The 122943-nt window shown below is 39.8% G+C and overlaps 4 protein-coding genes across 4 annotated transcripts; 2 read left to right on the top strand and 2 right to left on the bottom strand.

Moving 5' to 3' along the window:
* The first annotated feature begins 6119 nt into the window (after window positions 1-6119).
* slc18a2 (solute carrier family 18 member 2) lies at window positions 6120-31071 on the top strand. The gene is made up of 16 exons (XM_086180307.1): window positions 6120-6234; window positions 6347-6533; window positions 10413-10746; window positions 14752-14810; window positions 14902-14985; window positions 15910-16002; window positions 16441-16530; window positions 16641-16684; window positions 18371-18431; window positions 19107-19202; window positions 21432-21510; window positions 22583-22634; window positions 24093-24156; window positions 24238-24357; window positions 26541-26674; window positions 29429-31071. The coding sequence occupies exons 2-16, from the start codon at window positions 6401-6403 to the stop codon at window positions 29534-29536; spliced, it is 1551 nt and encodes a 516-aa protein (XP_086036433.1). The 5' UTR covers window positions 6120-6234; window positions 6347-6400; the 3' UTR covers window positions 29537-31071.
* A 9788-nt stretch (window positions 31072-40859) lies between these two features.
* pdzd8 (PDZ domain containing 8) lies at window positions 40860-87972 on the bottom strand. The gene is made up of 5 exons (XM_086180873.1): window positions 86810-87972; window positions 74689-74814; window positions 69929-70031; window positions 46471-46633; window positions 40860-46312 (listed from the first exon to the last, which is right to left on the bottom strand). Exons 1-5 carry the CDS (start codon window positions 87688-87690, stop codon window positions 43953-43955), a joined length of 3633 nt encoding a protein of 1210 aa, XP_086036999.1. The 5' UTR covers window positions 87691-87972; the 3' UTR covers window positions 40860-43952.
* Window positions 87973-91136: 3164 nt separating this feature from the next.
* On the top strand, window positions 91137-105521 carry edaradd (EDAR-associated death domain). Its single transcript, XM_086180395.1, has 6 exons — window positions 91137-91413; window positions 96867-96928; window positions 97951-97993; window positions 99076-99146; window positions 101590-101638; window positions 102043-105521. Exons 1-6 carry the CDS (start codon window positions 91380-91382, stop codon window positions 102429-102431), a joined length of 648 nt encoding a protein of 215 aa, XP_086036521.1. The 5' UTR covers window positions 91137-91379; the 3' UTR covers window positions 102432-105521.
* Window positions 105522-105644: 123 nt separating this feature from the next.
* Window positions 105645-113472, bottom strand: LOC147247629 (uncharacterized). The gene is made up of 5 exons (XM_086180394.1): window positions 113317-113472; window positions 111448-111541; window positions 111234-111351; window positions 110974-111149; window positions 105645-110468 (listed from the first exon to the last, which is right to left on the bottom strand). The coding sequence occupies exons 2-5, from the start codon at window positions 111448-111450 to the stop codon at window positions 106464-106466; spliced, it is 4302 nt and encodes a 1433-aa protein (XP_086036520.1). The 5' UTR covers window positions 111451-111541; window positions 113317-113472; the 3' UTR covers window positions 105645-106463.
* Between the last annotated feature and the right edge of the window lie 9471 nt (window positions 113473-122943).

A 122943-nucleotide genomic window follows, 5' to 3' on the forward strand; every position in this document is an offset into this window, starting at 1 on the left:
TTATAAACTGGATATTTTTCTGTGCATGGTATTGAATAACTATTAAGATTTACTATTTATAGCGGCCATGATGACATATCATGTAAATAAACAATCATATTTGGCTTATTGTTGATACTAAACAGATATGGGTTGCCTTAGAACGTGATGCTTTTCCTATACTAGTGATTATATCCCATGTATGTCATAAATATATTTCTACAGACCACAAGAAGCTTATGTTAGTCATTTGGTATTTTTACTAATATGCCATAGCAATTCAATGAATATACATCCTCCAAAACTACCTTAAATGGAAAGCCCGGTTTTTATTTAATTTCCTACACTGTACTTTTAAGCGGACACAACATGCATTGAGTATTGCTTCCAGATTGTGATCAGGAATGTTTTTATGAAAGTCCATATAGAGAATTCTTAAGATTAAAGTTGTCTTTGTACCGTGATCTTCAAGCATCCAGAGGTAAGACTGGAGCAGAACTGCCTTGGATCTGATTTAAATGAGGATTTAAATTGAGTTCTTTTAAATATGCAGTTTTTCATCAAGACGCTCAAAAGTAGGTATACAGTTCATTTGTTTGTACTATCGTGTTTTTAATGGTCTGATGCTTTTTTGACTGTTTATGCAGTTTCACAAAACGGCATCAAAAAAGTTACAAGAGTGACAAAAAAAATTGGATTTAAAAAAAGTAAAATCAAGAGCAAAATATTCCCTGCTGCATGAGTGTTAATAGACCACTAAATGGTGCTGTTGTAGAATCATGGGTGAAGACTCAGCAGTGACAAGAGCTGATTGTCCTGTAGAAGGACTCTTCTGGGATAAACACTAACTTTATCAGGGCCCCCAGTTCTCATGATGCCAAGGACTGGTCTTAATATGTTAAAACGTAATTTCTGAGGTCCTGGTTAAGATGATGGTTAAGGTGTGAACTGTGGTTAGGTTAAGGTAAAACTTTAGGGGATTAGTATTTCAGTTCATGCTTCTTTACTTCAAATAAATATTATACTAACTACATTCATTTGCCATGTGTTAAGTGTAAATGTAAAAGTGTGCCTCATTCCTCAATTAATGGAAAAGGAAGTTTGCTTGAGCTGCACTCTATCCACAGTTACTGGAGGACTGCCTCTGAGTGGTTTTTGTTTCCTTTTCTAGTATGAACGCTAGGCTTTGCAGGAACTTTAGTCATTAAGGGGACCAAAGACAGTCCCAGTGCAGCTAAATGTGAATTCTGAGGTTTTGGTTTAGGCTTTGATTAATGTTACAATTAATGAACAATTAGTTTACCTTTTGGCCTTTGCCAAAGGTGTCAAAATAACATTGTAGCGCTACAGAAACATCCTGGCCTACAAATCTTACTCTACATTAAGATTTTGTTTGGTTCAAATCCCTGAAAAAAATCATGTCATCATCATTTCAATATGCTTTTCTTTAACATTATGAATCAAAAATGATGATTCGATCTAATATTGCAATTCCATCCATCCATTTTCTTCCACTTATACTGTTTAGTGTCGTTGGGGGGCTGGAGCCTATCCCAGCGGCTTTCGGGCGAGAGGCGGGGTTCACCCTGGATGGGTCGCCAGTCCATCACAGGGCCAACACATAGAGACAAACAACCATTCACACTCACAGTCACACCTACGGTCAATTTAGAGTATCAATCAGCCTCGTCCCCACTTGCATGTCTTTGGACGGTGGGAGGAAGCTGGAGTACCAGAGAGAACCCACACAGGAACAGGGAGAACATGGAGACTCCACACAGAAAGATCCCGTGCCTGCAGGGACTCAAACCCGGAACCTTCTTGCTGTGAGGCGACAGTGCTAACCACTGCACCACCAAGCTTATACGTAGTAATTGTGATAGTGAATTGGAGTCCTATTGTCATGCTCTTATATGCCAATATGTACATTTAACATGAAAAATATTTCAACAAAGTTTTTAGCTACAATTGGACGTGTCCCAATTGAATGTTTTTGTGTGCTTTCTACTTGGCTTGTTAACTTTGTACCTACGCAAGCACTCTCGCTCGGGACAGAGCCAATGTGTTCTGGTAGTTTTTAACCTTGAAAACACTTTGAAGACATCCTTAAGTCTTTGTGGGAAATATGGAGCTATCCCCTCAAGGCGTTCCAGAGATACATGTGAGAATGGTATGGACACATAGACAGATGGATGCACAGACAGATCAAAAACATAATGCTTCCATTCCATGGCTGTCATTGGTGCAGAGGCTTGAAAATACAACAGTTTAGTGGCTTATATATATTTGGGGCATCTGGAAATCTTATAAATAGCATGTATGTAGATGGTCACTTTTTAGGTATCACAAGAATTTCCCCTCAAAACTTCTCACATGGTTTAATATCAGTAAATTTCCAAATAATGCAGTATCTCACCAAAAAATTAAAGATTAGATTGCATGCCTCACGCATGTCTAAGAAGAGCTGAATCTAGGGCGATTAATCTGGTGTGACTGGGTGAAGTCTTTGTAAGTTTCTCACAGTTGGTACAGTGTTATGATGCTCTTTGTTATAGAACAACCACAACCAGAACTCTGGAAGGGTGGGGTGACCTTGTCAGCATTCTGAAGATGCTGAGCACCTTCTCTAACCGAATGATGGAAGATGCTGAGCACCTTCTCTAACTGAATGATGAAAGATGCTGAGCACCTTCTCTAACCGAATGATGAAAGATGCTGAGCACCTTCTCTAACCGAATGGTGGAAGATGCTGAGCACCTTCTCTAACTGAATGATGGAAGATGCTGAGCACCTTCTATAACCAAATGGTGGTGTCAAAGGACCAGGTGGATTTTTCCAAGATGTCTACAAACAAGATTTTATAGTTGGTGATCTACCACAGTGCAAATAGAGGTTTGTTTTCGGCTTTAGACTGTTAATATTAAGTATAAGTTAGAGTTAGAACTAGAGCTTTACTCTGAAAGTAAGTCAAGCTCATCATTAATTTACTGAAATATGAAGAATAATCTAATAACAATTTGGCTTATTCACAATGTTTTCAATTCATTTAGAGGAAGAAACTTTACAGCATTATTGTAAGTTTTTTGTTGTTGTTTATATTTGCTGAACTTGTTGTAAATAAGAATTGTCAAGGTAGCTGTAAACCATGTTACAGTAGCATTACAAGATCACAAGATGGTGCTACAGTCAAAGCAGGATGAAGGGAGAGACCAAGAACTCCCAGTCCCATCAGAGTGTGCCACGACATGTAGCTTTTCAGTGTTTTATTTACTAATGAAAATATGTTCATCAATACCTCTTAAACCTTCATTTACATCTGCTGTACAGGACAAAGACAGATTTATTGTTTATCACCAAAATAATCGAATTACATGAAGATTAATTCAAATAATTTGAAACTGCAGATGGGTGACAACTTAGAGGAAAAACTTGAATAAATGAATGTTGATTCTTCCATTCTGAACAGAGGGATGACTGAATGTTGAAGTAGGTTTGAAAGGTCGACATGATTTTTTTAATACTATGTCCTCATTTTCTCTTAGTTGTCATTATTTAATAAAGATATTTCTTCATGGCACATCCCTGCTGGCACTGTATTCAGTGATGATTAGCCTAGCAAGCTAAGCCTCTACTAGGAACTTTCTAAAAATCAGATAATTAGAATGAGGTTTTTATGTCGTACAAAAAGGTCATTGGTGGTCTATATGATACTTTCCAGGTTGTCAAAGGGTATGGTCAGTTTATGATCAGTTTAGCAGAGCTTATGTCATCGTCTTGTAACATGATCATGAATAGAAATGCTTATTCTCGAGAGAGTACGTACAATTTTGAATAAATTACCACAGTATTTTCAATCCTTATAAACAAAATTCGGATAAATGAAATATTATCCTCCCAAATCATTCTTTGTTACTGATGAATAGCTCTTTTGACAAAGTCTCCCATTAACGATGATTCCTTTCGCATACCTTGAGCTTCAAGCACATTCTGCCAGCAAGAGTATTCAGGAGTGAGGGTTGGTCATCTGCAATGATGTCTTTTTTAGTAATCATGCTTGCTGCTTTGCTGAAAATCCCCCCCCCCCCCACAAGCTCATTTGATTTATTTAAAAACATTGAAAACAGTCACAAGGCAGTTAAAAAAGAAACTATACAAAACATTAGAAATAATTGTATTTAAAAAAGTTAGAAGAACATAAAAGTGGATCAGGAAATAAGTATAGTTTTCAGAATGACAATAAAAGCAAAAAAAGACTGTTTCTTTAAATTAAAATCATGTGTATTTTTAAGGTCAGCTCAATGATGCTGTGTCTGATTCAGGATTCTGCCCATCACAAGCATTTGTGGACCCTACAAGACCCTGAAGGACCTGTGTGTGTCCCTGGACCTCACTTTGAAGGAATTATCTTAAATATTTGCAAAAAGCTTCTATGTTATGATGAAATGTCAGAGAATAATCATTCATCTCTCTCTGCATTGCAGCTGAAAAAAGTATTTTCATGTTCCAGTGTGAAACTTTTTCGGTTTTGGTTCCCTCTAATTAAGCTGTTTTTGGTGGAAGAACCTTAAGAATAACTCAGATTCACAAGCATAGTAAGCATGTTACCCTTGCACACGGTTGAAACACCATAGATCTTTGAAATGTAGTTCACTTGTTAACTTTGGTTTAAAAGCAGAGCTACACTTCCGATGACCTGTCAGCCATTTTTATACCCGGTCAATCTAATCTGCTCTCTTTGACTCAGATTTCTCAATCCATCCTCCCACCTTCCTCCTTTCTTCCCACTTCACCCTGATCCTCACCTCCTTCTCCCCTTCCTTTCCCATTCAAACCTCACACATCTCATTGTCTGGGGGTCATAAGCCTGGTGGACATGAACCTGAAACAGAACTCCCCTCTCACTCCGACTATCCCTGACCAGCTGAGTAACAACATCTTACTCCCCCTCCCACCTTTCCCACATCCATCAATCAATGTTCAATAACTACCAATTCCATTAAGTCCCGTTGTGACAATTATTTTAAGAAGTCGACGATATCGAAGTCGGGCACGCAAAGGTCTTTCGTGAATGGAACAAGTAAAAGATTTTCACTGACATATCCCTTTTTTGTACTAACTTCTTTTGGTTTGTTCAATATGTCTACTGAACTTTTTTTTTTTTTTTGGGTGATATTCAAACTGCACACTCAGTTTAACCAAACAGACATTTGAATCATATCTATTCTGAAATGCATGGTGTGCCCCTGTTATCAGAAATACATCTTCTACTTCACTTGCCCCTCATACATTTTACAGTCAAGTCACAGTTAACTTTTTTATAAAGCTTATTTGTGCTTACAATTGAGTTGACTAACTTCTGAACACCACCTTAACAACACATCTGACCAGTCCACATATAGGTTACCAAGACAACATGACATCCCAACAAGTCTCTCTCTCTGATTGGCTATTCTTTAATGTCCGCAAACTATCAAATACTTTAGTATTAATATACATAAAAATGAAACATATGTAAATGTAAAAAAGCGAAGGAGAGAAACAGAATGATGATTTCCCATTGACAACAGTCAATCGACTTTTCAGGGGGAATTTCGTGTTTCCCTTTCACCCTTCATAGCCAAAATCTGATCATAATTTAAAATTGAGCAGTAATTAAAAAAAAAAATCACAAACAAAAGAGCAAAAAACTCTCTTCAACCTTCTTGGGAATAACTGAAGCTGTGAGTTACGCTTCCATTATTTCATACCAAGTCACTTCTCACTTCTGCAGTTACGATGGTAAAAGTAATGCAAAAATTGTACAATCACTAACTTTTCACTCAACACAGACTGTGATGTTGTAAAGTAACATGACTTTCAAATAAAAAGTAACTAGTTATTACTTATTATTTGGTAATGACTTGGCCAACTCATATCTCCACCCAGGTTGTGGCCGAGATCATGAGCCAGTACACGGATGGTTTGCGCTATCATCTCCGGTGAGTGATGACCACTGTGATTACATCCACCGCCAGATTTAGGTTGCGTACTTGCTGTCTGTCTCTATTGTTCATCGAGCAGTTTTGAGTCTGTGTGCGAAGGCAGGTTTGACAGGAACCTTCACGTAAAGGTTGAATGACGTCAGCGGGGGGGGGGGGGGTCCAGTCAGTAACAAGACAGACAACATCTTCTCCTCCTCCTCCTCCTCCTCCTCCCGGCTCTGCCGCCACTGCCGCTGCTCGCTGCTGCTGCTGTTGGCCCCTGTGCGCATCTCAGGTAAGACTTCTGCTCGCTTCCTCGTCATTTCTGCTGTTATTTGTAGCTGATCAGTGAGGTGTGATATTTATTAAGTTACTGACCCATCACTGGTACTTCTGTCTCCCTATAGGAGGACTCGTCCTGGATTTTCTTCTTCTCTTACTCTTGTAAGGACTAAACTAACATGGGGAGATTAGACGCGCTCCGGCAGTTTCATTTGATCAAATGGCTCAGAGAGGAGAGACAGTCGAGGAAACTGATTCTCTTCATTGTTTTCGTCGCACTGCTGTTGGATAACATGCTACTGACTGTGGTCGGTAGGTGCAATCATCCTTTTATCACCTGTTACATTTATATTTGTGATTAGCGTAACAGTGCCCAAATAAAGCCAGAAATGTCTGTCAAAGCCATCTTCCCACGGTGCTGTCACACTAACAAAGTCCTAAATCCAACGGCCCTTTTATTTTAAAATAAAGTGGACATTTCTTTGCGTGCAAATACTTTTCGCTTTTGCTGTCACTGTAATAACTGAACACAGAATAATCAGATTTCAGATCAATACCTGCCTCAATCGGATAATTCTATGAATGTCATATTCTAAATCTCTAGTTGGTTTCAGGAGTGTGTCACGAAACCATTTATTTATTTGTTTGTTGTGTTTTTGTTTTCAGTACATGCACAAAAACGGATCTTGTTTTACATGTTACACCCAAAGGAAAATATCTACCAAGTAAATTTGAGTTTTCTCCAAATAGGGTGTATATAAGATATATATTTGAAAATGTTAGCAAAATGATCTGACTCTGTTATTTAAGAATGAACAAAAACAGATAAATACATTCCCTTTTATTGTTCTACATAAAATCTGAATTTTTTTTGGGCAGAGCCATTGATTGCAAATATTAATTTCACTTTGGTGTCTGATTTATTTTCATTATCATGGATTATTTTCATATGCAAAGGATCTTAAGAACATCACTAACATGGTGTTTTGTCAATTCAAGGGGACTTTATTAAAAAGTTATTATATATTTAAAAATGGACATTTACTGAATACAAAAAAATAGATTGGGTTATTGATGTCAATGGACAGCATTTTTGTGCTTCCTCAAGTAGGTGTGCACACACACGCACACACACACACGCACGCACACACACATGCAATTTAGGGATTCTGTGTTTTCGCTGAATAGTTTAACTCTATCTTTGTAAGTATAGATAAAGTGTTGGAAGGCTGAAACCAGCGTAAATACTTGGAGGTTACATGGCTCAAGTGGTTTAATGAAGTGTGTATGTGTGTGTGTGTGTGTGTGTGTGTGTGTCTGCGCGCGTGTTTGTGTGTGTCTGTGTTTGAGAGAGAGAGAGAGAGAGAGAGAGAGAGAGAGAGAGAGAGAGAGAGAGAGAGAGAGAGAGGCAACATTTGAGTGGCAGGTGTCATTAGGGAAAGGCTCTTTCTACATTTATTCCGGACATTTTGCACCTGCTCTTCTATCGGCATTAGCTGCCTCTGCTTAACTGTTAGGAAACCACATACCTCCATTAGAGCTCCAGCTTATTGCTTTTTGCCAGGGTCTAGCTGTCAGAACAAATGTTTTTGAGATAAAACCATTTTTCTCTGTCAAGAATTTTGGTGAGATATGATCTTTTATAAAGGCTGAATAAGAGTGCTCATGTCACTAATATGAAGCAGACCCTTTCCTCAATTTGATTCAGAAAGATTTAAAATCACTTAGGTGATTTATTGGAAATGTTCTTTAGTTAGAATTTCAGACGAGTTCATTACACACCACCTTTAACATCTAATCACAATATCCGGAATTGTATAACTTGTCCTTTATGACATAACGATTATTTGGCCATTGATTTTTGATGGCCATGTTTCATATTCTATACATTATTGATTTGGCATCATCTCTGTTTACTAGGTTTATAAATACCCTATGTGTAATAACCACTAATTGTAAATGAAACAGATCAAAACTGGATTTTGAGGGCTAATCATATATATATATATATATATATATATATATATATATATATATATATATATATATATATATAACTTTACATTATATGTATGCAGTTTTTATACAGATATTTGTCATTTTTTAAGTAAATCCACACTAATAATGTCAACAATATACAGCATACTTAATACCAACAGATACTTAGGAACCAAAAGTAAAAAAAAACAACATTAATTTTGAAGTGTAATATTAGTTAACATGAACACAGGTGAGGAGCATTTTTATATGATCATAGTAGAGCTAATTTCAAAATGTTACTGTTGAATACTCTCATTGCCCTACAACAATATATCGATTACTAATGGATCATGCTTTCTACATAGAAAATATTGATCTAAAATGTTTTCATATCAGTGTACGTTCATATCTGAAAAGTTGTGCGTCAGGTAGGTTCTTTTGTAAATGTGATATCAAGGCTGGATCAACTCATTTAGCAGTAAGTTTCTCAGAGTAGAATAAACATACTGTGTTCTTAAACATCCGGCATTTGTGTTGATGTTCTCTACACACTCTTTGACATTTGCCCATGTTTGTTTTACTGCTTTAAGCTGCTCATACGCACTAATCACTTTACCACTCAAGTTCCACTCTGTAATATCAGAATACCTGCTTTCAATTTGGCTGTGGCCTGTAGGGGTTTGAGGTGCAGGCCATGAACTGAAATTGGGATCTTTAATCATCAAACCTCATCATTCGGATGTCAGAGATGGTTGTAGTATCTTTTGAGGCTGATAAAAAAAAAAACCCAAAACAAATATTTATCTCTGAAATGAGTCAGCCAATTGTTGTTGATCATCCATCCAGTGACTATGTTTTCATTCACACTAATATTTTACCATGGTTCTGAAAATGAATTATATAAGGGTCATATAAACTGCATATCCCAATTGGATTCTCCAAATTTGGCCTTTTTTTTGGAGATTTTAGCATTTTTCTAGCGACTTGAAGAACAGATGCATAAATACCCGAGGTTAACATCATACCGAGGTAAGCAAACAGCAGAAAAATAATTACTGGCCCTTTCTTTTCATCTAAGAATGCACTTTGGGAGAAACTTTACTAGTTACTTTTCATGGTGTGTAATACATTAACTTCATAGGAAAGAAACAACTGAGGCAAACATTATTTACACCATTAATTTGAATTTAAGTTTAACATTCAGTTTCCTTCACCATGTACACTGCTTAATCAAAATATTATTTTTGGGATAAGGTCAAAAACTGGGGTTATAGTGGAATACTGAGTACATTTCAGTATAGTCACTATGAACAGCTGCTGTTCTCTTCTACTATCGACTGATACTGGCACCAAGCATGATTGTCTCGGTTGTTTATGAAAATACACATTTCTTTTGTTCATTCAGATATATATTTTCAGTTAAGCAAAGCAAATATTCATATCAATTCAAATCAGATGGGCCAGATATCTGAAGCTGTATTTGTGCTACTGGAACAAAATCATGAATTCTGAATGTCAGTTCATTGCCACAGTTAGTGAGTACATGCGTTCAATGTATGTGTTCACCTTTTCAACATGTATCATCAGAGAATAAAATGATTTCACCCTAATCTGCCTCCCATATTCACAACTTTAACTCGAGCCAAGATATTTTTCTAACCACAACCTGTTTTGTATTGTTTTTTTTAGCATGGGTGTTCCTGTTTTTTTTGTCTATTGGAGACCTTTTAAATAAATATTCACCTTACTAGGACCCCTAGCCCTCATGGGGACCAAAGACCGGTCCTAATGCAGCAAAACATAATTTCTGATTTCCTGATTAAAGTGAGAATTATGGTCTGAATTGAGGTTAGGTTAAATCTAGCATTAGACCTCAATTGGATAATGTTAGGATTAGGATTAGGGTTTTGGTTAGGCTGTCCACTATGAGTGGAAATCAATAGAATGCCCTAATAAGGATAACTGCGCAAATGTGTGTGTGTGTGTGTGTGTGTGTCTGTGTGTGTGTATGTCTCTGTGTGTGTATTTGAGTATAATAATGGTTAAACAAACCTTAGATTTCACATGGGGTTCACCCTTGGAGAATCCTTCTTGTTCGTTGTGTGCTGGCATATGTTGCTGTGTCATCTAGATTATCATGAAGTGAGCATAAGTCAGTGGTCATGTCATATTTCATTGCATCAATCTACTCATGCCTTTTATGCCCGCCAGTGCCCATCATCCCCAGCTACCTGTACAACCTGGATGAGTCAACAGATGTGGCGTTGAACAACTCTCTATCACAGCAGGGCCCTCCAGGAGAATTCAACAGTATTGTGTCCTTATACGACAACACAGTGAGGTTGTCGGGTTCCAACATCACAGTGAGGTCTACTGATGTGGCCACTCCAACCCCCACTGCTGCAGAGCTGCCACAGAACTCCTCTGACTGCCCCCAATCCTCCAGCAAGCTGCTCAGTGAGAATGTCAAAGTGGGAATGCTGTTTGCCTCCAAGGCAACTGTACAGCTGATCACCAACCCCTTCATTGGGCCGCTCACCAACAGGTTGGCTTTTTTCTTCTTTCTATTTTTGTGGATTCTTGGTTATGTAGATACACAGCTGGAAGGTTTCACAGGCTGAGGGTCTTTGAAGGATTTGTGTGACTTGTCAGTTGTGATAGTGACTGCTGCTTTTGAAATAGCAACATGGAGGATTTTTTCCCGTCATGTCTGCTCTGTGTGACTTTGATTGAACTGAAGAGAATCCATGAAATCTAAGTTCCTCCCACTATACACAGAAACCATACATCAAACAAGCAATGGCTATTTATCATATTATTTTACATATTCTGTTATCATATAATTTTGGATAATAGCATTGCGGCACGGTGGTGCAGTGGTTAGCACTGTCGCCTCACAGCAAGAAGGTTCCGGGTTCAGGTCCCGGCTTGGGCGCGGGATCTTTCTGTGTGCAGTCTGCATGTTCTCCCTGTTCCTGTGTGGGTTCTCTCTGGGCGCTCCGGCTTCCTCCCACAGTCCAAAGACATCAAGAGTGGACGAGGCTGATTGATACTCTAAATTGACTGTAGGTGTGGCTGTGAGTGTGAATGGTTGTCTGTCTCTATGTGTTGGCCCTGCGATGGACTGGTGACCTGTCCAGGGTGAACCCTGACTCTCGCCCGAACCCTGTTGGGATAGGCTCCAGCCCCCCCGTAAATTAGTTTTGAAATGTTTCCTTTTAATTTTAAGTATGAGCAGAAGGCTCAATAACAGCAAGCAGAACCTGTCATCGTGGTCGTATTGTTCACCACAACATTTTTTTCAAGATAGCAAGTTTGAAATAGTTAATCTCTGCTCACCACTGTAAAGAATGTTGTCTGGTCACCAAGCATCTTATCTGGCATTTGATACAACTCCATTTTATATCGCTTGGTCCAAAAAATGAGAAACATTCAAACAAAATATTAGTAGTAGGATGAATGCATTTAAATCAGAATGACATAGGACAGCATGACAGAGGTCCCCTCAGGCTACATAGGCTTCCTGCTAGCCCAGGGCAAAAAGTGTGATTACGAAATCTGTGTTGTTGTTTTTTTTTAAAGGCAGAGGTCAACACGATAACATTTGGTCCTATCTGAAGCCACATCTAACACAAATTGAAGAGAAAGTGCAGCAGCAGACTCCTTTCTTAAGATATAGGATGTAAATTCAGCTGCTGGGTGTGGTAAACATGTCGTTTTAATCCTGGTTCATGTCATGTCATGTCAGCTACAGTAGATCTAATCCAATTGACTCAAACAGAGCAGAATTCCTTATTATCCATGCTTGTGCATTTGCTTCCATGCATGGATAGCTGCAGAATGGATGAGGGACATCAAATGTCAAATGGGACAGGAGCATCTTAGCGCTGGAAGAGAAAGGTTTATGGATACAAGCAAGAAATCTCCCTTTCTTCTCTATATTTATGTTTCATCAACAAGTGTCAATGAAACATAAATATAGCTTAAACTCCTTCAAAGGGATGATAATTTTCATGAACCTCACTTAGAAATAAACAATATTGATGAACCCACAGTGACTTGTTAGCGTCCCCTTTGCTTTATGGAGCTTTATAGCAACTTCATTTGTAGTCTGGATCCTGTGGAAAAAATCTTGAAAAGCCACTATACACTATTGGGGAAGGCACTTTCAATTTGGGAAAATAAGGCACTTTTCCAGCATAGGGGAAGAAAGAGTCTAAAAGTCTACAATTATATTAAGTATTAAAATATCCGATCATAGACATGAGTGAAGAGTGCGGTTGATCATACACACACACACACGCATGCACACACACACACACACACACACACACACACACACACACACACACACACACACACACAAGCTGATATACCTGTTTCACTTTTTATTCAAAGTACCATCAAAGTCCTTGAGCCTGACACTAAACCCCTAACTGCTGCTTATGCCTTTATAGTATTAGTGTATGAATGTGTGTTTAAACAGGTTAGAGTGTTGTAAAGCACTTTGAATGGTCTCTACACTCGAAGTCCATTTACAGTTGTATTTCTGCTAAATTATTGTCTGCATGCGAACCGCACCTCGTGCTCTTCTGAAGTGTGTACTACCAATATTAAGAATAATTATAACAATAATAATATCATATTCACAGAAAAAAAGACATCACAAATGTATTGCGGTACTTCCTATGCTTTTTTGTATTCCTGCTGATTCGCTCTGTGGAACTACGCTATAATAATAAAATCTCAATCCTATCGGCAAAAGTGTTTTTCTAAAGTTTGTTGCTGTAGTTTGATTTTCCATTTGTTTTGTCATACTGGATTGTTTGGCTCTCAGTATAGCCTTTTTTAAAAAAAAACAAAAAACCTTTTTTGTACTTGTTTTGTTTTGTTTTGATTTTTGGCTTTATTTCTCTTATACTTGCCTTATACCAGGTATCCAATCAGGCCATATTTTATCAGCAGGCATGTTTTTTTGTTTTGTTTATTTGCTTGAAGAGTGGCATTATCTGGGTGATATTCAACCCAGAGGAGGTCAGAAAAGGTGGAGCTGAGGTCATTGGGCTGGGGCCAACCACAATCTAAATGGATGAAGTTAACAGATATAAACATATTTAGACGTGGAGCATTCAGTGGTTGGAGCCCAGGTGTTAAAGCTTTTGCTTTTACAATGCAAGTCATTGAATTTGGAGCCTGGAAATCCTGCAGGAGCCCTGAAGAGAGGGGCGTTTATTTGCCTGTCCATTGTTCAGGTGAGACAAAGCGGTTGAACCGTGAAAAGTGATGTCAACATGACAGTGCCCGCTTTCGCACCATACATGATCATGCTTTACAGCCTGGTATACAAAATATGGTATGAGCCTCTGTTTCCCTTTTCATGAAATTGAAAGCACGATATTTAATTGAAGTCACATTTTAAGTGACATTCAGGCTTAAATTTAAAGTGTTAACATTATGAAGGGTGTGGCCTCTTTGAGTGGCAGGTGGGAATTCTATCATAGCTTACATTAATTGCTGAACATGAAGTGGACATAATAACTGAGCTCTGCCATCAGAGGAGACTAAATTGATTATTGCACTGTAAAAATATTTGCTGATTTATTTTCTGTTGCTCAACTAACAGAATAATTGACTAATCTTCCCAGTTGTAATGATGGGCTTGAAAATGAAGATTTAAACAAACAGAACTGCGTGTGATATTAATGTGTGAACATTATTGGTACATACCTTGAAGGCAGTATTTAGTGTCTAAGCCGGGCGCTCAGATATGGTGTAATTGAGGCAGAGAGGAGTCCCATTACTGATCCTTACTCACCTTCCCTCCTGACAGAGGACAATACAAGACAAGCCAAGCATGTCAGGTATCTATGAGGAATACAAAACCTCTGATGTGCATAGCAGCTTTTAACTTCTTAATAAGGAAAAAAAATGTTGTCCCTTTACACCTGAGTTGCACTTATGAACATCACACTAACAACTGTAAGCAGCGAGAATTTGTCCTATAAATGCTTTGTGGTACCTCATTGTGTCACAATATGCTTTCTGTACACTTTCACTGTTGGTTTTCACATGTTGTTTTCATGCTGCTAGTTGTGCCACTGAATAGAAAAGAATTCTTTTTTAAATGTCCCTCAAAGTTGAAATTTGTCTTCAGTTCAGAAAAGTTATAAAACAATATGAAAGCAGACAGTTATATGAAAAAATGAAGGACCGTAGGGTTAGTGTCTTTTCAAATCAAGGGCTTACACATATTATTCTAATATTATATTATGGTTTATTTGATAGGGGGAGATACAGTGTACATAGACATGCCGAGAACAGCCATCTGAAGAAAGAGTTGAAGAGTTTGTAGCAAATAATCGTTTGCAACACTGGTCCCTCAGAGAAAAAGACAGTGAATTATTATATCTTCTCACGTGCACTATTAGTAAGATTTCTGTTGTTAAAGCCTGAAGCAATTGATGTGCACAAGTAAAAATAATATTGTTAATATCAGCTTTAAAATAATACATTTTACACTGGTTTCCTTTCTGTCTCCTTGTCCCTCTAGAATAGGTTATCAGCTTCCCATATTCATTGGCTTTTGTATCATGTTCAGCTCTACAATCAGTAAGTTCAAGCACACAACTTCATTATCCAAAGATGAGAATACTTGCCTCATACCTGATGTTCTTTCTTCCTTTGTCTCACTGTTGTAAAGTGTTTGCCTTTTCATCGAGCTATGCTCTGCTGTTTGTGGCCAGATCACTTCAAGGTGTGGGCTCCTCTTGTTCATCTGTGGCTGGTAAGACCTCATTTTCTGCCTGTGATCCTCATTTCCAGTCTGATGTGCAGTTTTACTCAGCGAGTACCCTGAACACTATCTTCAGTGTACTGTATTACCTGAGTGGGGCCATCATATTTATTGACTGATTCACACCATACTTTCACAAATAATTTGAAAGATCAATTTTTAGTAGGGGCGGCACGGTGGTGCAGTGGTCAGCACTGTCGCCTCACAGCAAGAAGATATCGGGTTCGAATCCCAGCTCGGGCACAGGATCTTTCTGTGTGCAGTCTGCATGTTCTCCCTGTTCCTGTGTGGGTTATAGGTGTGCCTATAAGTCCATAAATAAAAACACCCAAAGTCCAGACATGACTAATTAGAAAAACATTACTTTTTGTTAATAACATTTTTTTTTTCTAGCTGTTGCTGGAGTTTCTATGACAACATATTACCTTCAAATTGCAAGGCTTGTTAAAAGGGGTTTATAATCTAGGTTGTGTACTATTCAGGCATGTACCATATGTGTTTAGTGTTTCCATAGTAACCCCACCCTCAAGCACACCCAGTATTGAAGAGTGGAAGAAATATACACGGATAACAATGGCTAATTCATTAACTGGGCCTGTTATCTACTCACTGACCACCTGCTTCATCCTAGCTTTGAATAGCCGGAGACAGATAAGGCCACATGTATGTGCTCCTCTATGAATCCTCCACAATCCTACTGGCAAAAGCTGGATCTTTGGATCAAGTGAATCCTTCTCTCTACGTTGCCTGGCCACTTATGTCCATGTTGCTATTAATCCAGGTTTTTCCCACACTACAAGGCCTTTAACACTACTTAGGAAATGTGTTACCTCATCTGGCAGTTAATCTCCAAAAATGTTGTCACAGTTCCTGTATCATTTGCTGCTCCATCTCAGTACATTCTTTGTGTTATAGGGATGGGAATGCTTGCTAGTGTGTACACAGATGACGAGGAGAGAGGCCATGCCATAGGAATTGCCCTAGGAGGTCTGGCAATGGGGGTGCTAGGTAGGTATACATACTGTACAAAGAACTTATGCCTGTGTAAAAGTGGTTGACCAGATATCAAATATATTGCGAAACAATTGTTTGAGCTTTGACAAATATATACAATTCACAAATCACGGGTAAATATTCAGTCCAATCATCCTGTATTAAAACAAGATTCTTGGTCAGATAGACACATATTAGTTCATGTACAGAACAGGAAAACCGTGACGAAAAGAACAAGTGTTTCAAGAACAGAATAGTTAAAACCGTCAGCTAAAATCTCTCCATTCTACATCTTAAAATTCTCAACTAGTCGTATTGGTTTACACTTTTTGAAACCTTGGAAGTGGAAGATGAATAGATTACCAGATAGACCTATTGAAATATTAACTGTCTGGAAAAAAGGACTAATATCTTAAGTAATGTAAAGGTGACGGTCATGTGTGTCTTCCACAGTTGGACCTCCGTTTGGAAGTGTAATGTATGAGTTTGTGGGGAAGACTGCTCCTTTCCTTATTCTGGCTTTTCTGGCTGTGTTTGATGGAGGTACAGTTTTATTTTATCATTAAAAAAAAATTCTAAATAATGTGTAAGCTTTACACTGCATTTGACACATCACTTTAGCAAAGGCTTATTGGTTTGGTGTTCCTGAACAGCCCTGCAGCTCTTTATTCTTCAGCCTACCAAAGTGGAACCAGAGGTGAGTGCGTTTACCTTGATGATTCTCTTCCTGACATTTATAAACACACAAAATCTGAATTACAGCATACAATGTAATGATCTAAATGCAGTATCTCTTTATTTTTAGCATTTATTTTTGGCATGCAAGTATGCCAGAGAAAACAGTTCATTCACAAACACTGATGAAGTCGATAAACCAACACCGAATTGATTGATATTCCCTGAACATACACAGTGATTTAAACACCTTTACCTTTACATATTTGTCATGTATTTCATTTTTCCTGATTTCAGTATTACTATTTTGTTGCCTTAGACTCATTGCAATGCACGACATCACACAGTTATAATAAACAGATAAACCTTAGTCTTAAAAAGAGAGGAAATTTAAATTGACTGATACTAAAATGAACTCATTACACACAACATTAATGATTCCTCTGGCAATAAAACAGAAAGAATGCTACTTTTTTGGATGAAATGATCTTTTGTATCACTGAGGGTAGCCAACAAACGCAAGTGTTAATAGAAGTAAAGACTTCAAGGACAATTGCGAGTCTGGTCATTAGAAGATTCTTTCATCTCCGGATCCTTCTTCATCTCCAGTATTGGGATTTACAGCAAGACAAGAGTCCCCCTCAGTTCATAACAAACACATACACGTTTACTGCTTTTATATAACTGGAAATGTATTCTTCTGGTTCATGTTATAATACGTTGGGGCTTCAGGAATGCGGCTGCAATAAAAATTGCTTACAATTTATGAGCATCAATGAACCCCACTGCCAGTGGAATCACAGCAACTCTGTGTTCATGAAGAAGAATTTATTTCCTGTGTGTAACATTAGCCATGGATAAGTGAGCCAAGTGAGATGGAGAGAGGTTATAGAAATATTGGGCTCTACATTCTCATGGTATTGATTCAATGCCTATAGGCATCAGTGCTAAGGCTGGTAATAGACATAAATATCACAATATCATATTTGTAACATTATGATTTTATCACAATCTATTACAATATGTGACAGTATCATATGATTCATCTTATGATACTTAATTTACTGAAAATTTCAAAATGCAGCTCAAAGTACAAATTCCTTTGGACCATCTGGGTTGTATCACATTAAATTGATAAATCTGTGAACACACTGAGGCAAAACTATAATGTTCCAAATTTCAATTGGAATTTATTACAGTGATATTTCAACAATAACACACTGAAATGTACTTTATATGACATAACATAGATGGGCCACAGTATGATTGAATCCCAATGTAACGTGATACAATACTGAAGAATTTTGGGAAAATTGCTCTTTGTTGCTATATTGATTTTATAGTAGTTCCCTAATCAATACCAATGCAGCATTATAACCTAGAATCAGTTGTAATTGCTGCAACATGAGTGTTAAAGACACTGAAAGAGCTCACATTTCTGTGGTGGAAAGGGTCCTTATTACCTCATCTGCTGACTCCATCACTTGACATTTTTCCCTCCTTGCATAAGAAGATTAGAAGAAAGCCCTCCTGGCTTCATGGAGGTGGAATGGGAGGGGCACATGGCTATATTTTTGAAAAGAGGTGTGTGAAAACATATAAACCTGCTTCTTCAAAGGCAGATGTCATTGATAACTGTCACGTTTGTCTTCTCCAAATTGGTGCTTTAACATTTGTACGGATGTTGTTTTGTTAATATCGTGCACAGAGCCAGAAGGGGACACCACTGTTGACACTCATGAAGGATCCATACATTCTAATTGCAGCCGGTAAGAAAATAAATGCTGGACAGTAGATGAGAGAAAACCTCATGTCCCCGCAGTCTGGAGGAACATCTTGGTTAGTCAATGGTTTGGGCAAGAAAAATAGACTTGGATCTTATCAGAAAAACACAAAGACAGCAACTGATTTGCTTGTGTGGGTTTGTGTGTGTGTGTGTGTGTGTGTGTGTGGTGTGTGTGTGTGCGCGCGTGCGTGCTACCTGTGTGTGTACGTATGCGTGTGTCTGTGCTTGTGTGCGTGGGTGTGTGTGTGTATGCATGTGTGTGGGTTTGCACGCGCATGTATGCTTGTGTCCACAACATCTGTGTGAGGAACATCTGTTATGAAACTTGAATGTGTCTTTGCCACGTATTCAGTATATTTATTTCAGAGTAAATGTTGTTATATAATGGTCCTTCCATGTTTCTTGGTACAAATGTGACAGGGAAAGTGTGTGTGTGTGTGTGTGTGTGTGTGTGTGTGTGTGCGTGCACGCGCGCGCGCGTGTGTGTTTGTGTGAGTTCTTTTCCACCACGTCAATGACTGTAACAACAGCCTAACAAAGAGAGCAGGGTGTGTTTGTACATGCAGGTGTTTGACAGGATGAAGAGTCACACAAAAAAGGACCCAAGTACAAAACCAGAATATAATTGAGCCTGTTTATCCTCAATCTTTCCTCCCAGGTGCCATTTGTTTTGGAAATATGGCCATTGCTATGATGGAGCCGACGCTGCCAATCTGGATGATGGAGACCATGTGTGCCAGGAAATGGCAGCTAGGTTTGAATCCCTGTTATACTCACATTTACTGGGGTCAGCTTGATATTCCTTGCAACAGTCTGGTACACTGCCCACATCACTAGAAATGCAACACTTTACACACGTCGATCATCAGTTACAAGGACCAATTCTGAAGTAATAAGTAAGTAATAAGTAATAACAAGTAATAATGAATAATTCAGTTTTTATCAGATCATCCATCCATCCATTCATTTTATATCGCTTATCGCTCATGTCTTTGGACTGTGAGAGGAAGCCGGAGTACCAGGAGAGAACCCACACAGGCACAGGGAGAACATGGAGACTCCACACAGAAAGACCCCATTTTTAAGGCAGGGCTTGAACCCGGTACTTTCTTGTTGTGAGGCGACAGTTCTGACCACTGCACCACCGTGCCACCTTTGTCAGATCAAATTATTCAAAATATTTTTTTTACCACGAATGTGATTCTTTGAACAGAGGAGGATTGATTCCTTAATTTTGGCTAACCCTCAGTAATGAAGGTAACATGAGTTAAGATGAAACAATGCTTAGTACTAGTAGATACATAAGAGATTTGAAAGAACTTTTTTTTATTGTGAATGTACATGAATCAATATACATTTGAGAAGTACTTAAACTGAAACACTAATTAACATCATTAAGTTCATAAATGACAAATTAAAATGTTACATTAGCATGATTATAGGAAAGAATATTGTTATTTTGATCCTAAAATTCCTGCCCAGACGACATCAGAATATACTCTATTTTGAGGCATACAGATTTTGATAGGTGTCTCTAAAAATAAGACTAACTCATGCAGGAGATTAAAAAAAAAATTCTGGTTCTGATCTTGATAACTTTATCTAACTGCTAGAATACACCAGGCATTGACGGGCGCTGCATTTCTGTTGCAGCACCTGAACTGCTGTTTCTTTCTCTCAACATTGTCGTATAATGCTCCAGGCAATTACTTGGAAGAAACAAACAAATCAATGTGTATCCATAATCCTGTATTTAAAACAGTTGATATGCACACGGTTATGCTGACAGGCTTGTGTTCCACCTAACTGTTATTGATATATGTTACTTGCGTCACCAATGTTCCAGTAATTTGTTATGGAGCCTGGACCTGGTGCCATTTCCTGCATTGAGCACCTGATACTGTTGTCCTTCTGTGATTAATTCTGCAGTTGCCACTCAAGCCTGATATTGACGATCTTGGCGGAAAGTGTACAATAAAAGGATTGCTATCTTAGTTTGGTTACCTGTTAGCAGGCAGTGTCCATCAAGTTGTCAACTTTAACTGAGAGTTCAGAGATGCAGACTGTTTACTGTCATGTGTAAATCTAAGCAAGGCCAGATCCTCCAACCAAAACAATCATGATAAAAAACTCTCTTGTCCTCAACCAGTCATTGTGACCCTCCATGAGCAGGCCCTACATATGTGCTTGATGAATTTTAAACCAAGCCTACCCTCGTCTAGATTTGGCCTTAAGAACTTGTTACTGGTTATTCCAAGATACAGCAGGTACAGTACAGGGACAAAGGTGGAATCTGTCTCTGTCAGGGGCTTCAGAAGCTGCATAGGAATTTAAAGAGTATTTGTTTGGTATCGCCATACCTGGATTGCCTCGTCTTAAAATCTAATAGTCCATAGTCCCTAATGTTAGGCTTAATTATCAGGTTCAGGACTTCCACTGGCTTGCCCAGTCGACATCCAAACATAGTAAAGAGTTCAAAAGTAAACATTAATAGACACAAACCTTTAGTATCAGTGATTCAAACAATCCATTCCAACTCACAGTGACATTTGCTCTCTATCAGGGCTGATGACATCTAATTTTAGAACATCTGCTCATTTTGATTAGAAGCTACTGACGTCGTGCAACAGTGTCACATCTCCATCTGGCTGGATGTCTTCGAGGCTTCATACTGTCTTATTAGTTTGTTCCTCCAGTCGGTTGTATATGAAGTCTAGGTCAGATAAAAAGGATGAACAGGATATTAGGGTGTCATACGCTAGCAGGTGGAAAGCACAATTCTTCATTACAGACAATAGTACAGCAGCTCAGTGATGAAGCCGTGATACAAATCTGCGCATCTTGGAAAGCCTTGGCAAACCTTCAGTCTCTTATCCCTCATGGTGTGTGTGTGTGTGTGTGTGTGTGTGTGTGTGTGTGTGTGTGTGTGTGTGTGTCTGTGCGTGCGTGTGTGCGTGCGTGTGTGCGTGTGTGTTGGTCTCAGGCGTTGCTTTCTTACCAGCATCCATCTCCTACCTTATTGGAACCTACATCTTTGGCACGATGGCCCACAAGATGGGGAGGTAAGAAGGGAAATGAGCCTTATCTACTCTCTGTCTTTCTTTCTCTCCCTCAGTGGGCTCGATATCTGCTTCCGTTCCTCTAAATGAGTTTTTGGTGTTTTTAATGTTTGTGAGACTGGCAGGGCATCTATAATTTCTCTGTATGTCTTGCCTTAGACAGGTGCTTGATTTCAATGTAACTTACTTCAGGCAGCAGAATATGAAAAAAAACCTGTAAATAAATGACTCAATGCATGCACTTATCGGCACTTATTGTGTACAATGAGTCATATTTCAAACTTTTTTAAATCTACATTAATTTTGAATTTCCATGATTTATAACATGATTTGTGCAGTGTTATATTGCCTAAAAGCCATTTTGAGTGGAAGACATTATATTTTCCAGAGTCGGCAGCAATGACAAGAGAAGTGACACTGTTTTAAGAAACATACCAGACATGAAGTAGGAGGCGGGTGTATGCAAATTGCAAGACAGCATGCAGATAAAGCAAGAAGTGGAAGACTGAAATCACTCAAATATGGCACCTTGAATGATATTCAAGCACTGAGTGCATGGATGGGGATCAGTTTCCATGCTCTAGTTGAAGGATAGTTGAAAGCATGGAGGAAAATACGAGGGTCCCCGGGTGAAGTGGTCTGGCTTAGAACAGCTGATCATCAGTTGATAAAGCAGATTTGTGAGCTGAGCATGGCTTTGTGGCGTGCCTGAACTAATTCCCTCAATTTATCACGAGAAAAATGTCAACCTTTTTTTCATCATGAATGAAAATGCATCATAACTGCAACTGCACTAAACTTAATATGTATCACAAAAATGCATGAAATGTAGAGTTACTTTGGCAAATAAGATCAATTCTCCCTTTAGATTAAACCTCCATAAATTATCACACATCAAGTACCAGATTTACTGATTAATTTCTCATGAGGATTTCCCATTGCATCATTACAACATCAGTACCCCTCAATACTTTTCAAGCCTTAATATTAGTAAATTAGTACTCCATGTGTTTATTTACTGTAATTGGAGGGTTGTATGAAGATTCCACTGATTGTGTTCCTTTTATCCTCACAGATGGCTTTGTGCCCTTATTGGAATGGTGGTGGTTGGAGTCTGTGTCGTAGGTGTAAGTATGCTAGAGGAAATATTGATGTGAATTCATACACTGACTGTGGGCTCAATCACAAGGTGTGTTTCCATCCAGCTCTATTTATGTACATTTACAATTTGCACGTCAAAAAAACAAAACGAAACATGGAAACACTGTCTAAAATTACAAAAAAGTTGTTACACTTGGGGGAAGTGCGAAAGTTGCTGTATAGATAAAAGATAAATGCGAACAAATGTAATGTAAACAGATGAAGAGATCCGGCGAATAAATGATGATGTCCATCAGTCACGTCATTTTCAAGGCTTGCGGTCAACAGCTGCTGTTTTGTTTCCCTCGGTTTGCACCCGTGTTTGTTTGAGGTTTGTCTGGCTCTCTTTTAATGACGCCATCTTGGTGCAGCATCTTCTTCAGCAGTAGACAGGAGAATAACAATTATCTCCATGAAGAAACACATACTATTTACTATTCACATTACAGTAATGGCTAGAAATTCACCTAAATTAGCATTCTCTCTTGCCAAATTTCTGAAAATTAAGTTGAACATACATATAGTTGAGTTCTTGTTACAGCAGAGCTGACAACTAAAGTAGACCAAGCTGAAGAACAAGGAGCTCTATTTCACGACGCCATTTTGACATGAAAAAGCAGGTGAACACAGGTAGAAATAATTCCATAAATTAAACCTTGATACATGCCTTCTGTATCAACTGTGTTTCTTATATTTCATGTCAAAATATCAACAGGCAAAGAACCAAAAGCAGATCAACGAGAAGTGAGAGTTAATAGATGGTTCTCTTGCAACATCAGTGTGCAGCATTCACACTTTTTTTTTTTTTTTTTACGAAAACCTTATTAGAAAAATGGGCAAAAACTTGTCAAGGAACTTAATGATGCCACCTCTGATTCCACATTTTCTTCTTGGTCATCTCATCTTGTGAGTTTTTTTGTTGTCAAAAAAGAAACAATGTAACGCAGGTTTAAGACTATTTTTAAAAATGTCACAGTCCCATTGACAGCAATTTCTGTGCTTCAAAATAATGAATCGAAATAGGGCTGTTTTCAATAGTCTTTGTCCAGTTGAATCAGTAATAAATGTGCAACAAATGAAACTGTGACAAAGACACTTGACTGTCTCCGAGTCTTTTACCAGAATTGTGTAGTTCACTTTGACAGGTCTGATGGAAAATCAACAACTTAAAAAAGTCAAATGATTTTAAATCATTTTCATGTAACATATACATATCTTGGATCAGCAATTGGCTAAACTGCTACATAGACCCACCTTCTGTTGGCCATGTCTCCATCAAATTGAGCTGCAGAAACATGGAAAAAAAAGATTTTATAATATTTTGCACATATTGTTGGCTTCATTTCATATTTCAAGCATATTGACAAGTTATGTCGGTGTATAGCCCCTGCATTGGGTAGTCGTGCCTGTACATCTCACGCTTGTTCATGCTTTCTCTACTGTAGGTTCCTCTTGCCAGAGATATCTATGGTCTGATTATTCCAAACTTCGGTGTTGGTTTTGCCATTGGTAAGTGAATAAAAACCCAATGCTAAAAACCGATAGAGACAATCCCAACTGATTGTGTAACACATTTCCCGTCTATCACAGGCATGGTGGACTCTTCGATGATGCCTATAATGGGGTACCTGGTGGACTTACGGCATGTGTCTGTTTATGGGAGCGTGTATGCCATCGCCGATGTGGCTTTCTGCATGGGATTTGCTTTAGGTAACAGGAAATAGAAACACAAAACTATTAAGGTACAGATTGAAATCTGCGAAGAGAATACAAAGGACCAATCTCTTCTGGTTAAAACACAAAATCTATAATTACAGAAAACCTCTATTCCTAAGGGGATAATCTGAATGTCTATAGACAAAGAATAAGCACATTTGAGTAAATTACTGTAGGCTGATTAACTAAATTATCCAGCCTTTATTTATTCTTACATTGAAACTGCAAAATGACTAATTTTTATCATGTTGATGAAACATGCTCCTTCTAGAGACGATCCATGTTTTTACAGTTTAAATTACAGTGTGGGATTCCTAGTGGGCATAACTGGTGCTTTTTTATTTTACAGACCTGATCTATGGTTTATATGTGTAAATTATCACAGATAAAAAAATGAGTATCAGGACAGAGGAAGAGGAAAGAAATGAGAGAAAGAATGTTTTCTTTCATTCTGCACTATATTCATCACTGAGAGGTTATATTGTCATGCTTGGGTAACACCCTATTATACATTTTTAGATGAATTGATGTACTATTTGCTCTACCTCTTAACTTTTAAAAGGAAGCTAAATATAACTTGCCAGACATTTTTTCTGTTTTGTCTGTTTTACTCTTCTTTATTCAGAAGTCTTATGATTGGTAAAAAAAAAAAAAAAAAAGGTTGGAATCGGGAAAATTTCTGATTTGTTGTATTTTGTTTCATAAAAGTAAATAAAATAGTGCAAAAAGTAAATCAAATTGATACAAAAAGTGTCTCTGAGTTTCAAACCCAGGTCCCTCACGTGGGAGAGCTAACCTCGAGCCTCTCAGCCATTGTAACTAAAGTATTAGATTTGCTATTTTGGTGATTTGGGTTTTTTTTTTTATGTCAGTAAATGCATCAGTTCGTCAATTTCATTCTGAACATTTCAACTTTTTCCTAAGGTACACAATGAAAAAAATCTTTGTGATTTCGATTTTACACACAACATTTCATCTTTTTCTTGACATTTCAAATTTTTTCCTTTAAGTGCGAATGGAAAAAAAAATCCCTCCATTTTTTTCATCCCAGGCCTTAACACTTTATTGAATTTTACACCAAAATTAATGTTTAAATGTTAAATGTAGGCAAACCTGCGTATGGACAAATTGGCCTTTCCCAGTGTATCATGATTCACATCACAAATGTGGGTGCAGCTGCTAGCAGTCATACAGACTCAAAGAATAAAATGCAACCTATTTCCCCTCTGTTTCTGAGACTCTGTGGGAGGTGCTTTGGTTGGGAAATGTGTTTTTGATTTTTTTTTTTTAAATTTTGGGGGCTGTTGCGGCATGGCTCCTGGTTACCATGCATCAATACCATAACCCTGCTGTCTAGACTCTAGACTGATAAACTTTTAAACCCTACAGACCCAGAAGAATGGTATAAAATCCAAAGCCAGAAACATTTTAGATATCCAGGTATACCAAATTGAGTCTCTGCGGGATTTTATCCTCCTAAAATCTTTGTGGAATCAATATGTTTTATGGTATCCTATCAAACCCTTACTGAGTTACTGAATGGATTTACTCTTATTTTTATGGATAGGATCATTGCTATCATGGTGTTATTCACTCTATATCAAGAATAGAAATCGACAAGATGAAAAATTAACATTGTTCTTTTGATTAATCAAAAAAATACTCAGACATGACAACAGAGAGGGTATCACGGACACTAGGAGAATATTCTCTGAGGTCGTAATCTAAAGACAGAGTCTAGAAGACCCCATCATTGCTGAGCTACTCCTGGTTTATATTGGCTATGTCTTTTCGGCCAAACCTGAAAGCCAGCACCTTCAGGCCTTAAGAGGTTAAAGATAAAGATTATTTGTTGTGTGCTCAGCAGGTGAAAGGTGTGTTTTCAATGAAAAGCAGAGAAAATTCACGTTCCCTTAGGTGTCATGTTGCCATCACTGCTGATTGGAGCTTTGAGCTAATACATACACATCACTCCTGGAGCATTATGTGACTTGGGAATCCTCTCCACCTGAGGACAACAGGTAGATTTTAGTTGGCATTAGTAGGTTTGCTAGCAAAATGTTAGCAGTATACCATATATGTATGTACTATGCATTACTCTTGTGACATATATATTACCTTGTCAGTACCAGTCTGGTATGTAAAGCGCTACACTCATTCCTTCTCTACTACTTTAGGTCCATCTATCGGAGGATCCATAGCTCAAAGTATTGGCTTCCCCTGGCTGATGACCATAATTGGAATAGTGGACATTTTATTTGCTCCTCTTTGCCTCTTCCTTAGAAATCCACCTGGACAAGAAGAGAAAATTGTAAGACAACAAAAATACTCACTCCATAAACACATGGAAGCCCTTGAAGCCAAAGTCAAGAAGTTTCTTAGTCTGTGCATACATGTATTCAGAAATTCACAAAAAATGTTTCTTATATTGCCCATAGTATCTTTTTGCATAGTAGAAGGATGAAGGTTTTGCATGCACTGCTACAGATGTGGAATTCCAGAGAGAAATCCGAATGGCAACATGTGAAAAAAATAACTTTCCAATAGTTACTGTATGTATCTCATCTCAAAAACCCCATAAAATTACATTTTTTTAAGGGGTTTGTTTACCCTGGATGAATGCATTTTGACATTTTCTTCAAGGGCTTCACTTGAAAACTTGTGTTTTACAAGCTTTAACAAGTGGAGAAAAGCAATGAATTACATCTCATTTAACATCTCTGGGCTTCGTGCAAATCTCCACTCTGCATACATGCATCTGACTAGCATCATCCCGCAGCTCCATCCATACGTCTACAAATCCATTTGCTCCTCTCCATGCAGCATCTCTTGTCACTCATCATTTCTTCTCCATCAGATTCTCTCTGCATTCATATACCTCTTCTTCCATCAGTGTTTGTCCTTTTACTCACTAAATCGTTTGAGTGTTATAGATGGATGTTCTACGAGTGTTCCAATCCACTGATTTGGACTGCAAGAGATTTTGGCTGTGACAAAGTATTCTTGATGAGTCGGTTGTTACCTTGCATGGCAGCTTTTTGTCACAGATGCGTGCATGAATGGGTGAATGAGCCAAATTTGGTACACATTTGGAGTGGCACTGAAGAAGAGAGGACACTAGATGAACCTCATTTCGCATGGAACATATTGTTATCCATACAGCTCCACTGCCACATTTTACTGTGGACCAGTAGTGTCAGTTGAATGTTACACTAAAAATACTTTTGACTGACTCAATGCATGAGGCTGAAAGGATGATTTAGGCTCAGATGTTAGGTGCTGCAGTCTCATATTACCACACATGAGGATGATTGCAATTAGCTCCAGCAAGAAAGATTGAATTTGGGAGAAAAATAGCACACGGTGTCATCTGAGAATTTTAGTGAGTCAGAATCATTACTAAATCAGAAAGCTGGGTTGGTTCATCCAAGTTTTTCACCTCTGTCAACATGCCTGATTTTACACAATTTCATGAACATGTAACTGAATCGCTAACAAAATTGTTCGCTATTTATCCAGTTAACTATCATTTTAATAGCTTTTTTTCTGGTCTCATGTATTGAAAGAGAAGTGTTGTATTGTTTAAAGCCATGACGAATGCACTTTAAGAATTTCCAAACCATTTACAGAAGATATCTTCTGTTTGAGTACAAGTGAAATTTGCTGTTTTGATTTCCCTATATTTTTCAACAAGTCAAAATTTGCATAATTTTTTTTTTATTGTTTAACTATTGTCTGAGGAACGTTGATGTTTTGAGAATAAGACAGAGCTTTAAAGTGATACTTCACCCAAAAAGTGTATTTTGGTTTCAAGTACTCACTAATAGTTTACTTGAGCTCACAGATATTTTTCTCCACTGCATCACTTATTTGTGACAGAATAATGGAAGAGCCAGCCACGTTTATTTAGCAAACAAATATATGTGTATATTTTCGAACAAACCCTGATGGACATTAAAGTAGACAGCACTCCATCCATCATCTTCTTTGCACTGAAGGTTGAAGGAGGAGTAGAACACTCTTACATTATTTAAGGATCAGCACAGTGGTGGTCAGCACTGTCACCTCAAAGCAAGAAGGTTCCAGGTTTGTGCCCCGGCTCCAGTACAGGATCTTTCTGTGTGGAGTCTGCATGTTCTCCCTGTGCCTGTGTGGGTTCTCTCTGGTACTCCAGCTTCCTCCCACCGTCCAAAGACATCAAGAGGGGACGAGGCTGATTGATACTCTAAATTGACTGTAGGTGTGACTGTGAGTGTGAATGGTTGACTGTCTATATGTGTTGGCCCTGTGATGGACTGGCGACCTGTACAGGGTGAACCCCACCTCTCACCTGAAGGCTGCTGGATGGATGGATGGATGGATGGATGGATGGATGGATGGATGGATGGATGGTATTGATACCCTGCTGAATAACTGCAATCAATGCAAGATGTGTATAAGGGTTTTCACACCAAAAGTTGGTTGACTTGGTATGGTTCTGGGGAGAAGGTCCACCAAACTTTCCTTTTTAGTTTGGTCTAGTTTGTTTTCACGTCACCCTGTCCACCAAAAATTGTGAACAAACGTAAGAAAAGAGAGGCTGCGGGGATTCTAGTCACATGAATTTCATCACGTTTTGTGTGAGACATCTGAGTCTGAATTTGTCTTCCCCACTCTTTTAAATTACAGGGGAACATATCAGTGAGAGCTTTTTAACTTTTTTTTGCAACTTCTATATGGAATAATGTTATAAACCCACTACCCCTGAACTCCTAGAATTCCTGTGACTGTATCCACACCTTCAATTTCCAATGTCCTGATAAAAACGGACATGTGGTGTCATGTAAAACTGTCCAACTGCAGTATTGTATTTCATGGACTTTTTACTCTCATTTGAGTTTAGAGTGACACTTGGGAAAAAAGACCCTATCCCCCTCTTCCTCCTCTCTCAACTTCCATCCATTGTCTTCCACTTATTCCTATTAAGGGTCACGGGGGGGGGGGGGGATTTTACTCCAGCCAATTTGACGAATGCATTCATCTTTTCTTGTGCTAGAAACAACATTTTCTAATATGTGTCTTTCAGGCAATTCTGATGGACACCAACTGCTCAATGAAGACAAGGTCCTACTCCACACAAGGAAGTTACTACCAGGGTGAAAACATGGATCCTGAATATGATGATTATGATTAACAGGACACCAGCCATGCAGGTTACCCCCTTCAGAGGATCTATTTTGTTGTATAAAATTAAGGAACACAGGAAAAAAAACAGCAACAAAACAAAACAGCCAAGATATTTCCATGTGAATGTCCTGCCTTCAGTCATCACTGTTCAGTGTCCTATTAGCGCTTGTACTGGAGCAAACCAAACTTGATCTTGATCTGTGGTTCCAAGCGCATTGTGTGAGAGATATATTTAGCCGACAGCCTTATTCAGTACAGAAATGTGTCAAAAAGCACTTTTTAGACAGTAGGAGGGTGGTGAACAACAAGTACCTTTTGCTAGTTTATTTCAAATACAGACCTTTATTAATTCATGTCTCAGTCTGCTTTATCTGCTGTATGTTCAAGGTACGTTTAAGAATACCCGAATTCATTTTGAATTATTGTATTATAATGGCTCACTGTGTGGTATGTTTTGAAGCTGTTTCTTTACTTGCTTCCTTGAAGTCAGAAATATATGTTGGGTCCTGGTCTATGGTCCTCTCTTTTTTTTTAAACACTTGGAAAATTGCATCTTAGCCATGTGGTTTTGACATGTTGGAAAGTCAGTTCTCTTACCTTTGTCTACTCACTGTGAGTATCCTGCAACTGTTAAGGTCAAAGTCAAGAAGTGCCTACTACAATGGGGATGTATTCTAAAAAAGAAACTACACTTACATATATGTTATCCTTCCCAGACCTAAACACAATCCACTCAAATACGAACATAATCACCTGATCAATATAATGTTAGACTAGTTACATCTGCAGCCAAGCAGGTATACTTAATCTGACAAAATTCCAGAAACAACAGTACTCAAAACATGGCAAGTTTCTGACAGCTCTGGAATTTTCTTGTGATGGTGCATGGAAAGCTGAAGATATTAAAAAAAAAACATGTGCAATACACAGGACAGACTTTCAGGACACTGTCGTGTCTGATGATATTAAATTCACATTTTTCATTACTTTACAAGCAGCCATGTCATGGTTCTACTCTATACACTCATGGGATGGTTTTAATCTGTCCATTGCTATTGAGGATAGTGCTGCCTTCAGTGATAATGATCTTTGCACTGGGATTTTTGCAATCACTAAATTTGAACTGTAATTGCCCAATCAGAGAGTGGGTGTTAATCTATGTGGAAAGGCCATCCAAGTAGAACCTAGAACCTATTGTTAACAGACAAGATGTGTGCTTGGCCATCGACATGGAGAACAGAACTGGATATAGTCTACAAATTAATGGGTGTGTACACACCTATTTCGAAGCCCTGAGTTTTTTGGTTGTCACTATCTTTAGGGGGATGCAGTTTGGGCTGTGGCAGAAACTTCTCTATGTTGCCTTTATTGCCTGTTTAACTATAAACGGGACTTGACTAACTTTGTTAAATGAATATTATGATTTACTGAAAATTTAAAATTAGCAATTGAGACCATCAATTTGTGATGTTTACTGGTCTAATAAATTGTAGTATTTTATCCTAGACTTCCCAAATGACCCTTTTTGGCAATCAGAGAGAATGTACGTGTAGAGCACTTCTGCATTGACTTTACTTTTGAGACCTGGAAGGTGTGTCCTATGTTATACTTATGATTCTCTTGCTGCATAAATGGCATCACCTTTACCCATGTGCATGCTTTCTTTGTACCAACGGTTTACATGGTTGGCAAACTTTGCCTAACACTTGAAATACACTGGGTCAATGCAGAGGTATTCCCTTACTTGGCACTAACAATACGGAAATACAGAGGGTGCATTGGATGTGCAGGACATCCAGCAGGTCATGATGCTACATCTCCTCAGGCAAAAAGACTGTAACACCATATTGGATACCACTCTCTCAAGGACAGACAAAACTGCCCTCCATGATGGTGAAAGGATCCTGGGCTTCCACACTGATTACAATGTTCACACTAGCCAACTAATAAGTATTCCTCTGTCAGACTTCACTTGTTTTCTAATCTACCCTGCCACCTTGAAGGTTGGACAGTGAACAGCATAGTATCACCGACTTTCAAGATGTGGAAGGTCTACTATATGGGTCTTAACAAAAGGCAAAGAACACCTATTAGGCCCCGATGGCAGTTAACCAGTGCAAGAGGCAATGCAGAAGAAGGAAGGTGCTGTGTCTGAGCTGCCAATGCTCAATCAACCTGCCTCCTATAATACAATGCGTTGCCAAGTCATAGGGGGCTTGGTAATTGACCCAAAAATACACTGAAATAAGGGAAGCAGTTCCTGGCTCTGCTTCTACTATGTGAGAGCACAGCAACAGGCAAAAAAAAACTTCAGCCGCATCCAGATTTCAAACACCCACTGAGGAGCAGCTGATCCGGTGGATCTGTACTCGTACTCTGCGTAAACTCCATGCCAAACAATACCCAATGACGCTGAAATTTGACCCGATTTTAAATTTTGAGTACAGCCCAGAAATTGGGTCAGAAATGGTATTAAAGTGCTGTGTGTATCCAGCTTGAGAGATGTGGGCTTTGGACACAAGCAGAGTGAATCATACATGCCTTTTCAATGGCAATAATCCCTGTAGACTAGCCCTCAAGCTGAAACAGTGTGAATCTAAAGCTTCTATTGACTCTGTTAAATGTCAAGTGTCAAACCTGAAGGATAAACAACACATGTGCAAGTTCACAAGTTTCTATAAATATGTGTACGCTACATCTGGAAGCTTTGACTTTGACGGAAAAGCAATTTTTTTTGCAGGGAATAGACTTGACCATGTTTTAAGAACATGAAGTTGCAGATCAAGTGACACCAGTACTTTTGGTTTCCCCTCAGGATGTGATACACACAGGTGACTTCCTGGAACCTTCAAATTCATTGCTACCAAAATAGGGCAAGGACCCACTGAATTGCTCTAACAGGTCAACATCTTTGTTAAAGTCAGACTTAAATAATAATCAACATAATCATAATCATGATTATACATTTTATTTTTGAACATTTTTCTAGAAACACAAAGACACTTTACTACACATCAACACATGGTCATAAAAACAATATTGTTAAACAGAAATCACACATTTAAAAAAAGCTCTGTAAAGTTGAGTTTGATGAGGGATAATAATATTAGTACGGTCTCTAATGTGCTGGGGCAGAGACTTCCAGAGTGAAAGGGTAGTGATGGACTCTGTTCTCCCAGGCCCATTGCTTTACATGTTCTAAACTACTAGGACTATACCAGAAGGAGAGAGATCTGGTGAGGCTCATTCATGCTGACTAATCTGGCATTATGAGATGCCCCTTTAATGCTGATAAATTTATTTGAATTTGATGCATAGTAGACAGAAAGATCCCAAGACTGTGTGTACAATGATCCACGTGAACATGTGTCATCCCATCCCTCAATGCTGAAAAAGCCTTTGACAGTTCTGGGTGACAATATTTATGAGCTATTCTACAAAGGTTTTAGCTCATAACTCATTTATTAAAGTGGTCAGAGTTCTGTACACTAACTATGTAATGGTGAGCACAAATGGTCTGTATTCAAATCACTTCAGATCTTTCATCGTACAAGACAGGTCTGTGGTCTTTCTCAAAGTCTGTTCATTGTCTTCCTTGAATTGCTTGTGCAGCACATCCCCTACAACAACCATACATGACCATCAAATATGGAAAGAGGGATATGATTTTGCCAGCCATTGAGGATGTAGTCAGGGTCTGCGTCCTGCTGTGGCTTAGGGCAGAGCCATATTTACCTATCCTCACCATTGTTACCCTGGAACTGTAGAATAAGAATAAGAATAAGACACATGAATGTGAATGTTCACTGGGTGCAGTTGTACAGCCTGATGACAGCAGGGAGGAATGATCTGGTAGCGCTCCTTCTTACAGTGAGGGTGCAGCAGGCTGGTGCTGAAGGAGCTACTCAGGATCTCCACAGTGTGGTGCAGGGGGTGGGAGGGGTTGTTCACGATGGATGTCATCTTGGCCAACATCCTTCTGTCCGCCACCTCCAGGATGGAATCCAGTTGACAGTCCAGGACAGAGCTGGCTCTCCTCACCAGTTTGTTACAGTATTTTCCTGTCCCTGTCCGTGACTCCTCTACCCCAGCACACAATGGCGTAGCGCACTGCAGAGGCCACCATATTATCATAAAAGTGGTGGATTGCGCAAATGATGTGGCTTTCCTGATGGGTTCACTCAACCAAATGGTCTTTCCAGTATAAAATTTGTCTTTAAAATCTTTGCTTAACATTTTTGTACTCCTGCACTTCTACCAGCAAAGCAAAATGTATGAAGGCTTTATTTTGAACATGCAAGAATAATACCAAAACAGCAACAACAACAAAAAAAGAACCGATGAAAACACTTAAAAACAACTGAAAGCAACTGAAACAATATTAACATTTTTGAAAAGGAGTAGGAAGAATCATCAGTTTATTTTATCCTATCCTTTCTCCATTTCGTAATTAATTAGTAAATAGTTTACATTCCTCTCTCATCTTCCACATCTGTTCTAGCTATGATTTTAACCCCAGAAATGTCTTGTATTCTCCTGCCCTCTTCTGCTGTTTGTCCATCACAACTATGTCCATTTGGTTTGCCAGTAGCTGTTTGTCAGTTTCAAAGCCGAAGACACACAGCACCTTAGCTCAGTTGTTCATACATTCATTCATGGTACATCCCATTCCAGTGCATACTGGGAACAGATGTTTCTGTACACTGTCCCAGCCAATTGGTTGTGCCTCTCCATGTATGCTTTTGTGGCTAGCATCTTACACCCTGCTACTATGTGTTGGACTGTTATGTTCAGTTTTGTACTTAACTAATTATACTGTATACATAATTACTGCATTTCAGCATATACTACTGTAGAACTGCTTGCTACCACTTACTCTTCAATCTCTATCTTTGTTGAGTTGGATTTCAGGGAGTTCTTTCTCATTCAGTGCTCTGTGTTTCCTTGGGCAGTCTTCACTGGAATGAGATGGGTTTGTTGGCGGCACCAAGGTTGAGTTCCCTGTGTTGGTGGTTCTCAGTCAGAGGGTTGCTGTAGTTCACTTGCATGTTTTACTTTGGTTGGGTTCAGCATATTGATGGTCAAGTCAAGTCAGTTTTATTTGTATAGCGCCAAATCACAACAAAAGTTATCTCATGACACTTTACAAGTAGAGCAGGTCTAGAACCACACTCCTTCAATGAATTTACACCCAACAATTCTCCATCAGCAAGCACATCCTGCAACAGTGGCAATGAAAACTTTCCTTTTAACAGGCAGGAACTTCAAGCAGATCCAGGCCCAATGGGAGCGGCCTTCTGTTTTGACCATTTGGGGGGAAAGAGAGCAGGAGGGCAGGACAGAGACAGATAATGGAGAGAGACAGATATAGAGAAGGAAAGAGATAAAAAGAGTGATAAAGGGAAGAGACTGATGGACAGATGGGGACGTGAGGAGATGGTGCTACGGTTGGCAGCTTGAGCCTCTTCAGGTCTGCAGCCTCCTCCAGCAGCACCCGGGGTCTGGGAAGTGGGGAGCCCAAAGGCTCCGGAGAAGAAGATGAGTTAGTAACACATATGAGTAAGATTTATGTGTGACACATATAGGAGGACAGAGAGGAGTAGAGAGGAGGAGAGAGAAGCCCAGTGCACCATGGGAGATCCCCGGCAGTCTAAGCCTATAGCAGCATATCTAAGGGCCAGCCTAAGCAGCCCAACTACAAGTTTTATCAAAAATGAAGGTCTTAGATCTGCCCTTAAAGGTAGAGAGGGTGTCTGCATCCCAGACCAAAACTGGGAGACGGTTCCACAGGAGGGGAGCCTGATAGCTGAAGGCTCTGGCTCCCATTCTACTTTTAGAAACTCTAGGAACCACAAGTAACGCTGGATAATAGGGGACTATGAGCTCTGTCAAATATGAAGGTGCCAATGGAGAGAGGCCAGTACCGGAGAGACATGGTCTCTTCTACTAGTTCTCGTCAACACACGGGCAGCAGCATTTTGGACCAGCTGGAGAGTCTTTAGGGACCTACTGGTGCAGTCTGATAGGAGGGAATTGCAGTAATCCAGCCTGGAAGTGACAAAGGCATGGACTAGTTTTTCTGCATCTTTTTGAGACAGGATGTGTCTGATCTTAGCAATGTTTAGTAAATGAAAGAAAGCAGTTCTAGAAATTTGCTTAATGTGGGCATGAAAGGACAAATCCTGATCGAAGAGAAGTCCTAGGTTCCTTACGGTCGTGCTGGGGGCCAAGGTAATTCCTTCCAGGGTACCTATCTCATTAGATAGGGTGTCTCTAAGATGTTTTGGGCCCAGGGCAATGACTTCAGTTTTATTGGAGTTTAATAAAAGGAAATTAAGGGTCATCCAAGTTTTAATCTCCTTTGGACAGGCCTCCAGTTTAGTCTGGGCTCACTTGGGGATGCATCTCATCACATCAAACAATCTTAGCACCAGGACATGGCTGATATTTTTACATCATGTCCTTCTTCTGGAGCTGTCTCTTACTCAAATTAACAATGCCACATCCTCCACTCTGGTCATGTGTGACTGTACATGGAAAAAAAACAGAGCAGTGGGACGTGCTTCTTCAATTGTTTTGTTTTTTTTCAAACTATTCCATAACAATGGTTAAAAAAAAGAAAAGAAACTAAGCTGATGCATTCCTAAGATATCAGATGTTAAAAAGAAATAAGTGTACACAGTCTATTACCTCTTGGGTTCATAATTTGTATCCACAGACTCTTGTTCAACATAAAGAGAATGTCAGTGACAGAAACCATAAATGATCACTGAGAAAACTGAAGGAATATGAATCAGAGAGCTCAGGTCATAGTTCAGATTGTTATAAATTGTCTCCAAGGTTAGAGTATGGATAGACACCTTCTTTTTTTCTCTCAGATAACCCCAGGGGGGGTTGATGATCAGATTCAGACTAGAGTAGTTGTGTGAGCTCCCAATAACATTAATGGACTGAGTAGTGTGAGTTGTGTGTCTGCATCTGTGTGTGAACGTGTTGGAAGGGGGAGGGGACAAAATGAGAGAAAAACTGTGGACATCATGCAGTTTACGTCTGTGTCTTCTAGAGTGGAAAACTGACAACTTGGTAGAGAAAGTACTTACTTACTCAGGGTTTATTTGATAGGGACAGATACAACTCATGTGGATTGTGCACAATCCAAAAGAAAGCATCATAGCATTTATAGCCTTAGCTAACTGGGTGACAATGTTACTGAAAATCTATACTCAAGCAAAAGTTCAATTACTCCCATAAAAAATTACCCAAGCAAGAGTGAAAATTACCATTTGAGAAATCGAATCAATTAAAAATAAAAGGTGCCTGGTTTATCATGAGTCAAAGTACAAGTGACTTTTCATTTTAATATATGCAAAGTAACAAATAAATGAGTACATGTAGGCCTCTTTGATTTGAGCAGAGGTGTAGTATTAGTTGTATTTATACCTGTATGCACCTTTTATGCACGCGTATGGATGTACGCACATGGTTAATGCATGGCTCCTTTTCAGAGTCAAAGAATAAAAGTAATGTATTAAAAAAAAGAAACATGAAAAGTAATAGTTCCTTTAAAAAAAAAAACTTTTTCTCTCACATGCATTACCCACCCCTGTCAGAGGCTAATAATAACCTGAGCCTTTCAGTGGCAAAAAAACAAGAACTTTTAGAAAGAAGAAAGACCTGCTTTTGGAGAAAGAATCAGTATCAGCAGATCCATCCATCCATCTTCAGCCACTTATCTGAATTCAGGTTGCAGAGGTAGCAGCAAGGAATCCATAACATCTCTTTACCTGGCCACACTGAATAGGTTTGACTGGGGGATCTTAGGTTAGGTTAGCCAGCATAGACATATAATCCCTCCACCTGGTCCTCAGTCAACCGCCTCCCAGCTGGGGGGGTGCCTAGGTGGCGTCCTTACTAGATGCCACCTCAACTGGCTCCTTTCAACGCAAAGGAGCAACAGCTCTACTCATGAATGACTGACATTCTCAGCTTATCCCTTAGGGAGGTGCAGGTCTCCCTCCTGAGGAAATCCATTTTGTAACCTCACTGTCATTATTGTTAACAGTAGTTGGGTAATTAGAACAGGATCGCAACTGAAAAATGTGGATTAGATCCTCTCTATGTTCAATCGTGAGAAGAATGGGGACGCTGCAGAAAATAAATAGCATATATTAGTCCTCCTTAAATAATTTTGGTCTCTATCAATCATTTCTGGCCCACAAATTTAGCAAAAAAGGGCTCTGTTTGAAAAATACCAGAATTTTCCTTTAAGAGGCCAATCTACTGAGCCAAAATACAAAAAGGAGCCACAAATAAACAAAAATGAAAGAAAAACAATTGCGCTGATAATATATAGTAACTGTGTAATATGATAAGAATGCAGGAGCTGTAAAATTCAAAACACTTGCTGCTCTTCTTCAAATAGATTTATGGCATCATGTATTATCAGAATGTGATGAATTTAACATTACATTTCCAAGACATTACTAGGGATTTTTTTAGGATATTTTCTGATGAAAAAATACATAAATTGAAATAACATAATTCAATATAATGAGAACTGTGCTGGTAGTATTGGCTTGAACTTGACTGACTACAGGAGCAGAGAAAGTGAGCTGCTGACATGACGAAGACAGCGCCAGTATAAGAAGCAGCAGGTAGCCCAGCCCCTGTACACCTGACACCAGACCTATAATTACTTAGCCCCACCCCCACCCCTCCACACACACACACACACACACACACACACACACACACACACACACGCACACACACAGCTGCGGCCCTTTTAAATCTGAAGTTTCTCATAAACCTGATCATTCTGCTCAAACCCATGATGTTTACTGTCTGACCAATCTACAGGGATCACTTGAACACAGGTAGTTCCTTCAGTTGTGTCTTGCTCTTTGAGACAAAAATGTCTTTGTGTCGTGAATCACCTTCAGTTAACAGCCTTCTATGTCTTCAAATCAAGGGGCAACCCTTCTAAGACTTGAGTATGTGGAAAGTTACTCCTCATCCTAAGCAAAAATACTATTACATACTGCTAGTCAGTGAAATGTCCAATGTTTACGATACTGAATCCGTGTTTCATCGGTTTTGTGTACCTGCTGTTATTGGATTCCAGAAAAATCCTCAAATCCTGTTTTAACAAAGACACACAGCTGGAAAAAAGAAACAAGAGGAAGTGGTTCATCCATTAATGTGACCGTAAAAGACCTGCTGGTCTGACCCACAACTAACACACACAAAAAAATATTGTTTTCCATCAGTCCACTGCATCATATGGATAGGTTTTGTTCATGTTAAATCTGTCCTTTTAAACACATACATATCTATGTCCATGTGAACACGTGAGTGCAACTGGCTGAATTCCTGAACATTGGTCAGATATATATTTGTTAGAGACAAGGTCTACGATATCCCCTATTAAATGCAGAACATTCTAACAATTAGTTGTCTCCTCAAAAATGTCAACACAGAAATCAAATAGTGAGACTGATGGGAGTTTAGGCACCATTACATTTTGATGTATTTTCAACAGCTTTTCGACCTCTGCTGGTGTTACTGACATTTTGAAGTGAGTGGAAGAGTAACACGTAAAGGTACTCTCAGAATATCAAACAGCCAAACCTTTGAATTTGGTTACAGAAATGCAATGATTGCCTAAGCTTGGGGGAGGAAGACAGCAGAAGGAGATGCTGTGATGGGGAAATGTGGGAGCAGACAAACTGTAATCAGCCTGTCCATCTCCACACAGGCCTTCAATTACTTGGCAGATGCTCACACAATGCATTCCCTTCATTCCATATAGAAAGGATTCACAAACTTCTTCATATTCTGGACCCTAACGGACTCTCAAGATGAGGCTGACCTCAATTTGCAGTGATTTTGCTGTATAAGGACTCATATCTACAGAGATTTCTAATTCCTAACCCTACCTCTTATCCTTTGGAACACAGTTCCTAGGGAGAGGGGTTAAAAAAATCATTCCCTACTAAATGGGACAACCCTTAAGGAACTCACTTGTTATCAGCAGTTACTTAAAAGTTCTTATACAAATGCCATACTATGGCTCAACTACACTTGCTATCTATGTGATGGTGATTGACAAGTATATACAGTACGCTTCCTTCAATTTCACCGATCAATCAATCGGACACGTCAATAAAAGAATTCAACACACACACTGTACCTCTTCAAATAGATAGATGGCATCATGTGTTATCAGAATGTGATTAATTTAACATTAAAAGAGCTGACATTACCAAGATATCACTAGTGATTTTTGTCAGGATATTTTTTTTAATGAAAAAAAGATACATTGAAGCAACATAATTTAACATAACAATCAAGGAAAAGCGGGAAAGGAGAATTCTTAAGGAGGTAGGTAAAGCGGATGGCAGTGCTGAGAGATTTTGAACGCTCCACAGATGAACTACAAAACATACTTCTTGGATTCTTCACATTGTTTCCAATAAAAATATAACTTCATTATCTTCAATATTCATGAGCTGAATATTGCACAACTCAGATCTGTTGTGTCACACTAACTTGCAGAAATGATCATTCAAGTCCTCATATCATCCTTGCCGGGCATTAGGAATGACACCTCCTCTCGTCCCAGCAAGGCATATTTAAAATACCCACAACCAGGTCCAGTATAAAAGCTCACATCACATCACTTTCAAGCTATTTCAAAAGACTTCCCATAGGATTGATAGAAAAGGATTCATTGTAAAGTCTTTTCAGTAACTTATAGAGCCCTGCATCGACAGGTACGAGCTTATACAACAACCAGGATCTACCAAGTGTTCCTCAGTCAAGATTAACGACAAAAGCTGATCATGTTTTTCTAGTTGTGGCTCCAGAACTGTGGAACTCCTGTTTGAAACTTTCAAGAAAAAAAAAAGCTAGGGACCCATCCCTTTGGCCTTTGTGTGTTTGTGAGTTTGGTGTTGCTGTGTGCTTGGTTTGTTTTTTTTTTTTTGGGGGGGGGGGGGGGTACCCTGTTGCTCAGGTTGTTGATTCTAACCTTAACTTGGAGTCTCGCTTGATGAAATTTTTTTTTTTTTTAATGAAAGGAGCTACACTAAAAAAAAACACAAAATTTTGCAATTAAATCCACAGTCTGACAAAATACTGCAGCAGGTCATCTGTGCTTTTTTGCATGTATCAAATGGCGATCCGTGGTTCAACATGCACCTCATGCTAAGACCTCAAGGCTGCACTTTGAATGACAGTTGGCATTGTATAAAAATGCGCCCCCCCCCCCCCCCCCCCCCATACACACGGAATGAGATGATGAAACCACGCAGCAAAATGATGGGAATTGAATTGAGCAAGTTTATTTAGGGTATGTACGATAAAGCTTCATCACATGAGCCTTCTGGAAAACGGTGTACAACATCCCTTTCAAACACACTAAGGGAAAAAAAACATCTTGACCTGCTGAAAGCTGTGGCGGACAGTCATTTTTCTTACTGTGGTTTTAAAGTTTTAGGCTGAGGGGCCAGAAGCATGTGAATAAGAGTTCTGTGGAAGAGCACATAGTAACAGTAGCAGTAGCAGCAGCGGCGGTAAAAGCATTGCTTCTCAGGCCAAAAAGGGGAGTTTTTACAGTTGAAACTCCTCTCAGGTTCTCATTGGTCCCCAGAAACCTCAGGTTAAAGTACTGGACAGAGGGGCACACAGACGACACAATTTTAGAGAGAAAATAAGAGGAATCACAGACACAGGGATTCATTCCTGATTATCAGCTTCATTTCCTATAAAAATATTGCACAAAAATCTGGATATAAAGTGACTGGGAGAGAGTGACAAGTGTAGCAGCCAGTAAGCCATTATCTACAGGAGCAACACATCTATCAAACAGAGAGGAAAAGGGACTGTAGAGTCTATTCAGACACATGAAAGGAAAACTTTACCCTCTCGCAACACTCATTTGTCAACTGCTGTTTCAGTCACGCTAGCACGACTATGTGCCATGGCTGAAAGCGTGACAATATGTTTTTGAGTTCTCCGCCTGTCCGCTGCATTCTCTTTAACATGATACTTCAAGAACATTTGAGGGATTGTTCACTGACACTCAAAGACAAACTGATTTGATTTTGGTGATCAAAGGTTTTTATACATATGCTGACTAAATTTCACCACTACATACAACAGGATAAAATAGTGACATTTTTTTATCCAAAGGATTAATTTACTACATCTTAATGTTTTGGAAATTAACTTTCCCATTATTCAACTCCATGGAATAGTGTGACAATGGGTCACATTCGGTCAGATACCAAACTAATTCTGGGGCCTGTCTTGAAAATGTGATTATGGTTTTGATGTTTATTTTCCAAAAAAATACAAATTTAATTCCTTCAAGAACCTCACTATGAATATGCCAAACAGACATGCATGTGAACTGCAACTTGCCTGATTGGTAGCAGTATATAACCAAAAGGTGATCATTTAGTTGCGCATGTCTTTGCTTCTATTTTGATACTATAATAAAATAATATAAAAATAATAAATATAAAATAATGTTTATATATTACTGAATATTTTAGGGTGAATATTTTATCTTCTACTTGCATCTTGCCTTATCACCACGTCACACCCGCCCCAGAGGATTGAATTAAAACGTATGTAGCTTTTTTGGCAGGTTATTCATCTATCATGACCTAATTGTTCTAAGAATAAGACAATTGCAAGAAGTTAAAAGAAAAGCCTTGAGATTGAGTGAAGGAGGTGGATCAGATTAAAGGCCAACTGCTGTTACAATCTATGTATCATTTATCACTAAATTACTGCAGCAGTGTAAAAACAGATCGCTCAAATTTTGTACCAACACAATACTTTGTAATCGAGCAGTATAGATCAATTATACACAGCAACGGCACAGTGCTAGTAGATCACTCTATAACGACAGATTATTTCAGGATTTAATCACTTTTAACTGAAAATATTATGAGGTGATCTGGCTCATTTACTACAATAGGACTTTATATTTGCCCATCTTTTTATTTTTTTTGAAAGCTACCAAATTCAATCCCCTCTGAGTCTCCTCTGTCAAACTCAATTGTATTTGTGGTGGAAATATGCGGCAGTGGTTGGCGAGACGACCAAATGAAAAGAAAATCACATCAACAAAAAAAATGTTGATCTGTAATGATGTTTTGGGGTAAATTTTTCCTTTTGATGTGCAAGAATAAGATATTTCCATGTCAAATAAATTTATTTTCCAGTGTTTTTTGAAGGGTGTAAAAGAGAAGAATTCACATAGCATTTTGGAAGGTGCAGCTGGTTAGGATGGAATCACTGTGGCAGAGTACATTAATGCCAAATATGTTGCAGGGAGAAGTGGTGCCAAATAGCTGTTTAATACAAACAAACACAAAAAAAACAAAAAACAGAAAGGGCTCAACATACATTCGTATGGGCATGAAACAGCTGTTGAAGGCAAAACGATGTGCACATCTTGACTACATGAGTTATAGTAATACTCTTCGTACACAAACACACACATTTAAAATCATGAGAGCTAATGTGAGTAACATTCCTTCAGAGATCAAAAAAATTCAATTCGATGTTTATCTCACATTTTTTCCATGAAAAAACTGTAAATGATTCAAATCAAATATCAGGACAATGAGCTCCTTTTTCTCAAGAAAAGGAAAATATGGTTTTCATAGTCAAACATGTTTGGCCTAACCTCTATAAATAAAATAAGGACAGAAGCAAATAATTGTGCAGCTGCTGAAGTCCAACGGAGAAGGGAAAGTCCTTTCTAAAATTCAAATACAGAACAAAAAAAAGGTATGTCTTTTTGCATGGTATTAGACAAATGACACGCTCCACTGAGGTGGATGTCTAAACCTGCTTCTCCTAGTAGTATTCACACTGTTAGAGTCAAGTATGTTACATTTATATGACCTTGTTACTCACAGCAAACAGTTTTTGAACAATTATATTCTTCCTCCAGACTGAACATGATGCTGACAGACCACAGGAATGAGAGCCTCTTCTTCAATCCATATATCAAAAATGATTCTGACCAGAGCAAACATTAAATGCTTTCAATGACATTTTGAAGCCACAGGAACAGAATGTAGGACAAATCTGCAGCACTAGAAGCCAGATGATCAAGGTAGCCATAATTTTCCCTTTACCAACCTGAAGCATGGAAATGGCATCACATAGTGCAAATTAAAATATCAATATCAGGGTTACCATGTATTCATGGAAAATAAATTCCTTTACCCATCCTTTCTTTTTCCTCACAAACATTTTTATCAAACTTGAACAAGACATGTTCCAAAATTTCAAAAGACAATGAAAAGTCTCCAGTCTCCAAAACCATAGGACATAATCTTTTTGAGGGGCACAAGCCCAAAGCACATAATATTCTTCTTTCTTTGCTCTAGTCTTATCTAGTGGAGTGCCTCCACACAGATCTGCTCCTCAGTAATGTCATCCAACAGTTGCACCTCCACCGGGCTGCATATGTCACTGTCATAGACCTCAGGACCCATCAGGTTATCCTCCTCCAAGCCTTCTCCTTTGGCCTTAAAGCCCTGCTGCTCTGAAGGAGAGGTGCTCTCCACTGACTCCAGGTCCTCAATGCCTGCTCGATAGTGAATCATAAGCAGGGTGAGAGCTTGGAGTCTCTCCCCAGACTTGGACAGGGCAGTACTAATAAGGGCCTTGCGTCGGGAATCTGTGGCCTCCCTTTCTTCCAGCAAAAGGGCATTATTATGCTCCAGCTCCTGGTCAATTTCCTGCTGCAGCTTGTCCAGCATCAACTCCAGCTTTTGGGAGCGCTCATCTGTGGGCAGCCCGCGGTAGAGGTCACGGCCTATCTCCTTAACAGCAATGAACACACTATCATCCAACCCACCTTCTTTGCGAACAAGTTTACTGCTGCCACCACTGCCAGCAGGCTGCTTTGAGGGGCTGGCGCCACTGGTATAGGTCTCAGTATCACTGCTCTCATTGTCTGATGTGTTGGGAGTATGCTTGGGTGAAGGGTCCACAACTCCAGGCACAACATCAGCCACCTGCTCAACCAGCCGGGTCTTGGGCACCTGCCGGAGGTTAAGCAAGCGAGAGCTGGTGTTTATGATATGCCGTGTTAAGCCAGTGGTGGCCCGATTGATGGTGGATTTGGCTTCAGGGTCAGCTTCACGACGCTCTGTTGCTGCCACACAGAAGGGATTTTCAGTGAGGCACTTGTCCTGGCATTTCTTGTGGCAAACATAAGTACAAATCATACATTGAGAGGCTGCCTTTGTCCAAACTTTCTTCTTGCAGTATTCACACCAGGTGGGGTTCTGGAACTGAGTATCTTGGAAGTTATGACGAACCTCCACCAGCTGCATGGTGCCATATGCCAAGTCATCCCGTGGTGCTGTTGTGATATGGTCCTTCTCCCTTTCTCTTAGATCCTCATCATGGAGACTCCCCTCCCGCTCCCTTTCTGCCATTCCTCCTGGATATTCTAACTCGCCCTCAGCTAAGTAACAGAAGTTCAGAGAAACATCTCCATGACAGAGCTTCTCATTGAAGCCTTTGTGGGTGCTTAGGCTGCGTAGCGCAGTGCGGCTGACGTTAGCTCTGGGTTCTGGAGGCCCAAGCCTAAAGGTGCTCTGGTACTCCGCTGAGGATGTGGCCATACATTCCAAGGCTACATGCTCAAGCTGGAGACTGACATGACCCAGGCACAACAAACTGCCCAGCTTAAAGGGATCTTTGCACCACAGGGCCACATTAAGGTACTTATGGTTGCTCTCCACCTCAAACACAACAGAGGCTTTAGGCCAGCGTGCTGTCTGGTTACGAAACATGGTTTCTGGGGATTCCCAGAGGTAGTGGTCCTCTAGACTGTCCCGTGTGCTGCTGGAACTCTCTGAAGCTTTGTCCTTTGCCTGGTCAGCCTTATTGCTGCTGGCCACTGAGGAAGGGACTGGCAACTCTTCACTGGACTCTGCTGGTCTGGTGGGTGGCTTTGCCTCTGTCTGTTTGACACATGTCTTTTCAGTGCCAGACTTGTCCTCTGTGGCTCCAATCACAACAGCTTTCTCAGGAGATTTTTCAGAAGTGCTGATGGTGGCAGTCACAGTAGGGGTAGTAGCATTAGTAGTTGTGACATAATCAACACCTTCCCAAAGACTAGTTTCAGAGGAGGCTGATGTCAACCTTATCTGAGGTCGAGGCGGCACTGGGGGACGAGAAGGGGGTGGTGGGGGCGGAACACTTGGACGTTGCATACCTTCCCCTATATCACTACTTGTCTTGTGCGGTGAGGGCTTTGGTGATTCTTTGGGTTGGGGCTTTAGAGGTGACTGGAGACCCACTAAGTTTAACTTGCGGTTGAGGATGGGCGATATTGTCCCAAGGGGTTTAGAGGCCAAATTGGCCACAGTCCTTTTGGGGCTTTGGTTCACTGCAAGTAAGAAATCCTCTTTAGTGTCACTGGTATATGTGGTACTGCTGTTAGGTCCACTAGACTGGCTGGGTTTTGAGTCCACAATCAACTCCTCAAACTCAGAATCCATATCTTTGCTGTCAGATATGTCAGACAGGGTGGTGATGGGTGCCGGGTCTTCTTCATATCCCCCTGGCTGGGAAATAAAACCTGCATCTTCAAGTGGCCCAATCCCCTCCTGAAGAGTTCCTAGGCTTCCCAAGGGAGGAGTTTGATGACGAACTGGTCTCTCATAGAGCACCACCACCCTGTCACCAGCCTGCTTTAACAGTTTGGGCACTTGGACGGATGATGTCACTTTGACACCTGTCAACACAGATAACACAACAAATTGTTGCAAACTTTAGAGTATTGTATTTACAAATATTCAAAACCTGATTAAAATCACTGCTTTTAGAGCATATTGATGAAGAAACAGCAAAATTTTTGATTATAATATTCTGCTGATCTCAGACATCCCAGACCTCCGATGGCGATGAGGCGATCTCCCCGCTGCAGGTCTGCCAAGGCTGCTGGAGAGTTGGGCGTGACTGTCTCGATGCTGACGTGGACTGCATCCCCTTCACTGGCTGGGACATGTCGGAACGTCATCCCCACACTGCCACATGGCCCCTTGATAACCTCCGTCTGGTGCATGCAAACAAGAAGATAAGTTAAAGGCTATATATGCTTACAGTGTTTCCACAGTGAAATAGTAGTGTTGGGATATTATCAAATGTATTTTTAATTTCGACAATTTTGTTCTACACTCTTATTCATTTCATAATGGGTGCTATGGTACTGTAGGGTTCTCTATGTGCTTCACCTTCCTTCTCATAGACCAAAAACAGGTTAACTGGAGAAACACCAAATCACCCCTGCTGCTGGGACAATAAACAGATAAGCTCTGAAGAGCAGCTGTTGAGGAGGACACAGAAAGTGCAGCAACAAGTGCAGTTTTATTACATGTATTTGTGACAGACCCTTATTAAGCTGCTACCTTATATGTTGGATAACTGATCAGTGAATAATCTAAAGGTTGTTCCAGCATGCTTTAAATATGGTAACGTTTAAAAAAAAAGAGTCCAGACACTATGACAGCATGTGTACATATTTTATTTATATGATTGTTTGTTAAATTCATTACATATGAATAGTACATTCATGCAGCTTAGAAGTTCCTTCTTAGAAAGAACCCACTTCCCACGAAAGAGAGTTCACAGTATGACAATAAACTAAACTTCATTGTCATTGATTAGGGGGTTACAACGAGCGTAGCAGTCCAAACAGTACACACACACACACACACACAAATGTTTGGTCCTAAAATATCTGCTTTATTCCTGAGTCAGACTGCGGCATATGAATAATTCAACTGACGTTGGTCAGTTATCATACTGACAGTTAGCAGCATTATCTAGCTAGAAAGACTAAAACATGAGTTATGCAAAAACTAGCTGCATAACAGAGACGTTTACGTAAACTGTTAAGTATCATCTGACTTCACAATCTCCTGTACTAATGAGCATGACCTAAATCCGTAAACACTGCTATGGTGACTTATATCAAACCTACTTGTAAGAGCTATCTGAATAATTTCTACTTTGCCAATTGGATATTCTGAGTTTGACCAGAGTTCATTGTGTTCTCTCGCCTCCCCATTATTGATGTTGAACTTGATAAGAAAAGATAACACAATCTTACTCCAAAATTGCCCGCCATAACATAAAAAACATTGAGTTACATGTATGTGAACCTTTCTTAGTTCATATTTCAAGTGTGCCTCTCCTTCAAATGTTACTTCCTTATCGCCATGCTCCCATGCCAAGCAAGGTCAACATTCTGTTTAGCATGAAATCCTTGTTTGTAATGTTGAAGGGGAGGATGTGGGATGCTGCTATTATCCTACTATAACTTGTCACCTTGTAGTAGCACATGTGCACCTCAGCAAAGATGGAAAGAAAGTCAGATGGCTCACTCCTTTGCTTAGCAACATTAGGTTCAGGAAAACTTATTTTTTTGTCTATTTCTGTCAACTATCCCAATTAGTTGTAATCCCTAATGTGGCATTAAATCCTAATACAATATCTGGTTTGAACTGATTGTCTTGGGCTTGTCCCTTTGTGGTTGTTTTGTTAAAGACACATGTTGATTCCAGGTCTGAACAGGGCTCCAGACAAATCTTCAACTATGACAAGACACTCCAAGGGAAAGTGATAATTCTGTGTGAGAAGATGGGAAGACAAGAAGAGCTGCAATTAAACCCCCAACCCCCGTCTGCCTTAATAACAGCCACAGTTCACGAGCCACTCCACAACTGTTGCAATGGAGGTGACCTGCTTTACACTTGACAGGTCATCAATCAAAAGATAGTATACGTACAGTCGCACCTCCGATGCTCAAGATTAACTGTGGATACTTAGCTGTGATCTGTGAAGATTGTCATCTTACTACGATCAACAGATGTCACAAGGGGACAGAGAAAGAGCTAAATTAGGTGGAGAAGGAGGATGAGACAAAGGATGAGGATGGTACAGGTGTCCTGGTCTAAAAGAGAGTAAAAGAGGGCCAACACAATGTGGGTAGATGGAGACAAATGACTGTAATTTCCCCTGCAGTCATTTGTTATGGTTCTGGTGGAAGACAGTGATTGAGTTAGGGCTGGCATGAATAAGCAGATGATCTACACAAGCTGGCAAGGGGGAGAGCTGTGTGTGTATGTGTCTGTGTGGGTGTGTGGCTTAAAGAAACGTGACCATTTCTATGGTGTCTCCATATCTGTATTGATGATGGAAAGCAAAATGCAGCAGCAAAAAACAAAAACAAATAAAACAGAGCAGAACACTGCTGCTGCTGTAGTATTACATTACAGAAAATCAAGAAATCATGACACGAGTTTTGGCAATTAAAACTATGATCTGCAGACAAGAGGTTTTTTTTAACACAGAACCCATTTAAAGTTGTTCTGATGCTTTTTGTTTTGACGCTTTTTCAAAAAGAAATCAAGAGCAGTACAATGAAGAGAAGAAACAATATTAGTTGTTAGATAAATTTCAATTTATTCAAAGCCTACAAACCCCTAAAGTCTTAAAAGGATGCGTTTGTCCAGCCAGGTGGGTTGAGGATGATGTCTGATTACGGGATGTGTTGAAAGCAGGTAGCACACAACAGGTAATCCTGAAAAAATACAGTGAGTAGCAGCACGCTCATAGGAAACATTTACATACAGCACCAAACTTTCAGCTGCAAGCTGGAGTGTGTGGCTACAGTCTATGTTTTTCCAAGTATATAATGTGTCACTCATGTATTCCAGAGCCCATTTGGAATTATGTCAGAGTCCAAAAAATGTCTAGCTTTGCTCCAAGTACTGGCTGATTGTGGGAGGCCCAGCAGCATAATCAAACATGAGAATATCTAGAGAAGAAAGTCGTCCAGCTTTCATTCATCCATGTATACTGTCGATAGCACAGCTCTGGTCCATCGTCATTTGTTTGTCCAGCATTGGAGGCCCCAAGAGGTCGGCCGCTTTCACCCGAGGTTTGTGTTACGCCTAATACTCCTGTCTACTGCAGGGTCATCTGAATGCTGATTAGAACTGTTCCCAGAGCAGAAAAAGCCAGACGTTTGTGGGGGTTTTGGCCAATGGGAATGGGGCTTTATAAATTGCTGTAAAATCAAGAGTCTGTGTGTGCGCACGTGCGTGCGTGCGTGCGTGTGTCTCCAGGTCTAATCTGATCTGGCTATGTTACAGCTCTTCCATGAAGACTATAACAACATTGCAGAGACAGCAGGTTGCTGTCGGGAGAAGGTTGCTGTGGGGAGAATGTGGAGTCTAGAGGTCTATTCAGCTTCACATCACACAATGACCATTACTTATTGTGCAGGTAGAAACACACTGAGCCTCCCATCTAGATACAACTACACAAGAGGCAACATGACTGGGATATTCACCAGGATACAGGAAGTGGAACTACCACATCAAATCCACTTTTAATTTATTAAAACAGAGGGCGCGCTTACACTCCAGGCATTAGTGTGCAATTCAGATCATTGGCTCAAATCATTCTTTCGTTTTGTCAATCGATTGATTCTACAGTAATAAAGACGTTACATGCGGCCCCCTACTATCCTACATTGTCATAGCGATCGAACAACTAAAAGCTCACATTTGAGTTATCATCCAAAAGATGATGAAGGTCACTAAAGAACAGGCAGGTCAGCCAACAAGGACCAATTTGCCAGTTTAAGTTGTAAGCATCTATTATTCAGTCTCAATGCTCTGAACGATTTATGACACTGAAGCACGTGCACAGACCAGCTCTTAGAACCACATAGGTTTTGCTTGGCCACAGAGCTGAATGTTTGTATACAGAGTGATTCCCACCAGCGTTGTACTGTGATTTCAAGCATATGCTCTGCACTAAATTACATTGTTTGTACACACTTCCATGCTATACAGTATGTCTCATCTTTGACCAAACTACATGGTAATAATAGTATCTTAATCAAATTCATTTTCTTAATGTTGGTACATCCTGAAACTGAAGGATCTACTGAATAGCGCATTCAGCTGTATTTTTGCTGCATCTGCAAATATGGAATTATATTGGAAGTTCGATATAGTTTGTCTATTTTCAAACTGCGTTTGAGTTTATGGATGGGGCGTTTTTCTTTTTTAGTTTCAGAGCTGTTGTTGTGATCAAATGAACTGTGACTTTGCTGCTGATTTATTTCTCTAGGAGGGCAAAAAAAACTTCTACCCTGTTTATTTTACAGTTGAAATATACAACAATACCACAATATCAGTCTTATCTTGCATGTGAATACCTGAACAAATGCCAAACTGCTTGAACACTTCTATTTTATCATCTAAAAGGTAACTGGGACAGCTTCTACTGGCCTTCCGGAGGTTCACATAGGCCACAGTCAGACCTGGCAAGACCATGTGTCTCAAGCCATCCTATCACAAAGGCCATACAAATATTTTGCTCTGTGTGCATGAGCAGCTGAAAGGAGTCCATAGGTGCAGAATGTCACTCATTATAGCAGCACTGTGTGTATACAGCTGCACCACAGGAAACAGTGACACAACTGTGTCCACAATATATCTACATTGAAGTCTCCCTTTAACAAACACACAAATCAACGCTATATGAACAGTCACAGACACATGTAGCTCCTCACGTGACAAACCACAAGCCAGGCATAAGACCACTGCTCCCTAGCAGCAGCAGGACAGGTCCTGTGTCCTGGATGTCTGCACTTTCATGTTTCCAGTATAATGACTATGCTTAAAAATAGAGAAGAGGCATTTACTGCTCCATTGTACAGAACTACCGAAAAGACCCTAGATATCATCTCTCTCATCACTGATTTGATTTTCAGACTTTCCAAACAATTAAAATTAGGAGTTGCAAAAACTATTAAAACAGCAGCTTACCGTGACATTTTTCTTCCCGATACAATAGCAATTGTCCATCTCTTAGTATCAACTTTTTTTCCCCAAATAATAAATACTTTGTAAATGATTGTAAATACAATAAAACTTCTGTTCCTCAGCTCGAGTAGATGTTCACAGAACAGCCACTACACCAGACGGCATGTGTTCAGGGACACAAGAATAACGCACGCTGCAATTTTTCAATGTGTTTCGATATGTTGCTCATGCAGCTACATTAAAATAAAATGACAATAAATAGGAAAGGTTATCTCAGTTTAAAATCATTTTAACTCATTTTTTCCTCTGCAATAGAATATCGCAATATACAGACTTTGAGAAAATTTGAGAAATTGTTCCAAAGGGGAAGTTGGGATTCCCCCCCCCCTTTTTTTTTTTGTATTATAGCTTTTAGGTACTTGCAACACATCTGCAAAGTACAATAAAAGGGAGTTATTCTGGTGTATGGCAATGACTGTTCCTGAATGGCCAGAACCAGCTGATTTAGTTTGTTTGGATCACTAAAGCTACAAGAACTTTACCATTTATTTTGTAGGTAAATTGGTTGAACTTGCCCTGAGCATGTTGCGTAGCTAACGTTGCTGCTGTGACAGACCAGGGATGCTATAAGATATGTGGCCTGCTGGATAGAGACACACATGCTGATAAGTCTCAGTCAGGTTTTCAGGTTAAATGCAGTTTGTGGTGGATGTGGAACTGGCCAAGAGCTGCTCAAGCCTGTGAAAGCTGACCAATCAGAGCAGCCTGGGCCATCGGGAGTTGCAGCTTAAAGAATTAGCATTTCAGACAGATGCTGAATAGATGTGCTGCAGGAATGGAAAGTTTAAGGAAGTTCTTTACACAAAAATGAAGATCTCAGAAGCAACAACCAAATTGCCAAACTAATTTATGATTCTCTCTTGATGGTGGAAGCTGCCTCCAGGGAATGATGAGGCTTTGAATATCCGAGTCATGGTGAGATGGAAAAAAGGAAATGACTTTGTAATCATTGTCTCGTGTTTAATAAGATCTTGCTAAGGTTGTGCTTGGATGTTGACTATGATCATTTTGTTTGGTCTCAATGTAATATCCAAATCTACTTCAATAAATATGAATCCAATCTGCACTGACTGAGACTAAGTAGCATTTTGGCGTTTAATTCTGGTGTAGTCGAGCTTTCTCTCAGGGCTGGGCAGAGGTGACTGGACTAACCTTGTTAACATCGACCGAGACAACAAGGAGCTCTTGCTTTCTTGTCTCTGAGCGGAAAAAACAAAGAACTCGACTGGCCAGACATAAATGGAACAATTCCACCTCTATTTCAGCAAAGCAAGCTCCTCTTTTATCTGCACTGCCACAGAGAACAAATGAAAGGTTAATATGTTCAAATGGCAGCTGGCATTGCTTTTAAAGTTCTCTCCTTTACCTCAGGGACAGAAACAAGTCTTCCTCTGATCTTGTGAATAAAACACTCATTGAGATAAAACACATCCATTTCACTGTCTATTACAGTCTAACATATCATGTGCTTTCTGCCCAACCAACACCACTTACAAATTAACTTGATGAAACTCTTGCTCACTCATTTTGCACAAAAAGTTAGTGAGCAAGTTACAATTCTATTTGTTGTGCAATTAAACTTTATCCCTGTGTTTGTAGAAACATTTGTATTATGGAAATATGACCTGGTGGGTTTCCATAATATACGTGTAACTAAGAAAGAAAGATGTTCAAAACTATGAACAATGCACAAGTGAGCTGTGCTGGATAACGTTATCCTGCTCTTTGACCACTGTCCTACACAATGTGAAGTAGATGTCGTTAGGGCAGTGGGATTGCAAAATCAATCAAAAATAGAAAACATTGTGAATTTATTTGATGGGGTCACTAACAAAAAATTATGTTCACTCACTGCAACCCTACAATTCTTCGTTTATAATGCCGTCTCCTGACACATTTTATCTTCGTCCAAGAACTTCTTTTTCTTATATGCATATGTTTCACTTGAAACTTTGATCAAATTTACATGAATTGTTTTAGTTGTCATACCTAAGAATTGCAACATATCCCCATTGTTGCTGAGTCAAGGGGTAGTCGCCCCACCCTGGTCTCAAAACCAGGCCTGCTGGGTATAAAACATGCTCAAAGACTGCAATGCCAAAGAGTTAGGCGTGTTGGCATGGCAGCCAGAGTGCATGTTTGACTGTGGTTACAGCAATCGTAACCCTCCCCCCAGGAAACATGCCCATGTACTTCAAGCATACCCACACTCTACACGCATTCTTGACTGCACTTCTCCAAAGCCCAGAATGATCAATGAGCTTAATCATAAAGAATCATAAAGCAGTCTTTGTTTTTAGCATCCTGAGAGTGGATCTTGTTTTCAAATTTACAAAAATTTCTTAATAATATTACATGGACATTTATGAAAAACAATTGAGCATTTCCCTTGTGGTTTTATATCTATTTTCAATATTTGTATTTCTTTTACTTCTTTTTCTGTGATTTACATGAAGGAAGAATGTCTTATACCTTTGTTCTGAAAGGAAGTAAGAGTAACAATTACAAATCGTAGTAACCCTAGAAACTGTACTCAACTAAAATTGCGTTTCGAATGGAGAAAATCTTTTGTTCCAATTCCTCAAAATGTAAATATAACTGATACAACTAATAATAATCACGTACTACTGCATATGACATTTTCTGAGATTATTATAGAGAGAATTTCATAGCATTGGACACCTACATGACTTGTAAACTGCACCATTAAATTGTAATCAGGGAAATATATGAGTAGAGTGTGTCATAATTGGCTTCCGCATGATAAGTTATAAGACATTTATTTGGATCGTTACAGCCATCTATAAGGAGGAGCAGCAGGAAGGTCTGAATCCCAGATTTAACAGATAGTCTGAATGGAGCAGCATCTCCCGTTGCCTGGCTGAATATCTGGCTGCTCTTCAGCGGGTCCTGGAGAGTGCGTATGAGACGGAGTGGTGGGGGCAGAGCAAATATTTTTCTCTGTCACTGCGCTGCTTGGTAATTTAATCTAATACCACATGTCAGATCGATTTGTGTATGGTTATAGGGTACAAGTCGCTGCGAGGCAAGTGCGCAGCAATTCCCTGCCACATCCAATTAGTAGCCCCTGTGCTGATGAGTAGGCTGAGAGGTGGGCTGCATGGCCAATAGCTGCCCAGGTGTTTATGTAGGCACTTATTAGGGTGGTTAACAGTGACGCATATTGTGGAGTACGTGTACTCGGACAGGAGCTAGGAGGACTGTTCTCCTCGTCACCTGCTGGGTGCTATAAAAGACTAATGAAATTATATAAATGGTATTAAATGCAATATATTTTCTTCTTAACAATCTTTTACTAACTGGGGAGTTGTATTCCTCTGACAAGAACCATGTGATAGTGACATTTTTATTTTGAAAGAAAATGCACATATGATAAACACATGTGATTAACATATCAATAAAAGAGCAGCCTCATCGTGTCCATGGAGAATAATCTGGTCAATTATTTAGACGAGAAGATTTCAAACGGTGAGTCGGGCCTCCGGGGGGGTTCTAACAGTTTCAGGGAGGGTCACTGAATGGAGGTGAAACAACACCCCATCAGTTAACCAAAGTGTTCCATGATGTCAGTGATTTGGTTCATGAGAAAAGTTAGAACTACAGTAGTTTTGCAGAATTTTACTGTGTCATAAACAAGTAAAGAAACATACCTTCATTTCGGCTTTTACTAAATATAAATTCAGTGAGGTTTGAAGTTATTTTAAAAGTAAGTGGGAAAATATTCACTAATGTTAGTTATAGGAGGATTTTGTTACTGTCCAAATTCGTAACTCAGGATGGGCGGTCATCTGCCTTGATTGGTAGAACAACACTGCTCAAGCAGAGCAAAGATTTCCTGGTTTTTAAACCACCATTTATTTCAGTTGAATGCTTTTGCAGCTGTAACTAATATATGAGTTGGTTACAGATGAAAACATTTATACACAATAATAAGCTGACAGCATCATTTAATTCTATTTAATACTATTATTAGCCAGTTTCAATGAAGGTAAGTTGTTGTGCAGGACATTTTAGGTTCATCTACGTCCAAGGCATTGATAGAGACTGTAGGGTTACTGTCTTTTACACCATCATTGCTCACACATGCTCTTTCCTTCTTTTCAACACTCTGAATATATTTCAGACCCACCTGACCACCTTCAGCACATAACCCTTCTGTTCTAGTGTATTCACAGCTATTCACACTATCTTGTAACTTTAACACAAATGAAAATTTAATTGGAAGATATATAATCATTCAATGAATTTGAAATGATTCAGGCTAATTCTCACTTCATTAGTATGTCTTTCTTGAGAAAAATAGCTACGAGGTTTAGTTTTCCACTTGTATTTGTTGTGTGGTTCATTTTGAATTTTTAAGTTGCCTTTTTATCATAGTCAATAGGTTTTCAAAAGCATTAAGAACAAAGGAGTTGTTATGGAGACACAGGCAAACAGAAGAGGAGGCCTCGCCTGATTTGCACTTGTATGGACAGCAACAGCGAATAGGTCGCCCACATGATCCTTTCTCTAGCACTGTTATTGTCCCCGCATAGCAAAATAATGATCTGTCAAGAATGTTACATCAGCCTCGTATAGTAACTCAACACTAAATCCTTAACTACTACCACTGGTTCTTGTCGGAGAAGGGGAAAAAAAGTACTAGTGCATAATTTCTGCTGTTATCAAGTTGGCATTTCAGTCTTTCCTTCCCTTTGAACTTGTCAATGCTTGTCAGTCATGCAAAAACAGGGCCTATCTCCCTCCTCAGGGAGCCCACCAGGTGCTTCAGACGCTGGGCTGGCCAAATTGTCTTTTTTTTTCCTTCTTGGACCTAGTAGGAAGGATCTGACCGCTTGACCACGTAACATTTACGAAGTATTCATTTAACATTTACACAGTTCCTCATCCAATTTTGCAGCCTATAGATAAAGGGGCTTATGTGTGTGTTGCTGTTCTCATCTCCGCTGGCCCTTTGAACTCCTGTTTAAAAACAGCTATTGAAAACAGCCGACTCACACAAAACAGTCATCCCTTGAGGCGAGGAGGGGGGAAAAAAACCCCACTTTATTTCATTTGGCTCTGCTGACACACAACATATACTATATAATTTTAGTTGAGGAGAATAAGAAACTGAAATATACGCAGTGGTTGCCTTCACTCTAAATAACAATGACATAATAGAGGAAAAACAGACAGGCCTATGTCGTGTAAGTTGTCAGATCTTTCAAGATGGGAAGAAAAAGCATTCGGGGTAATTTCATCAATCTAGAGTCTGTTTTATTTCCAAGTTAGACAAAGATAATAAGTAGTTTGTTTACCCAACATTATCTTACTACAGAGCATGGCCAAGTCATATAATGAGAAGGTCAAAGCTCAGAGTAATCAAACGCGTACAGGATAATGATAGATTTACACAACTTGTACACCTTAAAATGGAAGAATTATCTCAATCATAAAGTGTGAATTTGGACAGAAATTTAAGAAGTTATTTCGTTTCTTTTTACCAAACATCAGCTGAGAACTTTAAAAGGGAGCAATATACAAAATAATTTCACCCCCAGGTGTGTGTAGTTGTGGACAACATGCACACAAAAATACACTGACGCGGGAGCCACACCTCCCCTTCCTCCTTGGCTTCCCATTGCTCTCCATCAGCCCCGCCCTCCTCTACTTGTATGTTCTCAGTCACCTCTGATGCAGCCAGCAAAGTCATGCGCATTCACCGCACTAACGAGGCTATATCGGACCGTTTTATTTGATGTGAATTTAATTGATGTTTTAATAAATTACTAGTTCGACGACTATTTGTACATGTCACCATTAACATCAAACGGTGTACACTTGCCTCTCTTAGCTTCTGTTTGTTGACAGTGTCGTCGCAAGCTTTCTACTAGCTTTCTTGTAAACACTAGCTAATTGCTTGTAGCTCAGTATTAACTAGCTTAAAATGTTAGTCATACAAAACCTTGGATAATATCGGTTGGACGTTTTGGATAGGCCGCAAGCGCACGACAGCAAAAATATGTGGAGATGCAATGGGATACCACACAGTAATTGTTGCTACTTCACAATGTTAATTGCACACATTAGCTGGGTCAGCATGGCTTACTGAGCTGACACTATCTTCCAACAAAATATTACTTTACCCACAACCTACAATGGTAGTGTGTGTCTAAAAGCTGCTGTAGACAGCCCTGTAGCAGCCTGCAATGAACCCCTAATGTGAAAAAGACAGCTCAAGTCCTAGTCATTAGCCAATACTAATATCCTTAAATTTAACTGAATATACATGCGATGCGACGTGCTGAACGTTAATGTCACACCAATTTAAACAGAAATGTAATATTATTTATTCATCAAGTTACTTACTTGTCCAAGAGCTGACGCCAAGTCAAATTAGAGTCCTTTGAGATCTCAGATTTCCCACCTTGGAAATTCAAGGCCAAGATTTACTCTGGTCTTATCTCTCTTTATCAGATGCCTCTTTGGCCAATGAACATGGATTCTTCTGAGGTAAATCCAGAAGGTCGTCTTCAGTTGACCTTTCATTCTGCTCTCAACCATCTCGCTTTCAAAATAGGCGCCGCTGCTCCTAGCTAGCTGAGGCCTTTTCTATAGGGAGGAGGGGCCAACTGTTCCGAAGGGAGGGAGGAGGAGGAGATTCACATGCACTAACATGAACGCAGTGCTGTCTCGGCATGAAACCAGGCTGGAGAACTACACACACACACAGGATGAGTGACGCCACGCTCTACTCCACCCATCATTACGCCACTAGTTCTTTACATAGAAAAATTAAATTTTCCCGAAATCTAATGAGGCTGAATTTTGCATTTAGCTCCTTTAATCTACAATCATTCTTTATAGTAAAGATGTATTTTCGAAGGCAAACGCGATGACAATAACACTCTGTGTGTGCAGACACTAGATTCAGGAGTCATACGTCTATACGTTTTTTACATCTTTTAAAATGCTATGGAGCATCCCTGGGTTGGACTAATTACTTATCAGTGTGGGAATTATAAGAGACAATTTTGACACTCCACACCAAGTAACAGGTCATTTCCTCACTAATGAGAGGACATGCCTATAGGATCAGCAAAAAGCTTTACCGATAAAAATATCAAGACATCTCTAATGTGGCTGTAGCTACATCTGTCATGCACATAGCGGATGGTCAATTCAGCTTCCTCTGAGGTGAATTGATCAGTGGAAGAAGTGATTACAAACAAACAGGAAAAAAACAGCTTGTGGGACCAACCTCTCATGTCTTTAATCTGCTCTCCAACGCGTAGCCAGTAGCTGTCAAACTGAATTAGAATAAGCCACCTAATTGACACAGCAGGACGGAAATAGATGACGACTGAGTCACCCACCGCAAGTCAATGTGTAAAAAATGGAAAATGAAAAAGGTGATAGGCACCCTCAGGTACTATTTGATATATGCTGGATGTGCATGTTGACATGACAAACTGCTACTATCTGGAAGTACCTCTAGATTGTATGCAGGGTTCCTGTCAGTATAGGATGATTCCTGAAGTCATTATTAAAGTGTATTTTAAGACATTATTGAACAAAAGAGGCTGATTGTAAGCACCGTACTTGTAAGATCATGGCTTTTCCCTTTCCCCAGTCACACACACACACACACACACACACACACACACACACACACCCTCTGTCCCTACCACTGTCAGGCAAGTTACTTCCAAAATGTAATATTAGATATAACTGTTTACTTTCTTCTGAAAATAATAGGTCACTGATTACACTACTGTTGCATTACATTCACCAAAATAACTGCAGCACTATTCTGTCATGACAACTATTAAACTTCACATTCAAGTTAAATTTTTCCTTTGATTATTTGCATTTACATATGTTATATTCATTTATTCATGTATTTTTTTTGGGGGGGGGGGCAACTTTGTAGGGATTATTTAAGTATTTTTGATACTGAAAAGATGACTAAGTAATGAAACTCCATTACCCATGGTCCCTTGCTCCCACTTCCTCCAACAGCTCTAAGTGGCCGACAGCGCAGTAAGCTAGGCCAGAAAATCGATTGAAAATCCCCAAATGTGTTCAATATCTTTATGGATTTCAAGGATAACGTCTCCCAAACATGGATTATAACGCCTCTGAGTGGAAAGTATTAACTGACAATGGCGCAGCAGTTAGCTGTCAGGCATCAGTTATTCCATTTCAAAATAAAGCTAAAAAATAACCAGGGGGTTAATAATGTGTGGTAATGCATTACTAGACACAGAAACTGTAATCATATTTTCACGATTTTATTAGAAACACATCATATTTCTCCATTACTGCCTAAAACTATTATGTCGCTCTAACCAACACAACTTCCTATGCTTGAAACACAATGCTGATGATTAATAGCCTGATGTGCTCCTCCTTATGCGTCATGTTGATGCAGACAGCAACAGCTGTGACCGGTCTGCTTGGTAACTTCACATTTTCACACCATCTACTCCTCTTGTCTGAGCTATGTTCAGCATTCTATCTATATCTGTCCATATAACCATTGTCCAACAGTTATTAGCTCCAACTCCCAAAAGACTGTTTGTTGTACACAAAGCACCTACAAATAATGACATAAAAAATGGCTGGAAAATTTTGTAAAAATATCTTATTGTGATTACTTTGACGGATATTGTCATTTTTTAAAAATTGAAATCATAAATATTATATATTATTATATTATATATGATTCCTGTGTCATGATTCACATTTCAATTGAAAAACATTGAAATGAAAAGTATTAGTGGTGTGACTTTTGCGGGGATCTGTACCAAGCATGTAGAATTGCGTTTGCAGGCTCGGATGGCTTTGTAGCACCGCAGTTCTTCAATTTGAATGGTATTTTGACATTTTGAATGAAGCTGGGGTTTTTTTTGTTTTTTTTAAAAGGTAGTATGCTTGCTGACTCAGGGGGAAGTGGCCATGATAACTCAAGTTAAATGTAAAATCAATGACCTTTATTGATGATCCTTAATCAAACCAAAAGTTGGATTTACCTGATAAAATGGGTAACAGATATTTAACAAGTGATTTCATATCTCTGATTACATCACAACACTGTAATGCTGTAAATGCTGTAAATTAATGATTTGCTCTTTTTCCATGGTGGAAATTATGCAAAATAATAATATTGAATTTTTATATAATTTTTTCCAATAAGTGCTATGACGGTTTGCCAGGCTTTTGATACACTGAATGAGCCAAAACCTTACATTCCCATCTGCTTATTTTATGACAGTGTAAGTACTAGACACAGTAATATAAAACGATGTATATCATGATGACTTTGTCCATTTCACATACATCTACTTGTAATGAATGCCCATTTGGTGCTTCAAGTTCTGAATGACTCATTTATTTGTGTGTGTGTGTGTGTGTGCGTGCGTGCGTGTGTGTGTGTGTGTGAGTGAGAGACAGAAAGAGAGACAGAGATGGTTTCTGTAACGTTTTCCAGTGTAGACATGGATCTAAAGGAGGTTTTAGATAGGCTTCAGCTGTTCAATAGGAATGTAAGTCAACATGACTAACAAGAATAGCAGCACGAATCTGTGTGTGCGTGTGTGTGTGTGTGTTTTTGTGTGTGTCCTTGTCAAAGTGTCTTTCATCGGGAGTTGGGGGCAGATTAAAGACACAAAGACACAGTTAGTGGAACATCAAACAGCCATATTGATGGGGAGGAGTGTGTGTGTTTTATTGGGTGGGGGTGTCAAAGATGCTAAAAACACCTGAACAGAAACCAGTCTGTTTTCACCTAATGTCCTAACAAGAATAGCAGGGCAAAAGTGTGTGTGTGTGTGTGTGTCTGTCTGTCTGTCTGTCTGTCTGTCTGTCTGTCTGTCTGTCTGTCTGTCTGTGTGTGTGTGTGTGTGTGTGTGTGTGTGTGTGTGTGTGTGTGTGTGTGTGTGTGTGTGTGTGTGTGTGTGTGTGTGCCTGTGCGTACTGTGAATACTGACTGCGGTGGGAGAGGAAGATAAAGGGCCGCAGCTCATACAGAGCTCTTGGGTGACAGCTGTGACAAGGCTCTTAAATGTTTTCAGGTTGTGGCTAAACATCAAAACTAGGAACTACTGGAAGGGCCCTCCACCATGGTCCATGTAATATTTCCTGGGAAAATAATGGAAATGTCTACCTCTGTCCCAAGAAGTACGGCTGGTTAGCAAAGGAAATGTTTTGTCCTTTTTCCTCGGCCCTCGTACGAAGATCTGGCTTCAGAGATAACCTCAATTACCTCAAGCAGATGACATGCAAAACATTGATTAAAAAGACTGATAAAAAGACTGATAAAAATCCTGGCGTATCTATAGTCCTAGTGTGGTTTTTTTCTACTTAAAACTAAAGACAGACAAAGGTATTGACTTGGTACCAAAGTACTAGGTCTTAGGATATATCTACGTGGCTGATTCTGTTGTCCAATTGGTTACTGGTTAATGGTTAGTTGGCTAATAATTATTGAACTCCTGCAAAAATGAGCAAACATTCATATGATATGAATTGTCTGCTGATTATATCTAGTCAGATTACATTTTTTGATCATGTATGAATGTGGAGGATAGCATTGTATATTCTGAGGTCTTACAACTAAGAGCATTTTCACACCTCCACCGTTTGGTCTGGACTTTCTTACTTTTTCATATTTATCTGCACCAAAATTTCAGAATTTGCACCCGGACAACCAAGGCCTTCCTTGTGTGAAAATATCTGGATTAGCGATGCACAGATTGCTGTTATAACTGGTTAGGAATATCAGGTCATATGAAATGCTAATTAATGGCAGATCGGTCACATGTAGCCAAATAACAAAACATTAATGGGGAAAATATTGCTTAGGATACATTTATACATTTGTAACAGAATGCTGGCCTTTTTAAATTTGTTATAAACTGGGGCTCCAAATTGCAGTGTTTCAACCTACAGTCATTCAGTGACTAGTTATCCCTGATCACTCAGACAAAGAAGAACAAGGAAAATTCTGCCCTTCATCTAATGTTCTGAAAAATGACATAGTATATTCTCCTCAATTGTCATACAGTGTAGCAAATGAAGCCAGTAAAATGTGTTACTGGCTAAATTTCAGTGGATTATTTTTACTTTTGAAAAACCTTGCTCCTGTCACACTGACATCCCCCAGTGTATTTCAAAAGGCAACAGGTGAGTGAAATGTCTGTGTGGGTGCAGATGGGCTGGTACAGATTATAAGTATTCAAGAAAATAATTCCTCTGGTTGGGACAAGGGTGGATGACTTTTGTAAAGTCTACATCCCAATAAAGATAGCATCAGCGCTCGTCCGCATATCACTACCAGGAACTGACCTGAGGGAGGAGGAATAAGAAGAATGTAACGTAGAGTTGACAGGCCACTTGAAGCTAATTCTGCTTGTGGTAATTCCCTGAAAACAACAATAATAACATGGTTCAAATGAAATGACCACATGTTGATGCCGGACACATATCACAAGATGTCAAATCAATCAATGTCAAGTATAGAGGGACGCTGCCAGCATGGACGATGGCAAAAGGGTGTAAGAATGTCACGCAAAGTTCTTTTGTGTGCTTGTTTAAATGTAGTGTGAAACCAAAAACTACCCAGCTCAAAGTTAGCCTGTGTAACAAGAATATGAACTTCAGTTTGGACCTTGGCACAGACTTTCACAGGCGAAAAGGCCCAGCAGCTACACGGTTAGACTGCAGACAAAGCAATTGCAAATTACTGCGATAGAAATTCAGTTCAGAAAAAAAAAGAACTTTTTTTTTTTTTAGCAAACCAAAGAGCAAAGCAGCACATATTCATCATCATATTTAGTTAAAGTTTAATGTCGGGCTGGTGTATTGGAGAGTTCCACCTGACACAGATGTAAAACAGACAAAAATGCGAAGATAAAATTTGCAATATATCCTCCATTCACGGACCTCTCCAACACTGATGTCACATGTTGGTCTGTGTTGGTCTCTGTATTTAACACCCCACCTTCTCTAAGGTGGGAAAATGTGAGGATTATTAGCTTCAGGTCACAAGACTGACCACACACACAGCAATAAATAGGTGCAATGTTTTCCAACACACACAACTAAATCCACAACCCTTCCAATGTTACACTAGAAAATGTGGAGCTTTAATGTATGGGTGAGCACACACACATCACATGTCCCTTCAGTCAAGCTGTCAGCAAGCATCAGCACTCAGAGTCGATGATGGAATTGACGGGGCAGATGTGCAAACACGTCTGACATAGTCCCAACCCATAAATATAAATGATGTGATGAAATGATGAGGAGATATACGTGGCAGTAATCCCAACATGTTTCAGGATGTTGGGATTAGCATGGAGACATTCAATATGTATGAAGGCGTGGCCGCTAAACAAAGACACTTCAAAGTACCTCCATAATTGTTAACACTTGATATAGACCTCAGTGGTTTTATATCATTTTTGTGAATCAGTTAATAATTCAATCAAAATAACCTTTTGTGTTTCACAATTAACCACAAGATGAACCCTCCTACGATAGCATCCTGGATGTCATGGAATATACTGAGGTTCTGAATGAATATCTGATATATCTTTTTTCATCCAATTACATTTTTTTCCAGGAGCATTTGCTTTTCACTGTACAAAGTAAGGGTATGTTTTGTAGGGGGAAAAAAATCTCTGTACCACAACTGCAGGCATATGGCATGGTGTGACATGAATCAGTCAGACCTGACACTTGTAGTGACACTATTACTGTGAGACTTCCAGTGTGGATGGGAAAAATGGTCTGTCAAAACTGCTCGAAGATTAACACCTGAGGGGGTCAATGCAAGGAGGGGCCAGCAGGAGGAGTCATCATGGGAAACAGAACACTGAGGTTTCACCACAGAGGAAAAAATCAATACTGTGTGTAAAGAGTCGAGCACATGGAAGATTGGAAAATGCTGAACTAAGAATAAAGTGTTTCTGGCACTTCAAAAACAGAGTTATAACTTAGCAAGTAAACTCAAAAACAAAAGTCAACTTTTCTTCTTGGGTATCATCACAGCCATACAAATAAACACTGAGTGCACTATCAATTGGCCCAGTTGCCTGGTCCCTCCTTGCCTCTCCCCCACTGGACCATGCTCACATTGATCAAGAACAGACCTGGCCTGAGCACAGTAAAGTAATGATTAAGCTGTACATTACAAGCATATATTTGGTTGAAAGTCCTACAGGTAAGGCTTTATTAGGGACAGAACAGGAGTAATGTGACTGGAGTAGGACAAGATGGGAGATAAAATCCTATTAAACACACATTCTACTGAAAGGTGACAAATTGCACCTCAAGTTATAAGTTTGCTACTTGGTTTAACATCTAGCCAGTGTGGAAATGAAAGGCAAAAGACAAGCAGCACATTCAAATCATCTCATGTCCTCATTGGATGGTAAAATTACTCATTGTATATCTGCCCAAAATTTCACTCAGCCACTGAGCTGTTGAAGTACGGTGGCCAAGCTTGTACACTAACAAATACCAGGGCCCAGAATGCGTGCGATCACACTCATCAAATGAGACGGGCTTTGGGGGACAACGATGCTTGGGCAAGGTATGGATCGCTTAATGTGAGAGTGTCCTATTTCAAAAGTCTTTGATCCTAGCTCCTACAAAAATAAAGAAAGAAATTTAAAAAAATTTAATTACAGCCATAAATAAAACTGGAACACACCGAGGATGGATGGTGACACCGACATATTCGGACAGGTCAGACATGAAGCTCTCAGGGAGCATCCTGTACAGGGATTCACGTTCTGCCAACAGTGGAGTTCCAGTGTTTTCCAGTGATCCAACAATGGAAAAGCAATTTTAATTTTCTTGTTAGTTGTAGCGTGATAGAAATGTCATTAGCAAATATCCACTTTGGAAAAATCTTCCCACGTAATTTATCATCAGTCAATCCAGTGCCTTGAAATAAGTATATCATCACCAGTTAATACTAACACAGGTGGGTGAACAATATTTGCACTTAGCAAACACAATGCCAGTGAACAGCTCATTACAAACCAGTCTGTGGCTCTCAGGTCCATTCAGCTGGTATTGTGACTTTGAACAGCTTGTGGAGCAAGATATTAAACAATATCCAGCTGGAAGATGCAGTCCAAAGGCCCGTCTGATGAGAGCCATAGCTTCTGAAAAAAGAATAAGGGTAGCAGAACTCTGGTAGGAGGGAGGAGAAAGGGCCTGGGCAGTTGGTGACAAGTGGTGATTACTGGCATAAAAGTCCTTTTTCTATACCGCTTCTCCATTAAGGGTCACCGGGGGGGGCTGGAGCCTATCTCAGCTGACATTGGGTGAGAGGCGGAGTTCCCTCTGGACAGGTCGCCAGTCTGTCGCAGGGCCATCAGGAGGAAAGGAGCAGGGGCTCAGTATCATGCTTAAGGATACTTCAACATGGTCACTGGAGGAAGTGAGGATCAAACCAGCAACCCTTTGGTTGCTTGACGCCCACTCTACCTCTGAGCCATGCCGCCCCTCCTCAGAACAAACAGTATTGTAAAAAGCAGCACTGTAAGCACGAATGGCATTTCAGTGGTTCCATTTTTTTATTTTTCTCCACTCAGTTTTCCAAATGCGGAATGAATGATGTTAGGAAATATGCATTATTGCATTGCACAGGGAGGCGAGTCATACATAAAGATGATCACCCAGATTCTGGTTTTCCCCATCAGTGGTGATAGGAGCACGATAACTACTCGCATCTACTGCAGGTTCATTTGAGTGGAGACTGAATGTCGTTTAAACCCTTTTGTCATTGCAGACAACAGCCAGATATTCAAATTGCTGTTTTCATGCGGGACAGAAAGGAGGGAACTAATAGCAATCATTGAGAGAAAAGAGGAATTAGCGAGAGAGAAAGATGGTAAGAATTGACCTTTTCCAGATGGTATAGCCTTTAACGCTTATGACAGAGTCCTGCTGGGGACATGGAGACTGGGGAAGTCTGATAAATCAGGCTCAAATGCCACCATGAATCTGCATCTCAATGCATATATTAACAAAAAAAAGGAATACAAGTGCTTTGAAGAGGGTTCACTTGGAGGGGGATGTGCTGATGACTGCGTTGGTAAGTGTTGAGGTGGGACAGCTCAGATATTCATGACTGACTGGATTACTGCGTGCAGCTCTAACAGTTAATGATGTGGTCTGGCTACAACTCCATCTCAATGGAAGGTTTGGCTTTGTGCCTACATAAATTTAAGCATGAAAAACAACATAAGCTTTAGCAATGCAGCTCAGCAAAATTCAGAAAGTATGAAAGCAGATCTGTTTGAATTCAACTACGGGTTTGGATTTGACCATTTACTGATAAACTCTGCTTCTGGCATTGTGGTGATGATATCAACAGGCAGGTGGAACACATGTCCAGTGTAATGTAATGTAATGTAATATATATATATATATATATATATATATATATATATATATATATATATATATATACACACATATGTTAAATGCAACTTATGTCTCGGAACTAAGACCCTCTCTGCGGCCGCAAACAGCAGCTCTACTCTATTAAAGCATCCAGGCACGCAGCATCCAGGCACGCAGCATCCAGGCACGCAGCATCCAGGCACGCAGCATGCGGCGGCAACGAAACTTGTTGCTAAAGCTAGCGGGTCAGGGACCGGCCCAGATACCAACACAGATGTCACCTCACCCCATGCACCTAAGCAACAGCGCCTGAGTTGTTCTTTTCAGCGAGGGAGTGCTGCTGCTAGCCAGGCTAAAGTTAATCAATCACTTTGAAACATCTTAGTGTTTGTATAAATATAGACCATATTGCTGAGCAGAGTTCAGTTCAGTGATGAAAATGCATGTCAAGTAGTACAGAGCCTACAATGCTGACAGTTCTGAACTTTTTTTTGTAACTAAATAGTTACTTTTCATAGTCATGCTTTATTTTTTGCTTTTAATAACTGAGTTAGTAACTGAGTTGCTTTTGAATTGCAGTAACTAGTAACTATAACTAATTACTGTTTTTCAGTCACTAGCACAACTCTCTCTCTCTCTCTATAAATCAGCTGATTATGCTCCACAAATCCAATTGGTACATCAGATAAATATTCAGTGCATAAAATATATGATCAGTTTATTGATACAGATATATTCAGAAAACGACCAATGCCACTACAGATGACATGCTGATATTATTGCGCATCCCCACTTGAAAGCAATTCTAACATTTGTCCAGAGCGAGACTTTATTGTCCTCAACAGACACACTAAAAACAGGTCAACCAGGGTGAGACATGTAGTGTGTAAACCGTGTGCCTCTACAAGCCACTCAACGGTTGATCATTTTGTGTCTGAAATCTACCAGCCTTTTAACCAGTTTGTGTCTGTGCCAGCCAATTACCCAGCCATTTAACTAACATTTATTTGATGGTTGCTTCCAAAATCTCTCTCTGTTCTAGCTATCCTTACATGTTTTGCACTCAAAAAGATTGTGACCAGAGGTTTTCCCAACACCCTTACGTTCCCTTTAGTTTCCCTTAAAATAAACAAAAGGGCCACACGCTGAATTTCATTACTTACTTACTTTTGCGAGAAAAGAAAATTCCACTCCAAAAAAGATAGAAAAGGAACATTGGACTCCTCATTCATCGATCAACAATATCTTTTTTTGGAAAATTTAAAAAAAAAGGGAAATGTGTCAGTCAACGATAATGTAGCTGGGAGGAAGAACTGATATTTCACTGCCCCCTGCTGTAGGAGGGTTCAACTCCTCCAATATCATTTAACATTACATGCGGGTTTACTACAGGGCAACTGCTGCATACACATGCTAAATACAAATAATCTTTAGCAATTGCAAATGTCAGTCATAAGTACGTGACAAAGATAGTGGCATCAGGCTTGGCTGGAGCTAAAGCTGGTAATCAGGGCTGACATTTTGCTGTAAAACGGTCATTAGTCACTCTCAAACAGGCCTGATGTGATAACTGTGATATCTCCAAATTGTAGCAATTAGAAAAGGTTTGCCTGAGGGTCTTGAAATTTTTTCTTTCCTGCTGAAAATGTCAACAATGAGCGAAATCTCATCATCTGAAGGACAATGAAAATCAGCATGTATTAATGTGTCAATAAGGCGAGAAATAATTGTATTACGCTTATGAGTCTTTGAAACGATGCTCGAAAAAGAAATTGGCGGTGCTCTCGGTGCAAACTGAGCAAACACTCTGAAAGAGCTCAATATAGATATATATTTTATCTGAGCATCATCGTGACAATTCAATTCACACATTCATAAAAATTATGTTTGATTACTCGAAACCTTTGTTTACGACCCAATCAACAAATACAATAACTCCTCTCCTTTACTTTGAGTGACTTAAGCACTTCAAACACTGAAATACAGAATCAATTCCCTAAAGCAGAGATTTCCAATTTCATCAGCTCAGAGCTCCCAAAATAAAAGGTGCCAGACCCTCCCCGGCTGTTTCTGGAGTTGGTTGAAGCGCACACAAGCAAGCGTGCACACACACACACACACACACACACACACACACACACACACACACACACACACACACACACACACACTAATACACCGATTTAAAGGCAACCAAATTTATATTGATCTTAAGCCCAGTTGCTGTACTGTAATACTAATTTTATCTTTAGAAACAACCTCATCAATATTCTTCAATCTTTTTCGATTTCAGGAAATCCTCTTGCAACACCACAGCAACACTTGTGTCAGGAACCCCTGTTTTCAAGCACTTCATGGTTCGACTTGCCAGTATATTCCTTTTGGACTCACTGAAGCGGTCTAGTTGTCAAGTCATCAGGTGTTGGTGCTGCAATATACTACATTAATTTAATGAGCAGGTGAGTGAGTCTTCATATGTTTATTATTCTTTGTAAAATCAAGCCATTTCATGTCAACATTAGAACTTCCCAGCCACGTGATCTTTGGGCGTCCACAAAAACCAGCGGTGTATGTAAACGGAAAACCCACAAAAGTGATACGGCAAATCCTTTGCGTCCCCACTTTGGAGTGCTCCCATTACGTCCGTGCTTCAGACTGGCGCAAGTTCCCAAATCTCTTTGTAAAAAAAAAAAATCCTTTTTCCCGTGCACAATTAAATAATTAAATTCCCAAATTAAAAAAAAAATACATCCCTCCTACCCTCATCTCCTGCAAATGCAACTGTCAAGTTTTGTAGGGTTTTGCCGTTTTGAACGCACAACGGGTGCTGAAATAGAAACTGTAATTTTAGAAATAGAAACTCAAATACAAGCACTCTCGTCATCTTTCTTTTCGTTAGTGTAGTTTCTGTCTTTTTACATGAAGACTTGCTTTGGCGGTGATGTTTTCATATCAGGATGTAAACTAAAACTTGGAAGGATAAACAACAGTTTTAGGCTAAAAGGGAGAACACTCACTCGTTTGATGGAGCTGCGAGTCTTCTCCTTCCACTGGTGACTGCTCAGCTCCAGGGTGCAGTGGACGTAGGTTTCTCTGTCATACGAGCCAAGGATGAACAGTCTGCAAGGTCAAGTACTGGTCTGAGTTGAAGGCCAACAATAAGAATGGAATGAGTTATACATTTCCTTTGTTATTCAGAATGATACTAACTGACCGATTCTATCTACAGACATCAAACAACAGGTTGTATACAAAATTTTACCACCATATTAGCAAGTATTTCTATACAAAACTATTATTTTCTACCTTAGCAAGCAGACCAGCGCTCTTCAACCCAACATGATATTTCATTTTCAAGGTAACCGCATGACGATATGTACAATACATGAGCTGATCCTCACTAACCTGATCTGAAACTGAGATCTCGGCAGGTATCAAAACCCTTTTGTCAAATAAATCCTATATCTACACTAGAAAACTAATTCTTGACCTATGTTAAATTCTTTTTTTCCCCAATCAGCACAAACATACTGTGGAAAGCAAAAGCTCAGCAAGTGTGTGGTTTGGTTAGTATTGCAGATATTGTGTCACTGCATCAGTGAGCTTTGTTTTGTACATTTAGGAGAAGAAAAACCTTCTCCGTCAAGTGAGAGGAAAACATAGATACACTCCAACTGAGCTGAAATCAAATGAGTACATAACAGAACACTAATAATTTTTACAGTTTGCTGCCTTTTATTTTTGCCTCTGTGCTAGTGGCTGCACCACTCAGAGCTGATGACTGATGAGTGTGTGTGTGTGTGTGTGTGTGTGTGTGTGTGTGTGTGTGTGTGTGTGTGTGTGTGTGTGTGTGAGAGAGAGAGAGAGAAAGAGAGTGAGTGAGTGAGAGAGAGAGTGTGAGTGTGTTGCAGAGGTAGACAATGCAATGATTATTGCTTGCTTTAAATTTGCCCATCTACTCAGTGAGTCAGCCTGCTCAAACAATGACTGACTGGAAGAACTGTATGTAAACATGACATTCATAGCCTCGAGACTTGAGTTCACAATCACTTATGAACCTAAGAAAGAAACTTTTGCTTTAGCTGAGCAAATATATTGTTTATTACTTGAGCGATGAGTAGCACCTAGCTGAGCTTATTCATTACTAGTTAAACCCGAACCGATAGAAAAAGAGAAGTTGTTTGAGAGGCTGGTTATATAATATTTATTGACTAATCACTTTAATTTATCTGAGTCCTTTCAGCTCTTTCAATTTCTCTGAGGTTGCTCACTCCCCAGACTGATGTTAAACCAGTGCTATTAATAACAGAATAGCAAAGGGTGATTAAGGAAAGAACCAATGAGATTGCAGAACCATAACAGTTAGCCACTGCTGCCCTCTTGTGTGTAGGGTTGCCAACTCCATGACATGGAAATAAGGGGCCATGGGGGGTGGGCAAAATCAAGCCTCATATATGTTGTCATTAATTTTCGTTTTTCCCCACTCACTCCTTTGCGCACAGGCGAACTGGAGTCTGATTTTTTTTTTAATCCATGTGGCCTCGCAGGAGTATTGCAGCAACAGTATAAGCTTTCTCATTGGTTAAAAAGAGGCATGTTATTCAAAACAGGCAGAGAGAGAACAGAAGAGCTGTGTGTCCCTTATCATTAAGGAACATGTCTTTTAGATCCCAAATTAGGGGCAATTCTGTATTTTAAGGGACAGCTGGTAACCCTACCTCAGACTGTAAAGCAGTGTCGACATCTGTGTCACTGTCACCCATGCTGCTTTGCTATGGTCGTCTGTTATCTTCCGGTATCTTCTTAACAAGCAACTGTACCTCGACCAATTAGGTAAGTGGGATTCTGTGTTGTCATACTTGTGTGTGAGTGTGCTGTCAGCTCATTAAATGCCCCCATGCCTTAATTAATGAGCTGACAGTACTCTCACACACGAGTATGACAACACAGAATCCCACTTATCTAAATCAATGAGGTAAGTGGGATTGTGTATTGTCATACTCGTGTGTGAGAGTACTGTCAGCTCATTAATTGCCCCCCATGCCTTAATTGACCCCCCCCCCCCCCCCGGGATAAATTAAGTTTTCTGAATCTGAATTGGTCACAGAGGAGGAGAAGGCCTGGGAATATGTTTACCATAAGTTTTCATACAAAGCGTTAATTCCACTGACATTTTACAGACTATATTTGATTCTCACAGTAATACGGGACAAAGTGTGTCCCTTCTCAGTTCAATACGGAACGCATGCCTTTGTTTCTAATGACGGGGCGATTCTGTTTTTCAAGGGGTGGTTGGCAACCCTATTGTGTGTGTGTGTGTGTGTGTGTGTGTGTGTGTGTGTGTGTGTGTGTGTGTGTGTGTGCGTGCACGCGTGTGTTTGTGTGTGTGTGAGCCAAGGAGCCAAATGCATCAGACCTGTTTCCTCCTGCAATGCTGAGGAAAGTCTGAAGTACCACAAAGCTCAGGAAGAAAAATGTTACATGCAATGGTTCAGGAATTCCACCTCAATAAGATTCAATTGTATCCTTTGCGAGAGCTTGCAAAACATCCTGCATGGGTTAATACTTCCCTCTGCTGGATATTTGCAGAACTACACTTGATGGATTTGAAACAGAAAAACTCAGCTTGTGATCAAGGGGCCAAATTCTGTCCAACTATCAAATGATCAGATTTTACTAATAATAGATCATCACTGAGTTTTGGTTAGTGAGTGAAGCTTATCTATCAGCCACCTGCATATTCTATCAGCATTTGTCTGCTGGCTGTTGCTTATTTGTGCCTGCATGTGGGACCTCCTTTTACACATGTCTGACATGATATGTAAGGCTGCGCTGATGTGGAAATTCTTGACCAATACAGATATTTAAATAATTTGTCCAATCACTATCATTTTTTAAAAATTTTGTTCGTGTTGATATTTCTTTCCCACTTGTGTCAAAGCCTTTATGACATCATCTGTGAATGAACACAAATTCAACTGTAAAAATTTATAAAAGAACCTTTAAAATTGGTATTTTAACTTTGGTCAAATAAAGATTTGTTTTTGAACTTCAAAAGCCCTTTAAGCTTGCTATACAATAAGGATAGGTGATGATTTTAAATATTCAAGAAATATCAAAAAATTAAAGGATTTCTTGACTTCTTTTGAGTTGTCTCCATGCATTTTTAGTGTTTTATTGCAGGTACAACGTTTGTGGTACAATCAGTAACAGTTCCACTGTTTTCTGAATGAGAGCAGTATATAATTTCTATGAGAGGCCTTGCGGGCAGAAGAAACATGCAGAGAGGAGTCTGTTTCTGTTATAAGAATATATGCTGTGATTTCAGCTGCTTCTGAAGTGCTACACTTGTCTATGTGGCCACAGTGTTAGCGTTAGCTCACAGGCTACTCACCTCTGAGTGGCTCCAGTGCTAGCTCACTGGCTACTTAGGTCTATGCTGCTGCAGAGTTAGCGCTGGTTCATTGACTACTCACGTCTATGTGGCTGCAGTGTCAACCCTACTTCCCACGCTGAATTGCTGATTGCCACTGTCATGATAGCCATGGCCATGCCACTTACAGACTGTGGTTGTGATATAATTGTGCTACAGTACAATAAACTACTCAATGAGGTGGGGAATGATGGCAAATTTACCCAGCACAGAAAAAGAAGACACAGAGCAGCAACATCAACCAATCCCTCCACTGAGTTGATAAATCAGAGCATCCCTAATTATATATACAGAAATAAAAGACATTCATGAAATCAAAATGACCACCAGTCCTATAAACATGTTGGTTTTTAACTTGGCAGCATATAGAACAAGGTGGTGAAAGAAAAATGATCGTAGGATTATAATGGCCAGTACATCAATTATTAATAGTGGAGTCAGAGCCGATGATCCTGTGCGCCAACCGAACACACCTGACCACATCAAAACGTGGTTCAGCACTCACATACTCACTGATCCATATGTCAAAGACCACACACACTGCTCTTCTTGCCCCCCAAGGCAATGATTCATAGGCTTCTCCATCAGGCCTAATTGATTTGACTGTTAGATCAATTAAATTTTAAACATATCAGCTTTGGACACAAAGGTGTGTGTGTGTGTGTGTGTGTGTGTGTGTGTGTGTGTGTGTGTGTGTGTGTGTGTGTGTGTGTGTGTGTGTGTCTAAGAGGGGGAACTGTAGACCTTCCAACATTACAGGCCCTGTACATGACTTGGAAGCTATCAGCAGCCACCACAAGGTTAAATTGTGTTATTGTCTATAAACCATGCTTCAGTCAGGCAGGCAGATTAGATTTGGTGGCTGAATCTTGTTTTCTATGTATTTTGAGTTATTGTAAAATACCAGCTCATCAAATAAGCCTGCCAAGAGAGTAGAGTGGTACAAAATGACCTCTGAGGTCAGATTCTCGCTTTGGTTAGGCATCAAATGCTGTTTCGCAGCTGATTAACAAGTGTCAGACCATCAAGAATACATTTTCTACCCACTGTTTCAAGCTATCACTGGATCTTTTTAAAAAGACAGAAGTGTTCCACAATTGATAAAAATAGGATGCGACAAATCGGAGTGGAAGCAACGACACAGAAGCCTCCGTCAAAGAAAAGGCACATAAATCTAGCAAATCTGTTCAACCAGGCTCAGCTTTTTCTAACGTCAGTGTTTTAAAGAACATGGCGCGCTAGCAATTTGTCATTGTATGGAACAAAGGATCTACACCAAAACATGGGAAACAGTCTGAGAAAAGAAACATTTTAATCAAGGAAAAAGTCACTCAAGTGTCTCACCTGCTACATTCAATGAGTGTGACTTTGAGTCGGCCTTCTACCAGCCTGCTGTCCTGGATTGACAGGTCCAAATCACAAGCCGAACCCAGAGGAGGCTGCACTTGGAACGGGAAGAATGGCTTGTATCTGGAGGGAGATGCAAAGCATTAGAGGCCAAATCTTAAAAAGGCTTTTTCTACTTTAATAGCATTGAGGGGGGAATCAATCAATAACACTCGCACCAAAGGAAAATGCAGTACCCTATTAAAGTTATGTTTTGGAATTCACACACACACCTAGATTCCTAGCAATATATCAGCAAACGTTGAAGTAACAACATGTGAAAAAACCTGTCCTAAACCTTTAAAAAGGTGTGGCAGTCATCATCTCTTGTTTATACACTTTGCAAAGAATGTTACCATGAGGGCGAGTCACAGTGGAGGCTGGCCTGGCCTTACTGTAACTGGTGCTGGGTGTGGTTCCCAGTGAGGAAGTGGCTCATTCACATCAGCAAAAGGGTCTTAGTATAAACACTCACTGTAATATAGAATCATAATCTCTGCCATTGTGAGCTCTTGATATTACAGCTGTCATCAGTGAAATCATCAGCAGCACAAGAGGAGGTCTGCGTTAACATATAATCAATTATTAGGGCAACTGTTGGGGAAGAATGCTTCCAGGTAAAAAGTCATAATATTGGGCGGCATGGAGGTGCAGTGGTTAGCACTGTCGCCTCACAGCAAGAAGGTTCCGGGTTTGAACCCCGCCTCTCGTCTGAAAGCCGCTGGGATAGGCTCCAGCACCCCCCCACCCCCTGCGACCCATAACAGGATAAGCGGTAGAAAGTGGATGGATGGATGGACTTTCGTAGGCGTCTGGGAGTCCATGAACATGACATTGCAAAATTAAGTGAAAGGCACATTAAAGAACAGATAATGGCTCTATGTTACTACTTACAGCACCTGGCAATTAAAACTGTGTTGTTTGTATGCCTCATCATCTCTCCAACCTGGGCTACTTGCCAAAACTACTGCTAAGTTACACCCAATCAATGCACGTCCCCCATCTCCTCCTGTAAGCAGAGCAGACAGCAAGACTATTCTAAAAAGAAAGTGAAGGAAATGGACAGCAGTGTGCAACAATGTCAACTTCCTTCCCCATTCTGACAGAAAAATGACCAGAGTAAAGGTTTAAGAGTAGTAACAATTGATATCTGATTTTTTTTTAAAATGACTGGGAGTCTGACCAAGAGCTCAATGTGAAGCTTTTGTGTAAAACAGATTATTTTTGCAGTACTAAAATATTTCAGTCAGGGAAGGAAAGGAAAAGTGATGAATGACAGCTAATTTCAAAGTTTATGTTCATAGTTGACTTTGAACAATTATTCCTCATTATATCTGCCTTTCAGCTTTTCCGCATTTGGACTGAGTACGGGCCGTTTAACTGGACACATGGACGGAAATGTAAAATGTCATGTACCAGTTTTGTTATCTGAACAACATCAGGAACAAAACAGGGCTTGGGAACTGATGTCACGTCACGTTGCATTGTGGAAGCCAGTGTAGTAAAAAAAAACAACAGTAATACTGTAATGTTATCGCTGTCATCAATTCTACAACAATAAGCTAAAACAGTGGAAAAACTAAAGGGGGAAACTGAAAGGAATATACAGGGACAAACCAGAAATGGAAGCCAGGGACTAGCATTTGAAGAGAGTTCCAAAGAGTGAACCAATGTTCCTGACCAGCTAGCTCTGCTAATCAGGACCTGCTGCCTCTGCTGATGTTTTTTCCATACCTTATGTGTGGTGTAAGTGCTCACACAGCCCAGCCAGCTAAGTCCAGTTGGAGGTGAATCGATGTGTACAGGAGCTTCAAATATCAAGTTGGCAAACAGTGGTAACGGTGGTCATTTGAATAAAGATAAGTGGAGGCAAACCTGGCTGAAAGTTAGCAATATGTGTTTTTACTATTGGTTTTCTGAGTTTAGTTCAGCTCCACGAACTAATGTATTTTAGATCCGATGATGGTAATTTAGTTAGAGAAATAGATGCACAATGCAGCTCTTAGATCAGTACTTCTGTTACATTTAGGACCCAAAGTCTGTCTATTTTCGTACCGCGGTGGCTCTGTGAAGCGTTGCTGTACTTTGCAATAGAACGTTTTCCCATAATCACCTACAACTGCTGGGTGCACAACAGATAAAGTACGAGCACAATGCACCTGAAACTAGAAATATTGTCTGCAGCAAAACACAACAGATAATTTCCCCACCATGGTGGGATACCATGATCCCAGTGGCCTATGGTAACTGCTGTAAAAGCGGAGGGCTCTGAACACAAACAGGTTCATGCTTGCAGCGGTCAGCAGGTGACTGATTCCCAGAGGAGCCTGTCATGTCTAAACTAATTTAAAATATTTCCATCCCTCACTGGCTGTCAGCTTTGAAATGGGCTGTCTCTAGTCCCCTGTGTCCTTCAGTTAGAACCAAAAATGTTCCCAAGCTACAGCAGTTGCATTCTTTTTTGAGGGCTATTTGGTCCTTTCACCTATCCAAGGAGAACGTGTCATGTGACATGCTCTTGATACTGCTTCTAAATAACTTGCATTGTTTGCTAACAGTTCTGTTGCCACTTCGACTGTTTTGTCTTTTTTTAGCGCTTTTTGCAGAATGTTATACATGACTGCAACAAGTTGGAGACTTGCTGCTTTCAAATACTACAGGACAGCATCCCACTCCTGGATGTGCAAACAACATCATCTAGACTGATGATTGGGGCAACGTGCAATCATGATAATTTGGCTTTTAACATAGTATTCCCCATTTCTGGAGTTCCACCTCTACATGGAAGCTCAGCTGTAATGCCTGGATTACCTCCAGCGGGCTGCAGGCCCAGCCCTCCCCTCTACACAACTACCATCTGTGCCACTCAGCAAATCCCAGGGTCTAGCTTTGATTCTCTAAGGCTGCTCTTCATTACATCACCTTATCACACACTCACTTGCTCTGCATGATCATGGGTGATCTCACACACACACACGCACACACACACACACAGTTCAGTTTGCTGCAGTGCTCTCCCACACAACTCAAAGGCATCAAGTGTGAGATGGTAAATAAGTGTTTAATGCCTGCATTTAACATTTATTAGTCGACATGCTTTGATGAGGTATTCAAGCACATAATCACACACACACACACACACACACACACACACACACACACACACAACTCCAGCCATACTGAGGGGCATCCGGTGAGCTTACCCAGTCCCAGGCTTGACTTCCTGGATCCAGACCTCTCAAAACAGATAACCGCAAATCCTCTCTTTTAATTTTGTGCTGTTGTATCAAGTCATGGTCAAATAGTAATGTTTAATAATTTATTTTAAATACTGTGGTGCAGAAATATTCAGGAGAAACAGTGTGTAAACATTTATCCAACTCATTCCCCGCCAGCATTTCACATCATTTTTCAACATCCCCAGAATATCTTATCATTATGAAAAAACAAAAAACAGACCATATCAGTAGAAATGGCAAACGCTTTGCTTTCATTTATTTTGGAAAAGGTTCCTTGGAAATGCCTCCATTCTTCTTTCGCTAACACTCAATTGAGGGAACGAGTTCAACTGTCAAGACAAAAAAGCTGAAAAAAGGCATTTTTTTTTAAATAATGGAGGTTTTAGTCAGCGAGAGGGAAAGGGGGGTGTCTTGCTCATAAAGGGGTTACTTCAATTGTATCCTGTAACAACCAGCAAAACCATCCGCCTCCTCTGCCCAACTCAGGTGCAAGTAGGTTGGCCTGGTTAAGCACCACAGGTCCCCAAGAGAACCACAATATCAATCCATCTGCAGTGTCTTCCAGTTTTCAAAGCTTCATGTTCACTTATTTTTTTGAGCCAGACAGGCAGTTGTACAATCAGGGTACAAAAGTTAAAGCTTTTTTTTTCCTACTTGCCTGGCAAATGGATCAGAAATCTACTTGTCCGAGATCTATTTGTTTCTTAACTCAAGAAAACAAACCGTTGAACCCAACTGTTCAATAAGGTAGGTACAGGTAGCGTTGGCAGAGCGTCATATGTGTCAAACAAAATGTCTGGCAATCAGCAAACTGCAGCTCTAAACCACCAAATGCGTGGGAATTACATGAGCTTTGCACTCCATGTTTGCAATCCAGTTTCAGTCATATTGCCCCGAGTTTCCCTGCTGAATTGAATCAACAGCGGATCAAAGTCACCTGGCAGTAACAGGGCTTATGCACACAGAGTTGTGGAGATGTGGCCCCTTTCATTTCAAGTAGGCAGCTGCTCACTTCACGACTGCGACAAAGAGTTAAAAGTGAAAAATGACCTGAGCCAGCAAAAGGTTACTGGTTGTATTTGTTTGTTTGTTTTTATGTTTGTTCAAAAGGAGTTTTCATTCTACTTTTAAGGTCTGTTGGGAACAGAAATGACCTGATTACATGTGGGCAGCGGCATGTCTTAATCAAAACACATTATGGGCCAGATTGGATGCATTTCTAATCTTTAAGATTAAAGCTACATAGTGCATGTTGAAAAATGTAAACACACTAGGTTTATTTTCGACAGCACATACTTTTATTTGAAATCACAAAAGTCATTAATAAGTCATTCTGTATATAATTGGTTTTCCCAAGAATACTATTTAGTCATAAATGGACATGCATCCTTTTGACACTAGCGTACTGTTAGCAGCGGCGTCAAGGCTCTCACTCAAAATCTGCAAGGAAGTCACTCAGAAAGCACAACTCTCCACCAGAACTTTTAGCGCATTGTTAAACTTCCATAAAATCCTACAGATTAATTAATATTACCACAGTATATGCCTGTTTTTTTTCTGGGAAATTAAACTCAAATTATGTCAAGAACTACAAATCTATCACTTAAACCATCCCATGCATATCTGGCAAATTATATTTTAATGAACCTGTATTTTATAACATCAGCCCTTGTAATATCTCGCTAAAAGAAACAGCCTATCTTGAAATATTTAAAATTTGAATCTTTCATACTTCTGACCCTCAGAAATAAAGGTCCTTTCTTCATTCATCTTGACAATTAGTTGGAAAAACAGTTGCTGACTCTCATGACATTATCAACCCCCTAAATTATGAAATGTAGCACCTAAGGACTTTTGATACTCACAGTATTGAAAAATTGGCTTCAAGTGAACTTTCATTATTGAAAACAATCACACGCGTCTTTCATTTGGAGATTAAAGAAAGAAATACATGTTTTTTTCATGTACATCTATTTCTTCTTTAATTTATTTATTACTGTTATTCCCCTTTTGTTTAGCCTCATCCCCTCTCAAATTGAATTTCTACATCTCCCCATCCCAGGTATTTCACCAACACACACACACACACACACACACAGCCATTCAACATCCTCAAAATACAGTAAAATATGATTTAAGTTTTTGAACATATCTTTTTCGATGTTTTTTGTTGCGATGTTTTGCATGCATAACGTTACTTGTGTCACGCCTCTCTCCTGCCTTATCACGTACAACATCAGTTCATAAAAAAGAAAACATGAGAAGATTGGGAACAGATCAGCAGTTCTTCAGCAAAGTTTTTCGTGGGGAGTTCAAACACAAATATTGTTTTTTTTAATTTCCTCCAGTCCAGACTCCCTTTAGAAAATGTGTGATTTTACAACAGCAGTGTCCAATAACCTACCCACACAAACCAGCTCTTAGGCTCTTGCTCAGAATGACCGGCAGTACAGTGACCCTGCATCGTCTCACTGTCCGTCAAAAAGACGAGTGAGTGTATGGCAGTGAGTCTAAGCTCTCCACCTGGACGGCTAGATGAACCACTGATGAGGCAGCAGTGCCCTCTGCCTTCCACCACAGCTCTGAACGCAGGCCAAAAATGACAGTGAAGCTTGGTTTCAGCACTGTGTTTTTCCAATCCAATGCTCCTTTTCCACACTATCAATACCGCCCACACTAACTGTACTTATTGGCATTATCTTCTCTCTGATAGTGATAGACACACACATACACCCACCTGCAGTGCTGAGCCCACGGCCTGCCTCCTCTGTGTTTGCAAGCTCACTTTTTTACTCGATCCGGTGTTACCACAGTAAAGCAGTGTGCGGGTCTGCAACTGGCTTTACCACACTTGTAAGATGGCAAGAATGTCGTTTGGGAAAACAGCATTTCAGTCAAGTTATCACACAAAGGAGAGGAACACACACAAACCATCACAAATAAAACTTAGTCAGGCACCTGAAGGACACACCAACCTCTAAAGAGAGTTTGGTCTCAGCTCCAATTTCAACACCAGTGAAGGTTTAAGGCTGTTTTGTTGTTGTTGGTTTTTTCCCCCTATATCTAGAGGAGTCATAAGGACAGCTGTGCTCTCTTTTGCACACAGTTACACATTTATACCTGAACATAGCTCAGTGCAACCACAGTCTGACTTGCTAACATTGAGAAGCTCCACAGCAGCAGTCGGGGTTAAAGGCCTTGCTCAAGGGCACATCAGTGGTAGTAATGAGGGTGAGGCAGGCATTTCTGACATAATTCTGTGATTTTACACGTGTGATCTGAAGAGATTAAAACATTTCTCTCACTGTTGTAAATGACAATCATTCTGACACTCAAGTTGTACCTGGTTGTCAAGTTAATACCTGTTACCTTTTCCTTTTTGCATCAAAAACTTTATGAAATAACAATATTTCTGTGGGTGATTTATCAAAGTTAGACATTCCATGACCACACCTTGACCAACTCTTGTTTCTCTCTTTCCATTTTTCATTTCACACAGCGTTTTGATTTTTCATGCTTTATTGCATTTAAGCTTTCAGTAACTGATGATGGAAGTAAGTGGAAGAACACATAAGTGAATGAACCATAATTATGTAAAAAGAAATTATAAAAAAACTGAGTAGATATTTTGTCCTGTTTCTCAGAGAAACAGCTGGCCACTTCAGACAGGATACAATAAAAAACAAGATTACAGAAATATACGATCAGGGAAATGCTTCAAAAAACACATTGAATACATTTTATTCCACCACAAACGTCGGTAACAAGAAAACTCTTTATTTACTAAAGCCAGCTTCTCTTTAGCTGTGTGTTAGTGTGGGTGGAGCTCTCCTGAGAGCAGCTACAAGGAGGCTGAGATGGGAGTCACGTATAGCAACAGTTGCCTGACTACTAGACCAGCAGCTTTATGACAGAGATGCAAAGACAAGGCCACTGTTGAAAAAGATCTCACATGATATGCGGAGAGCTGTTAGCTCAAACACTTCTATATTAAATCAAATTAATCTTTCCTTAGTCACAGGTTATGTGCCACAGGCCTTTAAGGTGGCTGTCATCAACCCTTTACTTAAAAAAACCTTCTCTTGACCCAGATGTATTAGCCAACTATAGGCCAATATCCAACCTCCCCTACATCTTTAAGATCCTTGAGAAGGTTGTCCTGGAGCAGCTACATGAACATCTGCACAGCAACGAGCTCTTTGAAGCCTTCCAATCTGGATTCAGGGAACACCATAGCACTGAAACAGCACTGGTCAGAGTCTCTAATGATCTTCTTATAGCTTCAGACAGAGGTCTTGTCTCTGTGCTTGTCCTTTTGGACCTCAGTGCTGCATTTGACACCATCGACCACAGCATCCTGCTACAGAGACTAGACCATGACATTGGGATTAAAGGAACTGCCCTAAAATGGTTTAAGTCCTACTTATCTGACAGGTTTCAGTTTGTTAATGTTAATAATGACCATTCGGAGTATAGCAGAGTTACATATGGTGTACCACAGGGTTCAGTTTTAGGACCGATTCTCTTCACTCTTTACATGCTCCCATTAGGTGACATAATCCGGAAGCACTCGATCAACTTCCACTGTTATGCAGATGACACACAACTTTACTTGTCGATGGAGCCAGACGACACAAGCCAGCTTACTCATCTGCAAGACTGCCTGAAAGACATTAAATCCTGGATGTCTTCTAACTTCTTAATGCTCAATTCAGATAAAACTGAGGTAATCATTTTTGGACCTAAACACCACAGGGACACACTCTTGAATCGGATCTCTACTCTAGATGGCATCACCCTAACTTCGAGTACAACTGCAAGGAACCTTGGGGTCATTTTTGACCAGGACCTTTCCTTCAGCTCCCACATAAAGCATGTGACTAGGACCGCCTTCTTCCATCTGCGAAGTATCGCTAAGATTAGGAATATCCTTTCCCAGAGTGATGCTGAAAAACTGGTGCATGCATTTATCACTTCTAGGCTGGACTACTGCAACTCTCTCTTGTCAGGATGTCCTAAATACTCCCTAAAGAGTCTCCAGCTGGTCCAGAACGCTGCAGCGAGGGTTTTGATGGGAGTTAAGAAGAGAGAACACATCTCTCCCACTTTAGCTTCTCTCCACTGGCTTCCTGTAGGATCTAGAATCGACTTCAAAGTCCTTCTGCTAACTTATAAGGCTCTCAATGATAAAGCTCCATCCTATTTGAAAGAGCTCATTAGTCCCTACTGTCCGACCAGAGCACTCCGCTCCCAGAATGCAGGTCTTTTAGTGATTCCCAGTATCAATAAAAACAGACTGGGAGGTAGAGCCTTTAGTTACCGGGCTCCTCTACTGTGGAACCAGCTCTCTCCATGGGTCAGAGAGGCAGACACTTTAACTACGTTTAAGTCCAGGCTTAAGACCTTCTTCTATGACAGAGCCTTCAGTTAGGACTGGTTCAGGTAGCTCTGAACCATTGATAGCTATGCTGCTACAGGCTTAGACTGCTGGGGGACACATCAGGTTACATGGAGCCCTTCCCTCCTCTCCTCTCCTCTTGTCTCCTCTCTCCTCCTCTCCTCCCTGCACATTTTTGGAACTGTCATTACCATTACTTGTTGCACTTTGTAGTTTGGCCTTGGTGTCTCGCAGTCTCTCTGTGTTTCCACAGATCCACCAGAGCCCCAACCGCCGCCTGCATCGCCCCCCCCCCCCTTTTATTCCCTGCTGTTACACCGGCCCGTGCTCCCCTTCCATGAACCAGTCTGCCATCCAGTCCCCCATCAAGCTGGCTTGCTCTCCCTGCCTCCCCTACCAGAAGCTTCCTTCTTCAGCTGTTATTAACATTTCCGTGTTTCCCACATTTTGCATTGTAAACTGTTTTCTTGTCTGTAACAACATCTACTGCACGTCTGTCCGTCCTGGGTGAGGGATCCCTCCTCTGTTGCTCACCCTGAGGTTTCTCAGATTTTTCCCTGTTAAAAGGGTTTTCTATGGAGTTTTTCCTCAGTCGATGTGAGGGTCAAAGGGCAGAGGATGTTGTTATGATGCCATGTGAAGCCCTTTGAGACAAACTGTTTGTGAAAACGGGCTATACAAATAAAATTGCCTTGCCTGCCTTGCCTTGCCTCAAACCAACATGGGATTCTCTGAAACAAAGCTGAGATAAGCCTCTAGCTACAGTCTGCTGAGGAAAAATTACTTTTTGGTAATTTTATTCGATGCCTAGTGGAGGTCAAGTCCCATACACCAGTAGAAAGATTACAATTAACCCGCAGCAGTGAAGGAAGCCTGAAACTTCAAAGATTTGGGACCATTTTCAAGTTGCATGCCAATAACAGACCACTGAGACCTGCCTTCAAAGGTGTTACATCAGCCCTAGTGAAATATCACAATTTACTCTATGTAATTTTATCCCGTCAAAACAAAATACATCAGGAATGCAAGATAATATTGGCATGTTATCAGTATTAGCGGATATGGGTCTTTTTTATTGCATATATTGGTATCAGTCGATATCAATGTCAGCACAGAATATCAACATTAGCTTCTTCATTTTTGCTCATCTTTACTGTTGATGATGAAGAAACGATGAGCATTACCCTTTCAAAGTAAACTTCTTCATGTGTGTTTTTTTCATTATGAAGAAAAAGTTCATATATAAACTTGTTTTTATACAGAAAATATTGTCTATCTGCCAGATCGGTTGGAAGAAAAGTCTGTATTATCCCTAATACATACTGTCCATTACAATACAATTACTGTAAATTGTAATACGACTGAGTAATTGTTTAAAACAACCACATGGTAACTCCTCAGATTCTGTTTGAAACTTCCATACAAACAAAAACAAGTGCCGATCAAATGCCTCTCCACCTTGGCTTATTTCAGATGCCTCCTCTGTTCTGGATCAAAGTTTCACCCCAACCCTAACCTCCTCCTCCTCCTCTTCACTTCCTCCTCCCTGTCTGCCCAAATCACTTTGCCTTGTTAGGCAGCAGGATTTGTGAGGTCACGTGAGAGCCAAAGATCTGGCACACAGCCTCTCCAGAACATAGCTCAAGGTATTTTCAAATTCTCTTTCCATGTCACAAACTTTTATTTGGGTCCTGTCAATAATTTAAAGCTGATACCCACAGTATTTCATCAAGTATCTTAGATTACATAGTCAGCAACTGTGTGACTAAGTGACTGATAAACACTCAATGTTTAAGGATCAAACTCTGCATTAGTAGGTTCGCCCATGATTGAATCAGCTCTGACCAGCCACAGCAACCCTGAAGATGCACGGCCCACCCATTATTATGATCCAGTTTATGAAAACCGGAAATTGTGTCTCGAAATTTGTCACAAATCTCCACCTGACCTGAAAATATGTTGTTGGTCAAAGGTCAGGGTCAGTGTGGTCTAGGCACACATTGTGGAGGCGAACAAAGAAGATGCAGTTTTTCTTTTTTTTCCAATAATGATGCAAAGAAGAACAGAGTCAAGGAAAAAAATGGAGCAGCTGCAGGTGGGAGGGGAAAAAACATCCTCTGACTCATCAAGTGGGAGATTTTATTTTAGATTATGGTTGTGAAAAGTAACTCCCACCCAAGAAACAATTCACTGTCACAAATGGACGGAATAGAAATTATGTTATTTTACACATCCAACTGTAGCATTGTCAACACATTCAGCTGTAGACAATGGTGTGTGAGTGTGTGTGTGTGGGGGGGCTATCCCAGCTGAGGTCGCCAGTCCATAGCAGGGCCATCAGGAGCAATTAGGGGTTCAGTATCTTGCTCAAGGATACTTTGACATGGTCAACCAGGGGAAGTGAGGATCGAATCAGCGACGCTTTGGTTGCAAGACGGCCACTCTACCTCTGAGCCATGCTGCCCCATAAAATGAATTAATATGATAAATAATTATGAGGTGTAGTTTTAAACATGTCAGTTACATCTAATGTTGAGAGTTTATAACATATTGGACAGCTTTACACCCACATAAATCCGCCATCATTTTTATATTTAGTGCCGTTAGGTGCCTTAAATCTTCTTCTGTAAGCAACCGATGGTTCATTAATATTCGTATTACATTTAAGGTGAAATTTACAGCTTTTTAAAGAAGCTGGCCTCTCATTCTCCACAAGCAGCACACTACCAGACAGTTGATTTGCTTACCAGAACATAAGAAACAAAGAAAAGCTAACTTGGTGAAGATATGTATGTTTGACTTTTACCTGCTGGCAGACATAATGTCAAAGTGAAAGCTCTGATCCAAGAGAACCAATCTAAACATGGATGGACTCGTTCCTCCACAACAAGTACACATACAATCAACTTTTTTATGAATACATACATACCACTTGACACTGTCGTTGGTGTATAAGTAGCAACCTTTATAAGCTACAGAGCAAGAGAGTTCAAGTGTCCTGAGGTCATACCAAAGGGTGAGATGCTAACAGACAGATTCAACAGGTACGAGCCTGTTGACAAACCTACAACACGCACCTTTGAACACTGTACAGTTAAACTAACAGTTGCAGAGCCTGCCATTAGGGATGTGCATCATCAGTATCTGCAGATATTGGTCATTTTTTACATGTACTGGTACGGGTCTGATGGCAAATATTTATATCGACCCAATTCTTCTTCGCTCATCATCTCCTCATTTATGATGAAGAAACAATACAGTTAATGTATAATTTATGGCCATCACATTCACATTGTTTACATGTTTACACTAAATAAATGACATAAAGTTGTTTGAGAGGGATAATATGTACCTACAATGTTGAGATATAGAGTTGTGATGTTAGCCTGACCTGGCCTGTTGCTGTCAGTGTTGTTTTGTTTGTTTGTTTGTTTGTGCCTACCTGATCTTGTAGTTAGGCAAAGTGTGTTTCTTTTTGATGACCCGTTTCAGCTGGTTGACAATGATGGAGGTGAGCTGTGGCAGGGGCCTTCCTTCAAACTGGGACTTCACCTCAAAGTCCACAAGCGGGTCCTCGAGGAAGGAGAAGGACCAGTGTGAGAAGGGCATGCGCGTGAACTGCAGCCTCAGCTTCCCCACCACGCGCCTCATCTTCACAAACAGGTAAGCGGACTTCCCAAACACCAGCTCGACATCGATGGCGAGGTGAAAGCCGCCATTGTATTCAAGGTCCACCTCAAAGTTGAGTTCTTCGGGCATGCCGTCCTCGTCTAAATGCACCGGCTTCATAAGTTTGGCCGTTTTAAAGACGGGCAGAGAATTGCCTAAGGAGATGTCTCTGAGACTGAGTCCCTCCAGCAGCCTACCTGCTGTCTTGGTCTGCAGCAGCTCCTCAAACTCAACCTTGATCTTTTTGGTGAGCCAGTGTCTGACGACAGGGGTGTCCCGGAGTTCTCTGAACAGGAACAAAAATATAGCATTGAGGAAATTGCAGGTTTCGGGTTTGGCCGCATCGGTAGTCTCGCAGTGCGCAGGCGGCGGTTGTTTGGGGCTGCCGCCGGTGACAGCCGCTTCCTGATGCCTGCTAGACACGGCCTCTTGTTGTTTAGATGCTGCTGTGCTGTCCTGCTGTTGTTGCTGCTGCTGGCCTGGTTCGGCATGCTGGGTATTAAAGTAATCCTTCAACGCGTTATCAGGCACTACTTTGACATACTGCTGTGTCCTGCCTATGGGCTCGGGGCTTCTCCGGTATATCAGTAAGAACTGTAACATCAACGTAAGGAGAGCTCCGGAGAAGGCGGATATCAAGATCAAGTAAATCATTTCGAGCAGCTACCGTGTCTCCGTCTTGGAGTCAACGTACCCTCATAATCAAAAGCTTAGCCGTGTTAACAAAGCAAGTTCCACCTGGTTGCTCTCAAAGCTGCCATATCATCTGCTTCTTTCCTGGGCTTCAAGCTCTTCTCCTGATTGGACAAATGGCGTACGTCGCTTTGCGTAATGACGAAGGCAGAATGTGAGGAGTTCACGTCTGCCGGTTTGTACTAATGTTCGCTTGGTTGACCTGTCCTTTAAACTGTCTCCAGCGAAATGTGAACTGATGAATCCTGCAACAATTTCAGATACTTATTCAAGTGTAAAATAGTTTGTTAAACATAATGTCCCTGCCTTCCGTATCAGTCTCACAAACGGTATACATGTAGACAAGGAGTGTGTATAAGAAAGTGTTACGTTTTACAAAAAAAAAAAGGAATTTTGAGACATAAACAATAAATTCAAGATTTTTGTTCTCCCATTTTCCACAACAAAAGTGGGATATCAGGGACCCTGACTTTCATGGAATAATGCAACACTCTAATTTAACTTTATACATATAGCTCTTATTTCAGGGTTGTGTGTCCTTTTTGTACTGGAGTTTTAAAACATTAACCACAACATGGTGAAATTCGGCAAAATTTGGAAAAAAAAAAAATCAGTTGAAGATCCCTCTCCACAATTTGGGCCTGGATACGTACTCACGCAAGTATTCTAAGAATGAGTTCTATAGCACGCAGATAACATAATAACTGCCTATCAGTTTCATGCTGGAATAATAGTTGATCATATAACTGATCAAAATATATTAAATGAATAAATAATTACTTGTTTATTAGCAAATGATCTGCTGAGTAGAAATACATTTTCTCACAATGTAATAACTGCCAGTCAATTTTTTTTTTCAATTCTTGATGGAATTTTAAAGGCAAACGCTCTGTACACTTAGATCCATGCAAGATTGCATTTGATGGCATTGATGTTTAATGACCAACAGTGAATGATTCGTATCGTCCATACATGATCAACAATGCAGACATTAATACAATCAGCAGGATAGATTACATGTGGACTATGTTACTGTTGCTCAGTGGGAGTTGTAGTTCCGAGGCACCCAGTTAGTAGTCCTCTGTAGAGAAACATAAACACATTTTTGGAGGACTTACAACTCAGAGAGTACCGGCAGAAAGTGATCTTAAGTTACTGGCTTCAAGGTATTCTACACATGAAAGGGATAATTCACCCAAAAATGAAAATTCAGTCATTATCTACGAACCCTCATGTTGATAGAAGTTCAGGTGATTGTCCACAAAACACTGCTGGAGTTTCACAGGAAAAACTGTAGCAGTAATTTCCTAAACAACTGAAGTGAATGGTGACCAATTTTTAAATGTAAAAATAATACTTGATAAAACCATAAAATGCCTCCATACCGCCTATGCAAACTAATCTAACTAAACTAAACTAAATACTGTGAGGACAAACTGAACGTTGCAAAGCCACCTGGCACCATTCCTGTGACCCATTCTGGCCAATTGCAGATGTATCTTTTGACAACCAGTAGTGTTCATTAAATGTTTACTGTGTTTAACAGAAACATTGTCCAGTTTAAATAAAATCTTAACATCACAAAAATGCAAGATTGCAATTTTTATTTCATTTGTGCCTTTAACCTGCAGATATTATTACCCTGTGACCAAAATGGACCACCAGAAAGTCCTGGAAGTGTTCATTGAACACGACTGTCTGTCAAAAGATGGGCAAGCGGACAGATACTTGTTCCAGGCTATTAGTGCATTATTATTAGCGCGTAGTTATCTTAGCACTGTGCTAACCTGCACTAAGCTAACTAGCTAGTCTCTTTGGGTCCTACTCTCTAACGCACACACACAGGAGTTTCATTAGAGTTGAAGAAAGCGAATCACTGCTTGACGTCAGCCAAAACAGTTCTGTATCAGATACCAGAGAGGAATGTAGCCATAATGGTTAAATGTTGCAAGTTACTTGTCCTGTAGTGATGTTAGAATATTTAATGATTTTGTACTGATTTTTTCCAACCAATTCTTTTTATTGTTTGACTTTGGACCCATGAGGAATCGTGGACGGTTTTGTGAGGTTCCCAGTAGTTAGACTGTCCTTCAGAGTGATGTCGACACTGGTGGCCAGTGCAGCTGAGTCGAGGACTGAGGTCCTCAATACTGTTGTGCCTCCTTCAGCTGAAGTGGTCTGTCTCTTGGCTCCCAGCAACAACTTGGTGAAGCAGGACCATCAGAGAGTCAGGAGCAGACTTCAGCATGCTGCTGACCAGCGAAAGTCTTTGACTTTCCTCTACGGTTCAACATTCACGGGACTCCCCTGGAATCTCTGCACCATGAGTTTCAGCGTGTGGTGGCATGACTGGATATGTACATTTGTATATTTGTTTTTGTTTTGTTTTTTTTATTTGAGTTTTTTTTTCCTAAAATAAGTGATACTGAATCATGTATTTCTGTCCCGTTACCTCTTTGTATCAACATGCAGTCTTCGTAAATGGTTGCATGTCACAGTTGATGTGTGATCATCCAAAGCACCTGTACATCTCTTAATATATCATATTGAATGTTTGTAACTAAATTTACTGTCTTAGTTGGCTATGTTTTGTAAAACTGTTACATCTAGTCTATAATGAATAATGAAATAATGAAAATATATGGAAAAATATGTAGGTCTGGTCAGCATGGTGGTGCAGTGGTCAGCACTGTCGCCTCACAGCAAGAAGGTTCTGGGTGCGTGTCCCGGCTCAGGCACAGGATCTTTCTGTGTGGAGTCTCCATGTTCTCCCTGTGCCTGTGTGGGTTCTCTCTGGTACTCCAGCTTCCTCCCAAGACACGCAAATGGGGACGAGGCTAACTGAATACTCTAAATTGACCATAGGTGTGAGTGTGAATGGTTGTCTGTCTCTATATGTTGGCCCTGCGATGGACTGGTGACCTGTCCATGGTGAACCCCACCTCTCACCCGAACACCGCTGGGATAGGCTCCAGCTCCCCCGAGACCCTAAACTGGAATAAGCAGAAGAAAATGGATGGATGGATGGAATGTGTAGGCCTATATTCAACCATACATGGCAAAATAATGGAACATATGCAAATGTAACCACTATTTGATACATATAAATACAATATGTGTAAATGTATGAACACTTCTGCCATCTGTTTCACCATTCTTAATCACAGGAATGCAGAAATTAGATGGTTGGCGGACGTCCAGAACCTCTCATCTTTAGTGTGAATGTGGCACTTGTTTTGTGTGTGTGTGTGTGTGTGTGTGTGTGTGTGTGTGTGTGTGTGTGTGTGTGTGTGTGTGTGTGAGAGAGAGAGAGAGAGAGAGAGAGAGAGAGAGAGAGAGAGAGAGAGGGTGGGGTGGCTGATCTGATGGTACACCACATACAGTCATTCAGCATTGCATTTTCTGTGTGTGTAATATGAAAAGTCTAAAATGAAAAATTAGAATTTCCGAGGACACCTTGAAGGCAGCGCGTACCTGCTACCTTTCGATCACATAGGTGGAATCATTTGTGTGAGCCGCTGCCGCCGGGCTGGCATTGGCGCATCCCCTGATCCCACCGTGGACCATTAGTCTTTAATTTTACATATGCATTTAAGGTTTATACACATCCTGTTACATCACCCTGTACCAGAGACGTCACCGCTTCAAAAATGAGCAGTTTGAGAGCGTGCAAAGAACCATTTGGTAAGTACGTCTACTTGTCTCCGTATCAGAACGGTTTACTGGCATATTTGTCTTTTCCATCCTGCCGAACCAGCCCTTGAATTTATCACGAGAAACGTATGAGACGCATGAGTCTTTTGTTTTAAAATCAAAACATTTGTGTTTATTAAAAAAAAAAACAAGTAGATAAGTTTAATGGAACTCAACTTAAAGAGTTAATAGAGTTAAAATGGCCAGGAAATAACACCATAACACGTCCACATGCCTTGATAAATCTGTGGCCTGCAGATAATGCCATCAAAGGGCCAGACCAAACTTTCTCTCTGGCTTAAAATGAACGAGTTTAATTTATTTTATAACGTGTGGAGAGAGAGAGAGGAGTGGACAGATTGTTTATTTCAAGGTATGCATTTCAAGACTCCACATAGAAATGTCTGTTTCCCTTTGGCCTGATTATGAGGATGTGCCGAAGTACACAACACACTCAGGAAACATGGACTCTGCCTGTCCATGGATGACTGCTGATTGGTTTAGGTGTATTTTGTTTTGTTTTTTGCTAGAACTGGCAATAAGTAGAGCAACTGACAGTAAATGACCCTGTGGATGTGTTCACTATGTCAGAGTTGACACAATCAGGTGCACACACAGGTCTCAGGCTGCCGAGCCTGATGGCGTCAGTTGTGAGGCTATACACATGACAGATTTTCAGGATTGTCATGACTTGCATCTCTCAGACTGGAACACTGTGGTGTCTCTGTCTCTGAGCAGTTGTAAAAGCCTCTCAGCCACAGAGCTTACCAAACATCAGAGCACTGCACAACACGCTCTCTGTTGTTAAAGGCCACTCTGGTATTTTTTTTTTTCGAACAATGAGGTGTGTATGAAAATACAAAAACGACATGTATTCTGGGGAACCAGCATCTGGTATCTTAGTATCCTGAGGCCTTTTGACTTTGATCAAGCGAGATTCCTAAATGTTCCTTACCAATTTATTTTCTAAACAAAGTAGGGGAAAAAAACACACTATCTGTCCCACTTTCCAAAACGCACTCCCATTCATCCCAACCACTCAAGGCAGATGGCCACCTGCACCTCTGCCTGCTACAGGGCAGTTTTTGGTCAACAATGTCTGTCAATGTTTTTGTCAAAAATGTCAGTCGTGTATCACAAACTGGCCTCCTCAGATATTTTGCTAATGTATGAACAGTGTGCATCCATCAGCTTTATTCATCCTGTATGTCCAGATTAACAGTTTAAACATACTAAATGTTCTCTAACCTCCATCGGATCTGACCCAGATTTCTGATACAAGATAATCCTGGTACACTCATACACACATAACCACTTTTCTCCAGAGGCTGAGTTTTGCTGGGGTTATTTTCGTACACATGTGCACTTACCCTGCAACAGTTCTTTCATCTTTCTCATCACTTTGTTTAAAAACGACAACAAAAACAGTTTAAAAACAAAAACAGTTGTTTCGATTTTTTGAATATACATTAAAATACATAAAAACACAAAGCTGTACTACAGTTGTTCCACGGCATGTTGGAGAGTTTCTCCGATGGCTGCATCTATTTCCTTCTCTGGGGCCTTTTTTTTTATTTTTATTTTTTTACAAAGGTTTTAAACAGTACTTCGTCTAGATGTAGATATCATAGACAGTCATGTGAATAAATGACGTAAATTTCTGTATTTTCTTGTTTCTTTATAGCGTCTTTGTGTTGTGTATGAGAGACGGGCATTTTTATTTGGGTCTCCAGGTGTCATGTGATGCTGGGCGTATTGATCAGTCCACCCTGCATCTTCGGGTAGAACACAGGGTCCTGATTAGGTTGCTGTTAGTGTAGGACTCAGGGAAACTACAGTCAATGTCATCTTGCAACTCCTGCTAAATACACAAATTGTGATACAAAATGATTTACAACATGTTACTTAATAAGCTACAGAGGCGGGGGTTTTTTTGTGGTTTTTTTCCCGCTTTTACATAGTGGTCGTGATGCTAGGCTAAACTCCCTTGGTGCTGACTCCATTTTTTTTCACGAGATTGATATCACTTTTCTTATCTGATTCGTTGGAAGAAAACTAATCAGCACATTTCCCAACATGTTGAAGCATTCCTCTAAGGCCTCTTGCACCTATTCAACTGTGAGTGGCTGATTCATTTCTGAAGAGGAAGCATGCATGTACCAAACTAGTCCCTTGGGAGTATACAGATATATTTACCACCCACCGCCAGGAAAGATGCACATGCAGGAGAGAGAGAGTTCCAAGTGTGGAGAGCTAGAGACTTAACTATATGGACCCGGTCAGGTGTTAGCATACCATTCACACGCAGTCACGTGTGAAACTTAAGACAAAGCAAACGTCCCGCTTCACAGGGTGCTTTATCCTCTTGTAGGAGACATGGGTGGTCAAAATGGAGTCATTCTAGAGTCACCTGCGTGGAATTATGGCCCCTAAGCAATGTATTATCATGTGGTTTATATTTCATCTCTTGAACTTTAACCAGAACATGTAGTTGCATGTCCTCGCATTCCCGGAGAGGAAGAAACAATGCTCAACTGATGCAGGGTTTGACTTACACTTGATAATTGGGTGGCTGGCAGGCTGAAAGTCCTAATTCTTGTCGCACCGTAGTTACAGGGGAATACCTCCCAAAGGTTAAGATATCTACTGTTGTCTTTGTGTGCTTTAGTCCCTGTGTGCTGGGACATCTTGAAGGTTGGCAGGAAATAAATCCATCTGGCCTGAAAACTGGATCAATGGTGAAACACACTGTATTGTCTGCAGTTTAACGTGGTGATATGATGTAGCAAATGGAATATTCTGACGTCAGAGAGGTTTTCAAGGCAGCAGAATGGGAGGTTTATGGCCTTTATTTTTATTTTTTATTTTTTGTACAAACTACCTCAACACTGGATGATATTTACCTGTAGTGCCAGGAAGAAGTGCAGCTATCAAGAAGGAAACCAGAGATCATGTCTTGTGACACAGGCCTTCAATTAAACCGGAACCACTGTCTTTTTCTAACCTTAATTCAGTTTAATCGTCTCTAAACCATAATCATACACAAACAAACCTTATTTTCTTCCCCGATAACTACAGTCTTTTCTTACACTCAACTTTTACATGCTGGAACTGTAAATGCAAGAAATCTTTGTATATCTGTCTTATTAACTCAGCAATCCTGTGCATTCCCTTGAAGTGGCGAGATTAGGGTCTGGGGTCTGAAGGATGGGGGGGGGGGGGGTGAGATGATAGAATGAGTGAGGTTAAACTCAGAGATTTTCAGCTCCTTTATCCCAACCCATGTTTCTAACCAGGAATGTTGTCATCACTCAGGGGGAACGATACACCAAGTGGACCTGTATTTACACTACTATATCACTCTGTAGAACTGTTTCAAAATCACAATTCTGCATTTCATTATTTAAAAAGTTTGGAATCTTGTTACAGTTGTATTGTAAAGGGCTATAAAAAAAAAAACATAAGCCACTGAGTTCCTTTAAACACTTGGGAATTATGTAAGCTGCTGAACTCAGTAGTTCTACTGTACACAGAAATATATGAAATATAAGAAATACTCAATAGAGACTAAAAGCATCACGGAAGCAAAGTGTCAACATATCCTAGAAATTTTATGTGGACCATTTAAAGAAGCTGTAGTGATGAGCGTTCCTCTTCATAAGTTGATTCTCCTTTCCATCCAACCTAGCATTTCTGCCTTTGCACCTTATTTAGTATTTGGATTCCTTGTTGTACACATTACTCCTGTCCATTCTATCAGACACTGAGCAGTCTTATGAGGACAAGCAATCCTGACTTGTGATCCACATCTTAAAATTTTCTTACAGAGAAGAAAATGGATTGATTTACTGTATTACATTATTCATCAGTGCACAAAGGTTTGCTCAGGATTTGTTAGAAAATGCAAGTGCGCACTAGGAACGCTGCAGGCCGTTCAACAAAACATTATGTCTTCTGAACGTTGTCTTTTGCATTTCATGACTGAAGTAAAGTTCGCAGGCTTTCGTTGAGGAATGTGGTACGTTTTATTGCAATTTTTCTCCCCCACTTTTATCATTTAAGACAGGTAATGTTATATGTGTTTTTGTGTTGTGACATTTTCCTGTAAATCATCTAACTGCAAACTGATCTCCTCCTCATGGTGTTAACCCTGCTTTGTGATAAAATCCTGAAACCTTTAAGATTCGGCTCACAAACATTTAGGGCTCATTCATTTCCTACAAGAGCAGGCGCTCTTGTAATACAAATCTTTGAGCTTTTTTTTGGGGGGGGGGGGGGGTGTTGCTGCTCTTTTTCTGTTCTCCCACCAATGAAGTTATGTTAGCCAGTGGTCCTGAACTTCTGAACACCTAATACTGCAACAACAACCATGAGGATTCCATGATCAGAGCAGAGTTTGTTTTGTGTTACTGGCAGATGTGAAGCCTTATGAAACTTTGGGGCGTTCATTCTACAAGTGCATTTTCACCAGAGTCACCAGGAACCTTAGTTTGTTTGCTGTGTAGTGTGCAGAGGGTTTTGAGGACCAATCAGCTGCTCTCAAATGGCCATCCGACATCTGATGTATTTCAGATGCATGAGAAATTCTGGTCAGCCGTTGTCATGCTCGCATAGTAGAAGCAGAGTCACAGCTACATTTTATAATCATGCTAAGTGGCAGATAGCATCTGAAAGTGCTTTGGCAACACAACATGATGTCATTGGATGCAGGTCAACTGCATGATGCCCGTTTGATGTTTCTTTCTCCTCTGAGTGCAAGAGAAACGCAAGCTGCAACAGTTTTTTATTAAATACTTCATTCAGCTTGAACAAACTATTCTTGATTTTCTTCTTCTTGAAGGTGTATAACAATTTACTCTGAGCTTTCAAACAAAGCTTAATTAACTTCTTTCATCAGCCAGAACGGTCCACATCTGTCTAACAGCTAAACTGTTGCCAGTTAGATGGTGACACGATGCATGAGTCACACAGTGTGAGCACATGAATTGGGAGCTGTGGCTTCTACATGACATAACCTCGTCACGAACAACCTGATCGCTTAATCCAAATTCTTGTTCGCGCTTCAAATTGAAGTTTCATCATAGAGTGTAACCTAAGAAAGGCCAAAGCAGTTCTTTATTTGGAAGCCTTTGGATACAAAGGCTTTACAGTGACGTCGACAGATGAAGACCGCCCAAGTGCATTCTCGAGCTGAAAAGCTGCCTTTGTGTTTCTGTCCCGACTCATCTGTGAATGTGCTTTTTAAATATATTCCTTTTCAGTACTGAGGCCATGTCACTGAAGCGTTTCCCTTTCTGAACAGTATTCTCATTGTTTCTGAAAAGCCTCCATGTTGATCTGCTATATTCACACCTTTACCTACACCTCACCTCATCTTTTTTCATGTCTAACAATGATTTATTCATTGTACTAAAACCTCTTCATTTTTGTTTATTTTTTGGTAGCAGACAGAATCAGCTCTGAACCAGTGGAGGACACGGACACCACCAGCTTTGTGGCAGAATTTGTGAGCACATTTGAATTAATTCTGTGTGTTTGTTGGACTGTCTTAACTTGCCATCTTTCCTGTTTGAATTTTGCTGATTTCTCCCTGTTCCTCCTTTAAAAAAGAGGAATCTTGGAGTTAAGAAATGTACCATAACTGAACAACTGTGCTGTGATTGCTTGCGCCTGAGGGCCCTCAAACAAGTTCTAGCAGGCTGTTGCTCGTCTCTGCACACAGTCGCTCATTTTCTCCCACAGTTGCAGTCGACATATTGAGAGTTTACATGCACACTAATAAGCAGATCATTATCTGACTTTTAGAGTTACCATATTAATCAAGAGATCGTGTACTGTAACAGTATAGTAATTTTTTTTAATCAGTTAAAGGCCTCCTCTGTTGAACGTACCTAGTATTTTGTCCAATCCTTTGCTTTATTCAATGGTTGTATGCAGATTAGTCTAATTTCTTTAATTTATTTAATCTGCACATGTGGACATGCTGTTCGAAACCAAGAAAAAGAAGAAACCAGATGCGGTCATTTGTAAACGCACTGGGCAGCAGTGAAGCAGAGTCATATGTATGCCCTGTAAAATGAAGAATATGAACATCTCGTACTTCCAAGATGGGGAAAAAATAGGAATTTTGAAATATTAAAAAGTACCTTCAAAAATGGCCAAAATTTGATCTATAAGAAATATCAAATTACAAATGCTTCCATCTTGAAAACACAACTGGAAACTTTGACAATAACCAGCAGTATGAGCTTTTTGTCATGTACTGGGAGAGAAAACTCACTATTGGCTGAAAAATGTAAACCAGGTTTTTTTCAGATTCCTCATTATAAAAGTACATGGAAACATGTCAGATCAGATTATAATTCCCAGTCATCAGATTATTTGTGCATGTTAGTGCACACAGCAGTCACGTTTTCCAGATCAAAGGTAAAGTTACCACAAAAGCAATAATAAAGCAGAGGAACTCTGGTTTTTCGTGCTTGATGTCATGTACTAATACTCTCTTGTTTCTCCTTGTCTCTGCCACAGTCCTTAGAGGCCAATTACCCAGTGCAGGTGACAGATCCTCACGGTATGTAAGAGTCAGAATCTCCGCTGTCCTCTTTGATGGTGCTCAAAGAGGACAGCATGAATGAATAGCTTTGGAGGCTAATGGTAAATTCATGGTGGTGCACATTTGAGCAGTTTTACAAAAGAGAATTACTGCTTTCATTCCCAAATAAATTTCACACAATTTACTTTTGTTTATTAGTTTCTGTCCTTTAAAGACAGATAAGCCCAAAACATTCCCCTTTGATTCACCAGAACCTTCCCAGAAAAAAAGAAGAAACAAGGGATTTTTTTTTCCCCCATTATATATTACATTACATTATTATATTGTATGCTCCCTTGCTCATTTTACCTTAATGGTCAGAAAATTCAAAAATTTAAGGCTGCACAAATAATTGAAATTTTACAAAAGATGCAGGGTGGCCAAGTACAACCTCCACATCATATGAGCTGCAATATCTGGCTAAAATTAAAATATAAGCTAATACACAATATAAATGTAGCAATGTAATGTTAGAAAGATACCCTGATGTACAAATTGTATTCTCCAGCTATCAAGGAAGAACTTTGGTACAGACCCTTGACATTATTTTTTCAATGAAAATGAAACAAGGAAATAATAACTCTCACTCAAATCTATCACAATTGCAATTTCTGCAGGTTTTTTTTTTCATAAAACAGGTCATTATCCTATTCAATTTGATGCCTACTCTTGCATGTAATGTAATAAAAAGAATAAGAAGATTGCAAGATTTCATAGAATAATGAAATTCATTGCAGTACCTCACATGTCCTTCGTGTTAGCGTAAGCACCAGTGCTTGTCTGAGCAGAAATCTACCCACATCACCATATCTGCTGTATAACCCAAACAGTAAAAGGCTGCTGAACAGTAAAGACAATTATATTGAAATCACAAAACTGCCTCCAGCATTGTAGCTCCAGCTCTAGAAGAAAGTGATAATGTTGATGTTGAATAAAAACAGTGGTAGACCAAATAACACCGATTAAACAAGAACAATGGTGAAGTTCCTCTGTTCAAAGGACTTTTTTCCAATTCTACCTACTGGATTTGGCATGTGATGTCAGTAATGTGCCTCCACCAGATGCTGTGACTCTCCACCTTAGCTCCATGCCCTCTGGATACCTGAGCCCCTCCTCTGACAGAATCAGACAGGTCAGTATTATCACAGATCATACAGGACATGCACCTAAACCTGCTGAAAGCACCATCAACTTGCATTCATACCTTAACCCACGTGTTTTCCATCTACTCATTCATAGTTCTCTCTTTATCTTTCCTTGTGTCTCCCTATGTCATCATAAAATGGTGCAGTAGTTGTTAAATGGAGTTGAAAATGTATTTGACACTGCAAAATGCACCAGCTGCCCGTTTTGAAAAAAAAAAATGCAAATGATGCAATTAAGGAATATATGTAGAGTCTTGACAGTTAGTAGAGCTGGTGCCTCTCTGTATTTAAAGGTTTCTGACCTAAATTAAAATAGCGATCATTAGCTATTGGTCTAAGTGAGACTGAAGCAGCAGTTAACCTTTAACCCGGCCTCCACTTCCTCTCTTTATGCTATTATTTTGACTGTATTACTCCAAAGAGTTTATATTCTGGCAAGGATGTAAATTGCAATCAAAAACATGAAACTTAAGCTCATATAATGCGTTTATGATAGACCAAATTGTTAATCAGGGCTTTGAGGGAATTTGCGGCGAAAAAGAAAAAAGTCTGTGGGTGCTCAGAAACAAAATGAAGGAAGCAGTTTCACAATTCAATCTACAAATCGCGTTGCATTATGTGTTAATACAGGCTTTATTACCCAGGCCAAAGATCCTTCATATTTTTGCGAACTTCAAACCCTAATTATTATGTTTGCTGGAGCTTCAGCTAAAAAGTATCTAGCCTGTTCACACATGAACACTGAGCTGCAGTGCATAGGCAGGTCAGAGCCTCGCATGTCATGTCATGTAAGTGTGTGAACAAATGGATAAGAGATAACATCGTAAAACACTGAGCAGCGTTTAAGTAGGAACGTGGTGTATAAATGTATTTCAACAGCTTACAGTAAAGCTATGGCATTTTTTTTGAAGCGTTTTAACTCGTGATCACATATTGTGACCCAGTATTCATGGTTTTTAGAGCACACACACGACAAAATATATGGGATGTTCACCAGGACGACAGGGGCACTGGTCAGGGAGCTCACCGAGCTCACGCCCGTGGTTGTAGTTAAAATGATTTTTATATCAACATACTACAAATAATTTATGCTATCGTGATATACAGTATAGAAACGGTGAACACACATGCGCACACACACATTCAAAACGCAATAACAAAATATCCCTGACAGCTAAATATCACATGGTGTAAGTAGCAACTGGTTATTCACTTTATTATTTTGCAGAGAGGTGGGTGAGCTAGTTTAACAACCCTTCAACATAGCAGACAAAAGTACATAAGTCAATGTTATAAACTTAAGAGTACACTATGTGGGTCATAGGTCATATTCAAGTAAATTTATATTACACTTGAAAGCTTCTGCTCATCAATTGAGAAAGCATGGCGTATTTTCATATCATTTCATGCCATATTTAAGCTGTAAATGACAATAAATAAACATCATGGAGGCTTTAAATGTTGGGCTTGGCTGTGTACAGGTTTTTCTCCAGTAATCATCTTCGCAATCAGCCTGTGTCAATTTTCATGCAGGTCTGTTATCATATGGGGAGAGTTCTATTGAACCCTTACAGAGTTCCAGAGGGGTACTTTCTAATTCAGTCTGAATCACGCAGGATGTGGTTTTTGTCTCACTGAACTGGGAGGAGCAGCTGTGTGTGTGTGCTAATAACAGAGCAGAGAGAGTGTGAACGTCACACTCCTGCTCTTAAAGGGAGCATTGTTGAAAACACACATGCACCATGAGGAAAAATTTGCAGTTGGAGTAGAAGTGAGAGTGTGTCCAATTATCACTGGTAAAATGTGTACATTCCTCCAGGGGTAGTTTCCCCTTTCTTCATTTGACTTTGATGTACAGTAATGTGCAATGTGACTTCTGCTGAGACATGTCTGACTTGGAGAAGCAAGTGCAAACACCTCCCATTCACAGTTGAAGACACAAAACTTTCAGGAAACATGCACCTGCTACAGCCAAACTCTTGAGAGGTTTGGGAAAAGGCTCGGTTGGGTCGATGATTTATCCAATATAACAAGGAAACAATGCGTCACTGTAGGTAGAAGGTGCAGTAAACAACAAAAAAATTGATCCGAAGTTTAAAAGGTGCAACTCAGGCTTCCGGGATGGTGAACAAACAATTCCAATAAACTATAATATCTTCTTAACATATTTTCATTCACACACTGTCAGTTCATTGCAGCATTAAATGATTCATTTTAACAAGGTAGCTTTTTGTTATTATTCAACCTTTGACCAGGAAATATACCACATCATGATATATAGTGAAAGGGTTGTATACCATGACATGCAATCAGCTTATGTTTAATATTTGAAAGCGTGAGAGAACTTTGCTGTGATATTTCATGTGTGCTTTTTAGACGGTTGACAGAAATTACTGTTGCAACTAATGATTGTTGTTATCTATATTGTAGCCAGTCAAAGATGCTGAGGAATGCTCCTGCTCAGCATCTACTTCACCAGGTATTTAATTTTTAAAGTTAATAGCAAAACCATTCCAATATCATCCTGCATAAAGATGAGATTAATTTTTTTGCGATTAATAGGTGTCCATTTACTTGAAGTTTTTATCTTAAAAAGATAGATAGATAGATAGATAGATAGATAGATAGATAGATAGATAGATAGATAGATAGATAGATACTGCGTGTGTGTGTGTGTGTGTGTGTGTGTGTGTGTGTGTGTGTGTGTGTGTGTAGATAAATATGTGGAAATTTTATTTGGAAAAAAGAGAAAAATGCAAGCTGTGAGACATACAGTTGTGTTAGCAACTGAATAAACAAAGGAATGTTTGTTGATATTAATTTCTTAAAAATGTCCTGTATTTCCATTTGCACACTATCTTCATTGTCCAACTCTGTACTTAGACTACCCCAAAGAACTGCAGCTGCTCAACAGTCCTTGTGAAAAGTGCTGCTTCCCAGCACCCCCTCCCAAGATAAGCGACTTAATGAACGACAAAGATCTCCTGGACCTATTGCGGCTCAAACTGGATCCAAACCACTGCACCATCAAAAATTGGAAGAACTTTGCAAGTCGCTGGGGTATGAGCTACGATGAACTGACCCTGCTGGAGCACCGGACACAGGGCTCATTGTCTCACAGCCCCACCCAGGAGTTCCTGCTCCGCTACAACCAGAAAACCGTCAATGAGCTCACTGAACTCTGCCGTATCTACCAGCGCATTGATGTGCTGCGATTGCTACAGAGCTGGATAGAGAAGGACTGGCCGTCACGCTGGCAACAGACTCATTAACAAGCAGCAACCACAGTTTGACTATCAACCCTGTCTCTCTTTCTGACTTCTGGCAGGATTGTGCTTTCTGGAATGTCCTTATCCTCATAAGCTTTGATACAGTTTTACCAAATTAAACTTTAAAGGAACACACCAACTTTTTTGGAAGTATGCTCATTTAACATCCTCCTAAGAGCCAGACGAGTAATTACATGCTTCTTTCCTGTGCTGCATGAGGAAACTGGGACCCACAGAGAGTTAGCTTAGCACAATGACTACAGTGGGTGGGAAGTATAGCCTTCTCCATCTATCGCCCATCTCCATCCTGCCTGCTCAGGTTCAAACACCTGTATTTCCTCCTCTTTGTTTATTCTGGTTCAGATATTAAGGTTTCAGGGTCTTCGTATGTCTATAAGTAATCCTCATCTTCTCTCATCAAGTCAGCCATGATTAGTAGCAACAGATGCTCTTCTAGTCATCAGCAATTTGTTGACCAAAGTTCTGTGGCATCAAATTCTGTCATGTCCAGTGTTCAAGAGCATTCTGTACTCCGCATGAGTAAAAATAAGCTTAATCAAAAAATAAAAAGAGTCCAAGTTTAAAAAATCCTGATGAATAAAAAAAGTTGAAAATGAACACGTAGGGCTGTATTTCCTTTTCTTCACTGCTCTGTGTGCATCTCTCATTTTCTCTGAAATTAGTTTTCTCTAATTTGGTCCTCTCTCTTCGCCAAGACATATCCTGACAAAACATACAAACATTGAAATACAGGGAAAGGGCAGTATAAGAATCTGCCATAAGAACATACTGAAGAGCTCTACCTTAATTGCGTTTGATAGTTTTTGATGGAGGTATCCTAACACTTCCCAACCTCTACTATTGATGAAGCACAATCAATCCTCAGCTCCCTAATGCTTCACAAAAGAGAGAAGGGTCTCTCTCTTCTTGTCTGGCTCTGGGACCGAATTACTTTATTGATCCCATGAGTTAGTATTGACAAAATACTTTTTTAGAAGAAGAAGAATGTAGTAGGCCTACTCACATTCTGCTTATGATGAAGTGAAATCAAATTGATAACCTACTGACTTTGCCTATAGTGCCATCATCAGGTTCATATTTTGACCATGTACTAGTCCAAAACTTTAATTTATAACTAAATATATCCTAATTTGAAATTAAAATCTTGGCTTACTTACAGGAAACTACTCTAAAATGTTGAACATGGTCGTATGAGTAATGCTAATAATAGAGAGCTCAAGAGTGACAATCTGTAATTAAAAATTCCTGTCGTATTCTCCATAGAGGTGTTGCCTGATAACCACAATGTCATAACCGTCTGACATTGACTTACCTGTAACTTGAGCAGGCTGTGAAGCAATGTTATCTGCTCCTTTAGAAGCCTCATTATATATTCATGAAAAGTTAGCTAGCAACAACGATATGGTCGAGTGGTCATAAAATGCAGTTTTATAAAATATTGGGGTGAAAATATCATTTGCATGTTATGTGTAATTCTTTAATGTTTAAGATAAATATATACACAGTCTGTAATTTTCTTTCTGTCAAGAATATACTGAAATGTCAGAAATGAGAAATTTACTTCAGGAACCAGAGTCGTTCTAAAGGTTGGTCCATCATTTTAGTCCCAAAAGGCAGATTGATAACCACCCATCCATTTTCTACTGCTTGTCCTGTTAAGGGTCACGGGGGGGCTAGAGCCTATCTCAGCAGCCTTCGAGAGAGAGGCGGGGTTCACCCTGGATGGGTTGACAGACCACCATTCACTTTCACAGCCTCACTACGGTCAATTTAGAGTATCAATCAGCCTCGACCCCTCTTGCATGTCTTTGGACTGTGGGAGGAAGCTGGAGTACCAGAGAGAACCCACACAGGAACAGGGAGAACATGGAGACTCCACACAGAAAGATCCTGGGCTAGAAACCTTCTTGCTGTGAGGCGACAGCACTAACCACTGCACCACCGTGCTACCACTATGCCGTGCCGTGCACTCTAACCACCCAAGTACCTGTCTAGATAGATAGATAGATACATAGATACATAGATAGATAGATAGAGTGCACTCTAACCACCCAAGTACTTGAGTGAGTCTCAAAATGAATTTCTATATAGTTCCCTTTTAGCCCCATGCTGCCCCCAGATAGGTCCCTTTCTCATTCCTGATTAAATGCTATTATATGGAGAATTTCTTGGACTGCCTCAGCTTCAAGGAAAGCCTGCAGTTTCTCCTCTGTGTATATCCTGGCACAAATAGATCACAATCAGGGTATTGGTTTGTCCAGAAGTAATCCTCTTCATCCTCTCTTAGACAATCATGAGTAATCATGGCGGTCCCTCTTCTTAAAAGGGGCTTCTGAGGTGCTGTGTGATATCAAGAAAGCAGCTCCAGGCTGTTTATGCATCTGACTATAAAGTAACAACACATGATTTTCAGCAGTTTCTTCACAGTGAACGTTAAGAATGACTAGTTTTATTGATGCAGGCAAAGACCATTTTGAAGTAAAGGGAATTTTAATGACTCCACTACTAGCATTCATTACAGGTAAGCTACCATTCAGCAGGAGCTGTGTATTGCACACAGAGAGGACAGGATCTATCTGCTTCTTTGGCACTAAATGATGGTAAATAAGCATGTTTCCCAAAACATCGGTGTGATTTTCATCAGCATGTTAGCAATGTCATTGTGAGAATGTTAGCATGCTAATGTCAAACCTAGCCTCAGAGCCACTAGCATGGCAGTAGACTCTTGGTTTGTAGTTGGTGGAGCGGACAACACACACATGTCACAGTTTATTACAAAAACTAGAACTTTGGCTGTATATTATGGGCATCAGACTGGAAATGTTTGGATAACAAAAAGGAAAAAAGGGAATTTAATGTGGTTTATGTTGGTTTTAGTTTTGCTAAAATGTAATAGATTTTAGCACATCTTTAAGTTTGTGTCACATCAGCTGTATTTCATTTAGTCTTTACTGATTTTTTTTTAGATAGGATTAACATATATGGGAAATATCAGCACAAACAATATAGATCAGCAAGTGTGTTTCTTTAATAGACTTCTCCTATGTCACCAAAAACCAAAAGTTCTGCAATAAAAAAATCAAAGTGCAAATTAAACCTTGAAATGAATTCAAACTGTTTAAGGATTATGATTTTTTTTCTTTATTTTTATCCATTTCAATATGAAATAAATTCTTTAAAAACTGTAAAACTGGTTTGGAAAAAGGTTAATCTCTTCTTTTTTTTAAAGAAAATTAAGGAGCAACATAAAATTAAAAGGCATCTCTTTGTTAAAATCATGCACATTTATTTCTCCAAAGATATTTTATGATATTAGGGGATGAAACATTGATTTTCTGAATATTTTCCTCAAATTTACAATTTAATAACAAGCAATGTCATTTCATAGTAATGTAAGCAGAGTTAAAAGAATGTGATAAACTGATTATTCAAAATAGCAAGTTGCCTAAAAATGCAAACATGAAATTGGTTTAATGGGCAGACACAGTGTTAGCTATCACTCAGGAGGATTAAATTTACCCTAATTGTATCAACAAATAAATTCAAATTGGCATTTATTTTTACTATTTTATTTACAGCAAATAGTTCAGGGAAAATTCATAACAAACTTTATAAAACCTTGTTTTCTCTTTCATGCATTGAGTAACAAACAATTATTTGTATCAGTCCCTAGCTACTTTATAGTGTCACAAATATATTAAATGCACAGCAGTCTTTATTGAAAAAAAGGTTAAAATATATTCACACAATGTATAACTTCTGAGGATTATTTTACAGAAAGGTTTATTGTTATTACCTGCAATACAAAGGCAGGTATTCAACAAGTATCCTTCTTCTAAAACAACAATGTTTGGGGAAAAAACTTGTATAAATAACAGGAATATACAGATGGTTCATACAAATATATGAGCGCTACATAATAAGACATGAAGCATATTGAAGCTGGCTGTACAGTATCTGCAAAAAAAACTGTGGCAAGCCTTATTTGATCATTTCAGATAAAGCTAGCAGGTATTAGTTATCTTCTGATTCCTTTAAATCAAGGCCGAGCATATTAGAGAGGCCCACTGATAATTTTTCATTTTCATCTGATGAAGAAACATCAGGGACTATCAAGCCCAGTGCAGACTCTGGTTTTTCTATTTTGAAAGTACCTCCTCTCACCAAAGTGGAGTCACCTGCTTCTGAAGAGGTACTAGCTTCAAGGCTGGAGGCAGGAAGCCTCAGATCAATATTAGTTTTCATTTCAGTTGGTGTGACGTTAGTTGAGGGGGTTTTTTCCTTTGCCATTTTCAATAGCTCGACAATGTCAACCTTTTCTCCTGTTTTCGATTTTGCATTTGGTACTGGTAAGCGGATCCCCTTGCTGACAACATAATCTCTTTCCTCTGTGTCAGGTCTTGACAAGCCAATAATATCAGCAAGTCCTCCCACACCATCCACGCTGGGTTTAGGCAATCTGTGGAATCTGAATTTGGGAACCCCCTCTTCAGCATCAGACACATTGGTTTCAGAGTCAACAGCACCTCCCTCCTCATCGGTATCTGAGCCGGACTTTAATCCCCATTTAAAGGGCCATCTCAGTTTACTTTTTGGAGAGCTTTTAACATCTACTTCTCCCTCAGCTGTGATATCCATTTCAGGTGTGTTCAGACCTGCCTTTATTTCAGGAGTAGAGACATTGACATTGGGTGAACTGATTTCCCCATCAGCAGACAATTTGGTGTTAATTTCTGGAGCTTTAGTTTTTGACCCTGGCAGACTTAACTTTGGAAACTTAAAATTTAGTTTTGGCTTTTCAAGATCAGCATTTATGTTTGGGGCCTCCACATCTATTTCTGGTCCTTTGACATCTGCCTCTAACTTTGGAGCACTCAAGTCTACTGCAGGAACAGACACATTGGCACCTGCTGTAGGGATGCCTCCTGTGAACTTGGGGGCCTCTACTCCAGCCTTGATTGAAGGATTAACACTGGGAACATCTACTTCAGGATTTGAAAGACCTAATGAAGGGAGCTTAAAATGAGGCAATTTAAAATCACCCACGTGGGAATCCATTTCAAGATCTGGTGTTTTCAACTGTACATCAGAAGCTTTGAGGTCTGCATTGGGCAGGTCAATATCCACTCTTGGAGCAGAGAAATCTCCTTGTATATCTGAAGCTGGTAATTTGGTGTCTATACTGGGTGCTGAGAGGTTTCCATCAAGACTTAGATCTGGGGCATTCAAGTTGAGATCTGCATTTGGTAGATCAAAACTAGGTCCCTTTAAATCAGTTTGAAGCAAATTAGCTTTGGTGCCTGAAAGGTCAATGTTAGGCTGGAGATCAGTGTCTAGGTCAATGCCTTTTGATTTGGTACCAAACAAGTTCAGTTTTGGTAAATTAAGATTTGGAGTTTTAAGTTTGCCACTGGGATTGTTGACATCAATGCCTACATCAGTCTCTGCAGTTGTGTCCAAATTGAGAGCTACATCAGGCAGAGAGGCATCTGGAGTCTGAATTTTGGCATCAGGCAGTTGAGTCTTTCCCCGTCCGATGTTCCATTTTGGCATTTTGATTGAAGGCATCTTTAGTGATGTGTTAACATCTACATCTGGTTCTTTCAGGTCTGCACAGGGCAGAATGATGCCAAGGTCTGGAGCAGTAAGGTCTCCATCAATTTTGGGGACTGAAAGATTTGGGTCTGGTGCAGTAAAAGAGGGTGCATTTAGATCTAAATCCAGATCTTCAGTATCAACATTGACATCTGGTCCTTTTACCTTTGGCCCTGAAATACCAAATTTTGGTATTTTTATCTTGGAGAACTTGAATTTCCCACCTGAGGCATCAGCATTTGGACCTTGCAGGTCGACATCAGCATTTGGTAAATTAATATCCAAATCAGGTGCATCAAGACTTGTGTCAATATCTGATGGAGGCAAGGAGAAATTGGGGGCTTTTAAATCTACATCTGCATCCAAATCAGGACCTTTGACTTTGGGCCATTTTGGAATCTTAACTTTTGGTAACTTGATCCCTCCATCAGTGGAGTCAATGTTGAGATTTGGACCATTAATATCCATGTCTGGACTAGTGATATCAGCCTTAGGCATGCTGATATCGAGGTCGGGAGTCTCAATTTTTGGTGCAGAAAAATTAACATCTGGTGTACTCAAATCCACATCAGGCCCCTTGAGGTCCACATCAGGTACGTTCATATCAGCATCAATATCAGTATTCAGACCTTTCAGTGTGCCAAATTTGGGTTTCTTGAACCATTTTAACTTGGGGCCTTCTATTTCAGTTTTTGGTGCATTTAGATTTACATCTGGTACCTCTATCTCAGCATCAGCATTTGGAACTGAGACACTCAAGTCAGGTGCTGAAACATCAGCATCTACATTTGGACCATTAACCTTTGGAAGTGTGACTGACCATTTGGGTTTTTTAAGAGTGGGCCATTTCTTTCCTGATGGGGCCTCAATATCTGCTTTCAGATCAACACCTGGTTCATCAAGTGATGCCTGAGGAAGAGATAGACTGAGGTCTGGAGTTTTCACATCAGCATCAAGGTCAACATCTGGGGTTTTCACCTTATGCCCAGGTAAATGGAACTTTGGCATCTTGAGTGTTGGGAACCGGGGTTTGTTCACAGATGGGACCTCAATGTCCGCATTTGGTGCTTTAACGTCAACATCAGCTGTGGGCAAAGTCAGATCAACATCTGGTGTGTTTATTTCACCATCAATTTTTGGAACAGAAAGATCGATATCTGGTGTGCTCAGATCTGCATTAAGGTCCATATCTCCCTTTGGGGCATGAAATTTAGGTTTCTTCCACTTCTTATGAGGCCAGGTAAATTTTGTTGATGGTATATCACTGTCAAGATCCAGGCCCTGAACATCAATATCGGGACCTTTAAGGTCAGCGTTCGGGAGGTTCAGCTCAGCATTTGGTGCATTTATGTTGCCCTCAATATTTGGTGTTTGCAAGTTCAAATCAGGCACATTTAGAGATGCATCTATATCCAGGTCGGGTTTCGAACCTTTAAGTTTGGGCATCTTCCATTTCTGATGAGGCCATTTGAATTTACCATTAGGGAGTTTTGCATCTAGATCAGGCCCTTCAAGGTCAGCCTTTGGCAAGTTAATGTCAACATCTGGGGCTTTTAATGCACCCTCAACTGGGGGAGCAAAGAGATCTATATCTGGTGAGCTTAGGTTGGCATCAACGTTTGCTTTGGGCTTCCTCAGTCTCAAATGTGGCCAATTGATTTTGGGCCCAGATGGAGTATCGATGGCCAGATTTGGGGTTTTAACATCTAGATCTGGGCCTTTGATTTCACATTTAGGCAAATCAATGTCTGGTGTGCTGAGATCCCCATTGATCTTTGGTGTGGAGAAGTTGACATCAGGTGCAGACAGTTCAGCATTTAAGTCAGCATCTGGTCCCTTCAACTTGGGTGCTTTCAGTTTTTGGTGGGGCCACTTGAACGTATCAATATTTGGGGTGTCTATACTTATGTCAGGAGTATCCAAATCCACTTTTGGACTGTTAAGATCCAATTTTGGTGTTGATAGATTGAGGCCTGATGTCTCTAAATTTCCATTCACAGAAGGAAGATCTACATCACCCGAAATATCTGTTTTTCGTGTTTTGATTTGAGGCAGATCAAAATGTGGCATTGAAAATTTAGGGGCCTTGTATTTGCCTGTTTTTATTTCTGGTTTCTCAATGTCAAGTGAAGCACTGGGAGTGTCAAGGTCGGGAGCTGAGACACTGACATTAGGTGCCTTTAGGCTGCCATCTATATCACCTTTTAGATCTGGTCCAGTCAGTCCTAGAGAGGGCATTGTGATTTTGGCACCAGCATCAGCTGAGGGCTTATTTAGACTGAAACTAGGAAGGTCTTCATTGAGAGAAGGACCATTTATTTCACCCCTAAGGCTCTGTGCAGTATTTAACTTTCCACTCAACCCATCAAGAGAAACAGCTGGTGTGTTAGCTGATGCATCCAGATCTGTCTTAAGGCCGAGCATCTGTTGGAAATGAGGTAATAAAGCAAGTTAGCAATGTAACAGTTAAAGTAAAGCTGATGTCATTAAACAAATTTATGAGGGTTATAACACTTCTGTGGCACTGAGGTGACAGTATTCCAGAAAGCTGCTGTTACTATTGATACAACCTTTTGCAATTAAATAAAATAATACATTGGGATTTATTAGATGGGCTATGAGATATCAGAGGAGGATGACGGACTACATTAAGTGGCAGTACAGCACACTCATGATATCAGATTGTCCAACCACATTAAAGGTTCTCTTTCCCGAAATTACATTTTCTAGCCAACCTCTTGTGGTATAGAGCTATAAGGATAGCTTTATTATCATTATTATTTAGAAGATATAGCAGCCAAAATCACTTTTCAACTCTATTGCGGTGGTCTCGAAAGTAGATATTTCAAAAGAGGGTCAAACTAGCTCAAAACTCTCAAAAGGTTTGTGATTGTTTTTAAACAAAAGTGTCAGGAAATGGGAAATTCACCTGTGCAGGGTCTTTCAAACCTAAATCCAAGGAGCCAAGACCAGCACTGGCACTCAAGTCTTTTTTTGTCAGCACTTTCATGTTGTTATCATATGGCTCCAAGACCTTCAGAATGTTAAGAACTTCATTTTTGTTGAGGTGGTCAAGATGTATCGTAGCTGCAACGATCTCATCACCTGGAACAAGCAGAGATTACTCATCTTTTGATCTTTGTCCCAAAATATCATATGAATTTCAGTGTTCACAATGTTTTCTCTTACCTGCTTGCAGGCCACTCTTTGCAACAACTGTGTCATCTGTGATTCCTTTAATCACGACTCCTGTCTCCGTGTCATCCAGCAGGAGGCTTTCTGAGAAACTGTGACTCTTGACTTCACTCTAGGTTTCCAAACCACAAAATGAATTAAGACAGACTTTTCCAATGTTTTGAGAAAAACATTTTCACAGTTGATATCACATTTGACTTTCGCTCACCATTATTGTATCTCTTTGGTGTGTTTAGATCCACATATCAAGGAAGATGTTCCAAATAAAAGACCATGGAACCTCCAAATTACATCAAACGCGTCTGTAAAACAGTAAAGTGACACATTTTTCAGGTAAATTATGAGTTCCTAATGAAATAAGAAAGGGCACAGGACTGATGCAGAAAACCCATGACGTGTGTCATGATTCATAAAAGTCTTATTCCTTCAGACACCTAAATCCAGTACCAGTAAAAAGACAAAACAAAAAAAAACAGTTAATATTGACATGTGATGATATGGTTATGGTCTTGGTTTGTTTTGGCTTTGATTGCTCAAACTCAACTTATACTGATTCTAAAATGTATTGAACTCTGTGATTTGACCCCAAGATGAACACTTGCAGTAGAACATTAAAGACAAGACAATTACAGACTGCACCATCAGAATGCTGCACTATACAGAATCATACCAAAAAGTCAGTTATCTATCTAATACCTGCCTATGGTCAGTTTCCAGCTGAACAAAGCAGCAAGCACATTCTGACCATGTCTGACGTAACAACACCCACAAATGCAGTACCATCTCACACCTCTGGAATCCAAGGCCTCTGCCAGGTTTTGCAGGGGATGTATGCGTCTAAACCAGTTGGTTTGGATGCATTCTGACTGACATACCATACCAAACTAGACAGTCACACTCAGACACACAGTTTTGTCATTCAACCACACCCCAACATGTAAATGCAAACCATTTGCAGCATATTCACATAGATAAGAATTAATGTGAAACAAGTCATCAGAACAAAGGAATAAGTAACTCATGAAAAGTTCTTACACAAAGATTTGTTGTTAGACACCATAGGATAGTCATCATGATATTCTTCTTGTCTGTCTGATTAAATTGAAGTTCAGACAAGAAGAATATCATGATGACTATCCTATGGTGTATAAGAGCACATTTGTTTGCAAGAACATGTTTTTAATTGTACATTCTCCTCTGCTTCGATCAAATCTGTCGGCCAATGCTTCAAGCTTTGTTGATGTTAATCTGACCACACCCATGACCCATGACTAAAGTTTCTCCAGAAGCTCATGCAGCTCTTTAAACAGACTCAGCAGCTCTAGCTGTCAAATTTCCAATCACAGAAAAGTGACAGAAAAAATCTCTCTGTCCATGATTAGAAGAAAATAGTCACACAAGGTTGGGAAACCAACCTGTTGGGAAAAGGTAGGCTGACTGCATTTTGGTCTGAGAGTATATAGATGAAGATCTCAAAATACAGATTATCTTAAAACTATTAATCAGTCACTAATGTCACTTTTCCAGCACAAGCTCCTCACTTACATCCCCAAACCTGACAAGAGCAAAGAAAAGTAGGAAGGGTAATCTTACTAACGTGGTAAATAGGTGCGTTAACAAAAATGGGGTAACAAATAGCAAAACCAACGCTAATAGCATTGACGTGCTGCAAAGACCAGGGTTTGAATCGGATGACAACATGGTTTTTGACACATTTACGGTGATATTTGTCTTTCATCACAAAACAACTAAATATGATTCATGTGAATGTGTGGATCACATGACAACATAGTTTTGACACATTTAAAGTAATATTCATCTTTCTGTCCCAAAACAACTAAATAGGATTCATGTGAAAGGGAGCTGAAAGCTAAAAACTCAGTTTCATGCTCAAGGTTAAATTTGTCATCATTGATTCGATAACCTTAAATTTCTAATATTTAATCAACTTAATTCATATTATTCAAATGACCTACATGAAAAGATTTCCCCCAATCATCTTCTCAAACTCGTTCATTACCATCATCATCATCATGCCTAAAATAAACCCAAAAGCGAACATATCGGATAGACTTACGGTTTGTTGCTTCCACCTGAGGAAGGCCGCAGGAGAGATGTTCCCTGTCAGTGTGTCACTGCTGCTCTAGACAGGACAGGATGGATCTACCAGTTAAGTGCTTATAAGTTTAAAGCCAGCTAGAGGAACAGGTTGGTCTGCATCAGCACCGCCTCTCCCAGTGCCCCTTTTCCCCTTGCAACACGCAAGCACACTCCAACACACCTCAATTGCAAACTATGTTGCAGGGAGCGATGCTTTTTGGCAGCCGAAACTAGACTAGAGAGCTTAATAGAGAAACACACCACTCCTTTGTAACAGGACTAACCAGGTTTACAAAAAAACAAAAAAGAGCAACACTGTCAAACTCTCAACTTCAATACAACACAGGTACTTGATTTTGCTTCCATGTGGTCTATAACAGTCACTGCAGTGTACTTTTGCTTTTAAATTATAAAAACAATTGATAGTCTGTTGTTTAATAGAAAAGGGCTGTGACACTATTATTACCCAATTTACATTGATTCCCAATTCTTTTCACTTCTGTATTCCCACTTCTTGACATGTACTTTCTTTATTCTGCTTAGGCTGGTTCAAGCCTAAGCATAACCATGCTAATACTGAATGATAAAACTTGGCACAATAATTATCATATGAAACCAACCTCTGCCAAGGAGGTTATTTGATTGGTTTGATGTAGTGTTGGCTGAACTGGATTCACATTCTTTTTTGGTTCATTTCCGTTATTTTTGCGATAGTTTATGTCCCACATTCTTCATGCTCAGTTGCATAGCAAGCCTTGCAGCATGAGTCACCATCCAGCCCATCAAAGCCCTGACAACAATGTGATGTCTTTGTACAGGAGAGATCGAGAGGTGTGTTATCAGACAATAGCTGATCTACGAGCAATAGAAACTGGGCAGCTAAAATCATTCAATTCAAATGCCTTTCCTTGTTAAAAAAAAAAAGAAGAAGAATTCTAGATACAAGGATGTGTTGTGTTTTGGATTTTTTTTAGCGAAAGAATTCATTTCCTTATCAGGAGATACAGAACTCTGATAATTCACAGGGAAACAACACGGCAGAGCTGTCTTATCACAGCTACTTATGATACTCAGCTATTTCGATTGATTAGTCAGCACGGTTAGGATCCCAGGTTCCAATGAACACGTCCACTTGTTCTCTCAAGGTTGAATCCCCTTTTTGATATCTATAATTAATGGAACTTATGTTGGTATTTATCACGTGACAGAAGTCAAGTCTCTTTCTTTCTTATCATGGGACTTGATTTGCGATATGAGGAGGATCTGACTTCCAGTTTCTTTATTTCTCAGCTGTTAGAGCAACAGTCAGCTTGCTACTTTGATCCTGGCTGAACACTATGGTGCATATGGCAGCAAATCAAACCAAAAAAAATGTTAGCATTGTCTTTACAAACACGTTAGCATCTCCCTCCACAAAGTTGTAGCAGCAAACTAGAACTACCACCTCACGGTTGTACTAGCCTACCACCCAGTCCAGACTAAGACCATACTAGTGGTGTTGCAGACTAATCTTGCTTCATGGGGGGGGTTCATGTCAGATGCGTGATGAAGTACCTCTGACATGAAAGCCAGTTTTACTCAACAGCTCCATGTTTAAAAAAAACAACTTTTTTTGTGTTTCCTTTGTCTTGCCGTCTCTATGTTATGTGCTGATACCCGCTGATACTGACTTTGTTGTACTAGTCTTTGTCTTATTTCCCTGTTGTTTCCTGATCACTAAACGTGTCTGTCGGTGACTCAAGTCACTGTTTACATGCATCCTCCCCAATTTAAGCACCTCTTACCATCTTATATAACATATAAACTTTTTATTAGGGCTTCCATCCAAAGCAGCTATTAAGCTATCAAATAAACTTCCTTTACTAAAAAAGAAATACCTATTATTTAACTGGATACAAGAAAACCCCCATCTGTTAATGTCATTAATATGTGGCAGCCACTTATAACTGATCTAAATGATTAAATTCTAAGAGTAAGCGCACAGTTGTCTGGGAGGCTCCACAGACAATTAATTTTGTGATAAATTTACACATAATCAATTTTTTTTAGGAAATGAAATTGATTATGTGGGTAAAAAAAAGTATCCTTCTACATTAAGAATGTGTGTGTAGGTTACATTAAAATCCAATGTCACCATGATAACCTACCATCCTTGTGGATTTAGTTTAATCTCTCTCTTTTGTTTTGGTATTTTACTTTGTTGGCTTTTTAAATCATTTCTGTCACAAAGTCATTGAACTTCTGCATTTTTATCATGCCATCCAAGTCAGGCCTCGAAGAAAAAAATGATAAGTCACAGCTATTGTGAAAGTAAAGAATTTGAAAAAAATGTACTATCAAAAAAAATGAAGATGAAACTCATCTTCTGTAAATATCCCATTGGTAGATGTGAGGTATTTTGGTTTTATTGATATAATATATTGGTGCCTTAGAGTGAGACTCAAATTTAGATGTCAAACTGAAAACATAAAGCCATTAGAGTTGTCTGAAGCTGAAATCAGCACACACTGATGGTGCTTTAACTCAGGCCCAGGTGACTATTGTTATTGTTAAGTGGCACCCAGGTATTATTTCCACCCATTAAACAAACCAGTGAATATCACAGATGCTGATTCCCAGACTGCACTGCTACGGAGGAAGAATGTGTGTGTGTGTGTGTGTGTGTGTGTGTGTGTGTGTGTGTGTGTGTGTGTGTGTGTGTGTGCGTGCGTGTGTGTGTGCGTGTGTGTGTGTGCGTGGTCTTATTTACATGTGTATGACAGAATGGCCTTGAATAGGTCACGAAACTTTGCAGTTTCTGTTTTTCCTGTCCTGATTTCATTTCAGTTCAGGAGGAATGTGCTGTCATGCATCACTACTTAGCATGCGGACTGTTACTACTGATTGTGAGATGTTTGATAGTACGGGAACGAAAGCAAAAACACTGACAAAGACGCAAGGTATTTATAAACGTGCCCTCTAAAGGTGCAAAATTACAACAGTTTGACTTTGGCATAACTATAAGTTTGTGATTTTGAAGAATTAGTATTCACACCCAGTTGTAGCACACAAACCTGGTCTTTGAGCTTAATAGTAATCATAATAATAATTAATGCAACCATCCGCATAATAAACACATACATTTTTCTGCGCTCCCTCAGTGTCTGCACAAATGCTTCACATTCCTCTTAAGGACAATCAGGTTTTGTTTCATGTTTATTTCACTGTGTCACCATTGATGTAAACTAACAGGTGGAGGCCAGTGACAGGCTCTAATATTGTTCAGTAGTATAGTTATATATACATTTGAATATCACACTTTGTGAAAATGTCAAATAGGAACTTTAACTTTTGCTTGCAACAAAAACATCCACACAAATGTGCCCTTGTCATTTTAATGGCTGCAGACTGGACCAAACACAGATCAGCATGGAAAAATACTAAATGAGCATTTTCTAAAAAAAATTAAATTTGTGTATAGGGAGTTTCTTCTTCCTGTCCAGGGTGAACCCCGCCTCTCGCCCAAAGGCTGCTGGGATAGGCTCCAGCCCCCCCGCGACCCTTAACAGGATAAGTAGAAGAAAATGGATGGATGGATGGAGTTCCTTCTTTCAGAATATTTGATTGAAAAGCTACCGAAATGGTAATAACTGTGTCATTTTCTTGTTTTACTCGCCATAATATTTTTGGTAACAACTCAACCACAAGAAACCTCTTGAGTGATGGTCTACAGTTGTAAATGTCCTTTTTGACATTTCTCCGCCTGTCTACCAACTCATAGACAGTGGCCTTTGACCTCCCCTCAGCCGACTGGATGTCCAAGACATCTGGTGGTGATTCTCTGTGTCCGTAATTGTAGCAGTGTTCTCCACATTTGTCACATGTAATGAGATTAACAATGTGTAAATTAGGCCCCTAAAAGAACAAACAAACTTCCACATTAAGAGGAGTGTGATCTTATATTTTACCAAAAATAATTCACATATTGCAGGGTGGACAAGTGGTCAACATCACCTTTACTGAAACATGATTATTTTTGACATGTCATAGCTTAACAGACATGTAGCTTCCCTTAAAGAAATACCTTAAATGGCTGTAAATGTCGGCGGCACGGTGGTGCAGTGGTCAGCACTGTTGGGTCACAGCAAGAAGGTTCCTGGCTCAAGCACAGGATCTTTCTGTGTGGAGTCTCCATGTTCTCCCTGTGCCTGCGTGGGTTCTCTGTGGTACTCCAGCGTCCTCCCACAGTCCAAAGACATCAAGAGAGGACGAGGCTGATTGATACTCTAAATTGACTGTAGGTGTGACTGTGAGTGTGAATGGTTGTCTGTCTCTATGTGTTGGCCCTGCGATGGACTGGTGACCTGTACAGGATGAACCCTGCCTCTTGCCCGAAAGCTGCTGGGATAGGCTCCAGCCCCCCCGCGACCCTTAACAGTATAAGTGGAAGAAAAAGGATGGATGGATGCATGGGTTGTTAATGTCATGGCATATTAACATTTTCAAACAATAAAGTATCTTTATTCAAAAGGCATATCTTATCTTTAGCGAATGCTTATAATTGTATTGACAAATGCTTAAAGTGTCTTTATAAATCATTGAATAATGTATGAAATGCTTTCTTCATTAACATGAACACAAAAGTAAATTATTCATATGAAAATAGATTAACTATCACCACAAAAACACATTAGATAAACCAAAGCATCTGCAAATGCATATTTAAGTTTAAGCATGTTTAAGTTTGAAGGTTTGTGCAGGGAAACTAACGTGTAACAAATGTTATCATTAAAGGGCCCCAGCTGAGGACTTAAGTACAAGATTACATTAGGAGAATTTATCCATAACAAGGTGTCTGAAATAATACATTTAATCATTAATTTGAGACACAATCTCTTTGTGTACATTCCCTGGTCAGAAATCTGAAAGAAAGGGCAGTTGGGTAACCCTTTTATTGCTATAAATCAGAAAATACTGCCGCTATAACTATTTTCAAGATGATAATATTATGCCAAAAAGACAGGTAGATATTCACTTATTTGCTTTTATGTCTAGAACAAAAATCTCACCCAAACTTTAAACTGTCTAATCTGTACATGATTGAGGCAAAATTGCCAGATTAACCAGTGCATGAAATAATAATAATAATAATAATAATAATAATAATAATAATAATAACTCTGCTGGGAGTGTGTGTTTAAGTTTTAGCTCTCAGTAATTGTTTCATTCCAGTAGATGGGCATGTCCACAGGAATCCTGAAAGACTGAGCTGTGTATGATTCAGACTCCTCATGTGACAACGGTGTTGTGACTGAGGAGGAGGGTTGATGTGATCAATGCTGCAAACGTAGCAGCGGCAGAGAATTTGCCTGTCAAAGAAATAAAATGGATTCAAATCTCTAGTCATTTTTACATTTGTGAAATCTTGGATTTGGTGAAATATATGTGTCCTATGATTTGGAAACAAATGGTAGTATCATGATATTGAGGGGAAGGCATGTTGATTTTTGTTCATACATGTCAACTCTGTCAATATGGCTGTCCTGCAGGCAGGAAGCCAGGGGAGGCTCTCCTCGATTCATGTTTCATTCACTGCCACAGCTTCAGGTCTCAACTTGTGCCTCTTAATGAACACCTGGGGAGGGGTGTCAAACACATGAACCCACAGACACGACTCCTGTTACAACATTACAAATGCTATGTTTGCATCAGTAACTAGAATGTTGTCGGTTTTGTAACGGAGTATTTTGTTGCCCAGCCAGTGAACAGCATTCCTCTCATAGCTGCTGCCTTCTCAGTTCAAAGCGAATGTCTTCATGTGTCAGTGCTGAGCTGCAGCCTGTTGCGTTGGTGGAAACTGACAGTACATTTGTACTACTTTTGCACTCAAGAATTTTAAGGTATTCGTGTATTTCCATGTTATACCATGTCATATTCCAAAACCACTTTCAAATTCACATGAATATATTACATTGTGCAGATGGCATTTGTTTTATGGCTTTACTCTGCCTTCCAATTACTGGATACAACATAGTTCAAGTTTAAGTCCACCTCAACCAGCTGCTACAATAGATGCCGATCAACATGTGAAAAAAAGATAATATAGCCATCTAACACTCTGAGAGAGGCTGTTCGTAGTTGTAAATATTTGAACTTTTTACTGATAGCACTTGACAGCAGGTATAAAGGAGCCAGTGCTGGGAGAATTTTTCTGCTGATACACTGTTGTACCGGTTGTTGCAAAGCTGCTTTATTAACTGAGTGGTACTCAGAGTGAGTAAAGGTATGTGGAGCATGTTGAAGAAAGTGGGTGTTCTACTGCACTTCATGCAGCTTCAGGCTCACACTGAAACTGACACTGGATGATTGTATTGGCGCTGGCGTGTCCAATAATGTGCTGCAGGATTTGGTGAAAAAAAACATGGTGCGCTGCAATGATTGAGTAAAATATTGCGCTATGATAAACAAATTTTTATCATGAGACGATTTGCTTGGTTGAAAACAAAAAATGCCCACAAATAATGAATGATTTTAGAATATTTATTCCTCAACTTCATAATACAAAAACAAAAAATTTTGCAGTACTATTTTTAAAATGATTTCTGAGCTTATTGCTTGTGTAATTTGGACCCAGAGGCTGATACAGAGATGGAGTAGAATTAACAAAGTGGTTTTAAATTAATTAATGGGGGAAAGAGGATGATCGGAGGGGTGAAGTGGCTGTAAAAAAGCTTGATGGAAGCTTGATAGAAGGCTGCATGGAGTGGAGTTGGCATGAGTCCTGAGCACAGAAAAAAAAACACATTAGGGAAAATGTAGACAAGGGAAACGTAAGAAATTACTCAGAAAATTACAACAGCAGCCAAGAGAGCAGCTACCATTAAACTGACTTAACAACCTCTCATAGACAGAGAGAGCCAGGATACTTGAGCAGGAGTCTTGAGAGGGCGATTGCGCCCAGGTGTGCAGTTCCAGCAGAAAGAGGGTCAAACAGACCAAGCCCACAAAACACACACACACACACACACACACACACACACACACACACACACACACACACACACACACACACAAAGAACTGTGAATGCTCTTAGTGAAAGATATCTTTTAGAAAGATAAAGCAATTTTTCACAGTATGATTCACAATAATAATTTTGTTGGGTTTTTTTTTGGTATTTTTATGTTGTTTTTGTTGTAACTTAATTGTAAATGCAAGTGGTGGAATACAGCTGAACAGTTTACCAGTCCATTGCAGGGCTCACAGACTACTGTTCACACTTTCTGGCAATTTAGAGTCTCCAATTAACCACACCAGCTTGTTTTTGGTAGGAGAAAGCCTGAGTAAGTGAACCCATACAGTCATGAGGAGAGAAAAACAACCTCAACACAGAAAGACTCCAGCCCGCCAGTGGATTTGATCCTTTTCGCTCTGAGGCAACAGTGCTAACCGTTGCAGCGCTAACCCTCAATTGGGACAATGTGAAGTAATGAAAAAGAATGAGTCCTAAAACCCAGAAATAAGTTAGAATTGTTGGGGATTCCGTGGTCTCAAAATCAGTGGGTTTGCTGTTAAATGTCTGAAATATGGTCTGTGATTGAATCAAGTTTTGGATATTTTAAGGTTTTTTTCCCACTCAAAAACCACACAATCTGATACACTTAGTTTCAAAGGTATTTGTGTGGTGTAAAGGAGATTCCAGTGTTTGTCAAGGACATTAAATGTCATCAAAGTAAAAAAAGTAGCATGAAGCTTAATTGGGGTGACAGTGAAGGTGTAGTTTCTTCCTTGTCAAGTGTTGGTTTTGTACTAACATTTGCATGTTTGCTTCAAAAATCATCAGAGTGCTGTTCTCTACAAAAGATGTTTTTGGTGAACAACATGTGTAGGTCCTATCTGTTTTTGCTCACTAGACAGCTGATTTTCTGAAATAACTCAAAATTTAATTTCCAGTGTAACAATCCTATTGGCCTTTGATCGAGAAAACCCATGGAGACACCAACGTAATGTAAGTACCTCATCCCTGACATACTAACTTCCTGATTGACTACAGAAATTCCTCATCTCTGCAGTACTCTGTTCTTCTTACTGTTATATGAAAATCTCTTAACAGCACCATCAAAGGACACCTATTGTAGGAGAGGAGACCGCTGATGTGAAAAAATGAGAATAAGTATTCTTTTTTACTATATTTTTGGGTTACTTAGAGAAATATACATTTAACAACTACAACATTAACATTAGATTTTGTGGTTTATCTGGCAGGGCGGTAAGTTCAGCACTGTCACCTCACAGCGAGAAGGTTCCGAGCACGGGATCTTTCTGTGTGGAGTCTCCATGTTCTCCCCATGCCTGCGTGGGTTCTCTCTGGTTCTCTGGCTTCCTCTCACAGTCCAAAGACATGCAAATGGGGTCTAGGCTGATTGATACTCTAAACTGACCGTAGGTGTGACTGTGAGTATGAATGGTTGTCTGTCTATATGTCTTGGCCCTGCAATAGATTGGTGACCTGTACAGAGTGAGCCCCACCTCTCGCTGGATGGATGGATGGATGGATGGATGGATGGATGGATGGATGGATGGTGTATCTGGCATAAAGATCTCATGTTTCATAACAACACCAAAAATAATTCAGTCTTCTTTCAATTGTAGCCAGAATCTTTCTCCAAAATAAGAACAGTGTCAACTGATCCAGATGCTCTTATAATAATTCTGTAAATTGTCTCATATTTGTGTCCCCAGAATCAATTTATTTATACAAATATTTGTGACACCGTTGAGGTCACATGAACAAGGTGCATTAGATGAATCAGTTTTACTTCATGGTAAATGGCACAGAGACCAACAAATAATGACAATTACGCTGCATTGTGCAGGTCCCTAAATACATGTTAGCCTGAAGAGGACACAAGTGTGTCAAGGCCAAAGGGGGTGGGGGTGGGGGCGCTGGCCCTTGTGCAACAGTAAACTGGGCTGGTAGGAAGGAGGCTGAAGCATGGCTGGTATTTGGATTAGCTGAGGTATTCTGCCCCACAGCTACACTGTGGAATGTGATGTGATAAAATTCATTCTGTACACATCCATCTTCTTTGGCAACATAACATAATGTAATCATACCTGGCATTAAAGCTAAAGCTCACAGACAGATGTTCTTACCTCATCTTGTTTTATGCAGCCAGAATTTTTACTTTTATTCAGTGCAAAAGCATATGAAACTGAATACTCATATGGACATTTCTTATGAAAACTGTATGACTCAATTTGAATGCATCTCATTCAGAAGCACTCACTGTAGTCTGATTATTATTGTCATGTGACAGAGGGCAAAACAGCAATATCCTGTTTTCTCATTAACATTTATCATCAGAAACTCACTCACAAGTAGACTTTAACTTCAAAACTCATAAGTATAAATCAATTGAGAGTTGTCAATCATGTATTAATTCTAATAACATCTTTTTGATTTTTGGAGGTGTGGTATTCTTTGCTACTGCTACAGAGAAGTAAACAGCAGTTACCAAAGTACTGTTTGACATTATCATTGTCCGCAGCATTGCACTGAACTCAGATACACTGAAAATATCTAAAATGTGAATTTCCATTTTTTCTCATTTTGTTGCTTGCTAC

The sequence above is a fragment of the Aulostomus chinensis genome, chromosome 16, assembly GCF_037954235.1.
Source record: "Aulostomus chinensis isolate RoL2024-O1b breed Wild chromosome 16, RoL_Achi_v1.0, whole genome shotgun sequence".
NCBI classification, from domain to species: Eukaryota; Metazoa; Chordata; class Actinopteri; order Syngnathiformes; family Aulostomidae; genus Aulostomus; species Aulostomus chinensis.

Excerpts from the sequence above, each read along its gene's own strand:
- slc18a2 (XM_086180307.1), top strand. The coding sequence starts at position 6,401 with ATGGGGAGATTAGACGCGCTCCGGCAGTTTCATTTGATCAAATGGCTC. Across the intron at positions 14,811-14,901 it reads CATGTTCAGCTCTACAATCA|TGTTTGCCTTTTCATCGAGC; the intron begins GTAAGTTCAAGC and ends ACTGTTGTAAAG. Across the intron at positions 22,635-24,092 it reads TTGGAGTCTGTGTCGTAGGT|GTTCCTCTTGCCAGAGATAT; the intron begins GTAAGTATGCTA and ends TCTCTACTGTAG.
- pdzd8 (XM_086180873.1), bottom strand. The coding sequence starts at position 87,690 with ATGATTTACTTGATCTTGATATCCGCCTTCTCCGGAGCTCTCCTTACG. Across the intron at positions 70,032-74,688 it reads ACACTCATTGAATGTAGCAG|ACTGTTCATCCTTGGCTCGT; the intron begins GTGAGACACTTG and ends TTGACCTTGCAG. Across the intron at positions 46,313-46,470 it reads TCGCCTCATCGCCATCGGAG|GTGTCAAAGTGACATCATCC; the intron begins GTCTGGGATGTC and ends CTGTGTTGACAG.
- edaradd (XM_086180395.1), top strand. The coding sequence starts at position 91,380 with ATGAGCAGTTTGAGAGCGTGCAAAGAACCATTTG. Across the intron at positions 96,929-97,950 it reads CCAGCTTTGTGGCAGAATTT|TCCTTAGAGGCCAATTACCC; the intron begins GTGAGCACATTT and ends TCTCTGCCACAG. Across the intron at positions 97,994-99,075 it reads GCAGGTGACAGATCCTCACG|ATGCTGTGACTCTCCACCTT; the intron begins GTATGTAAGAGT and ends TGCCTCCACCAG.
- LOC147247629 (XM_086180394.1), bottom strand. Across the intron at positions 111,150-111,233 it reads AAAGAGTGGCCTGCAAGCAG|GTGATGAGATCGTTGCAGCT; the intron begins GTAAGAGAAAAC and ends TGCTTGTTCCAG. Across the intron at positions 110,469-110,973 it reads GTTTGAAAGACCCTGCACAG|ATGCTCGGCCTTAAGACAGA; the intron begins GTGAATTTCCCA and ends CATTTCCAACAG.